Source organism: Bemisia tabaci, chromosome 8, assembly GCF_918797505.1.
Source record: "Bemisia tabaci chromosome 8, PGI_BMITA_v3".
Taxonomy (NCBI): Eukaryota; Metazoa; Arthropoda; class Insecta; order Hemiptera; family Aleyrodidae; genus Bemisia; species Bemisia tabaci.
The window spans coordinates 16,309,671-16,453,849 of NC_092800.1; positions in this window are offsets into that span (position 1 = coordinate 16,309,671).

Below are 144,179 nucleotides of genomic sequence, written 5' to 3' on the forward strand. Positions count from 1 at the left end.
GAAGTTACGGACTATGTGGACATACCGTTCGTTCCGGGCTCAGAAACCGAAAGTTCCGGGTGCTGGAGCCGTAGCTTCAAATGCTCCGGGTGCTACGCCGGAACTGTCGGGATCTGTGCCCGAAACGCGGGCAGTGTGTATAGCCCGTAAGTACTGCTTCCACGACCGTAATTTTTGTTTCAGTGCCTGGATCCGCCAACGGTTTTTTTAACAGCTCGGTCGTTAGCACCAACGGCACGGTTCCTTGAACCGAGAATATATACATGAACCGAATAGCTCGTCCGATGTAAAACACCGTACTTGCGGTTCATATGACCAATTTTCCGTCCTCAGTGCACCCTTTTCAGATGGTCCATCCCATGCACCGAAAAAAAATTCTCGGCGTTTTTACCAAGGTCCGTTGGGACCTTTACCATCTCACTTTTTTTCACCAATTGTTGGTAATTTTACCATGACAGACTGGTAAGCTTACCTAAAAACCGGTATTATTACTGTTTTTTTCAGGTAAGAATACCACTTTTATTGGTAATCAATTCCCGGTAACTTTGCCATTTTATCTCGGTAATTCTACTACAGTCGATAAAAAATATTGGCGTTTTTACCGGGGTCCAGTAAAATTACCGAGAAAGTTCAATAATTTTAGGGAGATTTCTCGGTAAAATTACCAATTCCATAAATGGTAATTTTACCAAGAAAAACTGGGATCAAATAGAACCCTGAATTCTTGGTAATTTTACCCTTTTCTTAGTAAATACACCGAGATTTTTTTTTTCAGTGAAAGCTTAAAAATACCTCTCGGTTCAAAAATAACGAAAACGAAGTCGGGAGCGAGGAGGAAACCATACTCCCATCCAGCATTACTTCCGCCAGGAGAAGACAAAAGAAAGCTTCGGGGGAAAGAGGATGAATTAAAATTTTCACTCCCGGTCCGCCAGCGGTGCAAAACTTCCAGAATAATCCACCATTTCTACACTATAATAATCCGATTTCCCGGCGAAATCCGGCAACTTCGCGATCCCGATCTCGGGAGGAGGGGCCCAGGCTTGGCGGGGAGAGGAGGGGCGGAGGCAATTAAAGCAAGGGAGCTAGGTGGTAAAATTTTCAACTCGAGGAGGAATTTCATATCCGCCGATTTCGAAGGGCGCGCTTCGAGGTATCGCCGCCAGTGTTGCCGTCGTCGTGGAGGGAGAATTGTCGGCTTAACGTGAAACGGAAATCCGAATTCGGAGGATATGGTAATCGCATCTACGACCTCGAAACGGTGGGTATGTCCGTGTCGCATACATGAAAAATTGAAGGCGCACTAAATTTTTTCTTGTCCACCCGAAACGTTGCGTCCCAACACAGTAAGAAACTAGGGGGCTACGCCCCCTGGCCGCTACGCGGCCCAACCCCCTGAAGGCGCTCCGCGCCATCAATGGGCCGCTTCGCGGCCCTATTTTTACCCTCCTATCAGTGTTAGTTTTATTTTTACCCTAAAAAATTACGATATAAGGTATACTTTAATTTTAAACTTTACTTAAAATTACTTTGAAATTAAAAGGACGCGTTTTGGAATGACTGCTTGATGAAATATTGCAGTAAAACAATGAACAATGGTAAAGTCAAGTAATAATTTAGATTACATGAGTCGGGGATCGAACCCACACCGCGTTCACAGAGGACGCATTCGACGTCTTAGACGACTCAGCCACCTCTCGACTTGAAGTCGCATGTGCGAATCTTGTGTAGATAAGTGTGGAGTTGATGCGCAGGCTACCCAGCTACTGCGCAACCTCCTCGACCACTGCGCATCCTCCCGCGCATAGCGGCAGCAGTCCCGGAGCATTCTGTAAAGTTACTCACTTTTATAACGTGATTTTAAAAAAACCTGGGTCCTATTTCCAAAATCTAATTAGAGCGGGCACATCTAGGGCCAATTACCTGACGATCTACGCAAAAATCATGGAAATCGGCCCGGTAGAACGCTCAAACGAACTATGACAAAAAGTATAAATTTACATTGTTCTTATGAGAGAATTCGCAACTTTACCACGTAATATAAAAAAACCTGGGCCATATTTTGAAAATCTGAAAAGAGTTGGCTAATCTAGAGACAATTGCCCGTCGATTGCCGCAAAAATCATGAAAATCGGCCCGGTAGAACGCTGGAACTAAGCGTCACCAGTTTCGTAAAATTAGGAGGTCTCGGAGCTTATAGTATAGATAGTAACTAAAATCTTGTGTTAATGTAGGAAATAAAACACGAAGTAACGCAACCTCGAGTGTGTTACTTTTTCCTGCAACTGGAAAAAAAACACATTAGATCTAGAATCCAGACTCTTGAAAACATCGACAAGAAAAAGAACTCTTGATTGAATCAGAATTTACCTTAAATCAAGAACCAAGCCTCTTAATTTAAGCGAATTTCGTTTTGATTCAAGCAAAAATCCGATTGAATCAAGAGTATTTTTTCTTGTCAATGTTTTCAAGAGTCTGGACTCTAGATCCAATGTGATTTTTTTCCAGTGTAGGAAATGGCCCGATCTGTATGTAACAAGCTGGTGAAATGGTGCCGGGTCCACACCATTTCGCGGGAGAAACAAAGTCAAAAAGTTCCAAAAATTGCAATCAGAGTCATGCATTTTCGAGCCCTAATGTAACATACAGTAACACCAAACATGGAATTTTTCAAACCGTGCATTTAAAAATCCCTGTATAGATACGTACCCCATCTGCTGCGTGACGTCATCTCAAAAGGAAGCTTCCCAACGGCAACCCCGAATACGAGAGCCTGACGCACGGATGGGGGAGGTCCGCGCCTTGGCAAGGAAGAGAGACTCCTTAATTACTTTCTTTCGCTAAATTCGTAATTGGCAGTGGATTTAATTACCTGGAATAATTTTTCTCTTTCCTTCCGTGAGCCCTGGATCCAGCTCGGAGCCCCTCCCCGCGCCCCCGCCCCGCGGGCGCGGCCTCAACCCTATCCTCCCTGCTCGAGCGCGCTCCTTGCAGTTGATTTATGGCCGGCCCGGAAAGCGCCCCTCGGCGCCCGCCGGAAACCGGGCCATGGCGGGAGGGCGCAGCGTTTAGCTCCGCGCCAATCCGCGCGCGCTGCCCGGGTCCCGGAATGGCTGCTCGGGAAAAAAGACCTCCGGGGTCCTCCGTGGCGACGTAGCGGAAAAATGCCGTGCTCAGGAAAAACGCCGTATGATCATTTGGACGTTTCGAAATATCTTTTGTTACAGCATGATTTTTAGGGCAATCTGTAAATGAATCAGTGAGAACGAAAACACACCAACTCGCTGAATCGAAAATGCTCACTTTTGGTTAAAGACAGTCAATTGTCATGAGGCCTTTGGAGTTAGCGCATCTGTTCCAACTTGGACCTTTAAAATGTCCTTAAGCACTTGTCCTTCGGCACCAGAAAAAGTTTTCTCAGACGAACTTCTTCACATGCTTTGCAGTTTTGTATAAGTCTTGATTGTTTTCATTTTTTTGAGTTGGTGTGTTTTCATTCTCACTGATTCAAATGAGGCCTTACATGTAACAATTGCGGATGTAAAAAATTACCTTTTCGAAAAACGCTTAAAAACTGTTTTGGTCACACAAAAATCTAATATGTTTGGCTCTGGCATAATGTACAGATCTTGAAGATCACATCTCAAATATTTTCTTAAAATTTTCTCGATGCTAAAACAGTTTTTTGAACATGTTTCGAAAAGGTAATTTTTCACATGCGCCATTGTTACATATAGGTCCTCAAATATTTTGCCTCCAATTTTCCGCGGAATTTTATTCACGATTCGATGCAAAGTATCTGAAAGTCCCAAAAGGAAAATACTCAAAATTGTCCTTAAAATACAAGAGTTGATATTTTTAAATCAGATTAATTTGACTAAGATAACTTATAACTACCTAACCCATTTCTTTTTTCTGTTCTTTACCTCTGAAAAAGTGATGGCGACTCTTCGACTGAGAATCGATTTTTCAGAATCGATCTGAATGGACTAGGCAAAATCGATCCGACTCATAGATCGGGTCCAAAGAATCGACCTTTTGAAAGATCAATCCAACGATCCAATCTTTCTGCTAACCAATCCAATATGCTCAAATTGTCATATGACGCTCCTGTATCGGTTCAAGATCGCCACTTGACGATCTTGGATTGGTTTTGTAATGAAAGGGATAATGAATATATTTAATTTGTTTGATAGCAGTATTGATTACTATAGTCATTAGTGCGGAGATTTTAAAATTGTAATCGATACTTCGTGAGCTTCTGACGAATTTTCGTAGCGGAGGGCAGATATGTTGCCATCTTAAATGCCTTAAAATTTAATGATAGAAAGTTTTGTGTGAGATTTGGAGTCATGTTTGAACAAATAAAAATTCCAGAAAAATCATGTCTTCGCAGGGTGTCTACTGAAACAGACTGGCCAAAAATCAGTATTTTTACAGTACCTTTTCAGTACATTCCCAAGAAATTCAGTACCTCCTCAACAGAAAAATGCAGTACTTTTTCAGTGCCTCCATTTGATGAAATTCGAAAAAGTTTAAACATTCGAATTTCTCTCTCAAATTGGGCGAAAAAAGACACACAGAAATGAAAAAAAATGCCGGACCACCTTACGGAAATTCCGGACTTTTTTAGTACCTCCGGACCGCCCTTAAAAAAGCAGTACTATTTCCGGACTTGTAGATACCCTACTTCCATTCAATACAGGATTTATCAGGTGCATGAATCGAAAAATTCTGCGCTCCTCTTTTGGAAGGTCTCTTTTTTGCGCATCGGAAGTCTCGACAAAAATATCGACGAGTCAATATTTTGACACCTCTCGTTGTTCCTCAATCGGAGGAAGCTAATTCCGGCGTGGAATACCGAACAATGATGACAGGTAAGAATGCTCGATTTTCAGGAACAGGTTCCGCACTCGGCACGTGGGGTCCACGGTGCCCCTCCGCACCCGAAGCCAAAACGACGTATCTCTCCAGTGTCCCGGCCGGAGTTACGCGGTTTTCGCACCGGAAGCCCGTGATGCGATCCGCGTTTTATCCCGGCGGCCGCGAAGAGGCGAGCTCTTTCTTATGCAGATGCACGTTGCATAATTCGTCATCCCTGGGACGCAAGGGCGTACCTCAATTTTCGCGTGAGCCCTGTTCTCCGCATAACTCTATGCTCCCCGGGTCTCATATTTAAATAGAGATACGCGCTTACGTCAGAGCAACGGATTGATGGCTCTTGTGCATCAATTGGAAGTATTTCTATCAAACGGAACTATGTGCATTAAGACATGAGTCCTGAGACCCATAAGAATATATGTCTAACAGGGCTCAGGTCATAATGCCCACAGTTCCGTTCGGCAGAGATACGGCCAATTTACATCGTTAAGCAAACGGTGTTACCACCCGGGACCTGCTCTTTCGCAACGTGACTCGATCGAATTAGTCTCTGTTATTCGGTATTGATTAGGGTAAGATGGTGTGTCGATTAGTTTTTGAGTGCGCTTCCTTCGAAGGTAAATAAATACCCACCGTTGGCCCCTTATCAACAGGTGGAAAGTTCTTTTCTTCAAATATTAATATTGTATAATATATTCTGATAATACTGATATTGCGTAACAATCATGACTTGGAGCTAAAATATCAAGGGAAATTCTTAGTGATTAGTTTTCAAAACAAAAAACCAGGTCTATCCAAGGATGTGACGAGAATCAAGGATTTTTAAACAAATATTTAGATACTCCCAAAAATGAGCAAAAGTCTCTTTTACAAGAAAGCAAACTCGCACCGATGCGCTTCACTGAAAGGGTCAATATTTGAAGAGCTTTTCTGAGCTTAAGATATAGTTAATTTCAGGCAAAACCGCATCGTATTTCTCAATTCAGATCTCACAAAAAGCTTTCTAATATGGAATTCTGAACCAATATTTGTCATGAGTTTTCAGAACAAGAAAGAGGTTATTTTCATGTGCTAATAGTGAAAAATATCAAGGAATTTTAGAAAAAAATATTTAAAGCACTCCCAAAGATAAGAAGAGGAATCTTGTAAAAATAAATAAATAAATAAATAAAATAAAAGAAAGAAACAGGCGTGCTTTTCTACCTCTGTCTTCTTGTGACTTTCTGTCGGACGAGCTTTTCTGAGCTTATGCGTTGATTTTAGGCATATTTAAGTAGAATTCCAGTTCAGTAGGAAATTTTTCTCCGTGGCATCTAACAGAGAATGATTAATTTCCACTTTGCACGCGTTATCGTGGTTACACCATGGAGGTATCATCGGCTCCTCCGAATCGCGGAAAAACAAGAGAATGATGAGCTTGACGGGGGGCGGGCAAGGGGGGGGGGTATGCACCCCCTCCCCGGCCCAGATCGCGGAGTCAGGGGCTTTGAAGGGTGAAGATGTGCGAATGAGCAAACACAAAGGGAATCCTAGCACATTATCCTGCCCGAGAGACTCCCAGACTGAGTGTCGCCGTGATTTATCGAGTCCGCGCTCATATTTGCGTCATCGCCACTGCGCGACGCCGTTTCGATACATTTAACACTCTTTTATGGTACGAACGAGTATCGATATATATCGATCTGCATCTTTTAGGCATCCTAAAACTGTGACAAATATCAATTATCGCAATGTATCGGACTTTGAACCTCACCATCGGAGATATGTATTGAATCGACGCGGTCCTGTTTCGATACATTTAACACTTTCTTATGGTACAAACGAGAAACGATATTTATTGATCTGCGTCCTTCTGGCATCCTATAACTGTGAAAAATATCGACTATAGCAATGTACTGGGCTCCGCTGCACATCGCCATCGTTTCGATGCAATGGGTCAGTTGCGATGCTTACAGAATTATGTTTTGAAGTTTCAGTTTATAAAATAACTAGGGGGAAGAAAAAGAAAAATAAAAGAAAAAAAATAAAAACAGAATCTGCCCTAATGTGAAGTCCGCACGTTCCATACCGACTAAAATATTGCCCTAAATGTCCAAATACCACTATTACAACTTCTAAGAGTTTGTGTTGCCAATACTCATAAATGAAGGCTAATCTACTGATCAGGTCTGGGCCATAATCAGTTTTTTTCTCGTAAAGAGCATGTGGAACCTTTAATGGAGTGTACTCATAATTTTTTCAAAAATAGATTTTTCATTTAGGAAATTCAGCAGTTGAATACATCGAAAAACACGCTGTATGACACCATCCACAGGTGTAGTGCACACCTTGGTTTAATTCGTAAATTAAAAGAATAACCAGTGCAAATGTACACCATTTATTGATGAAACCATAGAAGAGCTTTGTTGTGACAGGGTGTTTAAACAGATCTCATAAGGTTGAACTACCAAGACAAGATTCTGTAACTAGCGCAACTGAAAGATTCAGCAATGAAATACATTTATCGATATTTTTCAGAGTTTTCTGTTGCTGAGCTTCTCCTGCGACAGAAAACTCCGAAAAGTATCGATTGGGGTGTTATATCGGTTTGAATTGAGACGATTTCACGACCAAAAATATTCTGATTCAACTAGTATATTCTTACGATAAAATATCGACAAATATCGATCCGAAAAACATCGATTGGGGTGATTTATTGGTTGGAATTAAGACGTGTTCATGATCTAGAATATTATGATTTAACTTGCATATTTTTACGTTGCAAGCTAGTATCGACAAAGATCGATACACACTACACTTTGTATGTGGCTATAAAGTATCTATCCATAAACGCTTCTTTTCAGCGAGATAAAACTCGAAGAAATATCGCTCGAAGTGATACATGGATTTTAAATTGCAACATGTGACTCCGGTAGAATGCATCGCGGTGGGGCCCTAGGTATCAGGCGCCCAGGAGTGAAGCAGTCGATCCTAGAAAAGTGCATCTTGCAACGCACCTGAGTTTAGGAGAGGGGAAGGGCATTGCACGTAATTTAGGGGATGGGGAGGTAAGCGCGGAGTTATGCAACGCTCGTATCTTCGAGTGCATCTATCTTGTAGACAGGGGTTGAATTTTGACGCAACCCCTTGGAAGAGACTCCCCTCAGACTTTTTGGAGCGAATCTTAGGACCGCTTTAATAAGCAATCCTTAGGCTCAGTTCCAACGTGGAACTTATTCGATCAACTATATTTAATTCAATTAAAAGTAGCTCGATTAAACAGTCCAAAGATAGAAAAATAAATCAAAGTGATAGAACACTTTTCTGCCTGGCAAATTTTGCTTTAAACTAATGTTGATTTGAAACTCTGGCTTAGTTTTAAGAAAATTTAAACCACATTTTGCAAGTAGAAACTACTTTTTCTTGCTCATTTATGAAAGCTCTTATCCGCCTAAGGCAACGAATGGCTCAATGTACTCTTCTTAAACCGAGCCCGTAACAGCAGCTCCTCTTGCATAATAGAGTCCGTATATTTCGAGTCAAAGGAAAACACTAGGTCTCTCAAGTAGGTTTATCACTTGTTTTTTTATCCCTCTACTGTGATTCAAGTTTGAATAAAAGTGTCCTATTGTGGCAGCTTTGTGCTCATCTCGAGGAGATTTCAACATGCATCGAAAAATTAGCGGTTTTCGTCATATTTAGGACTAAAATAGGATAAAACTCCATGTATTTTACGCATTTTTTCTGAGGAATGAACGCGGATATGTCGCATTTTCTATCACTTGTAAAGTTCGCTTTGCCACTTGAAAAGGTTGAAATTAATGGATATAACTATTTGCGCTCCATGGATGCACCTGTTGCATGTTGCATCATCAAAAATGAAGGCGCAATGGCTTTTGCTAACAACCTTCGTATACACTCCGCTCAATGGGGATTTTCGAAAATAAGACGAGGCCCGATTTCAATCTCCCTTTCACCTCTTACCGAGGCGACCCACGCAAGGAACGAACGGTCCGGCCTTTTCTCCGAAGAGCGTCGTTATGTCTAGGAGGTTCGACCGGGTTCTCTTAAGTGAAAATGCCGTATCCGGATTCCAACGTTGCCAAATTCCTTCTTTGAAAACGTTGATTTTTGAAAAGATTTATAAATATTTTCCCTTGGATTTCTCAGATGTTCTAGATTAAATTACGAACGAAATTCTTTAAAAAATTGGACTAGAAATATTCACAAATTTTCCTGAAAATTCGTGATTTACACTGAAAAAAAAATCTCGGCGTATTTACAAAGAAAAGGGTAAAATTACCAAGAATTCAGGGTTCTATTTGATCCCAGTTTTTTCTTGGTAAAATTACCATTTATGGAATTGGTAATTTTACTGGACCTTGGTAAAAACGCCAATATTTTTTATCGACTGTGGTAGAATTACCGAGATAAAATGGCAAAGTTACCGGAATTGATTACCAATAAAAGAGGTATTCTTACCTGAAAAAACAGTAAAAATACCGGTTTGTAGGTAAGCTTACCAGTCTGTCTTAGTAAAATTACCAATAATTGGTAAAAAAAGTGAGATAGTAAAGGTACCAACGGACCGTGGTAAAAACGCCGGAGAATTTTTTTTCAGTGTAGAAATTCACATTTCCTGAAAATCGTGATTTGGAGGAAATTTGGCAACGCCTGATGGCTTATACGGCGTTCTTACTGAGCTAGGTAGTGTTTTGATCCGGTCGTTGGTTTTAACGCGCTCCCGGATTCCACGTTCCCGGAGGAATTTCGCTAATTCACTTCGGCGCACCTGAGCGGCCGAGATGAGATCCGAGATTAGATCTCATCGATGCCCCCGAGGAATCCGGCGTTGTGCGAAAACAGCGAACGTGCGCGGTGTTCCTGTTGGGTGTTACGCGGTTCTCGCCCGGAGGGGCCGCCGGGCCGGATGGGCACCGAGAACCGAATCCGAGGCCCACGCCCCGGACCGTTCGGAGGGCCCATTAATCCCCGATTCCCCGGCCACCGAAAGCTGTGAAATAGATGTCAACCACGGCTGCCGATATCACACGAATTCCGAATTTGTCAGGGCTGGATCGTAATCGAAACGAGACCGAATTTCGGTAGGGGTGAAAAGTGGTTTAGTGGAAATGGACTTCTAGACAATGGGCCTGCAAACTTCAGCTAGAGAAAAAATAAGGGTTGTTTTTTTTAAGGTTTTTTTTTCATATTATGAGGAGAATTTTGAAAGAGAAGTATGATGATAATTCGTTGTTGGACGAATTCGGACTTGCAAGGTATTGAAAATTCTAGAGCTCATTGTAACAACATACAATACTTCGTAAATTTTTAAAATTTGACTATTTGCTCAAGAAATTGTAAAAATGTCTGATTTGACGGTTTGCTTGCGACAGAGACACCAAGGCTGAAAAAAATTTCCCCTTTTTCCCTTTCGACGTTTCTTCTTAGCCATTAATCTCAGGATGTCTTCTGTACGCAAAAGTACGGATACACTGAAAAAGCAGGGATTTTGGAAGGTAGGTACGGATTTTCCGTGAAAAGACACGGAAATTGGAGATTTTAGTGATAAATTCCGAAAAGTAGCTTTGGGGGTATGCAATTGTCATTTACCTATTAACTTCCCAGTTCGATTCCTCGAGAGTTGTTCGGTTTATTCCTTGATCAGTCCATCACTCCACTTTCTCAATCCGAATACAGTTAAAAATGGTGTGGGATGTAGGTAGTAAAAGTAAGGAAAAGGTAAGGCAAAATCAAGGATTTTCAAGAATCGCCAACAAAATGAATTTTCGGTAAAGTAAGGAAAAAGCGAGGTATACGCTCACTGGAAAAAAACACATTGGATCTATAGGGTCCGGACTCTTAAAAACATCGACAAGAAAAAATACTCCTGATTCAATCAGATTTAAGCTTAAATCAAGAACCAATCCTCTTAATTTGAGCGGATTTCCTTTTGATTTAAGCAAAAATCTGATTGAATCAAGAGTTCTTTTTCTTGTCAATGTTTTCTAGAGTCTGGACTCTAGATCCAATGTGTTTTTTTTTCCCCCAGTGTTCTGAAGAAGGAAGAAATTTGAATGTCAGGGTACCAACAGACACCCTGAATTTCTTCTTCTTGACTCTCCTTCGGCCACCCTAAAATTCCAAAACCCTGCACAGTTGGGCAGCGCCGGGTGTCACCGGGCGGGGAATTCGTCAGGGGCCGCGGCGCGGCGCGAATCCAGCGGCAAAGGCCCGGCGCAGCGAGGGAAGGAAGCCGAGGTGAGATGAGGTGAGGCCCAGGTAAAGGGCCCGGGGGTCGAAACAGGAAGACCCCATGCCGCGAATCTGACCATTACCTCCCGGGCCCGGGGAGGCTCCGTCATTTATTCGTGTCACCGCCCCAAGGTAGGCCCGCGTCCCTGGATGCTGGAACCGTTTCCGTTTTTTATTTCGGGTCGGCCCGTGAAATGCCGAGCTGCCTGCCGCGATCGCGACCCCCCGACCGCCACCAAGTTTCCCCCGAAAATCACCGATTTGAGCTCGGCAAGAACGTTTTGCCGCAATCACACGCTGAATGTGGGAGCTGAATGTGGCTTGAATGTGGAAGTCATCGGCCCGGTGCCTGAATTTTGTGCGTGCACCAACGGTTCTCAGCAACCATCGGACCGATTTTGAATTTTTTTTAACTATTCGAGTAGATTTGATACACATCTGGATGAAAATAACTTGAATTTGCTAAATTTCAGCCGTTGGGCGATGACTGTTGACTTCCACATTCAGCTGCTAAATTCAGCGTGTGATTGCAGCATATCATAAAGCGAACTCAATTTAAAGTTCAATTTAAATCTCTTAGGGAAGTTCTGTCCCGATTTGTCTCATCCATCACCAACAGGGTGGCCAAGACGTACGAAAGAAATGCAAGACTGGAAATTTCAGTGAAATATTTCATGTATTTGCTCCCTATCTTTGTATGGAGAGTTTGTATTGATGTAGAGGTGGACTCTCAGGGTAGCGTGGGATATCCCCTCCATTTTGGCCTCAACTTGAGAGCTTTGACGTGGAGTTGATTTCAGAGAAAACCAGTGGCACCATCGTGTTTCTCGCAAACTTTTATTACACAAGAATCAATAGTCAAATCGCAAATTCCTCACACATGCAACATGTCTATTACGCCGTTCGATTGTTTGGACAATTTTTTTCATATCATCGGAAAAAAAATTTGGCAACGTTCAAATGGTCAAACCCGGCATTTTTCCTGAACACGGCGAAATCGAAACTAACTTCCTCACGTGATCCGACAGACCTGCTGGTTGGCACTTTCAGGGTTCCACTCCCGCATTCCTCGGCCAGAAAATCAATTTCTAATTTTCTGGATTACTCCAACCCCCCCACCCTTTGCCCTTGCTTCCCACTGCTCCCTCGATTCATCTTTACACCTTTTCCGTCCCCCTAGATTCCCGTGGGGACGCTTAAATGATGCCTACGTCATCTTTTTTTTACACACGAACAAACGCCAGTTTTTATTTGTTTCCTTAAATCTTATTTTACTACCTATGGGTTTGTTCTACCTCTGCGAAAGGGGAAGTTAATCTTGTGAATGAGACAGAAATTGTTTCCACCGTTCATTTGCCAACACTGAAAGAAAATTGAAGTTGATTGAACATCCTGGATGTAAATAAAGTGTGCGAGAACTTACAAAATGCTGAATTAACTCCTACAGCAGTAATTTTAGCAATGACAAGATGTAAAACTAACTGCCGTAGTGGGTAATTTAGCATTTTGTGAGTTCTTGCACACTTTTTTTACATGCAGAATACTAAATCAACTTCACCTTTTTTTCGGTGAAAGCTCACAAGATTGTTTCAGGCTTCTTTCTAATTACCACGTACTATCGAAATCATAAGTATCACCAACATTTTTGAAAATATGAATTTTTGATACTATCACAATAAAAATTGATGATTTGTCATCTAGTATTCATTAAAATGTTTCCTCCATCTATTCATAGTACTTTTCATACACTTACCGTTGAAGTCTTATCAAGCAAGGTTTTTCAGTTTTGACTCGTAAATTGAAGAATTTTGAATTGAATTGAAAAATTGTGAATTGAATTGAAAACTTTTGAATTGAATAGAAAAATTTTCTTTTCTTCAATAAAAAAATTAGGTGTAAATTAAAATTCTAGTTGTATAGTCTCATCAACCAAGGTTTTTCATTCTCAACTCGTAATTTGAAGAATCCTCCTCTTCCAAACTGCCTACCCCCCCCCCCCTCCCACCGTCAGAACCCGGGTGATCCTGGATTTCATTGAGGATTCCAGGGCTGGCCGGTGTCAATGCGCGCTTTTCACGGACCTAACGAGCCCCGTGTCCAATCAATCCAAGTCCCTCCTCTCCGGGCCTTTGTTTTATTTGATTTACTTTTTCTCTCGCTCGCGACCTTTCCCGCCTTTGTTCCGCGGAATCGGAATCCGGGGCGACCGGACAGGTGTGCGAGGCGAGGTGGGCCCCGAGGTGAGAACACCTTCGTCGTCGTGATTGATTTCATCCGACCCACGCCGCACGCCGCGCCGCACCGCGTCGAGCAACACATTTTGTGAGAACGCCCTCTTCGGAGGGAATATAGTGATCCCTTAAACGAGAGCCATGGTGTCTAGAACCCGGGAAAATTGGGAATCTCCGGCATTCATCAGGGCATAAGACTATAATTATCAGGGAAATTATAAAAAAAAATTAAAAATTTCGTCACTTTATGCAATTTTGAAACTTTAAGCATACATTTCATAAAAAACAGAACCTGTATTTAAGCGCCTCCCCCCTCCAAGCCTTTTAAATTTCGTGCCTAACTAGAACCCAAAATGTCTCGTAATCCTAAGCAATTGCAGAAATTTTGCACATCTACAACTGACGGGGTTCACTACTTTAACCGTACGAGGTCCAAGTGCTTTCAATTCAAAGAAGGCATAGTATAGAATTCCTGATTTTTCATATTTTCTGATGTTTCCCTGATTCTTACGGACAAATTCCTGATGAATTCTCTGGATTTCCACTTACCATCCTGTTGATTTCCTTTAAAAAACAAGATTTTTATCAAAGTTTGTAGGAAAAGAAATTTTTTTTTTTTTTTTTTTTTTTTTTTTTTTTTTTAAGTTTTTGAAACCAACTCAATATGAAAATCAAAACATTTTAAGGACTGTTACATCTCAGAACTAAGAGAAATGAAATTCCTCGTTTTCAGCAAAAATTCTCTGATTTTCCTGGATGATAGAAACTTCGGGGGAAGGGTAGGGTGGAGGAATTGCTAAGTCAAATATGGTAAAAAAAAATTAAAGTTTCGTTATTAGCTTGTGGTAATTTTTCTTTTTCAAAGGTTGTATTAATTTGTGTCCCGCTCCAGCAGTTTAGTTGCGCAAGTCGTGTTCTACGTGAGACTTTTAAGAGGAAAAATACATAGGATGCTTAAATTTGTACCTCGTCCGCTGTTCTGTTGACCCATCGGTTTTGTGTTTAACCGTTTTTCCGGGTAGGGGTCCAGACGTTAGGGCGTACCTATATTTCCTCGTGATCCTTGCTCCTCGAATAACTCCATACTTCCCGGGGATGATGCGGAAATAGCGATACTCCCTTACGTCAGATGTGCGCCGAAATGTAACCAAATTCATTTCGCAACGGAACCCCAAGCTCAGCCGACACCGCAGCAAATCCTTATTACAAGGCAGCTTCAGAGTCACCCAACACGTGCTCACAGCCGAAACCCGTTTCTATCCGTTTTGAATCGAGCACATGCCAAAAAAAGACAAGGAAGATACACCTGAAGCCGGGTCAGCAGCGCATAGAAAACACTCAATGAGGAAATAAAATCGGCCGGATTAGCATTGTCCCGTGCGCAACTCCGAGACATTATTCTCATTCAAAAGGAACCCGCGGAGGAACCGAGGAAGTAAACACAGGCTTCCGCGTCCACCAGGAAGTGAAGGGTTGAAGGGTTGAGGGGTCCAACGGCCGAGGGACGAGCCTTTTTGCCCTTGCTGGACGGCAGCGCTAATTGTTGGCAAAATCGCGTATCTGAATAGGGGTTTCTATCGGAGTTCTGTGGTTTTGTTTGTAGGCGACAGGTAGGGCTGATGAATGCAAACGCGCTTTTGGCATGCGCCGAGAATCTGTTGGTGGACGAAGATCGACGTCGCAACGGACTCACCTGGGCTGAAAGAATGGAGAGGGAAAAGGTTTATTCTATCCCGAATTAGGTGCAGGGATTTGACGAACTCGCCCGGGTTGCTCCATGGGTGCACCGTGTAAAAAACGAGCGCGCGCGCTATTGTTCGAGCCTTTTATTTACACCTTGCGGCCGTTTGCCAGTTTTGGCGGAGAATTTGGGGATAATTTGGACTGCGTTAACCAAAATCAGTCCAAAATAAAAAAAAATTCACCTTTTTTTTCCTTGGAGGAAAATTCGAGAATATTTTGGACCGCATTAACCAAAATCAGTCCAAAATAAAAACATTGCAACTTTTGTTTATTTTCCCCCTTGGAGGATGACAATACTTCCTCTACCCTGTACACTGGAAAAAAGACACATTGGATCTAGAGTCCAGACTCTTAAAAACATCGACAAGAAAAAATACTCTTGATTCAATCAGATTTAAGCTTTAATCAAGAACCAAGCCTCTTAATTCGAGCGGACTTCCTTTTGATTGAAGCTTAAATCTGATTGAATCAAGAGTCCTTTTTCTTGTCAATGTTTTCAAGAGTCTGGACTCAAGATCCAATGTGTTTTTTTTTTTCCAGTGTGGTGACCCGAGCACGTGGTATTTTTTATAACTTGGAAGGGACTCTAGAGTAACCAACCAATCAAGAATTTGCAGGTGTCTGAAATTTGATGAATTTCGTGTTTAAGTGGAAACTACTGAGTGAACTAAACCCGAGGATACCCTTGGTTCATGAATTGACCAACTATTGGAGAAGATATGACAAAATGATCTAATCTGCTGAAATAAGTATGTGTTTAAATCGGAAATGCCGCCAGATGACGTCACTAAGCGGTGCATTTTCTCACTTTTCAATTTACGTTTATACTATTTCCCATATCAGAAAAAAATTATAAAAAATACTTTGAAATTAGTTCTTTAAGCACTATCAGATGAAGTAATAAAAATGTGCATGCAAATTCTCCATTCTCCGTATAATTCGGCAATACCGCAGTAAATTTCTCTGGATTCTGTCTTGAGCGAGTGACAAGGCCGAGGCGAATTTCTAACACTCGGAGGGATGAAGGGTTAGCCCGCGTCTTGAGTGACACCGGAGCACCGTCCCAGGATTAAAGGCGACCGCTCGCCCCTCAATTGAGCCGCGAGATACTCCACGAAATTGGTCATTGTAGAGATAGAGTGCGAGGACTCCGCAAGATTAACAGCTTTTTATTCGGCCGGAGTACGCAGGTCGCAGGTATTCCACGCTCGAGTCGCGAGCGATAGGACAAGACGGAGATTGAGTCGAATTCTTGTCCCTCCGTTGACCCATTCGACCGGAGCATTCTTTCAAAGGCTACACAAATATTTGTGTTCTGTTCCAACGGGTGCGTAACACGATTGCTTGACCGATCTTTACTGACCGTGACGCTTAGTACTGGTGGAAGAATCATAAATAATAAAAAAAAGAAAAATGATACACCAAAAAAAAAAAAAAAAAAAAAAAAAAAAAAAAAAAAAAAAAAAAAAAAGCTATTCAAGTCAGGAAGAAGACTTGGAAAACAGTAAGAAACATGGCTCGGAGTGTATGTAACAAGGTGATAAAATAGTGCTGGGTCCTTACTATTTTGCGGGGAATGTAAGGCCAAAAAGTTCAAATATTTTCAATTTGAATGAAAAAAAGTTGATAAATTTTCAATTTGAATGAAAAAAAGTTCAAACGTTTTCAATTTTTATAAAACAATGTTTATCTGTAATGAAAACCAGTACAAAACTGAGGGGGACACTGGGGACAGTGTCTAGCTCAGGCAGATGCATTGGAATATTTTTGTACTGGTAATCGTTAGAGTTCAACATTTTTTCTCTCTAATGGAAAATCGTCGAACTTTTTGGTCTTGTTTGCCCCGCAAAAAAGCATGGAGCCAGCACTATTTCATCCAGCTCTCCAGGGATTAGATGGCCTTTTTATCAAACGGTTCTCTCTACCAGAGATGAGTTCGCTGGAAGAAGCGATAACTTGAGGGTAGGAACTAAACGTTTGAATAAATACTTTAGTCCCGTATATTGAAGCAGTTTAGAAGTATTAGCCGATGCACCTTTAGCGTATTGCACTATTGCACGCTCAATCGATTCATCTCAAAAATCCAGTAAAAACACCGCATTTGAAAACTAATAAGACATCCATAAAACAAATGAAAACAAACGCAATATGACAATAGAGCAAGAGAATACGACGGCGCAATGATACAACTATTCATACTTGATGGATGTCCGTGATGCGTTTGCAAAATTGAAGGCGCGATGGCGTGAGGCGTGTACTCGCAATGCTCCGCTCCATGTTGCAAGTGAAATTTCTTCCCTGTTGAAGCGAAAATTAAAAAACTAGGCCGACTTTACATCTCTCCTATCATCGGCTGTGTTGGTCAGTTGGTCACGTAGTCCATAAAGTTTCACTAAATAAGACAAACGGAAACAAACACAATTTGGAGATAGAGCAAGGAAAAGGTAGCGCGTTTACGACGGCGCGGAGATACAACTATTCGTACTTGATGGATGTTCGTGTTGCATATGCAAAATTGAAGGCGCGACGGCGCGAGGCGTGAACTGGAAACCCCTCGCTTTGTTTTGCTAGGGAAGTTTCGCTCCCGTTTGGGAGGAAAGCTAAAAAAAACTAGGCCAGATTACGTATCTCCTATATTCGGCTGTGTTGCTCACGGCATTCTGAAAGCTCCACTACAAATGTTGTTAGAATGAACAATAAGTAGTAGTCCCCCTCAGTGTAAACTGCAAAACTGTGAAATAAAAACGTTCATATCTTCGTTATGAGATGGTTTCAGTAATTTTCGTCGTGCTGATCGTGTTCTACGTGAAATTCTGGTCAAGAAAAATTTGTATCAGATCGCTTAAATTCGTACCTTGTCTAGTGGTCCATTCCAATCTAAAATAAGATTTGTTGACCATCTGCCCGACAACATGTCGTAAAGTCCATATTGGACAACATGCCTGATTTCACTATTCGCCCGCGACAGCCGTGTCATTTGAAACATATCGTCTCCTTAAAATTATCCGAGTCCGAACATCAAAAGCGTCCTGAACATTTGGGCACTCCAGCTCCCTGCCCCCCCCTCCCCTCCCCCGCTTCCATCTGTCTTTTAAACCCCCGAGTCACAAAGGGTTGTCGCCGACGACCCACCCAACCCTCAGACTTTGATTTTTTTTCCTCCCAACTTACACTCGAGATCATCTTTTCGGTCCAGTGGCCTGTGCGCTCGGTAAGTTGGGCGCTATTCCGCCATCGCACATGAACCATCATCGCGGAGGGGGAGACGGGGTTCAAGGAGGAAGCCCAAGGACACCCGGTCGAGGATGGGGGCCCTCGCTCGCCTGTCAAGAGGACGAGGATTGGCGGGAGCATGTTGCAAGCTCGAGGGTTTGGGGTGGCCCGCCGCTCGGTGGACGCCTTTCGAACTTACCGCGCAGGGACAAGGGGGTAAAAAGTCCGTTGTTAAATGGACAGGGTTTTTGAACAAGGAATTGTGTTCATGAATTTGTTTTGTGTAGTAGGCTAATAATCAGGCATTTGGTCAAATCGTCGTCTCACTCGCACTGGAAAAAAAAAACAGAAAAAACACACACATTGATGATTTAGAGTCCAGACTCTTGAAAACATTGACAAGAAAAAATACTCTTGATTCAATCAGATTTTTGCCTAAATCAAAAGGAAATCCGCTCAAATTAAGAGGCTTGGATCTTGAATTAAGCAAAAATCCGATTGAGTCAAGAGTATTTTTTCTTGTCGATGTTTTTATGAGTCTGGACTCTAGATCCAATGTGTTTTTTCCAGTGCGCGAAGAGCGTAATTGCATTTCAATGTTCCCGAATTCCTCCTCACACATTGCATTTTTACCAAAAAATGTTGAACATTTATAATTGAACATTTCATCAATTTTTTCTCTAATCTCACACATAAATCACACAAAGATGTTTGTTTTTTTTTTCACTGTATATTCATTTAATTTGAAGCTCTCCAAGATGGAATTAAGCTTAAGGAAATAACTTAATCGCACCTGATGATTCAAATGTTTATTCACTGTGTAATCAAAAATTTTTTTTGTGTGTTTCAGGTGAGAGTTGACGCATGCATCACAGAGTGAATACTGTTCAACAGGTCAGATTTGAAATTCTATCTTTGGTCATTATTTTCAACAAAAGATCCCGCATGTGTGTATCTAAATCAGAAGTTTCGAAGTTCCTCATTCTTATGCATCTTTCCAAACCTCAACTTTATGAAGAGAATGCAATCTCACAAACTTCTGCTACAAAAATTGCCGATTAAAACTTGTCATCAACGCGTTTGCATTTGAAACAGACGCTCAGTGCAGTTAGGTAGTTAGTATATTTTGATACATTCAGCGTCACAGGCTATTAACGTCTTAACAGAGAATTTTGAAAATGGGAGTACATAAGAAAATTTAGATTTTTAAATTACGAGAGGTTGCATTCAAAAATAGCGTGCTAATGTATATAGGAACAATCTTTCCTCTTTATTCGCGTTTAAGAGATTTTATATTTCAAAACTATTGGAAGGTACTCAAATGGACGACTAGCCAAGGTGAATTTCATTATTACATCTGTTTTTTTATCAAAATTGCACGCGTAATACGATTTTTATGACAAAAAATACTGAAAGAATTCCTAACAAAGATTTTAACTTTTCTGATGCATGAATTCAAACTTCCCGCTCATTAAGAAGACCATAATCCCGTTGTTTTTGCAGTATAAGAATAAGACAACCTCTACAACGCACTGGAAAAAAAAAAACACTTTGGATGTAGAATCCAGACTCTTAAAAACATCGACAAGAAAAAGTACTCTTGATTCAATCAGAATCTAGCTTAAATCAAGAACCAAGCCTCTTAATTTGAGCGGATTTCGTTTTGATTCAAGCAAAAATCCGATTGAATCAAGAGTCCTTTTTCTTGTCAATGTTTTCGAGAGTCTGGACTCAAGATCCAATGTGTTTCTTTTCCAGTGCGGCGCTTTCATATGCATGCGTAACTTGTTTAGCTATCCATTTTAATAGCTGATAAACGATTTTTGCACAATTGTCATCGCGAAAAAAATTATGTAATTGACCTCCATTTATTTTATCATTACTTTTCATGTACCACACGATGGGGTTGTTTTCAATGCATCGCTATTTAAATAATGATGAGTGCCATAAATTGAGCCATGAGACGCCATTCAGAACACAAGTGTTGTTTTGCGAGCCAATCATCAAATCTTTTGTGTGTCCCCCTGAATGATGCACCTTACCAAACCTCGACTTCATGCAATGAACGCGACGACACGAAGACCTGCCTCAAAAATTGCTGAACAAAACTTGTTGTCATTGCATTTGCATTTCAAACTGACCCTCGATGCACCCATTCAGAACGAACGCGTCTTGTGTACATATGCAAAAACACCCTTTAAGGGTGTATGCACTTTCAAAACTAAAAAAAAATACACGAATTAAACGGCGCGACAAAAAGAACTCGGGTGTAAACAAAACGAACGAGCAAAAAGTTGATTCGGAGGCACCTGACCCGGGCCAACAAATCATAACCTAGCGCAACTTAGCATAACCTATTGAGCGTATCAATGGGAACTGCGATCCAGGGTTAGGAATGAATGGCGCGCGGAACAATGCTGAGCCATTGTGGCGCGGATCCTTTGTCCATCCTTCAATTGAACGAGCACGGTTTTATCCAGTCCATTTTTAAGCTACTTGTAACTCGTAAGGTGATGATTGACCAATATTTCCGTGTTCCATTGCCCCCCCCCCCCCCCGTCGCTGCAGCGGGCACGCCGCTCGCCGTAAAATGTGACCGCGCGTGCCCTTAGAATCGAATTTTCGGGGTGGCTTTTAAGCTAAAGATGCGCTGTCAGGGTGTCTACAAATCCGGAATTTCCGGAAAGTACGGAAACAGTACTGATGTTTTAAGGGCGGTCCGGAAGCACTGAAAAAGTACGGAATTCCGCAAGGAGGTCCGGAATTTGTTCATTCTTTGGTAATTTTTGTCGCAATTTGAGCGGGAAATTCAAATTTTTGAAAGCCGGATTTGTCAATGGTAGGCACTGAAAAAGTACTAAATTTTTCTGTTGAGAAGGTACTGAATTTCTTGGGAATGTATTGAAAAAGTACTGTAAGTCCATTTTTAAGCTACTTGTAACTCGCAAGGTAATGGTTGATCAATATTTCCGAGTTTCATTTCGGCTCCAGCACCCGGAACTTTCGGCCTCTGAGCCCGAAACGGATGGTATGCCTGTATAGCTCGTAAATTTTTTTCAGTGTAGTGACCCCGCACTAACAATCTGAGCAATGCAATCTAGTGAGTCCAAAGTTAAGTTCAGAGGTGAATACTCCTCGATGGTGATGTTCGATGAGCAACTTCTCGAACGGACCAAAAAATAAAAATAAAAACCAACGCGCCTGCAATTTTTCATGTATGCAACACGGACATCTTTAGAGCACGATAAGTTGCATTCAGAGACTTCGCACCAAGAATTTAAGCAATGTAGTCAAGAGAGTTATAGTAAAATTCAGCTGTATAACTTTGGAATTGGATCCTGGAAGGAATTACAACATTTACCACTACAAAACGTACAAAATACGGAAGAATAAATTTTATGATTTTTGACATACTTTGCTTGAGGTATTGTGAACCCACCACAACACTCGCAATGTATTTTTTTCTTTTTCGTATTTTGTATTTTTTGTGATGGTAATCTTCGTAATCCCTTTCAATGACCTATTTCCAAAGTTAGACTGCTGAATTTTACTAGAGGCTTGCAAAAATTGTAATTTTTACTATGATACAGCTTCAAATGAGGAAATATCGATAATCGAGCATTCACGCCTCGCCACTGGCCCTTATCTAACATAACCTGTGAGCTAGTCGATTTTTCGAAAATCCCTCACTTGGAAGATGGATACGGCAACGTCGGATGGATAATCCTGGAGACGAGGCTGAGGCATTGCGACACGTCAGGGGTTTTCACGAAGGGGGGGGGGGGGTCCAGGGGCCCTCGGTTTCACCTCCGCGCCGAGCGGGCTGCCAATGCCGCGACATGCCAGCGGGGTCGCGCTGAGGCCCCGACGGAAGGGACGCCTCGGTCATGAATGGGTGAGCACCGGTGTTTTGCAACCCGAGGGCCCCGCCAGGGTCGACAGGGCCGTGGCATATGGATCCGAGGAACCGGTCTCGAGGCCCGCGAACAAAGGGCCCCCAACCCCGACCGTAAATGCCCACACCCTGGCCCCAAAGCCCTGCCACGATTTTTGCGCCTCCGAGGGTTGGCCGTCGTTGTTTGTATGTTTGTTTGTTTGCGTTGTCTGGAGGCTCGGACCCTCGCCTCTTAATTTGTGCGCGAAAACCGCAAAAACTATTATTGTTCCGTCTGGCCATTGATGTAAAGGAGTTTGCTGGCTTCCGAAAATGGCGCAAGGGCTAATTGCGTCAGGTGTAATTTGAAATATATGATTGATTAATTGTAATTTAAATTGAAATTTCATTTTGCTGAAAAGTGAGGTTTTATTTTCCATGAAATTTTAACGATTTTTAGGGGCTGCGTCTGTGATCCGGTACAATTATCCGCGAATTCATAGTGAGACCTCAAAATTTAACATGTTTAACATTTTTTAAATTATTTTTTCCAAATTTTCAAAATCAAGATTTTACTGTTCTTTGCGATTAAAGCTTACTGAGTTCATTGCAGAGGTTCTAAAACATTTCATGCAAAAGACTTGCAAAGTTTCATGAAATTTTGTATCTTTGAATGTATACAGTGCACTGCAACAATATTTAACAAACACAACCCAAAAGTGGCAGGGTTAAAATTCCTTTTATTTTTACAGTAACCTGTGATTTTTATTGAATGAATTCATCATCTATTTTTTTACAGAGGAATATATCAGTAGATTCGCAGTCTAGTACAAACACCACAGACACAATTATTTTCAGTGACATCATAATAAATTGTTCTACAACACCTTGGCTGAAACCGAATAAAATATACTCTTAAAAATGGTGACGTTAAACGCAAACATCTTGTCGTACAAGAATTACCGCAGAACTGTAAAAGTTGTATGAAAGTCAAAACGCATTTAGCTCATAAGACTTTGAAACCCTCAAAATATTTTATACAGTCGACATGGTCGATTTATCATCCGTGCTGAAATTATTAGCTGTTCGAGAACCTGTGTTTCGCGTCGTCCTGAAAGCCTCGCATAAAATGACACCAATCAAGTCCTACTGAAAGATTTCGCAGCAGTGGCGTGGCGTGCTTTGCGATACATCGATCGATACGCCATTCAAACCTATGAAAAAAGATCGATTATCAGAGTGTTCGCAGCGAACACACTAGGAATCGATTCTTTACCATAGCTTTAAATAGCGAGATATCGATAATCGATCATTCACGCCACGCCACTGTTTCGCAGCTCTATTTTTTCATTCTAATCTAAACCTAGCAGGAGTAAGTTAACTGGCAAATCAGTTCTTCCCTAGCCTCAAAATAGGGAACGCCCCTGTTTCAATTCCAAGCTATTAGATTTCAATCGGTAGAGTCATCAGGACACATCAAATCATAAAGGAGGAAGGATCATACACTCTAACCCTTCTTACTGCCCCCGCGAGAGCCTTTTTCACCTTAACGCGCACCCTTTCCGCGACCCTTTCAACCTCCGATTCCGCGACCACTGCGACGCGACTTGAATCATGCGAGTTCAAGTCCGCGCTGTCGTGCTAAGGAAGAACGCCCTATGAGCCTTCAGACGTTGCCATATTTCCTTCGGCAAGAAACTAATTTACCTGGAAAATTGTAAATACTTTCCTTTAAATTTTCCAAACGATTTTGTTTGCAATTTACTCTAAAATATCTGATAGTTTCAACGAAAAATATGAACACTGGAAAAAAACACATTGGATCTAGAGTCCAGACTCTTGAAAACATTGACAATAAAAAATACTCTTGATTCAATCAGATTTTTGCTTAAATCAAAAGGAAATCCGCTCAAATTAAGAGGCTTGGTTCTTGATTTAAGCAAAAATCTGATTGAAACAAGAGTAGTTTTTCTTGTTGACGTTTTTAAGGGTCTGGACTCTAGATCCAATGTGTTTTTTTTTTCCAGTGCAGAACTCTCTTCAAAAATTCATGTTTTATCCGGGGAAATTTGGCAACTCTGAAATGTACATACGACGTTTTTTCTTAGCAAGGACCAGACCGAAAGTTGAAGGTAACGGAGGAGCGGAATGCACTCTACTTTCAGCGGGGAGGCGGTCTAACTACCACTCGCACGAGGGTTGAGGGAGAGGGGTGGCATATTTTGAATCGTGGGAAGCCAGAATCATTGCGCGAGGCGAATGGAACCCAAATGAATTGATTTTCCCACGTGTGGGTTCCGGGCTTGAATTTTTAGGGAATCGCCCCACTTCTGCTTATAATGGCCCCAGTCCTTCGTTCTTCGATATCTAATCCGAGCCAATTCTAAAAAAGTCACTGAAAACCCTGCAAAGACAGGGCACTTTACTGGGGAACCATTCATCTCCTTTCTCTGGTCCTGACACAATTTAATTTTTAATTAAATGAAATTTATAATTTACATTTAATTTTTTTCATAATTTTTTGTTTTAGCTTTTATACGATCAATCGACAAAAACTAAACTTTCTGCCTGTAACTTTTCAAATCGCTAATATTTATTTTATTTCAAATCGCTTTTTTATCGCTAATCTTAAGAGTCTTCGCGCTGAAATTGTCTGACAAGAAACACTTTTATGAGAAATGTTCCGAGGGCCTCCGGGGGGAAAACAGTAAAATGCCATGGAAATGTTAGAGAATTTTACGTTCAAAAACCCTGAAAAGTCATGAAGAAGTCACGGAGTATTGAGATCCAGGGAAACTTGTTAAACAGATAATTCAATGAGAGTAATAATAGAGCAACACAAATTTTGCACAGTAAAAGAGGAAAACTAAACGAGTCAATTGACATTTTTATCCTTCAGTATATGTTTCTTTTTAATTGCCCCGGAATTTTTTCCTTTACTTAACAATTTCAGATCTCAATGCGGGGAAAAATTGGGTTTATAATAGACGTGTCGGTTGAGGGATAATTTGATAATCCAAGTTTCACTGTATGAAGGGCTCTATTTTGTATTCATTATTCATCTCATTATTTTTATCAATCATTCGTAAGAAGAATAAATATTAAACATTTCAAATCATGTGTAATTTATTTACCATTTACATTTCACTCTGATGAATAGTAATTCGAAGGCTCGCCAGGTAGATGCGGCCCCTTAAATTTGCAATCGGGCGTATTTATGCCAAAAAGAACTATTTGCATAGGGTATGCATGCAAGATGGTTCCTTTCAGCATAAGTACGTCCAATTGAAAGACGTGTCATCAAACTTGGCACATTCATGTATCGCGCACCGGATTACTTTGTGTAACAATTGAAAAAGTTTTTACCGCCGACGCATTACGGCTCGCTGGTTTGTCGTAGCGGTTCTAATTAAAATTATCAACCTTTTTTTAAAATTATTTTTGTTTTCCGAAGATTTTCTCGACTTTTAAAAACTTTCTCCAATTTGTCGTAATTTTTAAAGATTTTTTATCTTTCCTTTCAAACTTCGTGATTTTTTTCTTTCAAATATATTGTTTTACGGAGAGGAAAGAAAAACATTCATCAATACATTTTTCTCAAAATAAAAGTAAAAAAAGATTCCTTTCAAGCAAATACTTTTTCTCTCGACTCAAGTCAACCATTTTTTAGTGAGTTTCAAAGCTTGAGGATACAAAAAACTGGATAAAAACTACAGTGGAAGAGGATGAGGATCCATATGAAGTGCGATGTGTATGCATCACTCAAACGCCTCCCTTGGAGCAAACCAGCGGCGTAGATCTCCGATAACGAGGACGACTTGCGAGGCACCCTGTACAAATATATATCACCCCTATACGTATAAATCTCAGAAAACGGCCAGGTGTGCACTGCTACCTTCGCGACCGTTTCTACTTGGATTTCGCCCCCCTCCGCCCCTCAACCCCCCTCGCCACTTATCCCTCGCCCCCCACCCCGCGCGCGCGGGTTGCGGGTTTCCTGTCAGCGTAATATATGTGCTCCGCGTTCCCAGGCAGGGAGCCCCTCCCCGAGGGCGGATCCAACAATGCCCTCATCTCGAAAAACTTAGCGAGTCCTACCTCACGTTATGTATATATAAGCTATACGTTTTGTATATATAAGCTATGTATTTATATATATAACCTATTTGTTTTACCCGTCCGGCGTTGCGATTCACCCCGGGGTTCGACACGAATCGAGGGGGGTTTCGGGTGGATTTGGCAACGTCGCTTCGGCTTAAATCTGGTCCTGGCACCGATGAGTCTTCCTGTCGGGATTTTTTTTTCTGGTCGCTGGATCCGTAATGGGGCTCCTTCCTCCTGTCATGTTTATTAATGTCGGATCTGGACCCCGATCTGTTTGTTTTCTCCTCCCAGTTCGACCGAAAAATGGTATCGCCTCACAAAATGGCTGTTTTACCGCTGAAAATGAAGGGCTTATCAGCTGCTCTAACGAGTGGTGTCGTTGTTTTTACGCGTTTGCGTGTTTACGGGGAAATTTGAAATTTTGAGTGTGGGCTCAGCCATTGAGGGATTCTAATTGTCATGAGTTTTTTTCATCTATGTACACGGTTTTGAAATAATTTGGATACTTTTCGAAAAAGTGACATAATGGAATGATGAAAAAAATAAGGCATCATAATAGAGGTTTTTTCATGAGTATTTCACGTAAAACACGGTGAACACACCGCAACATTTCAACTTAAACTATTACGTAATATAAAATAAGATTTAGTAGAAAAAATTGACCCGCAATTTAAGATATTCCAAGGAAGCTTTTTCAGTGATATTTATGGATATTTTATTTCAGGAAAAAACTATAGGGTTGTTGAAGGAATCAACATTTTCTGTATTCGTCTATTCAAATTGTCTGCTTTTTATAAAACCAAAGTTTTATTAAACCGAAGAAGACAGTAGATATATTTCGGTGTCCTTTGCGATTAAATACAGTGTTTGGTGTAGTTTGGTTTTTTGGTCATAAAAAAAGGAAAGGAAAAATGAGCCCACTGGCGTGTCTCTTGGGACCTTTTATTGAATTTACAAATGATATATGTATTTTCAGCGCAACACTTTGTTGTGGTAGGGAGCTTTGAGTCGTGATATAAAGGGTCAAATGAAACACTCTACTAACTATTTGTATCCAATAATGAGCAATAAAAATTTATTGTTTTATATTAAAATTTATCATCAAGGAAAAATAATATAATAAATCAGCTAGTAAAGTTTTAAGCAATGCCCTGTGAAGTATGATCAGTAGACAACACGAGACACGAGGTCTTCGAGTAGATCATCATTCCTGCACCTGATCTTGGGTCATTTTATCAATTTCAAATTTATTGAACGAAATTGTTTTATCATCCTCATTGCTTCTCAAAATGAATGAAGATGTGTTTTGGCATTCCGCTCGAGGATCCCTTCGAATCTCGGGGTAGCCCAGAATCAGTCGCTCACAAATAGTTTTTTTTTACCCTCGTCGAAAATCAGTGACACGCGGATCGCCGCCTCCGTAATGGATGTCCTCCTCCAGAGTCGTCGAAATGTAAAATCTGGAGGTCCGAAGAATAAGAATAAAAAAAAGGAAGGAAGAATGAAGGGGAGCGTAGTTCCTTCCCTTTCGATTTCGAAACGGGGGCCGATAAATTACATATTTTTAAATTTTATGACTGTAAACATCGTTTTCTCGACGTGGAATACCGGCTGTTATGATACGAAAATAGCCCGTCCATAATTTATGATTTGAACGGCGGCTCTCCACCGCTCATATTTATGAAAGCCAGCAGCGGTGGCGTTATTTATTTAGGCCCGAAAACCGAGCTCCATGGGTTTTTTGTGACAAGCGACAAGGAAGCGAGCCTTTGGCTACCTTGATTCCATTTTTTTCCACCCCGCCCTGATTTATAGATTCTGAGCCTCCATCGCCCCTCCAATTTCGCGACTCCGTGAAGTCATTCCGCCCCGTTTAAGAAAAAACGCCGTATGTGTATTCCGATGTTGCCAAAATTTCCATGATTTAATATTATTTGGACGAATTTTAGCTTCCTTGACCAGCCTTTAATTTCCTCTCGTGTTTCGTGTTTCCAGTTGCAAACGAAAAAATATTCTTACTTGAACTTTTGTGAATGTATTCATAAATTACTCAGTTAGTTCGAAAACACACCAACTCGGAAAAAAACAATTGTTTAGGAAACACCTAAAACTGGGCAGCGACCGAAGAAGTTAGTTTAAGAAAAAGCTTTTTGGTGCCAAAGGAAAAGTACTCAGAGACTTTGTAAAACACCAAGTCGAAATCGATACACCAATTTTGATGACAGAGGATTAAGCGTTTAAAAATTTCCGAGTCGGTGTGTTTTCGTTCTCACCGACTTTCAGATACGGATTTTCATAGTCTGTCCAAAAAAATTTATATTTTTCGACCTGAATAACGCTTGAATATTTATATAACTTGTTGATACATGGCATACTGAACCGAAAAAAGAAAACCGCAAGATCGGATGGTCACCCGTTTCCCTTGAAATGGCCAAAAATTGGTACTTCCAATGAAATACTTTGATTTTTCCCTTCTCCCGTCGCTATTTCGAGCACTTCCGATTGCAATTTCGAAATTTCCTTTTGCGTGCAGATGCTTCTATCCATGAGTGTTACAAAAGCGTAAAAAAGTGAAAATCGAAAAAAACCCGAGTTGGTGTGTTTTCGAACTCACTGATTCAAATTAGATTACATTTTGCAATAAGGAACCACTATCTCTGGCTCTTCCACAAAAGCGCTCCGTTTCGCGTAAAGAAACCAATAGCACACATGTTCTTCTCTGAAATGAGCCAGAAATATTGGCTCCTTTTTGCCAAATGTGGTCCAATTGTAATCTGTAGTACATTTAAAGTGACTATTAAATCACTGTTTTTTTCTTCTTTTTTTTCTTAAACAAAACACCGAAAACGTTTAATATTCGCCCTGAAAAGGAAAACGCCGTGTGTAAATTCTAAAGTTGCCATAATTTCCTTGATGAAATATGAATTGGATGGATTTGGTCAAGATCAGCTCAACTACACCAGACGTGTTACCTTTATTTTATTCTCGAGTTTTGTGTTTCCAATTGAAAGCGAAACAACATTCTTGCTTGAATTTTTGTGAACTTTCTTCTTTTAATCTGCCGTAAACTTACAGTAAGTTTCAAAACGTCGTTTTTTTTCTCTTGGACTAAAAATCGTTGGACTTTCGGGGAAAATCGTGAGGAGTAAATTTTGCACTCGCATTTAAACTTTTTCGGATTCAAGGACTTTAGAGCGAACAACTTCTCGTCTAAATAAAAGCATTTCCATGATCTTTATTGTTGAAGAGTCGGAAATGTTTAAAAACTTGAAAATTTCGAGAATTTCAAGAAAACATGAAAAGCAAATTCCCAAGTTTTTTTTAAAAAAAATCCTATTTAATTGGAAGACATTTGGCAACTTCCCAAATTTAATACTACGCTTTTTACGGCAGTAGATGAATGTGTCACCGAAAGCACATTATTGCCTTCTTTATATTAGGTTGAAGATTTACCGGAGCAAAAAACCAAGATGAACTATTGGGCTCCTCGTAGGAACAATGAACATTAATTATATTTATTATCGCATGAAAGACGGATATAAAATAAAACCCTCCTCTTCCCACCGTTTGGTTTTTAAGTAAGTCAATGCTTGATTGGTTTGTAACAAAAACTAATCAGGTATATTATTGAATCCCTCCGATGAAGATTGTTTTACAGTATGATGCCATTGTTCTGGTTTATGATTTCACTGATTCTTTTTGTTCAGTGGTGATTCTTGAAAGTTGGTAATAATATTTTTCTTCCATTGAAATGTAAGCGAAACAATCGATTTTAGTGAGGCAGCTTGCCTTGCCTCTCCTTAAATCAATTGTTTTAATGGATTTAAGTAGAGCAAAAATAGTGCTGCTCAATTTCTCTGCTTCTCTGTTTTTATTCCGAATGGACACTAAGACAAGGTACAATAAAAAAAACAAAAAGCGGGTAACAAGGCTTTTAACATTGTCTTTTTATTGTATATCTTGTCACGGTCTGCAGAGCATCTATATTATACTTAAGCCAAGGCACGAATTCATAAATTTTGATACTTGCTTTTTCAACCAAATCTCCCGATTTGCACATGGAAAATTGCTGCATGTAAATCTTATCCAAGATATTAACGTTTTTAAAAGTGCATTCAATCAAACTTTTTGTACGTGAAAAACCATAATCTGATTGATTTAAATTGCACACTAAATCGTTACTGTGTTTATCTTTTCAGTATTTAAATATGACGACCTCGACAACGACACTTCGGCTCAGCCATTAAGTCATTTAAGTGCACAATTCGATTCGATTAGACTATGGTTTTTCATATTAGCAGGGAATGCAAATGTGTCGTAACCAATACAAGGTGGCAAAATTTCATGAAAAATAAAATCTTAAAATTTCACGTGAAATGTTTCATGAAATTTCAGAAATTTTTTAAAGATAGTGCTAAATACCGGTTCCTATTCATGTTTCGGAAAATGTAAAACTTGTGACTTTCTTCCATTTTTGTGTGTTTGAGTGCGAGTTGCATACTCTAGCTCCTGAAAAAAATGAAATCTTTCACAACCGCGTAAAATTTCATGAAATATTTCACTGAAATTTCCAATCTTTCACTTCTTTATTTTGTTTCATGCCACTTTGAACTAATGTCAAATAAAAGCGTAAACATCACTGGAAAAGAAAAACACATTGGATCTGGAGTCCAGGCTCTTAAAAACATCGACAAGAAAAAATACTCTTGATTCAATCAGATTTAAGCTTAAATCAACAACCTAGCTTCTTAATTTGAGCGGATTTCCTTTTGATTTAAGCTTAGATCTGATTGAATCAAGAGTATTTTTTCTTGTCAATGTTTTCAAGAGTCTGGACTCTAGAATCTAGATCCAATGTGTTTTTTTCCAGTAATCTTGGTTTCAAGTTATCATCAGTACTTTTTGTTGCATCACTCGTGTTCTCTTCGAAATTGTTATGCAGAAGCTTATATCAGAGTGCTGAAATGTGTAGCTTGTCTAATGTCTATCAATCCGATTTTAGGTTTTAATAATTTCAATGACTGAAAAAATTAATTCTGCTAACTGCTGGCAGCCATGTGTATAGATAGCAGTCCGGGCTCACGATCGTCTTTGTGCACCTTTTTAATTATGCTCTCGAGAAGAGAGAGCACTTTTGGGTGAATGTAACTTATTTCCGGGGGTGAAATGCAATTACAGTCGCATTTTGAGCTGAACAACTTGAATAAATGAGCGAATTATTGCAATGTAAGACGATGCAGCAACCGGCGGCAAACAACGCGTTAAGTGCGCGAGGAACAGGGCTCTGTCGCGGAGAAAGAGAGCTAACCATCTCGGATTAGCTGCGGCCAAAATTTCAATAGACTTTTTGACGTGCGACCGAAAAGAGCAGTAACAACCAATTTTTTTAAGTCGAGGGTCTTATTCGTAGTTGTTGTTCGTAGTAAAGTTTGTCAAAAGCACTAGTTACCTCAATTATTAAGCGCCTTCAAATCCAGCGATACTCTCCGCTTTGCCAGAGAGTTAGTTTAGTTGCCTATCCGAGCCAGCGCAATGGAGGTCACTGATTGCACTCGATACTCGCGGGTGTACTACCTGATACCGTGAATTTAAGACGTAAACCATGTCTGTTTGAATTCCTTGCATAATCATTTTCACTTTCTATCTCGTTTCTTTATCTCGTAATTTGTACACATTCATGTTGAACACACATAGATTGCAATTTGTTGGCGGTTGACAATGGAGATGTTGCATGTGTGAGGAATTTGCGATTTGACTGTTGATTCTTATGCAAAAGTTCGTGAGAAACACGATGGTGCCACTGGTTTTCTCTGAAATCAACTCCCAAGCTCAAAAAAGCTCTCAAGTTGCGGCCAAAATGGAGGGGATATCCCACGCTATCCCGAGAGTCCACGTCTACATCAAGACAAACTCTCCATGCAAAGATAGGGAGTAAATACATTGACAGGGCTGCCACTTTATTTGGAGACTCCAAAACTGAAAACACGGCAACCCCGCTAATGTATTTGCTCTCTATCTTTGCTCCCTATCTCTCCATGGAGAGTTCGTCTTGATGTAGACGTGGACTCTCAGGATAGCGTGGGATATCCCCTCCATTTTGGCCTCAACTTGAGAGCTGTTTTTGAGCTTGGGAGTTGATTTCAGAGAAAACCAGTGGCACCATCGTGTTTCTCGCGAACTTTTACGTTAGAATCAATAGTCAAATCGAAAATTCCTCACACATGCAACATCTCCATTCTGTACCCTATCGGATCCTCCCCTATCCCTGTTGGCATAAAATTGGCATCGGAGCGTCTACATTGCGGGGGGACGTTTTCCTTCCGAAGACGACCGGAATCAGAAGAGGGGACCCGGGAAAACGGGCGGGGGGCAAAAGGGGGGCAAAAACAAGGCGAAGCGCAGGTTAATTGAGCAGAAAATCGAGCGGAGCTGGCACGAGCCCCGAGTGAAAAGCGAAAAAGACGCCGGGAATCAACCGAGTGCCGGGATAATAAGGCTGATAATGACATTAGCCCGGGTTGATAATGGCATAATAAGCGAATACCTGTTAACATAATAACCATATTTAAAATACCATAATAAATATGCACGCGGAGAGCCCCGGCTGAAAAGGCATTCGTTTGGAGGGCTTCATTCAGATGATTCACTTGTTGCTGACTTTTTATGAATGACCCTGATTGTCCCGGCCACAGTAGCACCTTGCCCGGGATCCCGCGTCTCGCATTGTGCTTTCCCTTTATGCCCGCGCCATTATCCGCGAATCATAGAAATCCGGCCCTTTTAATTCCGCGCCCCCCCCCCCTCTCCCCCCGGCCCCGGTACCCGTCCCCATTCAAGACGGAGCCCCCATTCACCGACTCGAGCTCTTCTTTTCACTCGCGACTCTTTCTTACCGGTTTCTATTAAAAGTTAGTCGTATGTATCAATACTTAAACGGCGCTAAGGGCCCGGTCGCGTGCCGGGTCCCGGGGAATCCTCCCCCCCCCCCCCCAGGTACCCTGCAACTTGGAGTTTACCCGTTCCCGCTCGATCTGCTCGAGTGCCCCTCGCGTAATTTTCTTTTCGGACCGACCCCGAATGCATCGGTCGCTTGCGGGGTTGCTACGGTTGGGAAAGTCCGGGGAAATTCAGAAAATGTACGTACATAGTCGAGGATTTGTTTTTGGAGAATCACAGTGCTCCCATTTTACGGCACCGAAGATTCCGATTTTCGACAGTCTTGGGGAAACAAACGTAATGCGCCTGGATCAATTACCTTTAAAGATCGTCTTTGATAAAAAAAAATCATCAAATTTGTCCAGTATTTATCAAATTTGGTCAAATAGTAGATCAAACTGACAACAATACCCAAAATTCTGAGATCATTCGAAAAAAGTTGGGTACCTCTAAAGATCGTCTTTGATAAAAAGAATCATCTAATGTATCCAGTATTTATCATTTGGTCAAATAATAGATCAAACTGACAACAATACACAAAATTCTGAGATCATTTTTTAAAAAGTTGGGAATTCCGAGATATTCTGGGAATTTTAAAAATTCGGAGTTACGTTCCGAAAAATTGCAAAATTTCCGAATTTTTGAATGAATATATACTGTAACTAAAAATTAGTGAAATTTTGGACACAAATTGTACAATGATACCCTCGTAAACTGAATACACTTTTCGCCTCATGTGACTCAGGTGGAAACGAGGACACGCCTTTACGCAAGACGAGCAACGATCCGTCCAAAAATTAAACCCAGCGACCTGAAAAAAAAAATGAGGGATTCTGGACAAACGTGGCGCCTATAAAGATGTGTGCTCCCAACGAAAGTTCCTTTCCTACCTTTAAAAATTCCTCGGAGATTTTAGGTGGCTCCTAAATTAGGTCTCTCCACCGAATGACTCCTCATATTTCGGGATGAAGTAAGTTCATAGCGTTGTTAGAGATTTTGTCTCCATAGAGGAGTAAACGAAAGGCCAGGAAATGTTCAATTTTCTCTGAACCTGCAACTCTGGCAATAAAAAAATCCTCCACGAGATACCACGAATAAGTCCTCAAAGTTCAAATACGCAGTCTGTTAAGGAGACGCTACCCCGTCGGTGCATCTCACCGCATTCAGCAAGGACAGGGAAAGTAATTAATTCGGCTTTTTGTCTTCAAGGGCGTCCCCCATTCCTCCCTCCCCCGCGAAGGGGGGCGGGCGCAGAGCCAGTTACGCTGTTTGATTACGCTATTCGCTACCTTCTCCTTCAATTGCCCCCCCCCCCCCTCACGGGGTCGACCGATTCCGCTAACGAAGAGCAATTACTCATTTTTATCCGCGCGGGTTTTTAATTGGTATTAATGCGCTTTTTCCTGCACAGCGTTGCCAATTTTTGCGCGGAACTCGCTCAGCGTCTCGAGGGAAACGCACGAATCGGCAATGACGCCGCGGGCGGTGGTAAGAGCGACGGAGCGTTGAGGGTTGCGGATCCATTATCCGAAGGCGCCAGCGTGGATACCATCGCATGGTCGATGAAAGACACGCACTCTCTGATTTTTATTGACTGGGGGGGCCTTTCTCGACATTTGTTCGCGCATAATTTCCACTTATCCTATTTGTTGTGGGGAGGGGGAAGGGGGGTTTCGTCACACATTGACGTCATTAGCAATGTCATTGAGGACGTCCGATATTGAGGAAGGTGTTGGAGTGTCACTAATTTAAGTACCTTTTTCGCGTGTTCTTATCATTAGCGGCTTTGAGTGGTATTCTCTATTTCTATTCACCGTTGAAAAATATATTTTTTTATAATTATTATCTGTGACGTATATTATTTTATTTCTACACTCGTATCTATTCATCATCAAATGAACACCCATACGCAGAAGGTGTTGAAATGTCACTAATATAAGAGTCTTCAATTGCTTATAATTTATTAATAAATGAGCATCTCTATACATGGGAGGTGTTGAAATGTCACTAATCTTAGGGGTTTCAGTACTTCTAAGGTTTTATTTAGTACGTGCTTCAGTTTCCCTAGTTTTTGTATCAGGTGTGTTTGTGTATAGTTGTATAAAAAGGCAAACATAAATCAGTAGAGAGAGGTTTTCATTCTACGCGAATGGTGTTAATTCAGTTCGTCGACAACACTCTCATCTTATTTAAATGACGCTGCAAGTTTGGTGTCTTTTTCATATTTTTATAGGCATCAGATATGTGAAAGGATGGAATAATATTTGCATTGTGCATTTGTTTCATGTTAATTACAACGGAAGCTCGGATTCTTAAAGTTTCGCCAGGGAAAATATTGCGTTTCTGTTATGAACGAAATGAATTTTTTTAAATTAAACGTTATTTTTTATGGCATGAGGTGATTTCATTAAATGTACATCAAAATGTACTTGAAAAATAGACGCGAGTATATTACCTATTGAATTTCATTAGAAATATTATTCACCGAAACCTATGAGTTTAATGAGATTACGTTGAAAATACACACTGATCGACAAGAAAAAATACTCTTGATTCAGTCAGATTTAAGCTTAAATCAAGAACCAAGAATCTTAATTTGAGCGGATTTCCTTTTGATTTAAGCTTAAATCTGATTGAATCAAGAGTCCTTTTTCTTGTCAATGTTTCCAAGAGTCTGGACTCTAGATCCAATGTGTTTTTTTTTTCCAGTGCAGGAAAACGTAAGTTAATTTCCCTAGATGAGTCCGATATGATTCCAGAAGTAAGTTTCTTCGATAGTTCAAATGGAAAACACGTATGGCGATTACTATACATTGCATAATATGCGCCGTTATTACGTTTTCCAAAACGAAAGCAAGTGGACGTTATTGCTCGAAATATTTTAACCAAATATTCTTTTCTAGGTGAAACAAAATTAGTAATAATTCTCAAAATTATATTTACATTACTTCTCCCCGAGAAAAAAGAACGCGACAAGAGACTAAATACACTGAAAATTGAGACCTCACGTTTCCATGCATCGTCAATGTATGCGAAGGGGACATGAATGCGATTCATACGAGATCGAAACGCGTTATGAGTGGAGTGTTGCAAATTGCCGCACCATCATTCTTGAGGCGCCAGCTTGTCGGTTCATCTTTCTACAGCGTACTAGCTGTCGAATTACCTTCCGTTCGACTAGCTCGTTTTTAACTGAATTCAACGTATACTCCGTTTTCTGCGTAAACTGAAAAGTTCCTTCGATCATTGTGCCGTCAACAATTCTGATTTTAAAACAGTATAAAGTAGTATACACTGTACCAAACATCATCAAGGCTTATTTAGTTTTAACGGAAAAGAGATATATGTTTTTCACGCACATACTCGTGTCAGGCGCTAAATTCTAAATTCAACTGAAATAAATCAAGGCACATTTAAAGTTTTAACAGAAAAGAGTTTTAAAGTTTTTCACTCGCATACCACCCAGAGTCAGTGAAAAAAAGAAACTTTGAGTTCACATTTGAAAAACTACGGATTAGCCGGAATTGAACGTATTTCTGTCAAACGGAACTATGTGTATTATAACGTGAGCCTTGTTACGCATGTATTCTTGTGGGTTCCAGGGCTCATGTCTCAATGTATGTAGTTCCGTTTGATAGAAATAGTTCCAATTAGCCTATCTACAGTACCTTATTTTTAAGGGTGTTTCATGGCTTTAACGGATACTAAGCAACCCTAAAGCTTAAAACTTTGAGAGTTTATCCTTCATATTACAGGATAAATTCATAGAAAGTTTAAAAGTGCTGATCATATTAGTTTTCTGTTAAAAGTAACAAAATATCGAAGATAATTAGGCAACTTTTTATGCACTTAGACTTCGGTTAAAGCCGTCCAATTTATATGTTTCTCATAGGTTTACCGTTTTGATTTGCAAGAGTAAACTTGCAGAGATATTGCAAGTGTAAACTTATCTGAAACAGGGTTTAAAACCCTTTGTATATCTGTCATAACCTGTTCCGTTATTCTGTGTTTCAGGTGTGTGATTCTTGTCCCCTATAGTGAGATTAAATATGAAGGTTTCACGGTGCTTTCTGTGAGTATATCACCTTTTTCCAATTGGTGCTCAATTGATTGTAACACCTTAGAGGCAGCAAGCCGGAAGATCCCTATTGAACTTCCACAGCTTTGTTTCCCTCACGAAAAAACCTACCTGTGATTCAATGTTGCCACATTTTCCATCTAAATTTCATTTTTATGAGGAGAATCTTGGGCATTTCTGAATTAAGATTTTACTGAATTTTCTTCTGATCTAATATAAAAATCAGAAAAATGTTAAACAAAAATTTCACTTCCGCATTTTTGTAAATATCTGATTTGTTTTAGTCAATTCCGCAACCTTGGAATTGTTTAAGATAAGTTCAGATTTCATCTGGGTAAATACGATTTTATCAGCAGAATGTAACGTGTTTTGAAAATATAGCTGAAAATCGATTATCACAAAACGATACCACGTATCTTCGTTTGTGACGTTGTAGACTTCCTGTTATACTTCATGATTTCCTTGAAAAACCAGGCAACGTAATTCATTCACAACTCCCTTGATTTTTTTCTGCGTCAACAAAATATTCCATAGCAATTTCAATCTATAAATTTGAAAAAATGAAATAGAAGCGGAAGTTTTGAAACGTCGCAATTGAAATACGCGGTTCCGCTCTTTATTTTATTTATTTTTATTTTTCAATATTGATCGAGAGACTCCGACTGAGGTACTGATCGACTTGAGCAATGCAGATAGGAAAAGTGTATACGACGACATAGATTTCAGTTAATGAATTTCAGTTTAGTACTAAACTTCTAGGAATTCATTTAGGCTGTAGAAAGATTTTTAATCAAAAATTTTATGAGGAAGAAAAAAAACGCTGAAAAGTTTAGTTATCCTTTGCCATCGAAATCGCTCAAAAATAATTTTCCCCCGAAAATGTGACCATGTTCTTTCCTGTTAGACTTGATCAACTGATCTCTGAACTTTTCGCCACTGAGCTCTGTTTTCCCGTGGGCGGTGACAGGTAATCAATTAAAAGCACCCTGTCGGTGCTCACGGGTACAATCGTGATGGTTTTCGAGATCCGATGCTTATCCCGTGGCATGGCTTCGAAGATGACGACCAACGGTGATGAGTGACGCGGACGTTTGATGCGTTTCGACAGTGTTTGATTTGATTTTGATTCAATACTCTGTCTTGTTGTATCGATCTCGAATGACCTCCGTCGATATACCCTATCTCCTCAATGTAATTAATCGATCAAGTTCAATCGATAATCGATTCTTGCGGACCACCGGCCTCTTCAGCCCGAAATGCGGCGTCACGCTCACACCGTACAACGCTCATCGGTGTTTCGCGGCGAACCTCATCGCTGTAGCATCGAGGGACCAGCGCCTAGAATGTTGAATCGATATCGAACTATCTTGATCGATAAATACCATTTCTAAACTAGGGATTTATCGATCGAGGTCGACCAGCATCGATGCGATGATTGACCAGCTGAAACTTTTGACTAATCTCAATCCAATGGGTCAAAACGGAGTCCGGATCGAACCCCGCAAGAATTCTTCCTAAATATTGAAAATTCAAAAAATCTCACTATGTTAAAACAATCTAAGACAAATTTTATGCCCATGGCGGTATCTTTGTTCTAATTGAATTAGCCAATCAGGAGACGTCTCGGCGAAAGCTAAGGGGACATCATTAGGAAATCCCGCTGATAAAGTCATCATGACTTTTCTCATTACTTCATGTCCCAGTTATCGTGGTTTTGTTGTGACGTCATACTGTCTTTTCAAATGACGTTATCGTCGCTGTTTTCGTTCTAATTGATCAATTAATAAACCGAAAATCCCCTCTCAAAATTGAATTTTCAAAAAATCATAGATCCCATTCCTGAAAAGAAAATTCGGTCATTCGAGCCGAATGTTCGGTGTCCCATATCGCCGCAAATATTCGGTTTGTCAAACTGAACTTTCGGTTCGAGTAATCGAACGTTCGCGCGAAGATTTGTTTGTCAGTCCACTATACCGCACAAGTTCGGTCACACGAACCAAAAGCTCAGTTTGACAAACCGAAAATTCAGTTTGACGATCCGACAATTCAGTTTGACGAACCGAATTAGTTGGAATAATATGGGACACTGAACTTCGGTACATACGGCCGAACTTTTTTTTTCAGTGAGCATTCCAATCATCCTTCAAAATTCTCGTTGCTTAACTCCACTGAAAAAAAAACACATTGGATCTAGAGTCCAGACTCTTAAAAACATCGACAAGAAAAAGTACTTTTGATTTAATCAGAATCTAGCTTAAATGAAGAACCAAACCTCTTAATTTAAGCGGATTTCGTTTTGATTCAAGCAAAAGTCCAATTGAATCAAGAGTAATTTTTCTTGTCAATGTTTTCAAGAGTCTGGACTCTAGATCCAATGTGTTTTTTTCCAGTGATCCTTCAAAATCCTCGTCCCTTGACTCCCTTAAAATCCTGAATTTTTCAAGATTATTTTGGCGAGAGAAAACCCGGAAAAGTGGGTTATCTATCCTCTTTGTTTCTCCCTTTCCCCCTCACCCTCCCTGGACGGGCGACACCCCGTCTTCCGTATCCGAGTCGTCCATACTAATTATCCCTCGGGGCACACGTGCAGCGGGCACCGGGAGCCGGGCGTTTCCGGCCGGGGAGGAATGGAGGCCGCGCCATCGTCATCGCCATCGCGGAGGGAGTCGCACCGGGCCAGGAGCCGGATTTCCTCGAATAAAAACCCGAGGAATAAATTATCCGAGGACCCCGCGCCCGCGCCGACCTCGCAATTTGCTTTAATAAGCACGTTTCCAAACGGCCCCGTCCCGCGTCGCGTAGCCCGCCCGAGGACGTCACGCCGACGTCGGGGGACGGACCACGGACCCCTCCCCCTCTCACCGCCTCTCAGTCGACAGGATGATCCCATGCTTCATACGTCATTTTCTTTCGCGTGCAGTGCAGATCGACCAAATGGAGCGAATATCACACTGGAAGAAAAAAAAAAAAAACCACATTTGATCTAGAGTCCAGACTCTTCAAAACATTGACAAGAAAAAATACTCTTGATTCAATCCGATTTAAGCTTAAATCAAGAACCAAGCCTCTTAATTTGAGCGGATTTCCTTTTGATTTAAGCAAAAATCTGATTGAATCAAGAGTCCATTTTCTTCTCAATGTTTTCAAGAGTCTGGACTCTAGATCCAATGCGTTTTTTTCCAGTGTGGAGTGAATTCGACGGTTAAACTCCACACGGAGAAAAAAACCTCAGCCCAAAAACCCAAAGTTTAGGTCATATGGATCTCTGAAGTTTTCGGATTGAGCATCTGAACTCTTTAGGTCCAGCTGTCGAGGTTCGGATCACACATCTGAAACTTCAGTTCTTACCACTGGAAAAAAAAAACACATTGGATCTAGAGTCCAGACTCTTGAAAACATTGACAAGAAAATGGACTCCTGATACGATCAGATTTAAGCGTAAATCAAAAGGAAATCCGCTCAAATTAAGAGGCTTGGTTCTTGATTTAAGCTTAAATCTGATTGAATCAGGAGTATTTTTTCTTGTCCATGTTTTTAAGAGTCTGGACTCTAGATCCAATGTGTTTTTTTTTTTTTTTTTTTTTTTTTCCAGTGCATCTGAAGTACTTCAGATGTGAGAACCGAAGTTTTTCGGATGTGAAAACCGAAGCACTTCAGATGTAAGAACTGAAGTTTCAGATGTGTGATCCGAACCTCGATAGCTAGATCTAAAGTGTTCAGATGCTCAATCCGAAAACTTCAGAGATCCATATGACCTAAACTTCGGGTCCCATGCACGCACGAAGTTTTTTTCTATGTGCATGCCTCGCACAGTTATCTAGAGTATCTATGTAGGGAGAGTATGAGGACATGTCGGAATTTGGAGTTCAAAGGGGCATGCAAGTATTACGTAACGCTTTCCCCAGATTTTTTACCCCTACTATCCTGGAAAAAAACTCTGGTTGTAGAAACCGTGCTCACGGGCTGTATAGACATACCATCCGCGTTCCGGGCATAGCACCCGAAACAATAGAAGCTATGGCTCTTGCACCCGGAACTTTCGGCTCTGAGCCCGGAACGGACTGTATGTCTATATATAGCCCGTGACTTTTTTTTAGGGCGAAAATCGGCAACTCCCGTGGGGGCTTGACCGGGCGGCCCGACGCCGAAGTTGAAGTTGAAGTCCGCTCGCGAGGGCACCAGTGACAGCCGCGACGTGCATCTCCTCGCTCGGAGGAAAACCTCGGCAACCCGAAATTATAGCTTTTTAAGTGGGTAATGATTGGGTACGTTGTTGTGGCCGCGTTGCCTAGCAGCCCTCAGCCGCGCGCCACCCCGCGCAACGCCCTCTCGCCCCCCCCCCCCCCCCAGCCCAGCCGAAGAGCCTGGTAATGGCGGGAAATGTATCGAACTTCGATGTATACGAGACCGTCTGCGGGAATAGGGATATAAGTGCACAAAAACCGATGATTATAGTGTAGAGGAGTAATTGGACTGCACTTTGTAATAAGGAAATAAAATTTCTAGCTCATCTGTAGAAGCACCGATCTGCAGAGGGAAACTAAAAGCCAGACGTTGTTTCTAAAATGAACCAGAATTTGTAGTTCCGAATTGAAAAATGGGGTCCAATTATTCACGAACGTATGGACTACATTTTGCAATTAGGAATTGCACTATCTGGCTCGTTTCAGAAAAAGACATGTGGCACTACTGCCGTACTAAGGAAAGACGCCGTATGAGCCATCAGGCGCCGCCAAATTTCGTTGGACAAATCACGCATTTTCAGGAAAATTTATGAATATTTGTCCTTGAATTTTTCGCAGGATTTCGCTCGTGATTTGATCTAAAAATTCTGCAAATTTCAAGGAAAAGTATTCGTAACTATCTTCAAAAAAATATTTTCGAAGAAGAAATTTGGCAACATTCGAATGCTTTCACGGCGTTTTTACTGAGAACGGCTGATCAGTTCCCAAGCGAGTGCACAAAAAATCGATCTTATGAATTAGATTATAGTGCAGAGGAGTATTTCACGAACATTTGGCCTTTTGCAATCATAAGAACTGCACTCAGTCTCATTTTAGAAACAACATATGTGAAATTAGCCCCCCCCCCCCCTCCTGAGAGCCTGGTAATGGCGGGCACTGTATCAAACTTCGATGTATACGGGACCGTCTACGGGAATTATGTGCACAAACATCGATGTTGAGAATCAGATTTAAAGTGAGTAAGCGATTTTTCAGTTCACGAACAATCTGACTACATTTAGCAATTATAGGAAGTGCACTATCTTGCTTATTTTGGAAACGCCTTATACGCTGTATTAGTTTCCCAATAAAGATAGGTGCTTTTATGGATGAGCTGAAGATTAGAATTCATCATTGCAAAATGACGTCCGTCTGCGGCTTTCGCGTGATGTATTCTGAATGTCATCGATAAATTTTTGATTAATTTTAACCACTAAGTGGATTTTTCCGGAAAAATTAGAATTTCAGTCTCTAGGTCAAGAAATGTTCCTGCCGATAATCATCTACGCACTGGAAAAAAAAACACATCGGATCTAGAGTCCAGACTCTAAAAAACATCGACAAGAAAAAGTACTCTTGATTCAATCAGAATCTAGCCTAAATCAAGAACCAAGCCTCTTAATTAAAGCGGATTTCCTTTTGATTCAAGCAAAAATCCGATTGAATCAAGAGTATTTTTTCATGTCAATGTTTTCAAGAGTCTGGACTCTACATCCAATGTGTCTTTTTCCAGTGCAAAATCCTTAGATTAAAGTCTGAAGTGTACTGTTCCCATTTCGAATAACCAATTTAAATCGATCGATATCCAGGGCTCATCGGAAAACCGCTGTACTAAAAGAAAACAGTGTGTCTGGGTGGTGAGAAATTTTCACAATAAAAAACTAATTTTTTATGCCCAAATAAAGAAAAAAAAAAAAAAAAAAAAAAAAAAAAATATGAAAGGATTGAGTATTTTCCTCGTAACTATTCAGGGAATTTTATTCCCTATTTATTTTATGGTGGGTTACCGGAGCGTGTCTGTCCAAAAATCACAATTTCAAGGAAATAACATCCAAAATCCTAATTTTCCATGTTCGAGGCACGAAATCGCCCACTTGTATTGCTTTTTTTACGCCGAATATCGTCAGAGGAATTGGCAGAGTTGAAATTTTGATACGGCGATCTTTTTTCGAAGGGTTGCAGCACGAGTATGTACCAAAAGTGTCGAAGCGTAACTTATTTACGGATTTCAAATGTTTTTTGTGAACCTAGATTTGGGAAAAAATACTCCCTCGACTGGAAGGTTGCCTCACACAGTTCCGCTCAATTCGTACATTTTTTGCCCGAAATCTCCTCTCCTTTTTTGCGGTTTCCTTTTCAGTGCAGTGGCGTGCTTTGCGATGTATCGATTGATCTGTCATTTAAACCTATGGAAAAGGATCGATTAACAGGGTGTTCGCAACGAACACCTTAATAATCGATTCTTACCATGACTTCGAATGGGGAACCATCGATAGTTGATAATTCACGTCCCGCCGTCGGTCCTTTTCCTTGTACCGGTGCTATTTTTATCAGACGCTGTCGGTTTACACGCGCAAGCACCTTATAGAGTTGTCAACAGATTTTGTGTGTGAAGCTTTTCGTGACGAGGAAAAAAGGTACTTAAAATGAAGCGATGTCAACTCGATATTCACGGTCTTTTGTGTGGATTAATTTTTTTTGCGTCTTCTGAATTTTTGTGACGCGGTTACTCGCACGCAGGATAATTTTGATAGGCCTCGTTGACGGATAAGCACCACATGTTCCTCTCCGCCGAATGTAGAAAAACATGTTCACCTTTTGTCTATTTATTGTCAACGATTTGTACGAGGGTGTTTTATTGGCTCGTGTGAATGTGCTCGCTGAGCTAAGTTTACGGTGTTTTCCATAGTATTTTTCCTTTCATAGGGTGCCGAAGAATCACAAATTTAAAAGTAGGAAAATTTACCTGTGACATCATAGATTGGTGTTTTCCATTGGAACAATTTTATCTCTACGAATACAGTCTTCAGATTTATTTAAAATTTGTCTCTCTATTTGGAATTGCTCTATTTCCATGTCGTGTCAGCTCCGTTCACTGGTAAAAAAAAACCTCTTGGACCAATGCCGCGGTGCATTGACTTAAGAGTGCAGTTCACTGAAAAAAAAGTAGTTAGCGTTGAGAACTAATTTGGTAAGTTCTCGCCAAGTAGAATCAAAATTAGGCTTCAGAACTAATTTATTGTACTGAAGCACCAATCAATTCGCTTCATACGCTGACTTCACTTTACTAGAGCGCGAACCAGAATTGGAAAACAGCACTAGCTGTAAAATTAGCGCTGTGGTAAGACAAATTCACCTTCGGGTCAAACTAATTCGCCCTCAACGCTAACTGCCACATTGTCCGTTACATTTATTTAGTTTCAAAAAAGTGGCGTCGGTACAACAGCCTCAATCGCGTCAGCTCGTGAAAATCAATTAAAATGTGAAATTTCGGGCTCGTTTGACAATGTAAATACTCCCGGTATGATTTATAGTGTCCTCTCTTTCTTGAAAACGTTCGAAAGCAACATAAATAAACCTGTTAAGGTTAGAAATCGTCTGTTCGATTCAAAACGTAAACAAGCATGATATTCGTTGGAGTCGTCAATCTTCTGTATTAAATTGCGATTAAAGCGTTCCGCGTTCAGTTTATAGTTTACGAAAACCTGTGAACTTACTGCTTACTTCTATAGTTCGTGTTCTCCCGTAATTTCAAAAGAATATCTCAAGTGTTCGGACGAGATATGTTTATTCAGTGTGAACATTCGCTACCGTTTCATGTGTGAGTGTGTGTCTCTCTAAAGGATAATTCTGTCTACTTGCACGTACCTATGGGATATTCCTTTCCTCTGTCGTTCATTTGGAACCGGTCAGTTTATTTTTACCTCTCATCTTTTAAGAAATCTTCTTTTCCTGAAAGTATTGTCCAGTTATCATTCGCTAAGCCGTTTTCTCCTCTCTCAGTTTTGAGGTTAGGTTGACCCAACCCTACCGAATGCGAATTAGAGTAGCGGAATTAGTTTCCAGCACTAATAGTGGTTAGTGTACAGAAACCAAAAATCATGTGTGTCCAAATCACACAATTTGAGTTAGTGTATAGAAACCATTTTTAGTCATCTGACGCTAACTCATTTTTTTCAGTGTTTCTTGTCGCCGGATTTAAGAGTCTTGAACTCTTGTTTCAAGCGGATTTTGCAGTGATTCAATTCAAAATCCGCTTGAAACAAGAGTCCAGACTCTTAAATCCGGCGACGAGAAACTGCACTCTTGAACCAAGAGGTTTTTTTTTTTTTTTTTTTTTACCAGTGTTTGTATTATTTGTTTTGATGATTCGAGGGCTATGTGAGCAACACAGATAACAATCGGGCCTAGTTTTTGACTTTTCTCACGAATCTGAACGACACATCATTTTGGATGCGTGTAATGGAGCACTGCGAGTTCAGGCCTCGCGCCATTGCGCCTTTAGTGTTCCAGACGCAACACGGACATCCATCAAACACGAGTAGTTGTATCTCTGCGCCGTAATAGTATGTTGCACGGCGGAGACCTAAAATATAGGAGCCAATCAGAAATGGATTTCCTACGTCTTAACTCTCCGAGTTAAGGGATCCTAACCCTGTCTAGTGTCCATTCGCCAATACTCAATTTTAATATATTTTGGATTGGTCTCTTCCTGTGGTTACGTTTAGAAATGATATCATTTTTGAGAGAAATTACTGGCAACCATGCCTCGACTCGAGTCACTGTTCGTTTTTGCCTCGCACCGTCAGGTTATTGATAATGATGACGTGGCTGAAAAAGTGTTTTTTGAGACGTCAGACAGGTCTTGCTGGAAACCGGTTGCGCAGGGGGCTGATCCGATCCGGTCGCCACTGTATACCTATGTGGCATGGTCTAGGGCGTGCAAAACATAGCCTTTGGAAGGTACATTTGCGGTGCGCACTGACCACTTTACGAGTTACGATTTAAGTGTTCGGATGCACGATATCTCTTCAAAATTTTACGTAAATGTATTGTGCGCAACGAAAATTACTGGAATCAACTCCTAAATGAGATATTAACGTTTCTAGTTTATACTGGCTTTACTCTGGCATTTTCCACGTCTCCAAGAATATGTCGGAAAATTGATTGAATTTGAGAGAACGGTACAAATATAATGATAGTATTTTGAAAAAAGACCTAAGTGGAATGGACCACTAGACAAAGTATTACGAATTCAAGCACTTTGTCACATGATTTTCTTGAAAATATCAAGTAGAACACGATTTCTTCAACAAAAATGACTCAATGGAAAAATAAAACACATTGGATCTAGAGTCCAGACTCTTGGAAACATTGACAAGAAAAAGGACTCTTGATTCAATCAGATTTAAGCTTAAATCATAAGGAAATCCGCTCAAATTAAGATGCTTGGTTCTTGATTTAAGCTTAAGTCTGATTGAATCTAGTGTGATTTTTCTTGTCGATGTTTTTAAGTGTCTGGACTCTAGATCCAATGTGTTTTAAGCGTGCCAGTAGGGCTCGCTTTTTGAAATCACTCGGATGTACCATAGTACAGCACACCGATCAACCAATGCTATTCAACGGGCCGTCCAAATATTTTTTTCCTCGGACCCGTTTTCTTGTCTTTGAACCATTATACTGTCAAGCCCTGATGGTCTCTTACCAAAAAACCGAATGAACTGCTAATTGGGAACCCTTGAGAACATTTTCCTGTCAAAACCGTATTATTTCATTTGACAAAAACCTCATAGAAGCTTTCTTACGCTCGGAGGACTCAACTCTAGAACCTTCTTTCCCGCCAAAACTGTTTAGCCAATGAGCGTCTTGCACTGCAAGTGCAATCTGTGATGAGCCTCGTGACTCTTTATACCATGTACTAACCGTGGCCCCTGCAGAAATCCACTCAAACCACTGCAGTTATCTCCCGATATAGCTTTGGGTGTCAGGTTTCGAGCAAGGCAATAAAAGACGGCGAGGAGAGGGTCGCCTCGTCGAACCTATTATCTTCCACGCCCGATTAACCATTCACCGTGACGCCAGGATCCACCAAATTTTCACAAAAATTGTTTTCCGTCTATTTAGCGAGTTTTTCCTTACTTTCCGTTAAAGTACAAATAAAAAGAGACCTCATTTGTAAAAATCGGCCGAATAGGAGAGAAGTTACAGTTCGAAATCCAAAGAGATTAACTCAACGCGATTTCGATGCACGGCAGTTCGCCCAAATCACGGTCGTGCGAAATGCCGCATATCAGCTTAAAATCAAGATAATTGGACGGAATCTTTAAAATCAATTTACATTCAACGTTCATGAATCAATATTTTCTCCCAAATTTAGCAAAAAGTACCAATTGATGCAAATAACAAAGACGTGAAAATAGTAGGTATGTGTCCAACATTTTAGTTATTCGGCACGCTTTTCCAACATATTCATGTTGGATTTTTCTGCTTGTTTTTTTTCCAGTGAGTAACGTTTAGCGCGCGATTTTACTCCCGTAGACTTTTTAGTCCAGGTGCCTGGTAACTCTACCTGGAATTTTGGGTACACAGCGATTTTTTGGCTTACTTTATGTTTTTTGGGTCGCTGAATCCGAATCTGAAGTTTCCTACCGCGTATTTGGTGAGCATTTTCCGCCATTGTGAAAAAATGGCCTAAAAAGGCCTTTTTTTACGGTTTTTTTTATACAGCGGCTACGCATGAGAAAAAATCCCGGACTTACAATTAGCTAATGTTTTGAATAGCTGACAAAATTTGGAAGAAAATGGTATATGAATATGCCAGGTTTGCTCAAAAATTGAGGAACCTCGGATCTCGGAACTTTGGAACGCTTCGTAACTTAGCTGACCGCGGCGGGCCGGATCGCGCGTTGACGGGTGCGCCGCGAAAACGTGAATGGGCGCGATGTTCACGATGCTGAATCTTCCTCAATTTTTAAGCAAACCTAGCATATGTATACACCATTTTCTTCCAAATTTTGTCAGCTATTCAAAACATTAGCGAAATCCGGGATTTTTTCTCATGCGTAGCCACTACATTAAAAAAAAACCGCAAAAAAAGCCCTTTTAGGTCATTTTTTAAAATGGCGGAAAATGCTCACCAGATACGCGGTAGGAAACTTCAGATTTGGATTCAGCGACCTAAAAAACATGAAGTAAGCCAAAAAAATCGCTGTGTACCCAAAATTCCAGGTAGCCTCATTTTTAGCTACCAGGCGCCTGGACTATTTGTTTTTTCACAAGCGGGAGGTCTGAAGTTACGCCTTGAAAAACGTGTCATATCTCAGCTAGGAGTTAATCCCAGTCATTTCCGATGAGAAAATCGTATTTTAAGTGAAATTTTGAAGAGAGATCATGTAACAGAATGCTTAAATTCGTACCTTGCACAGTGGCTCATTGCACTTAGGTCTAGTTTAGATTTTTACCGCTAGCTCAAGCGGCAGATACACTTTTGAGTAACAAGCACTTGTTTGAAATAAAAACCAATGGGAAACTAGAATTTCCATAGCTCGACGTAGAACTGTCGAAATCCTCCTTGCTCATTGGTACTTTTAACAAGCGCTTGTAACTCACCGGTGTATCTGAGCCTTCGAATTCCATGCATTTTGCACTTAGATCTTTTTTCAAAACACTATTGTTAGCTATGTACCACTCTCTTAAGCGGCAGATACACTTGCGAGTAACAAGTCCTTGTTTGAAGTTAAACACCAATAGGAATCCAGAATTTCGATAGCTCGACGTAGAACTATCGAAATCCTCCTTGCTCATTGGTACTTTCAACGAGCGCTTGTAACTCGCAGGTGTATCTGAGCCTTCAAAGTCCGTCCATTTTCCGACGTATTCTCGGGGACGCGGAAAATTCCGAAGTGGAGCAATCAGCCATCGATTCTTAGCCTTGTTTCACACCAGGACGAAAGTAACACACGAGCGAAGCATCCTGATGAAAAAAAGGGGCGGGGGAAGGAACGAGGGTGGAATTCGTTTGGACCGATGAAGGGAAGAGGTGCCCCTCGATGTAAGCACCGGAAGGTGGGAAACGGCGAAAGATCGTCGCTCCCCTGACGTAAAGACGTATCTCAATTGTCGCGTGAGCCCTGTACTCTGTTTACGTCTACGCTTTCCAAGGCTCATTCGAAGATAAAGATAATCCCTGATGGAGAGCGACGAGATGACCGCCCCTTGTCCCTACGAGCAGAGGAGCAGGATATTTGACGAATATGATTGCTATTCGCCGGACGACGCTAGGGGTGGGGGAGGGGGGGTTGACGCTTCATTAGGACCACCACTGAATTATCGACGTGGCCAAACTTTCGGAGAAAAATCAGCTTTCATTTTTTTGTATAAAAGAACTGGCCGTTTTGCACTCGTAAAAGGAGCCAGTAGGGTGCGGCTTATTTGAATCAGTGAGATCGAAAACACACCAACTCGGTAACTCGAAAATGCTCAATTTTCATTAAAGACGGTCAATATTTATAAAGGTCATTAAAGTTAGCGCATCTGTTCCAACTTGGACCTTTAAAATGTCCTTAAGTGCTTGTATTTCGGCAGCAAAAATCTTTTTATTAGACTAATTTCTTCATCTACCGTGCAGTTTTATGTGTGTCTTGATTTCTTTCATTTTTTCGCGTTGTTGTGTTTTTGTTCCCACTGATTCATTTGAGTATAAGTCTGCAATTTTATGACGGCTCGTCGTCAATCAGCTCCATTTTCTTCCATTTTTTCATTAACTTAAAAACTTTCAGCCGTCCCCTTAGTAAATCTCATTTACAATTTGTGTAACTTACTTAACTCTAGTCTTGACCTAATGGCAAAAAACTAATTTTTCAATGTCAGGTTCTATTTCATGAGAAAACTTACCAAACTTCGAATTTTGAATTTTTTGAGAGTTGAAATTTTGATGAGCGAGTTCTCTCGTCTCAGCGATGTTCATCTTCCTCGGGGAACTTAAAGAAACGTGTCCACGTAGAATACAGCTGAGTGCTTCACTAATACGAACATGTTAGAGCTTTCCCGTTTGTTTTTTTCTCTTTTTTGACCCTATTCTACGCCCACTTGGCATTGGGCACGGGGTTCGAAGACACTGGGTGGACGTTGAGCTCCGTCGGTGCATACTAATTCTCTCCTGTCGTGGGCTACGCGGGAGAAAGCCCAAAGCTCAAAGTTGAGAAGAGAGATCTCCGACTTGGAGGTCTCGCGGACTCGCTTCACCACCGGCACCTGGAGGCTTCCCCTGCATACTGATCCAGGCCCACCGCGTCCTCACTGAAAAAAAAAAAAATCTCTGTGTATTTACTAAGAAAAGGGTAAAATTACCAAGAATTCAGGGATCTATTTGATCCCAGTTTTTTCTTGGTAAAAGTACCATTTATGGAATTGGTAATTTTACCGAGAAATCTCGTTAAAATTATTGAACTTTCTCGGTAGTTTTACTGGACCTTGGTAAAAACGCCAATATTTTTTATCGACTGTGGTAGAATTACCGAGATAAAATAGCAAAGTTACCGGGAATTGATTTCCAATAAAAGTGGTATTCTTACCTGAAAGAAACAGTAAAAATACCGGTTTTTAGGTAAGTTTACCGGTCTGTCTTGGTAAAATTACCAATAATTGGTAAAAAAAAAGTGAGAACGCCGTATGAACCTTTAGGCGATGTCAAAATACCTTCGATAAAACACAAATTTCCTGGTACACTTATGAATATTTTCCCTCCAATTTTTCAGATAATTTTGTTCGCAATTTTACCTAAAGTTACAGAAAATTTCAAGGAAAAATATTCATAACTTTCCTTAAAAATAAGCATTTTATTGAAGGAAATTTCGCAACTTTAAAGCAAGCTACGAGCAAAATTACCTGAGAAATTAGGAGAAAAATATTCAAAAATATTCCTGAAAATTAGTGAGTTGTCAGAGGAAATTTGGCAACGCCTAAAGGCTCTTACGACGTTCTTCCTTAGCACGGCAGCGATCTCTTGCAATTCCATCCGAGTGAGATAAAAAATCTGACACAGTGCCCCTCTCTCCACTCCAAACCATCAATAAACCTCAGCTAGCTTTTCTCCTGGAAGAAAAATAAAAATATTATTTTTACAGTTCCTCTCCAGACGGGCCAGGGCTTTCAAGGGTTGTCTTACGAAATGATGTTTCCATGTTCCAAGACCGCGACGGGAAAGGGTTGGACCACGATTGCCGAACTGTGCGGTGAAAGCGCGTTCTTCAATATTAGATTTTATGCAGGAAAAAGCTTTTATTAAGGACAATCCGGCCATCATCATTCCACTAGGTTGCCAGATTCTGTGATGGAATATGCATTTTTTCAGTTGAGTTTTTCCAGGGGAAAACGCTTATTTTTAGCACGATCTAGCTAGCACTCGGTTCCTCAAAATAGTTGCAAAATTGTGCGGTAAAGTATACACGGTAAAAATGAACTTGCTGATTCAACAATTAAATTGCTAAAAAAAAGTGACTGCAATATTTCTAGGTTTCACAACACAAAAATGCTACTTTAAACACTAATGTAAGCTAATTTAACCACGAAGGTGGTTGAAGTAGCATTTTTGTGTTGTGAAGTTTACATTGAAATATTGCGGTCAGTTTTTTTAGCAATTGAATTGTTAAATCAGCAATTTAATTTTTTCCGTGATGCACATTTTACATTGAATGGTATGTCAGAGATGCATTATTTCATGAAACTTCATAAAATGACATTTTTAAAACTTCGGTTATGGACTCACTGTGGCACGAAACAGTGAAATCTCCATTTTAAAAGTTCGGAAAAAAAACTCTGGTTTTAACGATACATTTTGACTCTAAACTGAATCATTTTCAGTCGGAAAATAAATTAAAAAATTTAAAAAAATGGAAGAAAAAACCTGAGACCTACATGTTGGTGGCCGGGATCCGAGAAATACAAACGGAAAGAACTGATCAATTCCCTGAGTATCAGGGAATAGGCATGGCCGTAGAATTCTAGACACCACGCTTTCACGACACAATCTCAGTAACTTGGCATGCTTTGCGGTATATCGATCGTGGTTGCCAGATTGTGCAGTGGTGAGGCGTGAATGATCGATTATCGATATTTTCCCATTCAAACCTATGGAAAAGCATCTGTAAACAGGGTGTTCGCGAAGAACACCTTGATAATCGATTCTTTACCATAGCTTCAAATGGGAAAATATCGATAATCGATAATTCACGCCTCACCACTGCACAGGGTGTCTACAAGTTCGGAATTTCCGGAAAGTCCGGAAATAGCACTGATTTTGAAAGCGCGGTCCGGAAGTACAGAAAATGTGCGGAAATTCCGCTATAAGGTCCGGAATTTTTCATTTTTGTCGCAATTTGAAAGAGAAATTAAAATGTTGGAAATTTTTTGAATTTCGTCATAAATGGAGGTACTGAAAAAGTACTTAATTTTACCGTCGAGGAGGTACTGAAGTTCTCGGGAATTTACTGGAAAAGTACTTATTTTTGGTTAGCCTACTTTAGTAGACACCCTGATTTCGATAGTCGATCATTTACGCGTGACCACTGCACAATCTGGCAACCGCGATCGGTCGCTCGTGGAAGGGGGAGCCCTTTTTCGGGGAGCCGTCAAGCCGCGTGGAAACAGAATCTCGACAAAATCCTGAAAGGGGGCAGGGACACCCTCACGCGGCCCGAGGGAGGGGGAGGGAAAGGGTAAAAGTTTGAAACGCGTCGGAAGGAAGTGAAACTTTTACACAATGACAAATCACATATTAACCCCTTCGTGCTCTGGCTGTTATTTCACTTTTCGGATTCCGTCGCTCTCGTCGCGCGCCACGCCGCGCCGGTAGAGATTTCGTCGTCGGTGGCGAGGCGTGAATGATCGATTGTCGATATTCCTACATTTGAAGTTACGGCGAAGAATCGATTATTGAGGTGTTCGTTGCGAACACTCTTAACATTGATCCTTTTTCATAGGTTTAAATGGCAGATCCATCGATGTATCGCAAAACACGACACTTCATGGACATGCGCGGTAACCCAACAAATTGCAACAATGGGCCTGTTGCAAACATTTGCTGTAGCAAAAATAAGAGTTGTTCCTTATGGGTAGGTAATGTCTCAAAAATCACGATGAGCGCATCGGCAAACTCTGAAATGCACTCCTAACTTCACAATCTGCGTAAGAAATTTGCATTTTTTTAAGCTTCCTGCCAGGGCCGGATTTGCCTTCTTGCCGCCCATGTGCCGCCTGTATTTTGCCGCCCCATCTCATTCGTTTTGAAACATTCATAGAAACCATCAGGTGAAATTACCGGAGAAGAAGGGGGACATAAGATGCGTTTACTCGCGTTTGGCACATTTTTTGTGAAAGCCCTGTCAACACCAGCAAAAGTTCACGGTACTTTGCTCGAAAAGTAAGTTCCGTACACCTATCTCTATGTGGACGATGTCTTTTATTCATAAGGAAAGAACGAAAAAATTATGAATAAGAATAAACATGAATGTGGTCTAATGATCTTAATTTCCGCCACCGCGCCAACCGCACTGTGTTTTGCGCAATGCGTGAAGTATCCCTGCAGTCTTGTAGGCGCTATGCGTTTCACGCTGACCGCTGCTGACCAAGTGACCGCACTGTTTTTGACGCAATGCGTGGGGTATTCATGCAGTCTTGTAGGCACTGTGAGTTTCACGTCAACCGCTGCTGACAGCACTACGTTTGACGCAATGCGTGAAGTATTCATGAAGTCTTGTAGGCGCTAATATGTGTTTCATGCTGACCGGTGCGCCGATAGGGCTTCTCCTTTCTATCTCAAGTTCTCGCCATCATTGCTCTCTACGCCGTGCCGCTCCAGGCCAAATTGCGTGTTTGGTTTCTCTCTCAACCGGACTAATGAAAGGCGCTGTCTCTTGTATCACCGAAAGACGAACAAATTAGAAATTACTATACTTTAACTCTCAGGATATGAGAAATTTTTTCGCCTTTCCTCATTTGTGATTTTTCTCTGAATCAGATTTTTTTCTTGATACCTACATTTGAAAAAATTACAACATTTGCCGCCATGGGCCGCGGCCCATGTGGCCACCCCCTTAATCCGGCCCTGCTCCCCGCTTCAAAAAGGATACTACGGCACGGCACAGGTGAACATTTTGTTATAGAGGAGTCGCTCCATTCAATCCCTGCTCAATATGGTCGACGCATTTGCGCGCAAGTTGAGGAGAGCACGGGGTCAATCAAGGCGGATATTTATCAACGCGAGAAAAATGTGAATGTAAACACGCACACTGGTAAAAAAAACCTATTGGTTCAAGAGTGCAGTTTCTTGTCGCCGGATTTAAGAGTCTGGACTCTTGTTTCAATGCAAAATCCGCTTGAAACAAGAGTTCAAGACTCTTAAATCCGGCGGCAAGAAACTGCACTCTTAAGTCAATGCAATGCGGCATTGGTCCAAGAGGTTTTTTTTTACCAGTGCAGAGCAAAAGTACTGATTTTTGGTCAGCCTGTTTCAGTAGACACCCTGAATGGCGATTGGGAGTCACAGAACGCTGTAGTGCGCTGCGGTAGCGACTTGATATATATGTACATATAAAATGAATTCTCACAAAAGGTCGTGAATTCATTCACTCTTGAGCCCGGAAAAACATGGATTCATACGAGCCACAAGGCCCGTCTCGAAGCGCGGATACACCCTTCGGTCAGGGAAGCGACGGATTCGGGGGAGGCGGAACACAGGCAACTTTAATACCTCCCTATTTAATTAGGTGGCATTTAAAGGTCCAATTAAGGAGTCTTTAATATGCGCGGAAGCCATGAAACTTGGCCAACGCTATTATTATTAATCGCGCCGCCAACGTCTTTCGGTTTTCTCCGAGATGAGTTATTTTTCGCTAGTAAGACGGCGTTCTCGGTCTCCCTCTTCATCCTCCTTTTTATTTATTCATCTGTTACCGCCCTCGGAAAAAGGGACCTCACTCGGTTGTTTTTCTCCCGAAATAACGTAACTACACTTCAATGTTGCCAAATTACCCTTCGCAAAATGTATCTATTTACACTGAAAAAAACAACTGGTCATACGAAACGAACGTTCGGTGTTCCATATCGTCCCAAATATTCTGTTGGTCAAACTGAACTTTCGGTTTGTCAAACTGAACTTTCGGTTTTCAAACTGAACTCTTGGTTTGTCAAACTGAACTCTTGGTTTGTCAAACTGAACTTTCGGTTTGTCAAACTGAACTTTTGGTTGGTCAAACTGAATTTTCGGTTTGTGTAACCAAACGTTCGGCATATATAACCGAACTATTTGTTCATCAGTTCACACAAGTTCGGTTACACAGACCGAAATTTCAATTATACGAACTGAAAGCTCAGTTTGACGAACCGGAATAGTTTGGGCGATATGGAACACCGAATTTTGGTACGTACGACCGAACTTTTTTCTCAATGTGGGGCAACTTGAGCGTTTTGGACTGCGAATTTCTCGGATTTTCTATCTGATCTCATGCGAAAACAGAATTTTATACAAAAATCGCACGGGTGCACTTCTGTGTACTTAACTTAAATCCCATAATTTTTGTTTGGGGATATGTTCTATTGTTTTGAATCAAAAAATATATAGAACCACTAGTAAATACGATCCATAATTAGTCTGCAGGTGAGTGTGAGGGAAAATGGAGGTTAGTAATGGGACTCCGGGGATCCAAATACGTCAGACGCACCTTATCCCATTTCTGGGAAACTTCTGCCCTATTTATTTTGGGTTGCCCCGCGTTACATCCAGTGGGTCTTGAGAATAGAAGGGGCGCTCAAAGTGTGTCCGACGGAGACGCTTGACCATCCCCACCCACTTGGCGCCCCTCCACGGACCCCACAGCTAATTGTAAGTCTGTCTCAGCCCGCCGTAACTTCAGCTCGTGAAACGAACCAGGTTCTTTCCGTGTCGAGAGGATTAAAATCCCAGGAACACAACGGGCGAAGAAGGGGAAGGGGCACAAACCCGATAAAGTTATTTTTCGTGGAGTGACGCACTCGGGGGGGGGGGGGGGGACGGGGGATCAGGGGGGATTACGGGGGGCGGGGACTGCGCCATGCGCTGCAATGAGTAATTAGACGCTGCGCACGAACTTCGGATGAACGACGTTGTCACGTCGGAATGCTGCTCTGCTAGGAAAACTGCTAGCTTAAGGAAAAACGCCGTATGAACCTTCAGGCGTTGCCAAATTTTCTTCGATAAAACACGAATTCCCTGGTAAACTTATGAATATTTTTCTTTCATTTTTTCAGTGAATATTCTTGGCATTTTGATCTAAAATTCCTGAACATTTCAAGAAAATATATTCATGATTTTCCTTATAAATAAGCATTTTATCAAAGGAAATTTGGCAACTATCAAATGTTCATGAGGCGTTCTTCCTTAGCATGGCAAAACTGCGGAAGAAAGCCGTATGAGCCATCAAGCGTTGCCAAATTTCCTTAGACAAATCACTAATTTTCATGGAAATTTGTGAATGTTCCTCCGTCGATTTTTCAGAGTATTTCGTTCGTACACGGAGAAAAAAAACTCGTGCGTGGGACCCGAAGTTCAGGTCATATGGATCTCTGAAGTTTTCAGATTAAGCATCTGAACACTTTAGGTCTAGCTGCCGAAGTTCGGATCATACATCTGAAACTTCAGTTCTTACATCTGAAGTACTTCAGATGTGAGAACCGAAGTACTTCGGATGTGAGAGCCGAAGTACTTCGGATGTGAGAACCGAAGTACTTCAGATGTAAGAACTGAAATTTCAGATGTATGATCCGAACTTCGGCAGCTAGACCTGAAGTGTTCAGATGCTCAATCTGAAAACTTCAGAGATCCATATGACCTAAACTTCGGGTCCCACGCACGAGTTTTTTTTCTCCGTGTAATGTGACCTTAAAAGTCTGAAAATTTCAAGGTAGAATATTCATAACTTTCTTCAAAAATATATATTTTTTGAGAGGAAATTAGGCATTATTCGGATGCTCATTTGTCGTTTTTACGTAGCACAACAGAATGGTGATTCTTCACGTAGCAGGAGGGTGGGGGAGGGGGTGATTACTGTTCAGTGTTCAGCCGAAGGTATGGCGATTCCGTTTTTAGATTTCTGTCCTCTTTTGTAGATCTAAATTGGTTTGTTGCATTCATGAGAACCTTCTCTGTATCGTCTGTCGTCTGTGTGATCCAGAAGGTAAATTTTTTTAAACACTGTAAAAAAGAGTTGCCATTCCAACAATCACTTTGGATGTCAAAACTAGTTCAATTTTTCAACCTGCTCCAGGATGTTGAGTCATGTCCCATTGCTCCTCCATAATTACTGAAAAAAATTTCCCGGAATTCCACGGTTCCAAAGTTCCACGATTTTGAAAACACTGTAATCGCGCTGGCTCCTTGTTGCTGAATGCGATCTATTTCTTTTCAAACAGGCGAATATTTTATTTATTCGAGAGACGCGGCAACGCGGCCGAACTCTGACTTCGGCGCTCACCGATTACCGAATACTCCGATGCCGTGGCGGCGAAACCATTACCTACTCATGAAAAATTGTCGGCGGGAGCCCGTGAATAATAACGTCAGGGGTGGAGAGACAGCGGAGGGGGGGAGGGGGGCTCCAACGTCTACGGTGGCAGTATCGTTGGGTTAAGAAATTCAAAAGACCTCACGGGAGGCGATAAAAGTGAGGAGAAGGGAGACCCACGACCGAGGAAGGGAAGGGTTGACGGGCGCGGCTTGGGTAGTTATTAGGGGTGGGGGCGGGCGGGAGGGGGCTGAAATTTTAAAACAAAGTGAGGGAGACACAAAATACGGGGAGGATTTGAAGATAAGGAAGGCGAAGTTGCCATGGCAGGGTGATAAGTTCTCGGGAAACCTTGACGCCGGTGAATGGACCACTAGCAGGGTGTCTACAAGTCCGGAAATATTACTGATTTTTAACGGGCGGTCCGGAAGTGCTGAAAAAGTGCGGAATTTTGCAGGAAGGTCTGGAATTTTTTCATTTTTTTGTCATTTTTGTCACAATTTGAGCGGGATATTCAAATTTACCGAATTTTGTCAATGGGAGGTACTGAAAAGGTACTGAATATTTCTGTCGAGGAGGTACTGAATTTCTTGGAAAAGTACTGAAAAAGTACTATAAAAGTATTGATTATTGGTCAGCCTGTTTTAGTAGACACCCTGCTGGACAAGGTATGAATTTAATCATTCTAATGTAGGTTCCTGCTTCAAAATTTCAGGTAGAACGCACTTTGCGCGATGAAAATTACAGAAATTCGCTTTAAAACAAAACGCTGACGTTTTCATGTAGTATTAGTCATGGAAAATTTGAACTTCTTGCTCACAAGAAAAACAGGAGTTTAAACTTGAATCAAATTGCCCACTACGACGCAAAAGGGTTGGGTCATCGTCAACCTGTATTTCGTGAAGTACAGGACTTCATGGGTCTAGTGGGAGGTTCTGCGAATTTCCGCCCTAAATTATTCAGCAAAATGTTGACTTTTACCAAATAAGTAAGAAAAAAGAAGGAAGAAATTGCTGATTTTGCTATCAGACAAATCAATTAAATGTTCATTATTTTAGAACCCCCAACCGACTCCTGGCTAAAAAGTCTACAATTTTCGAATGGACATTTTGCGAAGTTGAACTTGACTACATTTCGCAATTAGGAACTATATTTCATGGCTCAGTTAGAAGCAACGTATGTACCATTAGTTTCCCTATGCACGTAAGTGTTTTTTCAGATGAGACGGAATTTGTAGCTCCAAATTGCAAAATGCAGTCCAATTTTAATTACGTTCTTTCGTACGGGATCCAACGAATCGACAACGTCCTTCGATTCCAGACCCGTCGAACCAATTAATCCGCGTTGACGTCCTTTCGTGTGGTCAGCCCCGCCCGGGGGTGGTGGAGGGAGGGGGGTTGCTCTCCGCGACGTAACGCGACGTAACGCGAACGTATTTGATTTAGAAAAATTGAGTAGTCGGCGTGAAAGGAAAGAACCCGCGCGAGTGAGTGATGAGAAGTGAGCGAGCGTTGTTTATGGAAATAAGCGCTCTCGATCCATCATGCCTCCCCCCCACCCCCACCCCCTCCCCCCGCGTCATTGAGCCGCTCGTAATTTATGAGCCAGTGTCTTAGATGTTGGCGGGGTTGCCAGACCGTCATGAAATTTTTGTTTTTAGCCGCGCTCGACGAGAACCGCTTATGTACAATGATATGCCTATACGGATCTGTGGTTTCGCCTTGGTATAGAGGGGTAAATTTTTGGTCCTTCGGACCGGATAGAACCGCATAACTCCAAAATTAAAGTGCTTTGTAGATACGCGGTTTTACTTCGGCACTGTGAAGAGAATTTTTGGTCCCTCTGGCCGAATACGGGGTAATATCCACTGATGTGCGGTTAATCGCCGGTTTTCGGTGGAGATTTGGCAACGGTGGTGTTGAGCCCGGGCGCGGCAACCGACGCTGCTCCTTTCAATAGCTTTATATGGTTCGGATGGATTTTGAAATAAAAGCAAGTGTCAACTTGATTAATTAGTGAAACTTTAAGTTATTCATCTTTGCTTCTCCCCCCTCCCCATCCCCCGCCCGCGAACTGCGCCTCGCCCCCCCCCCCCCGTCTCTCACGTCCTCTCTTTTAATACTTTCGTCCTCCTCTTTTTCCACGTCTCCTTCGGACGCCAACGCCACGCCTGTCGGGAAATTAGCCGCTCAGAGCGGTGGTCCCGTTTAAATGTCGGAGGAAAGTGGAAGAATCCGGAGTTTTTTCGGAATTTCCAGTAAAATATGAAGAAATTTCAATGATTCTGGCGGAATTAGATTGTGAGCGGTGGTCCCGTTTAGATGTCGAAAGAGAGTTCAAAAATTCCGGATTTTTTCGGAAATTCCAGTCAAATATACAAAAATATCAGAGATTCTGGCGGAATAGATCGTGAAAGGTGGCCCCGTTTAGATGTCGAAAGAGAGTTCAAAAATTCCGGATTTTTTTGGAATTTCCAGTAAAATATACAAAAGCATCAGAGATTCGGGCGAGATTAGATTGCTGGAACGTCGATCCCGTTTAGACGAAGGCAGAAAGTTGCGTGAGTGACAAATTTGGACTTTTTTAAAAAAAAATTCGGGGAAAATGGGGTACATGTGAAAATTACAAGGAAAGTAAATATTTATGAACAGTGTTTCAGTTTAAGTGGTGGCCGCAAATTTTAAAGCTCGAGGTTCTGGAAATTTTCCGGAATATCCAGGAGAAATTTTTCAAGTAAATCTGAGACTCACGAAAAATTAAATATTTTGAAGGGTGATTTACATGGCGACTGAGAGTTCTGTGAGTCGAAAATTCAAAACAAATTTCAGGCAGCTGCACTGTGATCGGAATTCGCTGTTTAGAGAAATATCTCTTGAATCAAGAATAAAATCGCTTAAATCAAGTAAATTTCTGCTTAATACATATAAGTGTTTCTCTTCTTGATAAAAGCATCTTAGATCTAAGAGTTTATCCTTGGAGGTAATGTAATTGATATTTCCGCTTGAACCAAGGGTTTGTCTTACCTGTCAAATAATTTGATCTTGTTAGTAGTAACCTAACCGCGTTAATCCAATTGACGTTGAAATTTTTGTTAAATTATTTTTTTTCATACTGCGGCAACAAAGCAATGATGACGTCATAAATCCCGGTCACGTTTCCACCAAAATACACAAAATTGGGGGTAATCTTCTGATACACTCGTCAGTCCTTCGGGCTAAATAGCGAAGGGTCCAGCGAATACTGATCCCTTCGGAGCATGGAAACCTATCGGACCGATTTCTCACAGGGCTTAATATTTCGATGGCCCCAGGACAAATCGCTACCTGTGCAAGCAGAGAGTCTATGTGGTATTAATAAGGTCCGCTTACTACACGCGCAGTGTGTTTATTTTACGTTGCTCTTGAAATAGAAGAAAAAAGTACCAAGAATTAATTTTTTCTCCAGTGCTGCTTGAGCTGATTTACCGAGAAAAAAGTCCGGTAAAATCAAGAAGAACGCGGCAAAATTATATCTATAGATTTTGTTAGAATAACCTGTGATTCCTTGTGGTCGGTAAAATTAGTATGTAATTTAATCCTATTTACGAATTAAAAAACGGTTGATTAATTAGTTAAATCAGTTGCATGTCCTTTCTCCTTTTAGACTGTGTCCATCTGCCGGCGATCGCGTATTACCTGCTACAGCACGGAAAAAAATTGAATTGCTGATTTAACAAGTTTGTGGTTAAAAAAAGTGACTGCAATATTTCAATGTAGATTTTACATTTTAAAAATGCAAATTTAACCACCCTAGTGGTTCCACTAGTATGAAACTGTTATAAATGTACACTATTGTAAAATGTACTTCTACTATTTTAAAATATACATTTGAAACATTGCGTCACATTTTTTAACAGTAGAGAATTTGCAGGTGTCTGAAATTTGATGAATTTAGTGTTTAAGTGGAAACTACTGAATGAATTGAACACGCGGATACCCTTGGTTCATGAATTGAACAAATATTGGAAAAGATATGACAAAATGATCTAATCTGCTGAAATACATGTGTTTAAATGGGAAATGCCGCCAGATGACGTCACTAAGCGGTGCATTTTTTCACTTTTAAATCTATTTTTATACAATTTTCCTTATCAGATAAAAATTATAAAAAATACTGTAAAATCAGCACTTTTAGATGAAGCAATAAAAAAATGTGCATGCACATTCTCCATTGAACTGTTAACTGTTAAATCAGCAATCCATTTTTCCCATGTTAGTAACATAAAATCTTTCACGACTAATGCCGCATTGATCTTTGAGGCAATGAAATCCTACATCCAATAAAAAAAATCAACGTAAAAGGTATCCCAACGCTATCATAATCTTCTCTCAGATACGGAGCGAAACTTCGCGCTGAAAACTTCTGAAGAAGACCCATCCATTAAACTGAACTTTTTTCCTTTTGGACGGATTGGACTCGCTGCACTCGCCTCAAATTACGTTTACTACTGCCGTAATTAGAGGTAATGTAAACGCAATGATTTTTCCGGGAAACAAATGCGCACTAAACGCGTATTCGAGAGCGCCGTGCTCTTTATCCGTTAGAAAATCTTAACGGCGCATTTTAAAGTCACTACGGACGATAAGGCTTTCGGGACGGAGCCCCGGGCGTAAAATAAATTAACACAGTGGAATAATGCTTTTTACACCCTTCGCGAGCAACGTTGCCAAACGGGGTATGATTTTTAGGATCTCTTTCTTTGACGTCGTAGTTGAAATAAATGCAAAAGAAAAAAAGGAAAGAATAGACAAGCTCATAAAACATAGTGAAATTATAAGAAATTTTGTTATAATAAGGAACCTCCATTTCTTGCTCATTTTAGAAACAAAATGTATGCAATTAGTTTCCCTATGCGGATAGGTCCTTTAATGGATGACTTCCATTTTTTCAGCGACTCTACGAAAAACACGTAATTTTTACAGGGATTGTACGAAAAGTACGTAATATTTATCGCAGTTTTGAGGAAACTGTAATTTTGCCAGCTCAATTTCAATATGAAAACACAGTTTTCGGAGCCTTCCTATTATACATACAACTGATTGCGTCCGCCTGGTCGCGTGGTCGATAAGTTTTTGCACCCCAGATTGCAATCAGACTGCATGTTGATATAAGGAGCTGTCATTTTTGGTTCTCTATAAAAATAAGCCCTTAGCCCATCCATAAAACACGGAAAAAATTGAATTGCTGATTTAACAATTCGAATTGCTGAGTTAAAAATCGACTGCAATGTTTCAATGTAGATTTTACAACAAAAAAATGCTACTTTAACCACCCCCGTGGTAGCTGAGAATAGTTGTCAAAGTAGCATTTTCTTGATGTGAAATCTACGTTGAAATATTGTAGTCACTTGTCTCAGCAATTGAATCGTTAAATCAGGAATTTCATTTTTTCCGTGAAGCAACTTAACCATCGAGAGGAAAATTCAACGAGAAACAGACACATCCGGCAACACCTCGTTACTATCACCGAAGTCGCCGCGGCGGGAATAAGATTGCATTAAAGAGATTTTATTTACTTTGCTCCACTCGACGGGTTGCGTGGTGCATATGTCCCAGGCGCCGGGCCTCGAGGCCGAGGGGTGGCTGTTTGGCCCCGGCGGAGGAAACCCTATGTTTAAAATCACCGTGATTATGAGCACAATGAGACAATCAACGGTAAATTTAATAGAGTTGAACCCGGGCCGGGCCGATAAGGGGTGGATATGTAAATACTGCCACCTTCTATCAAATCAAATCAACAGGAGTCAACTCCCGGAGGACTCTCATTAGCCTCCCCCTCACCCTCCTCGCGTTTCCCACCCCCGATGTACGCATCTTCGCGTGTGAGTATGGGACCGGTGCCCCGAATTATTGAGTCCCTGCCGGGGGTTCTTTTCGCGTTTCTGGAAAACCGCGTGCTTTCAGCGTCTCGATTCTCATCAGGGTGTGTCCCTGGACCCCAAGACCGGAATTTCCGGAAAAACCAGATATAGTACCGATTTTTTAAGGGCAATCCGGGAGCACTGAAAAAGTGCGCAATTTCGCGAGAAGGTCCGGAATTTTCGTCATTTTCGTCGCAATTCGAGCGAGAAATTCAAATTTTTGAAAATTTTCAAATTTCTTCAATTGGAGGTATTGAATAAGTACTGAATTTCTCTTCTGAGGAGGTACTGAATTTCTTGGGAATAGAGTGGAAAAGTACTGTAAAAGTACTGATTTTTGGCCAGCCTGTTTTAGTAGACACCCTGCTCATGCATTTTTGTTGCGCTGATTTATTAAGAGGTAAATTTCACGCATGTAAACAAGAGAAACTGAGCATGGAGAGTTTTGACGAAGTAGTGCACCTCACAATATATCGAAGTCAAAATTTTGGTTCAGGCACTCATATTTTTCGGTCGCGGAAGAAGAGCCTTGAGGTTTAGGTAACCTTCCAAGTCCTCTGAAGTCCTCGAGAAAAAAATATTTGTATTTAAGGCTAAGTGTAGGAACGAGTTCAGTTTTTCGAGCTGAAATTGGATTCCCGTTAGTGAGGTTTAGTTTCCTGCACTTAGCTAAGACGTCTTTTAGCGAGTGTGATGGCCTTTTTGAATTTGACCTTTTTCAAGGCAATTTTTATCAACTTTAGATATTTTGTTAATTTTGCGCCCCCAAAAAATGATTTTCTTCTCAGAACAGCTCCCAATCTGTTGCTCTGACGCCAGAAGTTTAGTGTGGGCCGCGAGGAATTTATTTTGCAATGAAATATCACTAATTATGTGTCATCTGTGAGGTCACCTATCTGGATAAGGAATTCAACGACGATGGCTCAAGTCGGAAAGTGCGAATCTCAAGTTGAAACTTTTATAAGGCCCCGCTAGTGTTTTATTTTTTTCAAAGGAAATCTAATAAAAAAAAATTGAATCGAAAATTAAATTATCTTCACTCGTTCTAAACAAATCTTACTGTATTGAAAGGAAAAATTTGATTAAGTTTTCTTAGAGAAAATCAAGCGTAATCGGAGGTTTTTAAACTTGCAAATTAAGGCACGCATTTTCCAAAACAGCCATCAATACTTTGTTTCTAGAATCGACCAAAAACATTGGCTCCTTATCGCAAAATCTTGTTCCAAACGAACAGAGGCCCGCTTGTTTCAAACGATGTTTTTTTTTTTTCTCTGTGCACAATTTAAAAGAGACTCCATCCGGAAATCTAACCCCCATCGAGAATTTACTGCTTATCATCTCCGCTCACTTAGGAAAAGCATCTTGGATCGCGGGACCACCCCTAATTTTTATGGACGCTCAAGAAAGCGCCGTAAAACCCTCAAAACGACGACCGGTAATCCCTCATCAGCATCCCCACTCGCGAGGGAAAAAGTCACCGCTTCCGTGACTTTATGGGCCTTGCTTTCTCAGTTTTTTTTTATGGAGGGTGCAAAATAGATGAATTCAGCTCCGTTGGAACATGAGCTCCGTGGAGGGTTGAAACGCATGCACGTTAAGGTTCAGACAAACATTGAGATACGTCCTTTTGGCCTAATTCCAGCCGAGTGTCGCTTGATCCCTGCTGGGTGGTTCGTGCTCGAAGGTTAGGGTAATTAGGGGCCTGATCCGCAGGAAATTGTCTTAAGCTAGGTGTTTGAATCCAGGTGGGAAGGGTGTGGAACCGACGATGCTTTTGACTGGATCACGAGTTGTCGATAAAAACGGGGACACTCAGCGGGTTGATTATTCAAAACGTTTTGCTCTTATTTGACGAGTGACCTTCGTCGACAGTACACTCGACGACAGTAGGTTTCGAGGTTTCACCCCCGTCGTGGGTGACATTTTATGATCTTAAAAAAATTCCTTGTGTAGCCACACCAAAATCTTTCAGGTTTAACTCGATTTTCCCCAGTTTTTATCAACGTGATTCCCTGACTTCGCACATTAGAATAATCCGGTAGTTACTGCACTGCCGTGCTAAGGAAGAACACCGTATGAACCTTCAGGCGTTGCCAAATTTCCTTTGATAAAACGCGAATTTCCTGGTAAAATGAATATTTTCCTCCCATTTTTTCTGATAAGCTAGTTGGCAATTTTATTCAAAGATTCTGAAAATTTATAGAAAAAATATTCATAACTTTTCTGAGAAATAAACATTTTGTCAAAGGAAATATAGCAACTCTCGAATGTTCATACTGTAATCTTCCTTAGCACGGGAGTGTTGGAGTTTAACATAGCGTAGTTAAAATGTAATTTGAAGGTTTGAATATGTAGATAATTTGTGTTCTTATTTTCTTAACAGGGTTTGTGGCGCCGTGAAAAGTCCTAAAACATGCTTGATTTTTTCTTCATCGACGAATAATTAAGTCATTGTATAACCTTGGATTTTGAAAACTGCCCAAGTGATTTGAGATTTGAAAGAATTTTGAATCTATACGAATTACTTTGCCAACAATCTTCGGACAAATGGCCCTTACCTTTTCTTTTGCCACAAAGACTTCCGAAATGTCTGATCTACACGTCAGTGAAGCATTTTGAATTGCAAACTTCAAATCGCCAAAATTCCGGTTTAGTGTGATTTTTCGAGTGCTTATGCTCCAAAACATTTTCCTTTTCCAAGATAACGACAGTCTAAATTGCATCACCTTCCAGCCAAAGTATCACAAGCGCCATGTGACGTTTAAAAATTTCCGCCGCCATTTTATTTTTTTTACAAAGAAATTGTTCCATGAAGCTGTTCGAAAATTTCACAGAATTTTCTTTGTCCTGCCGATGAAATTCAGTGAAATTTTCAAACGGATTCAACCAAAACTTTCTCTGCGAAAAAATAAAATTGCGGTGGAAATTTTGAAACGTTGCATGTAATGGTGCTTACGATACTTAAGCCGGAAGGTGTCTATTTGAGTTTCTCGGTACTCTTAGGTCCCATTTTCCATGGACGGTCTCGTGTCGAAGCTTGCTGTAGGCGGAGCGGCTATCGGAAGGGGGGGGGGGTCGTCCCCCCTCCAGAGTGGGGGCCTGGATGCTAATAGGCCGCGACGCTGCCGGATCTGTCCCATAAATTCCGGAATTCCCGAGCGAAACATCAGAAATTCCGGCACGATCTAGGGACAGCGGCGTTACGAGCCGGAATCCGGAGCGACAAATTTTCTTGCCGTGCTACGGAAAAGCGCCGCAAGTGCAGTGTAGGATGACCCTCGAGACACATAAAAACGCGTGTTAACCAGGGTTCACCGCAGGAATAGACTTATGACTCTCTGCCGTGACACACGGCAGTTTTGATGAACCTCCAAGTCCGGGACGGCTATGTGTTGACACGCTCCGGGAACGTGTCCCGTGAAAGGTCTCCGCGTATCAGTCCTGATGAATTATGAAGCTCACGTAAACCCCGCGAGCCCCCGGCCCCCGGGGGAGGGGGCAGCGATGGCCCTTTTGTTCCACGACCCGAAAAAAAAAACCGAAGCTGCTCTCGATGTGTCTTGCGCGGTCGCGACCGAGCTCTCCGAGCCGCTTGCCCGAGGGATACCCGTGATCTTGCCGATTTTTGTCTTCGATATTCATTCGTTTCCCAAAAAATTGTGGAGATCCAGGACAGACTGATTTAGTGTCTACGTCATTCGATATGATATCGAACTCTTGGTTCAAACCAAATCAAACCAACATAACCGCATTTACAAATTCTTCGTCGGTTAATTGTGTTTACCCTCACATGACGAACCGGGTCCACGAGGCCCGGCGGCTTCTTATTTTTCACGCCACGGCAGTTGTAATTATCCGAGAAGTCTGTCCTTCACAAAGCTCTACAAAAACCCTCAAGAAAATATTTTCAAAAAATAAATTCAAATTTTTTTTTTTTTTTAATGTCTACTCCTTGAATGACTAACCGGGTCTGAAAGGTCCGTATTGAGAATGCATGGTTATTCGATAGCTGCGATGGTTTTTCCTCTGTTTTTTGTAGAATTTTATGATTTTCATACTTCGTCTTCTATAATTAAGGTCCCAAATTCGATTTCCGCCCATAAACTGCCCCCTCCCCTCCAAATCACCCCCTCCTATCCGTGCACCGAGCCTTTTATCTCTTTTCCGCAATAATGAAGTCTCGCTCTATTTCCAGAAGGAAAAGGACCAAAAAACATTTATTTCAATACTCTAGGTCCAGCACTGTACTGTGGTCGGGAAGGAAGTATTAGGAGGGGCTCCGTGGGGATAAATAACTGGAGGAACGATTACTCTGAGGGAACGGAAAGCTTAGAAGATGGACCTCGGGCGGAGTGGTTAGGGGGTGAAAGGGATGGTCGGGGATGAAAGCGGAATGGAGGTGGCGCTGTGACGTTGACGTCAGCCATCTTCCCAGAAATGACCCGGAACAGAGCCGGCTTCCTGCGGGAACTGGGAGATCGCCGCTCCCGAATCCCGATGACCGCGCCCGTACAACCGTGCTAAAGAAAAACGCCGTATGAACCTTTAGGCGTTGCCAAATTTCTTCCAATAAAACACGAATTTTCGCACTGGAAAGAAAACACATTGAATCTAGAGTCCAGACTCTTAAAAACATCGACAAGAAAAAATACTCTTGACTCAATCAGATTTAAGCTTAAATCAAGAACCAAGCCTCTTAATTTGAGAGGATTTCCGTTTGATTTAACCTTTAATCTGATTGAATCAAGAGCTCTTTTTCTCGTCTATGTTTTCAAGAGTCTGGACTCTAGATCCAATGTGTTTTTTCTTCCAGTGCGAAAAAACTCATGATTATTTTTTTTCCAATTTTTCAGATAATTTTGCTCGCAATTTCACTCAAAGTTACTGAAAATTTCAAGGGAAAATGTTCGTAAATCTCCTTAAAAATGACAAATTTTAAGGGGGAAATTTGGCAACCTTATAGTGTTCATGCGGCGTTTTTCCTTAGCACGGCAGCGTAGTACACTTGTCGGCCATTCTCTCGTCGAATCATCAGCAGGCACATAAGTTGGAATTCATTTTTCGGAGGAATATACGTGAGGTACTGAATTTCTTACAAATAAATTGATGAAGTACTGTAAAAGTGTTGATTATTGGCCAACCTGTTTTAGAAGACACCCTGTTCGTGTTTCACTTCCAACCAGAAGTAACACAAGAACACAAATATTTTTATCAGCGGAGTTCCACCCAAATTTTGAGCCGGGAGGAATGAATTTTTCTAGTCGCTCCATTGTTTTCTGAGCTAAATTCACTGCAAAGGAATAGTACCAAAATCAACACAAAATTTGTGTTGTTTTGTGTTTCACTTCCTATACTGGAAAAAAAACACATTGGATCTAGAGTCCAGACTCTTAAAAACATCGACAAGAAAAAGTACTCTTGATTTAATCAGAATCTAGCTTAAATCAAGAACCAAGCCTCTTAATTTAAGCGGATTTCGTTTTGATTCAAGCAAAAATCTGATTGAATCAAGAGTATTTTTTCTTGTCCATGTTTTCAAGAGTCTGGACTCTAGATCCAATGTGTTGTTTTTTTTTCCAGTGCAAGAACACAAATAATTTCATCAATTGATTCTAATTTCGAGCCGCGAGGAATGAATTTTCACAGTCCTTCCATTGTTTTCCGAGCTAAATTCACCGCAAACTGTACCCAAATCAACACCGAATTTGTGTTGATTTGTGTCTCACTTCCTGTATCAACCAAAAGCTACACAAGAGGTGGCACCCGAATTTCGAGCCGGCGAAATCGGGCAACGCGCGGGCGGCGGCCAATTACGGGAGAACAACGGGAGTTATTAGATCTGGACTGGTATGAGGTTCCTTCCGTTTTTTGACTAATTTCTCCGGCCCTTCCGCGGGTCCATTATTTATTTACCTAAATCTCGGCGCTCGTGATTTTATCGGGGCTCGGTGCGGGTCCGACCGCACCCACCGCAAGATTAATCGTTTTCGGGCCCATTTTTGCGCTGCCCGCTTCCTAATGGCCCGCGACCTCCGGCATCTTCGACCACCCTCCACCGACCGCCGACCGCTCTGACGTCACGTTCCGGCTCCGCTTCCCGCGGCCACGCGACGTGCCCACCGCCAGGTTTAGCCCCTCCATTAGCCTTTAATGGACCGCTGGACAGGGGAGGAATTAAAGCACCCCGTGACATTTTCCCGCATTTCAAGTTCAAATATCACTCCTTGGAAATATCCGACGTTTCTAAAATCCGTCGTTTTTCTAGAAGAACGAATGTATCATGTATTAGTGCTCCCATTCCATGTCCGTCAAAAGTTCCGGGATTCTTTTTAGATTTGCTTAAAAGTTCCGGAAAAATTCAAAAGATCCGGAACATTTCGGGAATTTCAGAAGTTCCGGGGAAAATTCAAGAAAATCTCAAAGTTTCGGAATTCGGAACTTTTTTGTTCCATTAGTAAGAGGAGTCGTTCCATCCAATCCTTGCTCACTTGGATGCTGCAATTGCTGCCGTGCTAATGAAAAGCGCCGTATGAACCTCCAGGCGTTGCCAAATATCCTTTGATAAAACGCGAATTGCTCGGTAAACCTATGAATATTTTTCCGTCAATTTTTTTATATATTTTCGCAATTTCACCTAAAGTTCCTGAAAATTTTAAGAAAAAATATTCACCATTTGCCTCAAAAATAAACATTTTATCGAAGAAAATTTGGCAACACTCGGATGTTCGTATGACGTTCTTCCTTAGCACGGCAGAATGCTACACAGAATTCTCGAGACGCTCCTCGTGATTTTTGAGCAATTTTCAATCAGAAATATTTCTCTACCGTCCCCCAACTGAAGTTTATAGCAGGCCTAGTTTTCTCAGTGTAGTTCCAAGTTGGAAAAAGACATCATAGGTGGCATCGTGGCGGTTTTCTAAGCCAGGGGCGGGTCTGCTCCGGTCGGCTGGACCGCGGGATTATTGGTGCGAGGTGCTGATCTGTTTTTCACGATTGTTTAATCGGACCGATGACCGATGAAGCGTCCGTTTGACGAAACGTCAGCGCGTAAACGGCGCCCGCGCCCGGCAAACCCGGGTCCCGGACCGAGGAACGGCGGAGCATGAGCCAAGATTTACCGCCGACTTCGGACTGCTCGCTCCCGACTCGGATAAACCACCGAAACGCCGGATCAGAGACATTCGGACAGTGGTTCCCAGTCCGGAACGTGGAGAACGGACAGAGTGAGCAGTGAGATGGAACTCAGGGTGTCTATAAGTCCGAATATAGTACTGATTTTTTAAGGACGGTCCGGAAGTACTGGAAAACTGCGAAAACTGTCAGAAGGTCCGGAATTTTTCATTTTTGTCGCAATTTGAGAGGGAAATTCAAATTGTTGAAATTTTTCGAATTTCGTCAAATGGAAGTACTGAAAAAGTACTGAATTTTTCCGTTGAGGAGGTACTGAACTTCTCGGGAATGTACTGAAAAAGTACTTTAAAAGCACTGATTTTTGGCCAGCCTGTTTTAGTAGACACCCTGGAATTGCTCAGATTTGGTTCGATGTACTCTGCACTGGGAGAAGAATCAAAGAGAAAACAAGAGGTGCACTTTAAATTCTAGAGGGGGTGCGGGGGTGGCACCCCGCACCCCCTATACTGAAAAAAAAACTCCGGCCGTGGGAGCCATACTCACGGGCTATATATATAGACATATCGTTCGCATTTCGGGCTCAGTGGCTGGAAGTTATGTTTGTAGCATCTGGTGCAATCGAAGCCCCGTCTCCAGCACCCGGAGCTTTTGGCATTTGAGCCCGGAACGGACGGTGTGTCCGTATAAGCTGTAACTTTTTTTTTCAGTGTGCTTTTACGAGTTGTCTCTGGTTGGCGTTTCGCCAGGGTGTCTACAAGTCCGGAAATAGTACTGATTTTTTTAAGCGGTCCGGAAGTACTGAAAAAGTACGGAAATTCCGCAAGAAGGTCCGGAATTTTTTTTCATTTTTTTTGTCATTTCTGTCTCAATTTAAGCGAAATTCAAATTTTTGAAATTTTTTGAATTTCGTCAATAATTGGAGGTACTGAAAGAGTACTGAATTTTCCTGTTGAGGAGGTACTGAATTTCTTGGGAATGTACTGAAAAAGTACTGTAAAAGAACTGATTTTTGGTCAGCCTGTTATAGTTGACACCCTGGTTTCGCAGACCTCGGGGGCTCTGGGAACCCCTGGGGGAGACGGGGGACTGCCGGGGCCGGAATCGGACTCCGGAGAGGTCCATCTGGGAGAGACGTCTGCAAAAACCACGTATGTGCTCGAAGTTCCCGCGGGAGTTACGCGGTTTCGCGCCCGCGGCGAGGAGCTCGAAAGCGGTGAAACATCTGCAAGAGCTCATCAAGCGATGACTCCGCACTTCTCCCTGCTGGCGCAACGAGTAAACAGCGCCGTCGCTGTACCACTGGAGCTGGAGCCCGTAATTTTTTCTTTTTTTTTTTCTTCTTATCCGTAATATCAGCGCTATGCCAGTATCTCCGTTGTCTGATCGTCTGATTATATATCTACCACCGTTTATGAAAAAAAAACGACCTTGTTTTGGATTAGCTGTATAAGTAGCAGGGTGTCTACCAGTCCGGAATTTCCGGAAAGTCCGGATACAGTGCTGATTTTTTAAGGGCGGTCCATAAGTACTGAAAAAGTGCGGAAATTCCGTTAGAAGGTCCGGAATTTTTAATTTTTGTCGCAATTTGAGAAAGAAATTCAAATTATTAAAATTTTTCGAATTTCGTCAAATGGAGGTACTGAAAAAGTATTGAATTTTTCCGTTGGAGAGGTACTGAACTTCTCGGGAATGCACTGAAAAAGTACTGTAAAAGTACTGATTTTTGGACAGCCTGTTTTAGTAGACGCCCTGAAGCAGGCATTGGTACCTTTGCCTAGAGAAAGGTTTTACAGAAATTTTGGCACAGAATATGACCAAGAGTCCATTACTAAATTACGTAACGCTTTGGGGGAGGGGGGCGAGGAGAGCGTTACGCAATTTTGAACTATTCAATGGGTAATCATGATCGTTTTTTCCGATCAATTCACTATACTGTAAAGATCTATGGTTCACTTTTTGCATGTTGAATAAGAACAGGAACATACGTCACAAAAACATTTCAAAGTTCACAATCGAGCTTTTCTAATGATTTAGCACAAAATAGCTGAAAATCCGTGATTTCCGCGGTTCTACCTCAGATTATGACCTGCGCCAGAAGGTTACGAGTGCTGAGCTTCAAATATGTTGTGAGGAACACTTACGGACGTAACGTACACAAATTCAACCGTCACCTTTTGGCCCAGGTCGAAAACTAAGGTAAAGATCCGCGGAAAATATGGACTTTCAGCTATTTTTGGCTACAAAGTTAGAAAATTTCGATTTTGAACTTGGGCCCGAAGACGACGGTTGATCGTATTCTCGGATGTTACGTCTCTAGGTCTAAGTGTCCCTCACGTCATATTCAAAGCTCATGATGACCTCAGGGTGGCATGAAACTTAAGAGAGAAATGAATGATTGGAATATCAGGATTTCAGTGAAATATTTCATGAAATTTCACGAGGCTGTGAAATATTTCATGAAATTTCACGAGGCTGTGAAATATTTCATGAAATTTCACAAGGCTGTGAAATATTTCATATTTTTCAGGGGCTAGGCTAGTATGCAACCCGCACTCAAGCACACAAAAACAGAAGAAAGTCACAATTTTTTAATTTTGCGAAACGTGAAAAGACACCGGTATTTTTCAATATATTTCATAAATTTCTAGAATTTCATGAAATGCTCCACGTGAAATTTCAATATTCTAATTTTCATGAAATTTTGCCACCTTGGAGTGGTCACTTCGGGGCCCATGTCGAAATCTGAGGCAGAACCACAAAAAAACGCGAATTTTCAGCGGAATCGGTGTCGATGGATTGACGTTTACTGGGAAAAAAACACATTGGATCTTGAGTCCAGACTCTTAAAAACATCGACAAGAAAAAATACTCTTTAATTGGAGCGGATTTCCTTTTGATTTAAGCTTAAATCTGATTAAATCAAGAGTCCTTTTTCTTGTCAATGTTTTCAAGAGTCTGGACTCTACATCCAATGTGTTCTTTTTCCAGTGTTTTTATTTCAATCGATCGAATCCATACCCTCCGATTAGTTCGACAAGCGGCTCAATCTGGCAACCAGCATGTAATCAGGGACTTGGGCGGATTCTGGCCAGAGGTGGCGCTCAATTCTGTTAACCGGGCGCGTCCTTCCCTAACACTTGATAATAATTACGATCATCCGCAGCCCCATTCCCCCTCCTCTCTAAGTGCAGCCCCGTCCCCAATTACCCCGTTCTCCGAGGCTGCAATCAACCGTCCCCCGAAAATCGAGTAATGACGGCTCGAAACGTAAATAAATAAGTAAACAACAAGCACGGTCGCACTTAAAATTAATATGATGCGGAGGCAGTTTCCGACTCGAGTTGTTTCCAAACAGTTAAAATGAGCGTTTCGGACTCCGAAATTGACTGCTTTCGTCACCTCGTTTGTCGGGGGCGTTCCCCAACACTTGAAGGGGATAATTCGGTATAGGCAGGGTCCAACCTTCTTAAAGCACTCTTCATCAGCATCTCTCATAATTCGTGAACTTTGAAGATTTAACCGTACAGCTCTAATTTTAAAAAATCATCATAGGTGTGAGAGACGATATTTAGACGTCACGATGTTCAGTCCAAAATTTAACTCAAGTTGAGTGTGATTTAACGTGCAGGAAGTTTGAATTAGCGCATCGAAAAACTTTAATATCGTGATTAGGAGTTCATTCCATCAATTTGGAGATGTTCATTGTTCATCGTGGAGTTTTTCTTGGATTTTCTTTTTTTTCATACACTGGAAAAAAAAAACACATTGGATCTAGAGTCCAGACTCTTAAAAACATCGACAAGAAGAAATACTCTTGATTCAATCAGATTTTTACTTAAATCAAGAACCAAGCCTCTTAATTTGAGCGGATTTTCTTTTGATTTAAGCAAAAATCTGATTGAATCAAGAGTCCTTTTTCTTGTCAATGTTTTCAAGAGTCTGGACTCCGGATCCAATGCGTTTTTTTTTTCCAGTGTGGTCCATTTCCTTGCACGGATTCTTACTACGGGTTCTCTAAAATAAGTGTCTCTAGACAGCTACCCGTGAAAGTCCTCAGCTGATCCAACTGCCTCCATTTTTCCGCGTTCAATCCATGCATGCTATCGTCACCAAGTGGCCGTCGAGCGCCTTTCAGGGGGCTGGGCCGCACAGCGACCCGGTCTGGCCCCCTCCAATATTCTTTCATGGAGTCATAAAACCCACGACTGCTCATCTCATCGAATGGAGCACTCCAGTCTGGCGGGGCGCCATTGGATGGGCGGGCGACGCGACATACCTCGCCTGACGAAACGTAACCACACCTGCTATGAACCCTGTCACCCGTATAACACAACGCTTTTCCGGGCTCTCTCAAAGTGCATTTATGCGCTTTTGTCAGTCGGGCGACGATTTGCCTGCCCGTCCCGTATGTGTGCGCTTCCACTTCATTAATCCTTCCACCAATTATCCCCGAACGAGGTGAAATAATCATGCCAACCCCCAACCCCCCCCCCCCCCCCGCCCGCGTCGCTCCGCAGCGTACTTCGCAGCCTTATCAAAGCGCCTCGCTTTTCGCTCCCCGCGATTTTTGCCCCCGACTTTTAATTAGAGATCGCGTCGGGCCCCGCCCCCGCCCCCGCCGTCGAACACATCCAATCGCCCCCCCTCCCCCCTCGCTCCCCGCCCCCTTCGGAGGGATAGTTCGAGAGGCTGGAACGTTGTCATGTTCGGTTCGAAATCGGGGGAGCCTGAACGTGAACAGGGTGTCTACAAGTCCGGAATTTCCGGAAAGTTCGGAAATAGTGTTGATTTTTTAAGAGCGGTCCGGAAGTACGGAAAAAGTGCGGAAATTCCGCACAAGCTCCGGGATTTTTCTCATTTTTTTTTTCATTTTTGTCATATTTTAAGCGACAAATTCTAATTTTTGAAATTTTTCGAATTTCGTTAAATGGAGGCACTGAAAAAGTACTGAATTTCACTGTTGAACAGGTACTGAATCTTTCTGTTGAACAGGTACTGAATTTTTCTGTTGAGGAGGTACTGATTTTTTCTGTTGAGGAGGGACTGAATTTTTCTGTTGAGGAGGTACTGAATTTCCTGGGGATGTACCGAAAAAACACAGTAAAAGTACTGATTTTTGGCCAGCATGTTTTAGTAGACACCCTGGTGAATCAGAGGCGCTTTTTGGAGGTAGTACTTTGGATGAAAAGTTCGGTCGTACGAACCGAAAGTTCGGTTGGTCGAATTGAATTTCCGGATCATTTGACTGAAAGTTCGGTTTGTATGAGCGACTTGAGCGAGCTTCGTTCGTCGGTTTACTTTACCACCGAAGTTTGTTTGACGGACCGTGTAGTCGGGGTTTTATGAAAAACTGAACGTTCGATTCGTGTGACCGAACTTTTTTTTCAGTTCAGATTGGAGCAGTTCAGTCCTTCCCCAATCCCTCTCCCACCAATGCTTGAAATGTCATCTGTATAGAGTCAATTTTGGTCAGTCGATTATTAATCTGAAGGGAGGAAAAAATTCGGTCGTATGAGCTGAACGTTATTAGGTGCACCACGTCAATTCAACTATTTGATTTGCCAAATTGGAATTCATACATCAGTTCCTTTTACCCCTCAAGTCCTTTCACTTCTTCCTCCTCTCTAACTTCTTTTTTCTCTCTATTCTTCTCTCTTTCTCCGTCATTTCTCACTTGTTTCTTTCTTCTCCTCTTCTTCCGCTTCTTCTTTAGATCCGCCTCTCCCATTTTGATTTTTTCTTTGCAGATAGGTGCTTTTGTAGATGAGCCAGAAATAGTAGGTGAAGCTCTGGGAGCTGGCGAACCCCCAGGTCTGAACCAATAGGTATAAGATAAAACAAAACAACATATTATAAGTGATGTAAACTTCTCTGTTGTTTGCAACGTCCACTTTATTTTTTAAATTTAGTTACAATGTGTAAAATTCTAATTTGTAGAAGTTCACAATAAATGCTTAGTAAAAAAAAATAATAATAATAAAAAAAAAATAGTAGTTCCTGTTTGAAAAATGTATTCCAATGGGGAATTCGCACGAACATTTTAAAGCTGTATCTACGAGTGCTTAACGAGATGCGTCGGAAATCAGAATGCCGCACAGTTGATCGAGTCAATCAGAGAGGTTGGACACGAAAAATCCGGTTACAATAAAGAAAGAGATTCCAAACACTATACACGAGTAAGAAGAAATGGTATAGGAAAATGGTAATGGAATGATCGTAGGAAAGTGTTCGTGTTTTTCCATTAAAATGGATACATTTTAAAGTCACGTTTCCACCCTCACGCCCCCGATTATATTATCCCACTGTCTTGGAAACTTTGGAGTGGAACAGCTGTTGACAAGCAAAAAATTCTTCTTACCACACGGTAACCACTGATAAAAACCGAAGAGAGTTTTAACGCATCCACCATCTGGGGTCATCTTAAGAGACGTCATATTCGGTGGTACCCAAGTACAAAATTCGCTATAACCAACAACGGCCTTATGCTCTTCTCCTCTATAGTCTGGGTCAGAGTAGAACCTTAGTTCAAAATAAGCGCGGCTCTGAGTAAGAAACAAAATAAATATAAAAAAACTGTATCCTAGGGCAGACATTTTCCAGAAACAAACGGGACTTTGACCGAACTGACACTGGAGCACTTATAACCAACTTGCACAATTCGACGAGGTTCGCTTTTCTGCAGAGAATCATGTGCGAGCACGGCACTTTGAACTCGGGGTTTTATGCCGTTAAATCACAGATTGAGAAAAAATGCTGTCACACTCACAGTCGTCGAGGAAGTCATCTATTACAAATTCATGACTTGCATGTACACTTTTATTGCAGAGTAAATGCAGCTGGTCAATGAAACCGTGTGAACGTGGATGTGTGGAAAATTTTACGAACGCGTGATTACGCTTGTGGCAAAATTGAGACACAATTTTCCCGTATTGAAGTGGAGAATATGCAGGCGCACAGTGGATCGAGTCAATTAGAGAGGTCGGACATGAAATTTTTAACTAAAATTGCAAATTTTGTTGTTTATTTCATCAAAGTTTAAATTTCAAGGGGTGTCATTGGTAGAAAATTTCACGAGAAAACCAATGGAACCACTTTTAGAGCCTCAAAATTTCGTATCAACGGAGTTGTAAGCGTGTAAAGTTTCCAAATTTTTTCCGACCTCTCCCATCGACTCGTCCCATCTACCCACGGCTGGATGCTGGATGCCCGTCCTAAAGCGACGCACAGTAGATCGAGTCAATTAGAGAAGTCGGGCATGAAATTTTTTACCCAAACAGCAAATTTTCATGTTTATTTCGTCACATTTTAAACTTTAGGGGTGGTTCATGAAGAAAATTTCACGAGAAAACCAATGGAACCACTTTTAGAACCGCAAAATTTTATATAAACGAGGTTATAAGCGTTTAAAGTTTCCAAATTTTGTCCGACCTCTCCTATAGACTCGATCCACTGTGTGCCATTTCGATCTGGCATCCAGCGGGGGAACTCGCGATCCACGAAAGACCAACGACGGGTCGACGGCGTGCGATCTAATTAAATCAAACCTTGAAAACCATCGTAATTAAGCATCAATTGAACGCGTTTATGCCAAAAGGAACTATGTCCCACGCCAGCCCTATGCAAATATTTCCTTTTAGCGTAAACGCGTCCAATTTAAGAGGCGCGCCCGCGAAAAAACACGCCAACCCCCCGCGCGACGAGTGGCGAAATCGCGACTCCCCGGGAACCGACCCCCCCCCCTTCTCTCGATCTCCTCCACCCTTCGAGAGCCGGGGCACCCCCCTCCCCTGCACTGCCGGAAGGGGGCTCTCGTGCTTAATTAAATGCTAGTTACTTGCGTGTGTGAGGGCGTGTGTCTGCGACGGGGCTCGGTGTTGGTGGCGGGGGTGACAGCTATGGCGTTGAAATTCCTAGTTTTTCTCTTGTATGGATCGTCTTCGATAGGGGTTCGGTGTACCGTTTGGATCAAAACAATAGAACATAACCACAAACAAAATTTTAGGATTTAAGTCGGAAAATCTGAAGAAGAGGAAATTCCTGACAATTTTACTTTTCATTGCGAAACGGTATTTATAAGCATTCAATTAGCGTGTAAGTACCAGAAAACGCAGAATGGCATATCGGCAGTTTTGCGTCAAAAAAACCGCAGGACTGCTTTACAGCAGAAAAGTTAAAAAAAAGAAAAAAAAAAAAAAAAAAAAAAAAAAAAAAAAAAAAAAAAAAAAAAGCCACCAGGATAACCAAGAATGTCAATACTGCGAATGTAAACGCCATTTTACATTTTTTGAAAACAACGTATCATAGCGGAAAAACTTGTATACCTTGGGACAGTTTTTTTACAGAATTCTTTTGCAAATACTATCAAGAACTTAACTTGAAAATTTAAGGTACATGGGTAAAACAGTTTTTATGTTATAAAGTGTTAAGTTCCAAAAAACGCGGGAAAATCTTGATGGATTTACGGTGTTATTGCTTAGCACGGCAGAATAAATGAGCGCTCTTCATCAGGAGTCCTGAGTCAGGACCGCATTATACCTCCTGTGTTCCTCTGCGCCTGCGGATTGGTTACCATACGGAGATCCAAAAGGGTAACTTAGGACCGCATTTTGGTGGTTTTGCATCATGGAACGCAGTCTCGCTATGGTGTGGTCCCACGTTACCCTTGCGCATCTCCGGGAGTTTATCGGATACATATACGACTCACCAAGAAGAGTCGGATACGATGGGGAAAAATGAACGACCATCAAAAAAAATATCATAAACCCTAAGAAAAACTCGCCTACATCCCTTTTATCACATTCTCTGAAATGAGAGCATTCCGACGGACTCCTAAGATTTGTCACAAAATCGACGTATTAGGTTTTCAGATCAGCGGATCTCAGTCTAGTCCAGACGAAATATGGCAGGGGTGGGAGGAAACAAGGTGCTTTATTAGAAAGTGCGAAGTGGAGCTTTGGAATTCCACTCGAGATCAACGTGGGGGTGTGTGATGGGACGAGGAAGGTGGGGAGGGGGTGGTTGGGGGTGTTGAATTTTCCAGTTGGACTGGTTCCACGGAGTAGCGTATCAGTTGCTTCGCGCGGCTTTGGCACCCTCCCCTCGCCCTCCCACAATCGGTTGTCGGATTGTGTCATTCGTATTCTGCCGTGCTAAGGAAAAACGCCGTATGAACCTTCAGGCGTTGCCAAATTTCCTTTGATAAATCACGAATTTCCTGGTAAACTTATGAACATTTTCCTTCCAATGTTCCGGATAATTTTGTTTTCAATTTCACCTAAAGTTCCTGAAAATTTCAAGGAAATATATTCATAACTCTCCTAAAAAATAAACATTTAATTGAAGGAAATTTGGCAACTCTTGAATGTTCATACGGCGTTCTTCCTCAGCACGGCAGTATTGGTTGGTGCAGGTATTGTTTGTGGCTCCGTTCCATGAAATAAAAACCCGCCCAAAATTTTCCTCGAAGAGAAACTTGGTCCCATGAACCGTAGAAGTATTTATGCTCAATATCATTGGAGGTATATAATTCCTCATACCGGATTCTTGTTAGAGCGGCCGACCTCTCGATTCGCGTAATCAAACTCTCGGTTCCCGCGATCGAATGGAGATATTGCAAGTGTGAGGAATTTGCAATTTGACTATTGATTCTTTTGTAAAAGTTCGTGAGAAACACGATGGTGCCACTGGTTTTCTCTGAAATCAACTCCTAAGCTCAAAAAAAGCTCTCAAGTTGGGGCCAAAATTGAGGGGATATCCCACGCTATCCTGAGAGTCCACCTCTACATCAAGACAAACTCTCCATGCAAAGATAGGGAGCAAATACATTGACAGGGCTGCCACTTTATTTGGGGACTCTAAAACTGAAAACACGGCATCCCTGCTAATGTAATTGCTCCCTATCTTTGCATGGACAGTTCGTCTTGATGTAGAGGTGGACTCTCAGGATAACATGGGATATCCTCTCCATTTTGGCCTCAACTTGAGAGCTTTTTTTGAGTTTGGGATATGATTTTCGAGAAAACCAGTGGCACCATCGTGTTTCTCGCGAACTTTTACGTAAGAATCAATCAATAGTCAAATCGCAAATTCCTTGCACATGCAACATATCCATTCTCGGTTAGTGTGATCGAACTTTGAGTTGCATTTTTGCACTTTTCGGACCCATGAAAGAACTCACGGCTCTAGATAGGAAGCCTCTTTTTCAGTTCGCTCCAATTCGAAAGTGCTGTTTAACAAATTCAAAGTCTGATTCAACGATTTCTGAATACTTGTAGCCACCAAGCACCGTTCATTTGACCAATTTTGTTTCGTGCATCATCTACCATGTACCAGTATTTGTGCGACAATGTTCTATTGTTGCTCAATTCTGATAAACAACACTCACAAACTTTTTTGCACCCTCAAAAACCCAGTCACTGAAGGGTGAATTTTGATCCATGAATGCATTTTCTTCGTCATGGAATCATGTTTTAATGCTTGAATCATATTGGTTGGGAAAATGCAGCAAGAATGTATCTATAGCTAGTTAGATTCTAAGTTTTATGGTGCGATGCAAGATGTCACTCAAAAAATTCAAAATTTATTGAATTCGATGTGCTTAGCGACGAGAGAGAAGCGTATTGAATAGCGTTCATAATTCTTACTACTGCGTGATTTCTAATCCTAATACTTTTTTCTCTGTTCCAGGTGAGCAAGCTTATTGCGTAAGAGTCTCTCTAATCTCACCACTTCCAGTCGTAAGTAACTTTTTGCCATAGTGATGTTCTCTCACCCTCATCCATTCCAAATTCCAACCCATCTAAACATCTGTCCCGGATGCCTTGATCAGTGCGCCTTCAGTCGTTTAAATACCAAACGGACATTCATCAAGCATGTATAGTTGCATCCTTAATCTTGCAACGGAAACAGCTGATATAGGCGTTCATGTGTTGACGAACCGTTGAAACGAAAGGAAGCTTCAAAGGTAAGCTTGTAAAACGTAACATAAAGTAACCGTAACACACGTACCATAAATAACATAAGTAACTTAAAGTACATGAAGTAACCCGGAAATTTTTAACTGTATGACTTGAAAACGCTTCGTTAACATGCGGAGAGGGCATGGGAGAAATGGGTCACTAAACCATGAACGAATTTTGACTTGCGAATACACTTTATCAAAGGTAAATGACGCGTAGAACACAACGCGCACATCAAAAACGCGAAAAAATAACTAAGGGACCGAAAAATATACTCAGTTTAACAGGCGCAACTTTTTCGCTAATTTAAAACCTCCCGGGTTCGCGCCGAACTGAATGATGTCATCCGGCACCAATCAGAAGCGAGCACGGCTTTTCACGACTTCTGTCAATAACCTTTCTACTCCTCGTATATGAAAACAATTCGAAAGTCGAAACACTATCTTCAGAATAAAAAAATCGAATGCTATCCATGTTATCTTTACTCACCAAGCGACAATTCCACATTGGAATACGTTTTCTTTTAACAAACATCAGTGCAGGGCCGGATTACGGGGGTGGCCACATGGGCCGTGGCCCATGGCGGCAAATTTTGCAACTTTCTTGAATGTAGGTTTAAAAAAAAGTCGGATTCAGAAAACAAAAACTATCAATGAGAAAAGGGGACAAAACTCCTTCCTCAGAGTATAGTAATTTCTAATTTTGTCGTTTTTCGGTTTTACAAGAGGCAGCATCTTTAATTAGTCGAGTTAAGAGAGGATGAGGAACTAAACACGCAATTTGGCCTGGAACGGCGCGGCGCAGAGAGCAATGATGGCGAGGACTTGAGATGAAAAGGAAAAGCCTTCGGCGCGGCGATCGGCATGTAACACATATTAGCGCCTACAAGACTGCATGAATACTTCACCAATTGCATCAAACACAGTGCGGTCAGAAGCGGTTGGCGTGAAACGCGTAGCGCCTACAAGACTGCAGGAATACTTCACGCATTGCGTCAAACACAGTTCGATCAGCGCGGCGCAGCGGCGGAAGTTAATAGTATTATACAACATTTATGTTTGTTCTTTCATAATTTTTTGGTTCATTTCTTATAAATGGAGAAGCAACGTTCCGTGAAATTTTGCTAGTAGTGTTGACAGGGCTTTTGCAAAAAATGTATCCAACATGAGTAGGTAAACGCGTATTATGCACCCCTCCCCCTCCGGCACGTTCACTTGATGGTTTTTATCAATGTTTCAAAACGAATGAGAAGGAGGCGGCAAAATACAGGCGGCCCATGGACGGCAGGTAGGTGAATCCGGCCCTTCGTCAGTGACGAATGAGAGAAGATCGCAATTTGATTGCCGTGCTACATCATTTTCATCATTTTCGTCCCATTCCGATGCGTTTGGAATTCCTGCGAGTCTTTCGACTGTTTAAATACAAGCTTGTCCGGGATTTTGGCTCCTGAATCACACAATAAATCGCAATCACCTACACGGAGAAAAAAACCTCGTGCGTGGGACCCGAAGTTTAGGTCATATGGATCTCTGAAATTTTCGGAACACTTTAGGTCCAGCTGTCGAGGTTCGGATCACACATCTGAAACTTCAGTCCTTACATCTGAAGTACTTCAGATGTGAGAACCGAAGTTTTTGGGATATGAAAACCGGAGTACTTCAGATGTAAGAACTGAAGTTTCAGATGTGTGATCCAAACCTCAGCAGCTGGACCTCAAGTGTTCAGATGCTCAATCCGAAAACTTCAGAGATCCATATGACCTAAACTTCGGGTCCCACGCACGAAGTTTTTTTCTCCGTGTATAGTAATCTACTTACCTGGTGATTTCAGGATATCAGGTTTAGTTCTTCATTTAATGCCCCTAATTTTCCAAACCTTTTTCACAACGAAAAACTCCGTTTTCCCCGTGAAACTCCCGCAAAATTCGGTCCCAGTAATGAGCCTCGAGCCGGGTTGGCAGCCGAGCTCTCGAGCTATATCCCGACGCGCCTTTTTGTCGCCCAGTTGAAAAAAGATATCAAGTACACATCGAGTTCGCCCCTGAAAAGCCTCGAATGTCATGGAGAACATGGCTCATCATGGAGTGTAGTTAGGCCCTTTCGTCGGGAGGGCGATACCGCCGGGGCGGTAGCCATTTTGCTTTCGCGCGCGGCGCGGTGGAAGTCGCGAACGGCAGGTTATTAATTAATACGCCAGCTTATTGAGTCTGCACACTGACGCGAAATCACCGTCACTCAACCGCCACCCCCTCCCCCGCCCCCTCGGAGGTGCAAATTCTGTCTCGATAACCTTTTTCAACGGAGTCAAACCCCCGGAATGCGCCCTCACGCCCCGCTTCCGGTACGCACAGTGGGACGTACTGAGAGAAGAGGTCGGTCATGAAATTTTTGGCTGTAATTTCAAATTTCGAAGTTCATTTCGTCATAAATACTTCAAGGGGTGTTTTTGAAATGAAATTTCACGGGAGAACCAATGAAACCGCTCTTAAAATTGTCTTATTCATATTTTCGAAAAAAATAAGCTTTTAAAGTTACCAGATTTTTGTCTGGCCTCTCTCAGTGACTCGTTCCAGTGTGTGTGACGTACCAAGTCCAACCCCCCTCCCTCTATCTCTCTCTCTCTCTCTCTTCCTCTGCATGCCCGGTGAGTACTTCGGGGTGAAATTTTGCGTTTACATCTGTGGGAAGGCTCACAGGTTCGAAGAATGGTCGAAAATATAAAATCACTGGATATTTTTAAATTTTCCGGGGGGGGGGGGGTTCCAAAGGTTTGAGGGGAAGAAATTTTTTTGAACTGGCAGTGGCATGCTCCAAAATTTTAGGATTCCGGTTTTTTTTAAGGTTTGGAGGGAACAATCTAAAAGTCTGTGTAAAAGAAATATGTTTCTACTGCTGCTTACAACTTACATGATCGTAAATGTAAGAATTTCGGTGTATTTTTAAAGTTTGGGGGGGGGGGAATCCAAAGATCTGAGTGAAAAAAAATTGTTGCACTGATGGTTACAATTATGTACTGATGGTACCGGTCATGAATGTTAGAATTTCGGTTTTTTTAAGGTTTGGAGGGAAAACTCAAAATTTTGTGGCCTGCGCCAAAAAATTCTCAGAGAGTATACTCATTGTTTGGTTTACGCATACAGAGTGATCCAAGAGTCCCTTACCACCACCACCACCAAGACCAGGCATTGCCCTGCAGTTTTTGAACTAATTGAGGTAGGGACTTGAAATTTTGTATGCGCTTCTACACTGGTGAAAAAAGTAGCTTGGATCCAGAGTCCAGACTCTTAAAAACATTGAGAAGAAAAAATACTCTTGATTCAAATGGAAATCCGCTTAAATCAAGAGACCTGGCTCTTCGATCCCAGGAAGACTCCGATTGAATCAAGAGTATTTTTTCTTGTCGACGTTTTTAAGAGTCTGGACTCTAAATCCAAGCAACTTTTTTTTACCAATGTAGATCAAAATAAACGACTCTTGGGAACCCTATAAAATTTTTAAGAGGTCACCCTAAAAACAGGCACACATCCTAGGGATCCCAAGGATGGTGCAGGACCTTTATACCACCCCGTGTAATTTTTTTTTACTTAATCAGTGCGCCGGTTTCGTGGCTTGCACCCTATCACCGGCAAGCGCAAATCTTCATGGTGCTCAAGCCCTGATGTTTTTGCCAGCCACTCCACTTGAGCGTGTTTCATACGGATCCGATCGTGCAGTGCAAATACTTATCTCGGGGGTGGGCACCAGGGGGTGGAAACCTGCGAGGGTGGGGGAACGAAGGGAGGAACAATTAGGGGGACAGGAACAGGCCGGAGGAAGGCAGCGCGTCGATAACAATTGTGTCGTCTTGTTTACACAAACCGATGGAGTCGTGTGGGGTCGCCATATTGCTCCTCTCGCGGTCATAAATATTCAATGGTCCCTCGGCGTTGAAGTCGCGGTCGGCGCTATGCTGCCGTGCTAAGGAAAAACGCCGTATAAGCTTTCAGACGTTGCCAAATTTCCTTCGATAAAAACCGAATTTACAATTTTGTACGCAATTTAATCTAATATATCTGAAAATTTCAAAGAAAAATGTACATGAATGTAGTCAAAGATACATGTTTTATCGAGGGAAATTTGGCAACTCTCGAATGTTCATACGGCGTTCTTCCTTAGCACGGCAGTATGATTTTCTCACGTTTTGTCCGTTTAGCAGGAAACGTGCTTAGGAAAAACGCCGTATGAGCCTTCAGACGTTGCCGAATTTCCTTCGATAAAAACCGAATTTACTGGGAAAATTGTAGAGATTTTTCCCCAAAATTTTCAGACAATTTTGTACGCACATTAATCTTAAATATCTAAAAATTTCAAGGGAAAATATTTTTAAATTGCGTCAAAAATACATGTTTTATCCAGGTAAATTTGGCAACTCTTGAATGTTCACACGGCGTTCTTCCTTAACATGGCAGCGTGCCCGTTGGTACCGCCACCGCTCCGTAAATCGCGGTGGAAGAATTTCCGCGGGTGTCCTACCCTGCCGCTGGATCGCTTTTTGTAACCTGAGGGTGGTTGACTCGTTATTTATAGATGATGTAATAGTATGTTATTATAACTTACCGTACACTGAGAAAAAAAAGTTTTGTCATGTATGAGCCTGAAGCACGGTGTTTCATATCGGCCGTACAACTGGGGACACCTGGTTTTCTTTCGCCGAGCGCTGCTCATTTTGCACCAGTCTGAGCCGGAATATTTCATTTCGCCTTCGATTTTTATGATACTTCAAGCACAGCTACCAAGCTCGAATAGTGGTATGGTTACCTTCCACCGAAAAAGGCTCGATTTGTCGCAGTTTGAGCCAAATAGTTTTGTTTTGCCTTCGACTTTCATGATACTTCAGCCGGCTGATTATCGAAATTCATAGGCAAAGCTATAGACAAAAGACACAAAAGGAAAATGGAGTGATTCTATGTGTTATAACGGGTGGTTGTTATAGTGTAGACTAAGGGGGAAAATAATGAACTAACTGTAGGGTCTCTTTTGGGTTGTGATGAGTTAATCTATTACGAACCAGCTTTGTCAATTGCAACCACCCGCTATCACCAGTAGGATCACTTAATTTTGCCACTCACCATGTCTATCAATTTCAATGATCTGCCTGCTGACTGCTGATCGCTTCTCCAATACCTACGTTTTATAGCTGCTTCTTCTCCTTGCTAGCCACCAGCGGGCTGATTGTTGAAATTGGTAGACAAAGCTATAGGTAGATGAAGGAGACAAAAGGGATATGGAGAGATTCTATTGGTGGAAGCGGGTGGTTGCAATGGACAGAGGAGGTAGGTAATAGACTTACTAACGGCAACCCATGAGAATCCCCATAGTTAGTCCATAATTTTCCCCCATCGTCTACACTGGAATAAAAGAAACACAATGGATCTAGAGTCCTGACTCTTAAAAACATCGACAAGAAAAAGTACTCTTGATTCAATCAGAATCTACCTTAAATCAAGAACCAAGCCTCTGAATTTAAGCGGATTTCGTTTTGATTCAAGCAAAAATCCGATTGAATCAAGGGTATTTTTTCTTGTCAATGTTTTCAAGAGTCTGGGCTCTAGATCCAATGTGTAGAACCACCCATTTCAACCAATAGGATCGTTCCATACTCTTTATGCCTTCTTTGTCTATCGCCTTGTCTATCAAGTTCAACAATCGCAGTGTAGGCTGTTTGAAAGGCACCGCTCTGCATGGCGCCCCACTCATCGTATGACGGGGGGGGGGGGGGGGGCGTCGGAGCTTTGAGCGGCTTTTCGGAGGTGTTTGCGCGCTGCAAACAGGCGACAGCTCGATCGGTGACGCGGTGGCGGGTGTTTGCGCTTCCTAATTCGGAGGCCCGGATTCGAGCCGGTGGTGGGCGAGCAAACACGGACTCGGGGAGTCGCCGAGCCGCGCAGGACGTCATGAGGACGTCGTCGGACGTCGGACGTTGGCGGTCGGACGCGGTCAGAGACTCCTAAGTGGCCCTCGGCGAGCCTTGTCGGCGCGGCCGTCTTTTGAGAGTGCTCGTCTTCATTGCTCATCCGATCCGGTCCGCATTGCCAAATTTTACGCAGGCGATTGAGTGGGCCTTTTGCAGTGCTCCTATTCCATGTTCGTCAAAAGTTCCGAGATCCGGAACTTTTCTGTTCCAATTTTTCCCACTCCATGACCATCAAAAGTTCCGGGGCTCAGGGCCGGACTAAGGGGGTGGCCACATGGGCCGCAGCCCATGGCGGCAAATTTAGGGGGCGGCAAATTTTGCAATTTTTTAAATGTAGGTATAAAAAAAATCGGATTCAGAAAAAAAAATTATCAAAGAGAAAAGGGGACAGAATCTCTCTTTCCTGAGAGTATAGTAATTTCTAATTTTATCGTTTTGCGGTGATAAAAGAGACAGCATCTTTAATTATTCGAGTTAAGAGAGGAATTAAACACGCAATTTGGCCTGGAGCTCAGCGCAGAGGGGAATGATGACGAGGCCATGAGATGAAAAGGACAAGCCCTCGGCACGGCGCGGCGGTCAACATGTAACACATATTAGCGCCTACGAGACTGCATGAATACTTCACCCATTGCGCCAAACACAGTGCGATCAGCCCGGCGCTGCGCAGCGACGGACGTTATAAGTATTAAACCACGTTTATGTTTGTTGTTTCAATTTTTTGGTTTATTTCTTACAAATGGAGGACCTTGTGTCGTTGGAGTCGTTTCGTCCAACCTTTGCGCACTGGGATGCTGCGCAATATTCAACGTGGCCGACGCCAACCCGTTAGACACACAAAACGAGACGAGATTTTACCAACCGATGGGTGTTTGTATGTGCGTTTCCCTTCCGTTGATTCAGTCCATGGTGCCTCTTCACGATTTGCGCGCGGAAGCGTCAGCCATGTTGAATATTGCGTAGCATCTTCGTGCGCAAGGGTTGGTTGTGAACGGCTTATCTAGCGAAATGTTCACCTATGCCGAAGTATCGTTTTTTAAGCGGGAACTGAAAAACGCATATTTCTCGCGGAGATTGTGAAGTTAGGAGTGTAACAGACTTTCCGATCCGCTCATCGCACGGAACAAAAAATTTCCCGCTTGATCAATAGAAATTCCTGTTAAATATGCCGCAACAGGAATTTCTCGTTTAAACAACATGAAATCCCTCGTTTCAGACGGTATTCTAATCAGCTCAAAGATACTTCCCGTCACTTTTGAAGAGATTTCCGGTTGACTCCATTTTGACTAAAATTGTGAAGTTAGGAGTTTATTTCAGCACTGGCAAAAAAAACACATTGGATCTAGAGTCTTAGACTCTTAAAAACATCGACAAGAAAAAATACTCTTGATTCAATTAGATTTAAGCTTAAATCAAGAACCAATCCTCTTAATTTAAGCAGATTTCCTTTTGAATTAAGCTTGAATCTGATTGAATCAAGAGTCATTTTTCTTGTCAATGTTTTCAAGAGTCTGGACTCTAGATCCAATGTGTTTTTTCTTCCAGTGAGAATTTCCCAATGCGGTCATCGTGATTTTTAAGCCAAGCAATTCTTCTTATTGCTCTAGTAGAAGTTTTCAACAGGCTTCCTGTACGCATATTAAACATTTCAAAGTCTCGACACGTCGTTAACGGAGTGTCGAGGAGACGAAAAACAACATATGCGGCACAGCGGCGACGTCATGCTAGAGAAAGTGGTGTCGGGGAACACTTTCGCCACCCCATGCGGCCAGGTCAGGAACGAAAGGTCGGAGAGGCAGAGGCACGGTCCCACAGACCAGCTGACGAAGACACCTCCAAGCTGACACCTCTCGCACCGAACACGAGTGTCTGTCTCATCCTTCCTGTCTAGGAGTCGGAATTCGGTGTGAGGATGGGGAGAGCAGAGCCTACAGCCCAACACAGCAATAATCCATCACTCTCGAAGAAAGTATGGAAGTCGCCCTCGGCTGATCTAGCAGACGGCATTGCTGGTCATCGGTTCAAACTGAAAGAAACAAACATAACCTCATACAAATTGACCACTAGATAAGGTACGAATTTCAGCATTCTGATACATGTTTCTTAACCAAAATTTTACGTAAAACACGATGCTTACAACGAAAATTACCGAAATTAACTCCTTACGAAGATATTTAATGATTCTTAATGCGTGAATTCAAACCACCCGCTCATGAAAACTCAATGCTCTACGTGATTCACATCGCGCGCTAAACGTTATCATGACAGTCTCTGCGATATAAAAATCTGGCAACCTCAATCTTGACGCTTTGGCTCAGTTTATAGCAAGTTACTAATAGTTTGAACAACACATGATGGGAAATGAACATTGCTCGATTGAGAAGCTTGCTGAAACCGTTGTAGTGGGCGATTTGACTCACGTAGAGTTTTGAGTTTCTTGTGAGCGGGCAGTTCAAATTCCTCGTAACCAATGTGAAATAAAAACGTTATTATCTTCGTTAGGAGTTGGTTTCCGTAATTTTCGTTGTGTGAATCGTTTTCTACGCTAAATTCTGGTTAAGAAACATGTATCAGATCGCTTAAATTCGTACCTTGTCTAATGGTCATTGGATTGCATTTTGCAAAAAGGAACCACTAGCATTGCAATGATGCTAAGATTGTGCAACTTCATCCTTTGCAATAAAATTGCGGAAATTGTGAAAAACTAAGAAATTCAGATGGTAATTTTTGTCTTAAATGTACAGTTTTTAGCGAGTAAAATAGGAACTATTAAGGGATAATCGGGTTTTTCCTCAAAGACAAAAGAAGTTGCACAATCTTAGCAACATTGCAATGCTAGTGGTTCCTTTTTGCAAAATGCAATCCAATTCTGTGTGAGTTAAACGTGTTGATGCATTACAATTTGGACCGCATTTAGCAGAAAGGAACGAACGTCCATATTGGCGCACTTTTCGAAATTTCGGAAAGCGTGCTACAAATTTAGAACATTTTCGTATGGGTATGAAAAGGATTGCAGATTTTTCTCATGTGCTAATCGTGATTTTGTGCTATTTCACCAGCCTATACTTTAGTCGAGTGATTGAACTTAGTAGATTCAGGCAAAAAACAGTGTTTCTTTCATTATTGAATTCGTTCCGACCAAAACATTTTTTAATTTTTTTTTTTAATTTTCTATATTAAAGATTATTTTTGCGACCCTTCAAGACGCACAGAAATACCATCTTTTGGCAGTACCTCTGTGTGCATTTGAAACTTCACTGAAAAAAAAAACTCCGCCCAAGAAAGCTGTGCTTACGGGCTACCTAGCTGACATACCGTCCGCGTTCCGGGCTGAGAGGCCGGAAGTTCCGGGCGTAGCACTTGGAGCAATCAAAGTTACGGTTCCAGCACCCGTAACTTTCGGCCTCTGAGCCCGGAGCGGCCGGTATGCCTATATAGCCCGTAACTTTTTTTCAGTGTGTGATTTCGAATCTCAGTAAGCTCGCAAGGACTAGCAGAAGTAAAAATACCATCGTTTATCATATCCGCGGGATAATGAGGCCACGGAACACAGAACGGGCCGGCCTACCGCGGATCGGGGCCAAAATCCGCCGGTGTCGGGGCCAAAAAAAGCAGCGGCGCTCGGCGGTTGGCGGCCCGCGAGCCAAGTACGTGTGATCGGTCGTTGCGCGGGTGATAAATCAAATATCTCCCGCATGATTGGCCCTGCGCGGCGCATTAGTATGCATTTCTGTGGATGTGTAGACGCTTCGCGGCGCCATAAATAAAGTTTGGCCAACAAAGGGACGAGTATCTAGTTAAGGGCACCCGCTCCTCCATTGCCCCGTTGCCGAACTTGTCTTTAATGTAAATTATTTAATAGGCCATTTTGCTCTATCAAGTAATGAGTTTAACCTGCCAGACGACAGAGGGCCATATCTTATTAGCCGAAGCATTATAGAAAAAATAGGGGGAAAATGCACGTGTAAAGTTTTATGTCAAGTTGGTCATTGAGGTGTCTGAGATCCCAGCAAAAAGTCCCCACGAATCCCCTGCGCGATCAAATCCCCCACCCCCAAAAATTGACCTTCTCTCGATTTTTCGTAAGGACTGGGATTTAGCGAAAAATTAGTTATTAACAAAATTAAAGCTCATAAAACGTCCAACAAAATTGATATCGATGGATACATGTGGGTCAAAATCGCTGTCCAAAGCAGTTAGCCACTACTAATCACACTGCCAAGTGGCGTCCTAACAGTGACTCTGAGAGGAGAAGAAGAAATTTAGTTGTATTGATTAACGGGGAAAAAGCCCAGAAGTTTCATTCCTGATGCGATTCGAACTCGGTACAAATCCCATGAGACGACTTTTCGCTTAGGCGAATCCAGTTGTAAGCGTCGACTGCCGAGAATAACTTTTACACTGTGGGAACGATACCTATGGCAGTGTGGGGTCTCTAAAATGTATTGTCTCTGCACTGAAAAAAGTAGTTCTGTTCATAGAGGTCTTTTGTTACAGTTACACTTTCTTTCTTACATCAACTGAGGTTCTGTTATGAAGACAGAGTACTCTGTGCTCACGAGCACGACCAAAGTTCTGTTCTCATAACAGAAAAGTTCTGTAAGTGTGATAAAGGAGGTGCTGGAGCCTTGTGGATAGAGGGTTCTATTATCAGCACCAACCATTTTTTTGTGTGTGATTTAGACGTTGGGGGGAAAATCTTGAACGACTTGGCACCTTTGCACTTGGGGCCGCTGTTTTGAGTTTTCAGAACTCAAACGCTCCGCATGGACTCGCCGACAGGAGCGGATTTATTAATTTCACCTTATTCAAATAAATCACAATTCAATTGCATCCTCCTGTTGTGACCCCCTTCCCCCTTCCCCTCCCGCGGCATCCCACCGCCTCGCCCACGCTCGTTTCATTCACAACTTCATTGACTCGTCCGTCGAGTATTTTGTGTGTACGTCGTCCGCACGTTTACCTATGTTTACCGCCGCGTCGTTGTATCAAAACCGCGATTGAACGAGTCGCATTTTTCTCCATTTAAATACTTTAAAAGTATCGATTTAGGTGAGGAAAGCTGCCTCACCATTGTTTCTTATACATCTAAACGAAGGGGAAACAGTGTAGACAATTTACGAGAATCGCCATTGTCGCAGTCAGGGATGCAGGATGTTTTTCGGCCTACGCAATCTCGAGCAACCAGGGGTTCAGCCTTCAGCCTAGTCACTATGAAATTTTGTGACGCAGAAATTATTATCAAAAAATAGCGCGTGCGCAGTAATTTTCTAAGTTTGAAACGCGGTCGCATTAATGTCTCAAACATTTAACGCCAATGCAATAATTTTTTTTTCAAATATTCAACGCTTCTGAGCTGTTTTGGTAAAAATATTTGCGTTTGCGATAATTTTAAGAAATATCTACATCTTTCTCATAAGTTTCCGTAAAAATCAGTACTTTAAGCGCTCCTCCTTTAGAGTAAAACCGATTTTGCAACCGAACTTATTTCATCTGTTCTCTTAACCTCATAAGTTCGGTTATACGAACCGAACGTTCAGCTACACGAATCGAAAGTTCGTACTTGATTTTTCTCACATCGGCTGCCCCTTTTGGTCCCTAAAAGCTCCATGACCCAACCCCCAAATTACCAACATGCCCGTACACTGTGTTGGTGTTTTGCACATAGCTACTCTTCCTTAGTTCAAAAAGCACCTGCAAAAAACATCCATGAAAGCGTAACGCGCGTTGGAGCTTTGGACCCGAAGCGGGGAGCAGAGTGTATGTAGCTGCGAGCGGAATAGTTGGAGAGAATTTGTAGTCGTCTCTCGAGAGAAGGAAGAGAAGAGGCGGGTTTTTTCGTCGACGACGGTGAGGGGGGCGAGGAGAGGGAGGCGAGCGTTGAAACAAGAGAGTTGGTTGACCAGAGGTTAATTAGCGCTATGGCGGAGGTTGCCTCGCTATTGGTTGAAGGAGTGGCTTGCGTGTCGCACGCTTTGCCGCGCGCCTCATACTCCACGCACGGCTTTAACTCGCCGATCTTCACTTTCGCTTTTGCTCTCAGTTCATTTTGCAAATGAACGAATAGAAAAATTGAGGAAAATAAGATTTGAAAGATTAATTGATAGATTAATGATGCGTGATGATAAAGCTCTGGTAGAAGATTCGTAAGTTGAGCTTTTTTAACAAATAATGAAAGTGCTGAATAAGCGAACGGTATGAGGTTTGAGTGTCGTATTCTTAATCGTTCTTTAAACAGCTTTTATCTCAAAGAGAAAATATATTGATCCTTACGCAGGATTACAATAATGATTCACAATTGCTAGAAGTACAAAATATGGAAGAAAATGTGTTACATTGAAATCTGAATTTCGGAAAATTTCTGTAAATTTCTCGAATACGGCCTCCTTCAAATGGAATACATTTTGCAATTTGGAAGCACAATTTTTGGCTCTTGCGTATAAAAACATGTATGTGCATAGGAAGACTAATGGTGAATACGGTGTTTTTAAACTGATTCAGAAATTGTATAGTTCCTGATGGCAAAATGCAGTCCGAATAACTTGTTCAATTAAATGGTGTATCAGTCGATGTAATTATCAACTAGGATATAATAGCTACTTACACTCATGCAGGGTGCCCCGAAAGTCCGATTTACTCCCACTAAAATTTTACTTATGAATTAGTTCATATTTTAAAAAGAAACCCTCGGGATTTTCATGGCTCAATGTAAGCTACTTTTAAAGTCACCTAAAATGTTTGGGGCCCCCACAGGTGGGGGGTGGGGCACTAGGGTGGACCGTTTTGGAACTTTTTTCGAAACTCCAAGATGGTCAGAGCTAAAAAGTTGCGTTTTGACATGAAAATAACGCTCAATACTTTTCAGAATTTTTGGAGGATGCCCTGAGCCCTCCCCAAAGCCATTTTTGTTGCCAAATTTGCTATTTTTTTAAAAAATTGCCTGGGTTCTGTCGGTTTAAGGCCCGACAAACTAATGGAATTAATCTGAATTCAATTTAAAATACTTTTAATATCATTTCAAACGACACAGGCACAGACTGTAATTTTATTTTTGCGATTCCGCATAGGGTATCTGGTTTTTTTGGAAAGTCCTCAAGTGAAACCTGGCGAATGAAATTACGGGTGTGAGCCTTTTAAATCCTCGATTAGGAGCGATCGGATGAGCGGGCGCGGTGGGATCTCGGCGGGACACACGCTCCGGCTCGGCTTAGCGACGGGTCATCAAAGTCAGCGAGCTCTCTCTCGCAGCTCATCAAAATCGTCATCAGCCCGATGCACTCGCCCAGCCCAAAGACTCCGCACGACACGAGTAATTTCCTGTCGCGACCAAATTCCGCCGCCGAGCTGCCAGATCGCGCCCCTGTCACAGGTCCCTGTCGCCGCACAGAGGATCGAGGCACTGGAAGAGGTCGGACAAAATTTGGAAACTCTAAACGTTTATAACTCCGTTTGTGCAAAACTTAAGGTCCTAAAAGCGGTACCATTGGTCTACTTGTAAAATTTCTAGAGGAAGCATCCCCTAGACTCAGAGGATCGAGTCAATAGGAGAGGTCGGACAAAATTTGGAAACTTTAAACGCTTATAACTCCCGTTTATACAAAATTTTGAGGTCCTAATAGCGGTCTTCTCGCAAAATTTTTAGGAGAAGGATCTCCCTGACTTTAAAATATCGCGTAAGAAACATTTAAATGTGCGGTTTTTGTCAAAAATTTCAAGTCCGACCTCTCTCCTGAACTCGATCTACTGTTCGACAACGAGGGACCACTAAATATTTATGACCGTAACCATGACCGGTTTCCTCACAAAATGTTCTACTCAAAGCACCCCTTGAAATGCAAAATTGGACGAAATAAACATAAAAATTTGCAATTTTACTGTAAAAAATTTCATGTCCGGTCTCTCTATTTGACTCGATCCACTGTGCGGCGCGCATGGAGGTATTCGGCTTAAAAATTTGATCACACCTTAAATTCCAGGACTGCAAACTTGTGCATCTGCGGGCCGATTATTGAAATTGATGGTCAAAGCAATATACCAACAAGACACAAGAAGTACAAACGGTACCTATTGGTTGAAGCTAGTGGTTGTAATGGACAAAGGAGCGCTGAAAAAAATGTTACGGGCTATATAGACATACCGTTCATTCTGGGCTCTAAGGCCGAAAGTTCCGGGTGCTGGAGCCGTAGCTTAATGCTCTGGGTGCTACGCCCGGAACTTCCGGCCCCTGAGCCCGGTACGCGAACGGTACGTCTATTTAGCCTGTAAAGCCGCGGCCGGAGTTTTTTTTGTTTTTTTTTTCAGTATACAAGGAATTGATTTAAGCCAGGTGACCGATCAAAGGTACAAGTGACTTTTAAAAAAGGTGATTTTAGCCAGGTTTTGAATTCGAATCTCATCGTGTGCGACGCCATCAATTTCGCGCAAAGCGCGGCGCGCTTGGCGGCCCGTCTCAGCGTGTCACCACCAAGGTTGCCAGATTTTGCGATAAAATAGGCATATTTTACACCGAGTAAAGCCGGAAAAGTGACGATTTTTCAGCGAAATCCGGCGATCGGCGTTTCGGAGGGCCCGTTCGGCGACGGATTTGGCAACCCGTCCCGCGGCGCGGCGCGTTTTCTGCTCGGAAAGAAACAATCTTCATAATCCGCCTTTGCAACGTCGCTCTGTCGCCCTAATCCAGCTTATCCCGAAAGTAATTTCGAAGTCCTTTGAAAACCAAAGTTTCCTCCGTTTCCTCGCTCCGTTTTAATCTTTTTTCTCTATGAAATGAGCCCCCCCCCCCCCCTCCCCGATATCTCCTTGCGACTTGATATTATCTCCGATACTCACCCCTCCCCCCCGCTCAGGTTTACTACCGGCGAAACAAAAATAGCGCGAGAAAATTTTCTCTTTTAATCAAAATGTATATTTTCCTACCTCCCGTCGGGCGAGTCCCGGCGCGATCCTCTTTCCTAATTTTTCCTCGTCGCGTTTCATTTAAAATGCCAGAGGGCTGCGCTTCTTGATCGCTTTGCGGTCCCACTCCCCGAATCAGTGGATCCGATATTTGTCATTTTCTGTGCTCAGACGCTACTAACCTCAAAATTTCATGTGACGAACTTTGAGGGCAAATGGAATAGGTATAGGTTTTGCCTTTTCAAAAAATACGCGTGTAACGGCTCAAAAGTACATGGAGCCTCATGGTGGAAAGAAAGTTCAAATTCACTTTTTGCTGCTTAAATATTGAATTTTAGTAATGAATTAGTCTTACCCGCAAAAAAATAGTTGGTGCTGATGACAAAACCGATCGCTTCGGTTTACAGGGATCCTGATTTTTCTATACTTACAGAACTTTTCTGTCGTGAGAATAGAGCACGCTGTCCACATAACGATAACTCCTGTTGCTGTAACAAAGAAAGTGCAGGAGCCCTAAGAACTGCCCTATTTTTTTCAGTGCAGAACATATTTGGACGTATTTCTGCCAAACGGAACTATGTGCATTAAGACATGAGCCCTGAGACCTATAAGAATAAATGCATAACAAGGCTCACGTCATAATGCACATAGTTCCGTTTGGCAGAAATACGTCCATTTTAAGACTAGTTTTAGTTGGAATCATTATTATCTCAATTCTTTCACAAACTGCCTTTATCTCTCTTTTCTTCTAAGCCCTTCATTTTTGCACTTTCGGTAACTTCTAAGTATAAAGGTATTTCAATGAAAACGAGTCCAAAAGTTCACTCGGGTCGTGTTGTCGTCGATAACGAAATAAAAACGAACCTGTGCTCGCCATGGTGGATCGTCAATCGTCCGCCAGAGGGCGTGTTCGGGCAATTTGCCCCGACGAGTGGGAGCTGAGCGCAAGGCCAAAAGGGGGGAGGGGGGGCAGATAACATCGTGCATGCTAATGTAGAGTCGGGAACGCGGGGGATGGGGCGGAGCGGGGGGCCCTCGGCCGTCGAACAATGAGCGGTTAATGTTTATTAGGAGCAAAAACAAAAACAAAAACAAGACGGCCATGTTGAGCGGCCCATTGGTCCAGCGGCAGAGGAACTCATCTCCTTCGCTATGGTTCTCGAGGTGAGAGATGATGCGAGATGAACCAGTACCAGACTCACGGCTGCTACGTGGCTGGTTCCTTGAGCGCTTTGCGCTCTTGGGTGAGGCGATAAGGATGCTTCGATATTATTGGAATATTCGAGAATTTCAAAATGGTAAATCAGAGACAATTGAAAATCTCATTTATGTACCAGAATTGTCGGGGGACTTTCATTCATGCAAAAATTCATCAAGCATAACTGAATTTAGATCTTGACTTCAGCAGAACGGGTTTCTCCAAATGGGTTGCAACTCCGTCGATCTGATGGTAAAAGTTGACCAAGTCCACCCGCAAAACTTCGCATAAAAGGCCGTGACTAAAAGTTGGACGAAAATGAATCATAGAAAATTATGTAAAAAATATATCACCGTAAAGTATTTCGATTGGGTTATGGGTCATCAGACCGTCTTCTATCTCCGGAAATTACAAATAATGAATGTTCACCGCAAAAAAAAGGATGCTGATTCAACATTCTGGATGTAAAAAAGTGTGCGACAACTCATTAAACGCTGAATTAACCGCTACAGTAGTTACTTTAGCGTCAAGATGTAAAACTAACTGCTACGTCGGTTAATTCAGCGTTTTGTGAGTCGTCGGATACTTTTTCATATCCAGAATGTTAAATTAGCATCCTTTTTTTGGTGTTGCAAATAGTATAAAATAACATTTTACAATTTTTGGGAGAATTAAAATGCATGATGCATCTATTATTTATAAAAATTGTAAAACAACGTACCAAGATGCAGTTGTTGTTGGCATGTCTATATTCAGAGTGCATTTCGAGCTCGATGCTCATCATCAGTAGAACGGGTGATAAAGATATATTTTATTTGCCACCTATTCTACTGATGATGAGCATCGAGCTCGAAATGCATCTAGAATAAGAGAATACCAACAATAATTGAATTGCATTTTGCAAAAAGGATCAGAAGCATTGCCGTGTTGCTAAGATTGTGCAACTTCATCCATAGAAATAAAACTACTGTAATAATGCGATTATATGGAATTCACATGGTAATTTTTGTCTTAAATTTACAGTTTTTAGCGTGTAAAATAGAAAATTTTTGTGGATGTTCAGGAGTCGCACAATTTCAGCAACATTTCAATGCTCTTGGTTCCTTTTTGCAAAATGCAATCCAATTGCATCTTGGTATGTTATCCTTATACAGTTTTTATAAATTCCCAACTAGACCTCTGCCCCCGAGAAAAATTTCTAGCTACACCACCTTCCACATTTACTTTTCCGTGCAGCCAGGGACGCATTCTCACGCAGTCGCCATGCCCGCCATAAGCAGGCACTCCAAACCCCGTCGGAGCGGCTGACGAATATTAATCATAGAAAATGACGTCCCGAATGACACCTTAAATTATTCCGATAAAATAATGAGTCCGACCGCCGCGCTTGCCTCCTCCCCCTCCTCCCCGCCCCCAGCGAATTGCAACCGCGCTTCAAAATGCACGCCGCGAGCGAGACGGGGGCACGAGGGGCTACACGGGGGTACATGGGGGCGGTAGGGGTTGATTGATGGTGCCCCGGTGCGAATCAATCACTGTTGCGCGGTGGAAACTGAATAATCGGTGCCTAGCACCCCGAGTCGGGGCCTGGGCGGGCGTTATTCTGCCATGATATTCAAAAACGCCGTATGAGCATTTGAGCGTTGCCGAATTTCCTTTCGGAAATTGTTCATTTTTGAAGAGAGTTATGAATATTTTACCTTGAAATTTTCAGGGTTTGTAGGTCAAATTTCGATCAAAATCCTACGGAAAATCGGAAGAGAAATATTTGTAAATTCCCCCGAAATTTGTGATTTTTCGAAGGAAATTTGGCAACGTCTGGAGGTTCTTAGGGGGTTTTTCCTGAGAACGGCAGCGTTGAGCTGACGCGGACGATATAAATGAGCGGGGGGCTCGCTCGGCGCTCGGGGATAAATGGTGGCCGCCCGTTTTGTCTCTCGGGTTTCGGGAACATCGGCGGGGCTTGTTAGACCCGGACATTTTTGGATCGATTTTTTAAGCGGGCCCGTATTGTGTGCGCGTAGCCACCGCTGACGGCCATTAGTCATAAACGCGTCCGTTGCGACGTGTGCGATGGCCGCTTACCAGGCCAGGATCCGACTTCGGTGGTGGTGGAGAGCCGTGTGAGGGGACTTTCGGCCAATAGGGAAGCCGGAATATCGAGGAATGCTTCAAGACTGTGCTCGAAATTTTAGGAATTTTTTTTTTCTTATTTTTAAACCTCACGGCAAAAAAGTACTCTGGAAAAAAAACACATTGGATCTAGAGTCCAGACTCTTGAGAACATTGACAAGAAAAAATACTCTTGATTCGATCCGATTTAAGCTTATAAATCAAAAGGAAATCCGCTCAAATTAAGAGGCTTAGTTCTTGATTTAAGCAAAAATTCGGTTGAATCAAGAGTATTTTTTCTTGTCGATGTTTTTAAGAGTCTGGACTATAGATCCAATGTGTTTTTTTTCCACTGATTAGCCTCTACAAGATTGCACACATACTTCACGCACTGCGTCAAACACAGTACGTTCAGCAGCGGTCGGCGTGAAACGCATAGCGCCTACAAGATTGTAGGAATACTTCACGCATTGCGCCAAACACGATGCGGTCTGCGCGGCGCGGCGGCGGGAGTTAAATTCATTAATCCAAAATGTTTGTTCTTTCATTTTTTGGTTTATTTCTTATAAATGGAGGACCTTGTCCACACAGAGATAGGTTTACGAAACTCAACTTTCGCGCAAAGTTCCGTGAGCTCTTGCTAGTAGTGATGTAAGGGCTTTCGCAAAAAATGTGTTCAACACGAGTAAACGCGTCTTATGCACCCCACCCTCGCTGGCACGTTCATTTGATGGTTTTTATTGATGTTTCAAAACGAATGAGAAGGGGGCGGCAAAATACAGGCGGCTCATGGGCGGCAAGAAAGTAAATCCGGCCCTGGCTTAAACCTAGCAACATTGGAATGCTATTGGTTCCTTTTTGCAAAATGCTATCCATATAGACAGTGGATTCCAGAAAAGTTCATCACCAAAAAATTTAATACTTCGCATCAATTCCGGATTTCATGAGAATGGCCGATTCTCCTCTTAAACCGGTCAATTTGGTGCGAAAACTTACTTTTTTGCGATTGTTGAAGGCTTGTATTGCAATTTTGTTCGGGTCACCCCGATATATTTCAAATCTCGCTGCGACTATTTGGACATTGACGCTTATGTACGATAGCCCTCGAAAGTATGAAGAGCCCCGCGGTTTGGGGACTTCTTTGTGCGCTTCCATATTCAAGGTCTTCGGACACGTCTTTCGTTGGCGGACGGCGTTTCCAGGAACCCGGGGTGCCGCGCACCACCTGAGTGGCCCGCGGGCCCGGGGGCCCTCCGTCGGGTCGCCCAACCCGGAGCCGCGTGGAAAATCGCCATGCCGATATTATGCCCCCCTCACTCCCCCCAGTCCCCTCCCTGAGAACCGGGCGACGCAGTTGCGTGCGCAGGGCCCGCGGCCTCCTGAATCTCGTTTCAGGCTCGAGAAATTGATTCGCGGCTAAGACAACACCTCTGGGCACAGTGTTGGCAAATCTGCACAGGAGGAAATAGAGGAAATTATATATCTTAGAGGCACCAAACTGCTATTATTCCGTGAAGCATAAAACCTAGTTACTTTCGAAATTCATCGAAAATTATATTTTATGTCAAATTGCGTCAAAATAACGGAGTTTTGATTTGTTTTCCGTGCTTTAAGACTTGGATTTTGCAAGAGTGTTGACGCCATGTTGTACCTATTCACGCATGGTGTCTAGGACCGGGGATAACCGGGCATCCATTAGGGAATGAAAAATTTCAGGGAAAATTAGGGAACGTGTTCTAAAACTCAGGAATCTCCTCGTCTTCAGTTTATAGACCGTATCGTCTTCAAATTTTGCGGGAGTGTCACGTATCCATTCTCATTATTTTAATTTAGGTTTATGTTACTGCACCTGACCCGCCATCATTGAACTCTTGAATGACATATTTAAATCTTCAAGTCATAATAATACTAGAAAAGCTTCCATTGACCAGATAATATAAACACCAGGAGCGCTTTTGGAATTGAAAATTTGAATTTGCGCCAAATAATCGGTTGAAAAATTAAAACAATTCGAAATTTATACGTAGAACTTCGAGGAATTATGTAGTTTTTTCCAAGGGAATCCCGGAAAAGTGGGATAAAACGTCGGAATCTCATCGAGGAATGAGCTCCTAAAAATCAGGGAAAATCAGGGAAAAATCAGGGAATGAGCATGGTCAAGAATTCTAGGCACCATGCATGCACATCACGGTTTGAAGTAAATCGAAAATTGCCATTTTCTATTTTCCTCGATATTTCAGGGTGCATTGAATTTTGTAGAAATAGTATCGAATGCATTGAATCGATAGTATCGAATTTTACAGAAAGGTATTGAATACTGGAAGAGCATTCGGTTCGTACGACTGAACTTTTCTCCAGTGCGACAGGACGCTTGAAGCCACGTCAAAATTTGGCATCACAGAAGCGCTAGATAATGGACTCGCACATGAGCCGATCGCCACTCATAAATACATTCTGAAAATCTCATTAAACCTGTAATTGGTTGCATGTGTTGCAACCTTGAGCCGGCGCGTCGTCGGAGCGAGCGCGCTCATGTGTGTGCTTGCACGGAGCCTCATCCGTAAAACAACCTAAGCGCCAGGCACCTCAAACGGAGCGTCTGTCGTTTTTACGTACGTGGCTTGGCGTGCGTGTGTGCGTGCAGATTGAAAATCCCGAACAAAGAGCGGAACCAATCCGGTGGCGGCCCATCACGTGACAACCAATTAATTGTGAAACAATTTGACTAGCCGCTTCGCGCGGAAAATAAGGCGCGGGGATCCAGGTTTTCCGGGGGAAGGGGAAGAGGTAAAGCTCTGTCGGCGGTTCGGCAAGACGTATATTGCAGTGGCGTGGCTTGAATTGCGATGTATCGATTGTTCTGCCATTTAAACCTATGGTAAAGAATCGATTATTAAGGTGTTCGCTGCGAACACCCTGTTAATCGATCCTTTTCTATAGGTTTAAATGGCAGAAATATCGATACATCGCAAAGCACGCCACGCCACTGGTACATTGCTGTGACTAGGAAAGAACGCCGTATGAGCGGCCGCGCGTTGCTGTCTGAGTTTTTACCGACGAGAACCGATCTTCCTTGATAATCTAGGTTTGCCTTTTTTTGATTTTCTTCAAAAAGTTTAATCACAATACTGGAAAAATCTCTTGAATCGTCCAGACCCTTAATTTTGACAATAAAAAAACTGCGATTGATTAAAGAGAATTATTTTTTCTTGTCAAATGTTTTAAGAGTCTGGACTTTGGATCCAAGAAACTTTTTCTCGCGTGAATTTAATATGGTACGTTTGAAAGTTGAAGAATGATATCCTAAAATTTTCTCGGAAATGAATTTTTTTAAATAAAATGTTTTAAGTTATTTAAGGTCTTCAATCCATTTGAGGATTCTTCTGAGCATCAGGTTAGGGTTAGTGCACATCCATGCTCCAAGTTTCTAGATTTTCAGGGATTAAGGCCGAGTGGAATCTGTTCCTGCGGATCCATTCTTTACTTTAATGAAAATTTGTCGCCACCACCGCGGGATTCGAACCCGGGACCTATTGGTCTAGAGTTAGACGCGCTGACCACTGGGCCAACCTGGCCGGCATTTTCGTTTTTTTTCGACGGAAAGAGACAGGTCGACTCTTGTGACGTCCTTCCTTTGCTGTGAAATTCCAATCGCAGCAGGATATGGATCCATTTGAAAATTGATTCGAGTGTGTAACGGATTTTAAGCTCTGCCATCCCTGCCACACCGCCTCACCCTCCACCGCGGCCGGGACTTTAGTTAGACTTATGAAACCACCCTCCCGCAAGTTCAGGAGCCTAATGGGGGAGCCTAAAAAAAAGGCAGCGAGCTCCGAGGAGAAAGTGAGAAAAACACTCGAGCGCACGGTCCGCGGGGGGGGGGGGGGGGGGGCACTCCCGAGTTCCAGAGGAAGAGTTGAATCCCCGCCCCCTCCCTCCCCCGATTTGAGGGAAACTGTCAAGTGTTTTCTGCGGTTCTGAAGAGGTCTTAAATCGCGGTCGGAGTCGCGAGGGGGGGGGGGGGGGGGGGGGGGGAGGAGGGGGAGGGGGCGGGGACCCCGATATGTGGGAAACACTTATAGAGACATGGGAACCTCTCGACGGCCGCTCTAGACGGGACTCCACCACTAATCAATAGAGATCGTGCTGTTTTAAGGGTTAGACGAGTCACCAGCTCGGGCAGCCGAGCCCTCTGTTGCCAAATTTTGGATTTTTTGGATTTGTGTACGAAATGCTCTAATGCTGCCGTGTTAAGGAAAAGCGCCGTATGAACATTCGATAGTTGCCAAATTTCTTTCCATGAAATGTTTATTTTTAAGGAAAGTTATGAATATTTTTCCTCTTAATTTTCAGGAACTTTAGGCGAAACTGCGAACAAAATTATCTAGGAAATTGGAAGAAATATGTACATAAGTTTACCGACCAATTGGAGTTTTGGCAAAAGAAATTTGGCAACGTCTGAAGGCTTATACGGCGTTCTTTTTCCTTAGCACGACAGAGTGGAGCAATAAAATACTGCCGTGTTTAGGAAAAACACCATTTCAACCTTTAGGCGTTGTCCAGTTTTTTTTTTTTTTTTTTTTATATATATAAAATCATAATTTTAAAGGAAGCTTCGAATATTTTTCTCCCAATCTTCCACGAACTTCTACTCGCACTTTCATGTAGGTTTTGAATATTTCGAAACGAGATATTCATAATTTACTTTTATCGAGGATAGTTTGGCAACTTTCGGATATTTTTAAGGCATTTTTTGTTGGCAATGTCAGAATAGTGTGCAAAATCACAGAATAGATTGATACACAAAAGTAGCCGGAATATTTCAACACCAAGATTAAACCGAAGTCCGAAAAAAAGCACATGAAAAAGGGAGACCGAGGCTAAAAACATCAAACAATCACAGAAATATCAACCCGGGATATCGGGTAGTTATCGAATAGTTCTCTTCATTCAAAGGATGGATGGGAGAGTTAAAAATAAACTTCATAGTGATTTTTGTGGTAGGAACAGGGAAAAATAATTTATAATTTTTTTTAAAACTGATATAGGTGCATTTATGAATCCGCATTTAAATTTTATACATTTAAAAATTAATGTTTTGAACCACCATGTCTGGGCTGAAATTCGTTGAATTGCGAACTTCTCGTTCTTTAATAGTCCAAATATTACGCGGTTCGTTTGCAACTTATTCTTTCGGATACTAGAAAATTACTCAAATTCCGAATTTTTGGCCCGCGTAACGCATTGCGAAAAGTCGCATCTTCGAAAAAATTATCCTCAATGCACTCTGAAGCTCTGACTTTCGTTTAGATAGTCACCAATAATTGTGATCATACGTAGATCAAAGTGGAATATCAATCTGGCTTTATGTTTCCATAGGTTCCTTCTTTTGTGCGTAGGAAAACGGAGAGTAATGGAGGAAAACCAAAAGTGCGAGTTTCGCTGGACGCGCGAGGAGGAAAAACTGTAACCAAAGGCGTTAAGGAAAACAGGCAAATGTCGGGAGCTTTCGTTAAAAATAGCAACTTTTTCCACTCACTTGATTTTCCTCTATCTCACAAGATATCATGAGCAAAGATATAAAAACATCTGACAGTTGGACATCATTTTGCAATAAAGAACTAAAATTTCTGTCCCATCCGTAAAAGCACCTCTCTGCACAGAGAAAGTGATGGCACATATGTTATTTCTAAAATGAGCCAAAACATGTAGTTTCCAATTGCAAAATGTAGTCTAATTTTAAATCGGAATGCGATTACTTTGATTTCCGTGTCGGCCTTGCATTAAATCTTATTGAAAACTAAATTCAGTTTTAAATTTAGAGTGGAATCAGTGCTGCTTTTAGATGCATGTGTTATTGTTCGGAAAAGTCTGGACTTTTTTTTTGTTGCATTTTGTCGCTCGAGGAGTCCCTAGAAAATAAAAGCTTTTTTTCCTCGACACGTGTTGGCAATGCATCAAATGTCCAGGAAATTATGCTTTAATTTCAGTTTCAATAGTCACAAATGTATAAGCTGAAAATCACGCGTGGATTCGTTCCATCTCTCGATGCCGGTCTGCGAATCGATTAATGAAAGTCAGAGATTTTTTTTGTTTCGGTTTTGGAAAACTTTAAAATGAGAAGAAATTTTCCCTCTAACAATCTTAGCAAGAGATTGCAGAGAGATTGCAGATTGCAAATGATCAGCAGAGAGGCAATTCTATTTTCAATTATTGGTTCAACAGTCATAATTTTACGAATCTAAAAGAAAATTGAAGCCAGGTTTAAATACACCGTTAAAGATGTCATATTTTGATGCATGTCCTGCTCAGGACGCAGTGGAAAGGAAGTCGGGAAGATTCATCTTTTTTATTTAGGATAACTTGTGCGTTTTGGAGAATTATTTTTTTCTTTGACTTTTGTGAAGACACCAAGAAATACTCTCCATTTCATAATCTGCAGAAAGAAATCCCTTTTAAATAAAATGGAACTCCAATCATAGTAAATTTCACCTTACTCTCCTTCCATTATCAAAACATCTGAAATTGTTTTTAAAAACAAACCATCAAGTAGTCAACGAAACTGGAACTTTAAAAATCTCGTCTGGGAAGGTACTACAACCTCGTACTATGCTTTAAATGTTTTAACATTTTTTTTTACATTTCTTATTCAACTGAAGAAGGCTGCAGTGTTTCGAGCCAAGACACCCTGGTCAATTGTGTTAAAAAAAAGCCTTGTTACCCGCTGTTTTAATTGTTTTTAAATGTATATCTTGTCACGCGGGCTGCGGACTGCGGAACATCCAACATTTCTTATATTCAACAAAAGTTTCTTTGCTTTAAGTGGACCACGCTTAGCAGAAAGGAACCAAGTCACATCAGCTATTGCCAAAAACCGGGCACTTTTATTTTTCACAAAAAAAAAACGTTTGTGCGGATTCCTTTGAACATTTTAAGGGATTTGCCTCGTAAAGTGCAGAAAATTCACTGAAATTTGCTCAAAAATCCGCACAACCGTTTCCACGTAAAAAATTAAATCTCAATTAAATTTGGCAATAGCTGATGTGGTTTGGTTCCTTTCTGCTTAACGTGGTCCAAGCAGGAACCCCCTATGAGTGTGCACTTCGAGAGAATATCCAGGATTTCCATCGGCTTGACAACGTTGTAAAGCGTCGCGTTGAACGTTTGGTCTGGTCTCTCGTCCTGTGCTCCTCATTGCCTCTCGAAGCTTCTTTTTCCTCCTCCTTCTTGTGCTTCTTCTTCCTCTTTTTCTTCTTCTTCTCTTTGACGAATGCTTATCAATGATTACTCGCCCGCTTTTATATCCGCCGCTTTCTCGGAGTGCATCTCTTCAGCCGATGCGATCCTCAAGAGCTTGGACTTGCAACCCCCTCCGTCCCCTCCACCCTTCCATACCATCCTCATGACGTCACAATTTACGTTGACCTCACTTTTCATGGTCGTCTTCGAAGTTCGATGGATGTAATGTCCCCGCGGAGAACTGCCGCGCTAAGGAAAAACGCCGTATGAACATTCGAGAGTTGCCAAATTTCCTTGGATAATCCATGTATTTTTGAGTAAATTCATGCGGTTTACGGACAGTAGGTCTACAAGAAAAAGGGCTACAAAAAAAGGGCTACCTTGTTCCTTGAAACACATTTGCACATTTGCACATTTTTCCTTGAAATTCTCAGATATTTTAGATTAAATTGCGGACAAATTGTATGAAAAGTCTCTTGTGTTGAAGACAATTTTCACAATTAGCTTCCACCTGTCACCAAGTGGCCACAACGAAAAAATAGTGGAGTAGATTTAACATTCTGGTTGCAGGGCCGGATTAAGGAGGTGGCCACGTGGGCCGCGGCTCATGGCGGCAAATTCAGGTGGGCGGCAAATGTTGCAATGGAGAATTTGCAAGGGTCTGAAATTTGATGAATTTCCTGTTTAAGTGGAATCCTCTGAGTGAACTGAACACGAAGATACCCTTGATTCATAAATTGAGCGATTATTAGAGGAGATATGACAAAATAACCGATTCTGCTAAAATACATGTGTTTAAATGGGAAATGCCGCCAGATGACGTCACAAGGCGGCGCATTTTCTCACTTTTAAATCAATTTTTCTCCAATTTCCCATGTCAGAAAAAAATTATGAAAAATATTGCGAACTCAGCTCATTAGGCACTTTCAGATGAAGCAATAAAAAAATTGCGTGCAAATTCTCCATTGTTTCAAATGAAGTTATGAAGAAAAAAATCTGATTCAAAAAAAAAATTACAAACGAGAAAAGGCGAAAAAAGCTCTCATTTCCTGAGAGTTAAAGTATAGTAATTTCTAATTTGTTCGTCTTTCGGTGATACAAGAGACAGAAGTTGAGCGAGAATCCAAACACGCAATTTGGCCCGGAGCGGCGCGGCGCAGAGAGCAATGATGACGTGGACTTGAGATGGAAAGGAGAAGCTCTCGGCGCGCCGGTCAGCATGAAACGCGTATTAGCGCCTACAAGACTCCATGAATACGTCACGCATTGCGTCAGACGTAGTGCGGTCAGCAGCGATCGGCGCGTGAAACGCATAGCGCCTACAAGACTGTAGAGATACTTCACGCATTGCGCCTAACAGTGCGGTTGGCGCGGTGGCGGAAATTAAAAATATTAAACCACATTCATGTTTATTCTTCCATAATTTACTCGTTCTTTTTTTATAAATGTAAGGCCTCGTCCACACAGAGATAGGTTTACGGAACTTAATTTTCGCACAAAGTTCCGGGAACTTTTGCTAGTGTTGACAGGGCTTTCACCAAAAATGTGCCGAACGCGAGTAAACGTGTCTTATGCACCCTGCCTCTTCAGACACGTTCACTTGATGGTTTGTATCGGTGTTTCAAAACAAATAAGAAGGGACGGCAAATAGGTAAATCCGGCCCTGCCTGGTTGTAAAAAAAATGTGCGAGAACTTATAAAATGCTGAATCACTCACGACAGCAGTTACTTTGGCAATGTCAAGATGTAAAAATAATTGATGTAGCGAGTAAATCAGCATTTCATGAGTTTTCGGACACTTCTTTTTCGGTGCAGTGGAGGGTCTCTTGTCTCTGATTAAAGCCCACTGTTGACCAAACTTTCGTTGTGCCAAAGTGAATGGAGATGTTGCATGTCTGAGGGATTTGCGACTTGATTGTTGTTTCTTATGTAAAAGTTCGCGAGAAACACAATGGTGCCACTGGTTTTCTCTAAGATCAACTCCCAAGCTTAAAAAAGCTCTCAAGTTGAGGCCATAATGGAGGGGATACCCCACGCTATCCTGAGAGTCCACCTCTACATCAAAACAAACTCTCCGTGCAAAGATAGGGAGCAAATACATTAGCAAGGTTGCCGTGTTTTCAGTTTTGGAGTCCCCAAATGAAGTGCCAGCCCTGTCAATGTATTTGCTCCCTATCTTTGCATGGAGGGTTTGTTTTGATGTAGAGGTGGACTCTCAGGGTAGGGCGGGATATCCTCTCCATTTTGGCCTCACTTTGAGAGCTTTTTTTGAGCTTAGGAGATGATTTTAGAGAAAACCAGAGGCACCATCGTGTTTCTCGCGAACTTTTACTTTTACGTAAAAAACAACAGTCAAATCGCAAATCCCTCACACATGCCACATCTCCATTAATGCAGTTTGTTGGAGCAACCAGTGGCATAGCGTGATCCCGGATCGCTCGTGTAAGAGCACGAAACGCGGACAATATGTGGCTGATGCAGTCGACTGCACCCGTAAACACTGCGGCTCGCAGACAAGTGCAGCATCGCATCGGGGCTCAACAAGGCGTGGAAAATTAGGAAATTGACTTAGATTCGGGATCAGGGATCGGGGGACTGCCCGAGGGTTTATTAATATGATTTGGTATTTAATATCATTTAAAGTGTTTCACTCATTCCGTAAATAGAGTGTGGAGTGCCCGGCCGCGGAGCCGAACAAAGGGGCCGGGGGGTGAGTCTGATTGGATAACAAAAGCTCGCGCTTTGTACGCCACCGCCCGGGACAATGGCATCTCCCGGCTCCGGGATCAGAACTCGGGACCGGGACTCCGGGCCTTTGCCGGATCGACCCCGAAAAATACGCCGGGTTTGAGGTCAGTTTCGGGTCTCGTGAGTAGCTTTTGACAGTTGATAAGCTCTAGGGGGTTTAAAAAAGTCCAAACGGCGATAAAGTACCTTTACAGTGAGGGTATGGAGGGAGAATTTGCACGGACATTTTCTATCGCTTCATCTCAGTATGTTTGAAGAGCTGATTTTGCATTATTTTTCATAATTTTTGTCCGATATGGGAAATAGCATGAATGTAGATTCAAAAGTGAGAAAATGCTCTTATTAGTGACGTCATTTGGCGGCATTTCCCATTCAAGCTTATGTATTTCAGCAGGTTAGATCATTTAGTCATATAATTCTACAATAACTGTTTAATTTATTAACCCAGGGTTTCCTCGTGATCAGTTCACTCAGTGGATTCCACTCAAACACGAAATTTGTCAAATTTCAGACACCCGCAGATTATCCAGTTCATGAAGTCCTTACGGCGCAAAAAGGCAGTGAACCTATGAACTTGAAATGTCTAGGATCATATTTATTACAATTGTTACGATCCGATGTTTATAAAACACGTATTTGACTTATTTTTGACATGAATGTACTCAGTTCTTGTAAAAAATGCCGAAAAAGAGGGTCATATGTAATTTAGGGACGGCCCTTAAGGGCAGGCCAACTGATCACTCTTTATGTATACGTTCTTTTCTTTAACTGTTCGATTTGAAATTTGGTCGTATTAGGTTTCAACATCGACCGGTTTAGATTTGAAATTTGGTCGTATTAGGTTTCAACATCGACCGGTTTAAACACCCCTGGGCACGAAAGTTCCCTTTTCTCGATTTTTTCGCACGATGTTACAACGCAGCAGCGGTGTAGCGGGGCGGCATCGCGACGCAAGCTTGACTCGCGGTCAACGCAATCCGATGTTGCCATTTTAGGTGAACAATTCCGAATTTTGCGTCGTCCGCACAGGCAACCCTGGTAGTTATGATTAATCAAGACGATCTCACGTCCGATTTTGTCCTGCCCTCAGCGACCCTGTATCGAATGACCTTGATCGATATATAGCGTTGTTAAGATAGGGATTTATCGATTGAAGTCGTTCGATAACGATTCAACAATCGACCCGCCGGCCAGTGTCCACAGCCACCTCCCCCCGCTCTGCTCCTGTCGATCATCGAAAACTCAATTGAAAAACTCGAGGGGCTAATTCTGGTATTAATTTTCTTGCCCCCCCCCCCCCTTCGCCCCGCCCTATGCTCCCTGGGAGAGCCGCGCTTTGCGTCTTTTTCGATTTTATCGGTTTCTGTTAGATGTGCGTAAGTTCGAAAACTCATGAGCCCTGGCTTTCGTTGATCACGCAGGACGCTAGGGCTCATAACTTTTTGGACTTACGTCCAGACGGACGTAACAGAAACCGATTCAATTAACTCCGGATTAAGGGGGTGGCCACATGGGCCGCGGCCCATGGCGGCAAATTTTGCAATTTTTTTAAATGTAGGTATAAGAAAATATCGGATTTAGAAAAAAAAAATTGCAAACGAGAAAAGGCGACAAAATCTCTCATTTCCTAAGAGTATAGTAATTTTTAATTTTGTCGTCTTTAAGTGGTACAAGAGACAGCACTTTAAGTAGTCGAGTTAAGAGAGAAATCAAACACGCAATTTGGCCTGGAACGGCGCAGCGCAGAGAGCAATGATGACGAGGACTTGAGATGAAAAGGAGAAGCCCTCGGCGCGGCGATCGGCATGTAACGCATATTAGCGCCTACAAGACTGCACGAATACTTCACGCATTGCATCAAACACAGTGCGCGGTCATTGCGGTCATAGCGTGAAACTGATAGCGCCCACAAAAATGCATAAATACTTCACGCATTGCGCCAAACACAGTGCGGTCAGCGTGAAACGCATGGTGCCTCGCGCCTACAAGACTGCGTGAATACTTCACGCATTGCGCCAAACACAGTGCGGTCTGCGCGGCGCGGCGGCGGAAGTTAAAATCATTTAACCTCATTCATGTTTGTTCCTTCATAATTTGTTTGTTCATTTCTTATGAATGAAAGGCCTTGTGCACACAGAGATAGGTTTATGAAACCTAACTTTTGCTAGCAGTGTTGTCAGGGCATTCCCAAAACATGTGTTCAACACGAGTAAACGCGTCTTATGCACCCCTCCCCCGCTGACACGTTCCTTTGATGGTTATTTTTGATGTTTCAATACGAATGAGAAGGAGGCGGCAAAATACAGGCGGCCCATGGGCGGCAAGTAGGTAAATCCGGCCCGGAGAGAGAGTCGCGTTCTCATGTGAGAAAGAAAAAAAGGTGGTTTCCAAACTTGGACATCTTAAAAGTTTTTCCCCCGAAATCTAATAATTTTCCAACTTTTCTCTTTTAAACAATCAATGCGATTAGGTGATCATTTCTCCTTAAAAAAGCAAGGAAACACTTGAAAAAATGCATGAAAATGGTGTAAACACCCGAGGCGCGAAGTGATGCGGAGGGTCTCACCGCGAGGCAACCAGAGGGCGCAGCCCCCTAGTTATTTAACATTCATGGGTATTCGGAGAGACATCCGAATATATTCGAAGACTTTTCCAAATGTCACACTCGCACGACCGAGGGAAAAATTGAATCGTTTTCTGTTAGACGGACGTAAGTCCAAAAAGTTATGAGCCCCAGCGTCCTGCGTGATGATGAACTAGTTAAGTTAAACAATTTTAAAATAAAGTGATGAAAACTTGTTCGAGGGAGCAAGGCCGATTTGTAACGCTGTGCTATAGAGGGTTAATGTAAACGTGTTTTTTATGTATTATCTTATTCTTGTACTCGTATTTTATTTTACTTTAATTTATTTTCAATTCTTAAATTCTTATCCACTCCTCAATCCACGGAATGATTTTGCTCGCACACCACACGCACATAGTCAGGAGAGTCGAGCAAATTCAACAAGTCGTTGGCTCCGGGCTCGACTAATTAGGTTCGCTCAAGTGAATGAGGAACTATCGCCAATGGAGACATATGTGGAGGGGCCGGGGGGGGGGGGGAGCTTCAGTGGCGGATTTCCTCAATAAAGGGACCTCCTCTCCGTTATCTTAATACGTTTCATTACTCGTGTTATACGCTCGCTGCACGATTCGCGCTCGTACCTTCACGAGTCGTCTCTGAAAGCGAGCAAGTGTAGTCTCAAATCGACTGTAGTTAGGTGGTTCTTTTAAAAAACAGGAAATACCCTTGTTCGTTTTGGTTAACTAGGGGGTACAGGGTACACCCTTTAGCCGCTACGCGGTCCACCAGAAGGTGCTCCGTTCCCTCCAAGGCCTATTTCTCGAAGCCAAGGTTCCTTCGAAAGTCGTCCAATCTCTTTCAGATGAAATCCCTGAAATAGCTTAAACGGCAAAATTCACCTTAATTTTACCAATACGAGACATTATGAGAAAGCCGTAAGTGCGCCAAAATTGACTTAGTGTTGGGCAAAACAGCCGTAAGTGACATTATTCCTACAGAGAGCCAATGAAAACAGTGCTTTCAAGTAAAGTACCGCACTCTTTTGCAAATTTCTAACTCGAAATGTGTTTGTTGTGTGTCCAAAACGCAACCACGAAAGTATGCAGAAGACAGCATTTACGGCTGCCTTGCCTATCACTAGCCTAACATACAAATGAAAAATACCCTTTTTATATAATTGAAATGAAATCCGCCGATTTTTAACCATCCAAAAGATATCTAAGAGTCTTTCGGATGATCAGTGGCAATTTGTCAAAGAACGGAGGCTTCTTTTAATAAAATTTTCCACTCGGACTCTTTTGAATCCATTTTCTCAAAACTTCATTTTTTTTGCACTTGCTGCTTTCTTCGCTATCATGGCAGCGTGGGCTTCATCCGAAATTTCGAGGGAGCATCGATGGTTGATGGATGGTGGAACTCGGACACGGAACGCTCCCCTACAATTTCCTTGGCAGAAACGGTGAGGCGGTTCGGCGCGGCGAGAGGGAAAGCTACTTTTCCACGATTCAGTTGCTATGCAACATTCGCAACCTCCATGGCGCTTTTCCACCCCTGTTTTCCATGCTCCCGCCGTGATCATGATCCCCCTTTTCCCGTCTACCTATCACCGCTTCTCAGTTTCATCTGCGCTTTGATTGATCGAAAGTTGTGGTAGTCGGTTGCAAAACTGAGCAGCACAGAGGGAGCTTGAAGGAGTATCTCAGTGATGCAGATATATTGTGCCATTTTGTTGTATTCCGATGGCTCCAGTTGAAGAATGCATGTCTCAGTTTGCAACGCCACAGGTCACCGTTCATGTTTTATTATCTTAAACGGAAGCTAACAAACAGTTCTCATTGAAATTTTCTCCTTTCGTTCCTTTCGAAAATCACAGAAAACCTGAACAGCAGTGTTGTATCGATCCCAAGAATTGATTCTGAAAATATTTGCGTTTTACTTTGAGACACCTAGTATTCTAGAGACCCCTGCTGTTTAAGCTACAGTCTAAAAGTTACTTTAAGTAATATACAAATGAATAACAAAATCTCGATTAGCCTCTAGCTTTTAATGGAACTTTGGTTGGTTTTTCCCAGTGCTTCTCATTCTAACTGCCTTCGTGCGGCCCTGCTTTTTAAATGTGTCCTTACCAAGAAAGGCAAAATTTCATGAAAAATGAAATCTTAAAATTTCTCGTAAAATATTTCATGAAATTTCAGCAATTTAAGAAAGATATTGAAAAATTCCGGTTCCTTTTCATGTTTCGCAAAATGTAAAAATTGTGGCCATCTTCTATTTTTGTGTGTTTGAGTGCGGGTTGCACACTGTAGCCCCTGAAAAATATGAAATATTTCACAACATCGTGAAATTTCATGAGATATTTCACTGAAATTTTTATCCTACGTTCCATGACACCCTGGACCTAACCCAAAATTTGCTTGAAGTCGTAGAACAATTTTAGCCCAAACGTTTCTTATCCTCAAAACTCCTACTGCTGCTAGACTTCATCGTTTAAATGCGTACAACCAGATACGATGTTTTGGAATTTCGTCATCAATTTGTCCTCGAGCAACAGATGAGCGATAATCGACTCGATGAAGGACGAGGAGAAATCGATCGATTCCGAGTCGTCCCATTCACGGAGGAAGGAGGCATTAGTGAAATTATTTCGCGCCCGACGCAGGAACGCAGTAGCCGCAGGAAGCCGACGGGGTGAAGCGGAAAGCGAAGGGGGCCGGCGGTCCCGAAATTGATGGAAGTCGTAAAATTGAGATAAAACGCACGAGTGTATTTTTAAGAGACCTTTAATTTGAATACAGTCGAACTGAAGCCAGATCCGAGTTCCTGACAGGTCATGTAGATCCTGGCCCCCGATAGCCGGGACAAAGGGCTCCTCCTTGCAACACCCCCCCCCCCCCCCGCCGCTGGTCGCCCCCTCACTGGCTTCCCCTCGCGGAGGAGATAGCATCTCCGACAGCCACCCGACACCGACCTTGACAGATTTTCATGGAAATTACTCTATTTTCAGCAATTGAAAATGCAGAAAAAGTTTAAAAAAAGAAAAGTTGACCATTGTCTTTTTCAGGAAAAGGAAGGGGAAATTCAATTTAGAATATTAAAAAATGTATTTTATTTTAAAATTTTCCCAATTGTGATGTAAAAAATTGAAGATCAGGAGGTAAATTAGCGCAATCAAATTTATTCGAAACAGAATTAGTAGACGGACAGACTGTCATTCAAACTTGAAATGACTGGTGTAAAAACATATTTTGTCAATACCTTTTGCATACATTTTGTGCAAAAATAGCAGTTTGCTTGTAAACGTATAAACTTGAATGAAAGCGAAACCCAGCATTCAAAACAAAACTTTATAAAAAGAAATTGTAATACTTACATACGGATGATCTCAGTCAAAAATGTATTGGGGTGAAAATTTTCGACGTTACGGTCGGAAATACTATTTTGTTCACTGTAACCGGACATAACAAAAAAACGAAGGGATAAAAATGATATTAAAGTTGGAAAGTGTAGTAAAAAACAATAAAAGTTATATGATTTAACTCCATTTTTCAGAATAGTTAAATAAGAAAAGTGCTTGTTAAATGTCGCACACAAACGATTTGTGCAAAAAATACGCCTAGAGTATAATTTTTAATTGTTTTACTTGTTTATAAAGGGATCAGGGTCACTTTTAGAAACGATGTAATTAAATGATTGACCCTATAGACGCTACTAGTGCCACGTCACAGAAAAGCGATATATTATATCGATTTCGCATTGGTAGCATTGAAAGAGATTACGCTAATTTAATTGTTTTGATCCAATTCGATATGAATGATGACGTCGCCACTAATAGCGTGTATAGGGATTCTCCATTATATCGAATTGGATCCAAACAATAACATTGGCGTAACCTCTTTCAATGCTACCAATGCGAATAAATCGATTTACATCGCTTTTTGTGATGTGCCATTAATAACGCCTATGATGACGTCGCCACTAATAGTGTCTATGACGATTCCAACGCGTAAAAAAATGATTTTCTGTCAGATTCGGCAACATGAGGGCCGCCCGGGGCCAAGATGACGTCGGTGAATAAAAACAAATCCTGAGGAAGTTTTCATCGGGAACGGGAACATCTCTGTCAATCGACGGGAGTGATTCACCGCCACGGACCCCTTCGTGCGCACGCACACACCGGCGCGGGAGATCCCCCCCCCCCCCCCAGCGAAGTCTCGAAATTGAAAATCATCGATAGTACTCCTGATGGAGATTACGTCAAATCTACGCGAGTACACACGATTCGAGGGTGAATCGGATGGAACTTCGTGGCGTGGCGTGCTTCGCGATGTATCGATTGATCTGCCATTTGAACCTGTGGAAAAGGATCGATAAATGGGGAAATATCGATAATCGATCATTCAAACACCTCGCGACTGGTGGAACTGTGTCTCTGCGAGTGGGATGTATGGATATGTCTATGGCTGAAAAGAAAAACCTCGTATCTCCACTGCAGTGTTTCGAAATTTCCGCTTCTTTTCCATTTTTTCAAAGAGAGACACGCCAACTTTAAAGCTTGAGGTTCATATGGAAAATATATTCTGCTAACAGAGAGGAAAATATGAAGTAAATCTTCAAGAATCAGTAGTTTTCCAAAAGAAAAATGAAGTACAGCAGGAAGTCTGCAAGTTGGATTTAAAGATACGTGGTTTTGCATTTTCATCGTCGGCTGGGCTCTTGAGAAAGAGCCTATCTATCGTAAGGATGAATTTTGCGTGAATTCAGGTAAAATTATGGAATAATCACATTTCCATCAAGTGTTTCAGAGGAACCAATAGGATCGCTCCGTTTTCCATTTGCCTTTGTCTATTGCTTTATCTATCAATTTTAATGATCACACCACAATTCAATACCTCAATGGCAATGTTTTCATATTTAGACGCATTTCTCCTTTTTTTCAAGAGGGAAACGAATTCTCATCATTATTAGAAATTATCCATGAATTTTTCTACCACTCCATCACCATATTCTCAAAATTTCCGTCCGTAATGTTGATTTTTTTTCTCCTTTTCTAAAATTAATTACGCGTAGATATTAAAAATAGAGTTCAAGGTAACATCATGACATAAAAAGGCTGACAATTTCATGCGTTGAAAGAAGGGCCGAAGCAAAGACCAAATTTTCACCGCCAAAAATTGTTCTTCAGAAATGCCCTCGCAGTCGATTACACTCTCCATCCAGCTTCAAATCGTTTCACGATAAGAGTGAAAAACTCGCCCCAAACCCAACGGTTCTTTTGGAGTGATTCCCACACGTGTTAGCTCACTAGACCATGGATCAGGTGGATAGCCATCCACAACCCTATCTCCGATCCGACGTGTTTACCTTGAAACAATGGGGCGGCACCCCTTCAAAGGATTCTGCTGATCGGATCAGTAAAATCAGGACCCGGCGAATTTTGTGATGCCAAGCTCTCGTCAGGGAACTGACCGTCGCGTCAGTTACGATGATCCCTGTTTATTTTGATCTGAGTTGCCACTTTATAGCGAAATCGACCGAATTCTTTTACATGTAACATGTTTCGTACCTATTCGTTGCAGGTAATGAGCAATCCCTGGCAAATTGTAATCTATTTGTGTAGAGAGAAAAATTATAACTGCAGAAGTAAAGAACTAAGAAAGTACTGATTATTTTGATTGGTATTCGAACAGAAGTGTTTTGCCTCTTAAAGGCATGGCATCAGCTAGCACGCTCGCAAGTGTGTGTAATGAAATCAGTGGTTTAAGTGGTAAATTAAGGTTTGTTAGGTTAAGCAACTAAACTAACCGCCCGGTAGTGCGGAGAGTATCACAGAATTTGAAGGCGCTCAAAGTCGATATCGTGGTTTGAAGTCCTTCACCAAGGAAACCTGTGCTAAGTCGGTGCGCACTATTGCAATTTGACTTGTGCGAATCATGCAGCTTGCAAATTGCCGGTAATCGCTGACTAACTGCGACTTATACAAATCCTCTCATTTCAACATGGTTTTCTCTTCATGGAGCTGTCAAAATTAGTCTCACGATATTCTTTTCGGCGATGCTTTCTTTGCATTTCAGAAAATCAAACAAAACAAATTTTTTAATGAAACTTAATTTTTCTGTTTCAGGTGAGTTTTCATGATTGGGAGAGTGTTGCCTGTTGAAGCGTTGCATTGTTTTATTAAATATGATTTGCCCCGGTGGCTTTTTCATGCAGGTATGTCTCGATTTTAAAATTTTTTTGGCGATTTGCGCGTGGAAACGTCTACCATGCTGAATTTTGTGAATCCGAGTATGCAAGGTTTGGATGAAACGATTCCTCTCCCGAGATGCGTTCACCTGTGCCGTAGTATTGTTATTGAAGCGGGTATCTTAAAAAAACGCTTATTTCTGACGCTGATTGTGAAGTCAGGAGTGCATCTCAGATGTTTCCAATGCGCTTATCGTGATTTTTTAGCCGTTCTCTATAAGAAAAACTCTTCTTTTGCTTTTGCTGAAGTTTGCAACACGCCCATTTTTAGTCAGCAAACGCCACTGCACCTTCCTACAAATAAGCTCCAGTTCAGAGCTGCTGTGGTAAGAAAAAACGCCGTATGAGCATTCGAATGTCGCCAAATTTCCTCCCGGAAAAATTTGGTTTTGAAGAAAGTTATGAATATTTTTTCTTGAAAATTTCAGATGTTTCGGATTAAAGTTCGAACACAATTCTCCTAAAAATAAGAGGAAAAATACGTGTGAATTTTCCCGGAAATTTAGGTTTTGTCAAAGGAATTTTGGCAATGGCTGAAGGTTCATGCGGCGTTTTTTAGCTCGGCAGAGTGGGGCCCCTTCCTTTTCTCCCTGTCCAGTCCTGTGTGTTCCTGAGTCCCCATCCCATCGCAACATCGCAGTCTCTGCTATCTGCAGTGCCTCCTGTGGGCCGGCATCGTGCGCTGCTCGCGGAGCATTTAATGGATTGTTTAGTAATTAAAGCCCGAGTAATTACGAGACGAGCAACCTTGAGGCTCCGCCGATATCACGTACCGCCCCCCCTCCCCCTCTTCGTCGAGGCAGGCGAAAGTCAAACCTGCTGACTCACATCTTCTTCATTATTTTCGGATTTCGACCAGTGGTTTTCTCGACCGCCCATGCTCTCCGTCCGGACCTTGTTCCCGAGCGTTCGGATCGATTATCGATATTTCCGCATTTGAATCTATAGTGAAGAATCGATTATTAAAGTGCTCGTTACGAACACTCTGTTAATCGATCTTTTTTTATAGGTTTAAACGGCAGATCAGTCGATGTATCGGAAAGCACGGTTCCGAGATGTATCTCGGTGCTCACTGTCAGCGTGTAGGTATGAACGGAAGGTAGTAGTTGATGCTGTTGTGCTAAGGAAGGACACGGTGTCTTCAAAATTTTTAACGTGATCTAAGATACAAAACCTTGTAATTCCAAACAGAATGTTAAGATCGTCTCACGCGGAATAAAAAATCGGTACCTAGTGATTTGGTTGCTATGGAACAAAACTTCATTCGATGATATAGCAAACTGGCAAAGATCCGATTTGATGTGATCAGGAAAAATTATAAATACATCAGGAAAATTGGTCTTGGGTTTTGGAATGGGGAGTCCGTCAAGCATTTGTGGAACTGATGCTGTTAAGCATCTGCAAAAGTGAAACATTTGATTCAATTCACTAAAAATGTTATATAGTTTGTAAAAACAAACTCTTGTCAATTTTCTGCGCAAAAAAATCAGGCAATTTTATGTGAAATATCAGGATAATCTGAATGGAAATATTGGAATTTTAGTAGACACCTTGTTCAACCTAAAGTAACACGTTTCCTTGCATTTTAATATTTCCTGATTTCTGCATGATTCTAAAAATCGCGAATCTAACCTTAAAATTACAAAAATAGCGAAGTTTTCTCTTCGTTCTGCAAAATCGTCAGTTTGTAGATATGCGCTATCGTTCGTTAGCCATTGATATGTATCCGTAAAAATGATTTGTTCAAATAAAAAGGAAGGGTTGAAAGAAATATTCTAGAGTGATTTCCATCACCAAAAATAATTTACATCTCCTCTCCACGACGGTTAATTTAAACAGAAGTCACGGCTCCCCTTTCAATCAACCCGAAATCATCACATCGGCAAACCCCCCACCCCCGCCCGGTGGTCAAGGGGGCCCAAGAACCAATCCGACGCCGACCCCGACGACGAAGGGGATCTTGAATAATTATCGAATCCGGGATCCGTAAAACTTCACCCTTTGGAACTCCGCCCGAAAGAATCGATCGGCGGGGAGGGGTGCATTAGCGCGCGGGGCACTCGAAACGCGGATACAGATACAGCCTCCGCGGGCCGGGGGCGGGAGGGGGAGGCACGTAAAATAAATGAACAGGCGGGGCCGGGGGGTGGCGGGCGCTGCCGAGATTTCAATGAGTCCTGATTGAAGAGTGATTAAGGGTGAGGGTTTCCCCAAACCGAGCACAAGGGTTGTAATTACACTGATTACGACATCTGGCCGCGGGGGCGGGGGCGGCGTCGCGGTCAGATTTTTCACGTGCCGTCAACTCGCGGCACGTCATCGGTGGCGCGGCTCCGTCACGGCCGTTAGCACCCCCCCCTCCCTCCCGCCCGTCGAGGGCGAGGACCCTCCTTCCCGGCTTGCTGTCGGGAAACGACCATTTATTTCGACGTCTGATTGCTCGTGGAGCGTGGAGTGAGAACGCACTCGACGACATTTGCGTATGTGCCGTCGCGCGGTACGACGAGCGTGACTGGAAAGCAGCTACCCTTACGCGGGAGGGATGGAATGGGTCCGTGAGAGGACCTTCTCTGTTCGTTCGTTTTTTGGATAAGATGCTCGATGTTGATTTTCATTGAGAATTCCCTTGAATTTTCGTGTGAATACTTCTCACTTTCTTCTTTTTTCTCTCCTTCTATTTCTTATTCTTTATCTCCTTCTTCCTCTGCTTCCTCTTCTTCGTCTTCTTCCTCTTCTTCTTCCTGTTCTTCCTTTTAGCCTTCTTTCTCTTCTTCCTTTTCTTCTACTTCATCTTCTTCCTTTTCTTCTTCTACCCCTTCTTCCTCTTCTTCGTCTTCTTCCTTTTCTTCTTCTTCCTTTTCTTCTTCCTTTTCTTATTCTTTTTCCTTTTCTTCTTCTTCCCCTCTTCCTCTTCCTCCTTTTCTTCTTCTTCCCCTCTTCCTCTTCCTCCTTTTCTTCTTCTTCCTTTTCTTATTCTTTTTCCTTTTCTTCTTCTTCCCATCTTCCTCCTCCTCCTCTTCTTCTTCCTTTTCTTCTTCTTCTTCTTCTTCTTCTTCCATCTCTTCTTCCTCCTTCTCTTTTTATTCTTCTTCTTCTTCTTATTCTTCTTCCATCTCTTCTTCCTCCTTCTCTTTTTATTCTTCCTCTTCTTCTGCTTCTTCCTTTTCTTCTTCTTCCTCTTCCTCTTCTATATTTTCTTCATATTTTTCTCATTCTGCGGAAGCATGTTTCTAAGAAGAAAAGAAAAGTCTGTATGATTTGTCTCGGCGCCTTGATGCAACTATTCGTGTTCTACGGATGCGCGTATTGCGTGTTCGAAATTGAAGGCACTTTCGCTTTCCTCACCTCTTCAGAGATACATTGGAGTTGGCGATATTGTAGCACCCGAATACTCGTAACAGTGTCTTTGCAGAGAATTCGGTAATGCATCTGAATCCTTTTACCACAAAAAAAAAGTGTCGCTATCAGATTGGTCAACCAATTTCAAAGTCTCATGGATTTTCTTTTATCCAAATTTTGAAGAGATTTCTGATCAAAATTTGATTTCCGCCGAAAATGTCCTTTTTCTGTCTGGTTTCATTAATCTCCCTCTCGTTAAAGCGAAAACTCAGAGGGCTGATTATTTAAACTAATAGACAAAGCGACGGACAAGGAAGACCAAGAGAAAGAGAGAGTGAAGCGATCCTATTAGGGTGGTGGTTATAATGTGCAAAGAAGGTACAGCCTCCCGCTAGAGACCCTATAGATAGTCCACCATATTCCCCCTGAGTCTATAACAACCACACATTTCAACCAATAAAATCGCTCCATTATCCTTTTTTCATCTATTCTATAGTGTTATTCTTTATATAGCATTCCAAAAAAATCAGTCTGCTGACTCGTAGTCAACTCATCCTCGGGTCGGATTGAAGAACAAACATTCACTTCACTTAAATCTAAAATTATTTTTTCAGACCTTTATCGGAGTCGGTGACGCTCCCCTCGCTGCAAGCAAAGGGGCGTACACCTAGGGCGGTGCTCGCCCGAATTTCCGCGCCAAGCAAAAAGCTCGTAACTCCAATCAAAACCATATGTAAGTAAGTTGTTTCTGCCAAGCGCGGTGGCGGAGTCTTCGGCGGAACTTTTAAGCGTAGCGACGACACGTCAGGGCGTATATCGCCCGCTCGTTTCGGTAGCTTTATCGTAACGGAATCTGATTTTTATGGGCCCATCTGCAGATTTTTTCCCTCCTCCCGGCCGCATGGCTCGGCCTAGGAAACCCTGTTAACAGGAAATATAATTTATTGCTTGCTCCCGAATATAAGGGGTCGCTGTTGTCAAATCTGACCGAGTCGCATAAGTTTCAATCCAGAGATGGGCATTTTCGTCAGTTAATTTAAATGCACCCGACTTTGGAAAATTCTCGGATCAATCGCAGTGCTCTCATTTCCTGGAATTAATGCCGAATTTCGGAACAAAACTTTTTCGGAGGTTTTTGTTAGTTTGACTGATTATTTGATGAAACTTGATGATTTTCTGTTCTAAGTTAACAATCTTCGGAACTAAAGGAGTTTTGAAATTTTTGAAAAAAATCGGAATTTTTCTCGGAACTTAAGGAAATTGGAATTACTTCCGGGGTCCTGAAAGCTTCGGTAAATTAAAATGTCAGCAAGTTACCTCTGTGAGAACCGCCCGTTTTAACTGATAGGATAGCTTCATTCGCACGTATTTCTGTCAAACGAAACTGTGTGCATTATGACGTGAGCCCTGTTATGAATATATTCTTATGGGTATCAGGTCTTATGTCTTAATGCACATAGTTCCGTTTGGCAAAAATACGTCCATTTTCCCTTTGTCTTTTTAGTCTATCGCCTTGAATATCAATTTCAATTATCAGCCCGCCGACCGGCTTTTTCCAGCACGCACGAAAGCTCATCAAGCTTTGAAACAAGGGACCCTCGAAATGACATTTATCCCCGTCCAAAATCCGCGACGATCGGAATGCGACGGGGTCGCGACTGTCGTGACAACCGAAATATGCCGGAAACAGGGCCGAAGGGACGCCAAGAAAAATGGTCGACGGAGAGAGAAAAAAACCAGAGGAGGGCGGGGGAGGGGGCGATACGGTCTTTTACGAGGGAGGGACGGAGAGTAATGAATGGAATTAAGTTTTATGGAGGGAAACTAATGTATTCTCGATGACATCCGGCCTGGATGTCCGAGCGGTCCCTGTCCCTCCTTCGGACACCCCCCTCCCCCGCCGACCCCAGGGCAGCGAGCCCCGCGCGGAAACGGTCCTTATAAATCTCACCTTGGAGCCGGGCGCTGGGCAGGATGCAGGAAACAGCGATAAAACTCCCATCAATTCCTCCCGAGGATTCCATAAATATGTAAACCTGGGTCGAAGAATCACCACCGCAATGAGTCGGGGGATAATTCGACCCCTCCCCCACCTTTGACCCTCGGCGGGGGTGAGGGAGGCCATTCCTGTCGTTGTTCCTGAGTTGTGAAGCTGCAGAGTCGGAGCCTTGAATTTAGGGGCTTTGTATCGGGGTCGGTGGTGGAGGTGACCCCGTGAAAGAGAAAAAATTGGCGGTGGAATTACCAGCTGTCTTGGTGGTCACAAATTACTGGAAATTTCTTGAGCTTTCACACGGTTGCCATAGTCGGGAAAACCGGGAAATTTCAGGGAATTTTAAAAAGTTAGGAAAAACCTGGAGATGTCAGGGAAAATTGTCAAATCGCCTTTATTTGCTTTCTTGAATAGGTTATACATAGGTAAAATATACTCCTTCCCTCTTTTTTTCTCCATTCATTCCATCCTTCTTTTTTTTCTTTCTCCCATTTTTCTTCCTCCTTTTTTCCGGGACACAATGAAAACAATAGTCCGGTCGTATGAACCGAACGTTCGGTGTCCCAAATCATCCCGAATATTCGTTTTGTCAAACTAATCGTTCAATTCGTGTTACCGAACTTTCGGCATATATGACCAAACTTTGTTCGTCAGTTCACTTTACCGTTGAAGTGCGGTTAAACGAACCTGAAGCTCGATTTGACGAAGCAGAAATTTGGTTCGACAAACCAAATTAGTCGGAATGATATGGGACTCCGAACTTTGGTTCATACGACCGAACTTTTTCTTTCAGTGCACCCTTTACACCCCCTCCCCCTCCTTGGATCTTCCTATGCGGAGAGGAGCGTTGACCTTTGAACTTAACTGTTGCCTCATTCGATTACATTGCGCAGATTGTATAAGATGCATTGTTTCGGATTCGAATAGAGACAATTTCTTTATTTCTGGCAACGGTGGAAGTTTACCAACACTAAGAGGTGCAAATCCGCACCAACTCCAGCAGCGTGACACACATTTACCCCCGCCGAGGGAGGGTTGGGAAAAAAATCCGGAGATGATACTTACATGGCGAAATGAAATGTATTTTATGGTCGAGATGATAATGGCGTTTGACTTGGGTCACGAGTGCCCGGGGCGGGGGAGAAGGGGTCCGCGGGGGGGGGGGGGGGATTCATAAAGCGGAACGCTAGGCGCCGGAAGTCGCGCTAATGCATCCGCCGTTTCCAGCTAACCATGACAACAACCAGCATCGCAGGGTCGCCGTATTGTGGGTGGAATAGGCGCACGTTGAGTTGGACTTTATCGGGAAAAGCGGTGGTTTCCTGCACGATCCGGCGGCAGTGTAGGGCGACCGTTCGCGACGAAAATGCCCGGGTTTTACGGTCGCCTCGCCCGGAAAGTTCGGCCGCGCGGCAACGTCGATGCCGGAAAGCTCGCTGTGGCACTGGTGGTGGAATTTTTCCGCATAGAAAAAAGGATGGTAACTTTTTACCTAGGTCAACTTTCGGTTGGAAGTGTTCTGAGGCCGGTTTACAATATCTTTTCTGCGCAAACCGATACCAACCAAGAGTATGATTTGATGCTCTAGGATTTTGATCACCCTCACCCAAAAGCTACTCTGAAACTTTATAAAATGGAATTCCATGAAACCTTTTAAAACCGCTGCAGTGGACTCAGTATGGCAGGAACTGCATCAAAAAGAAGAAACCTTAATTTTCAAATTTTGAAGAAAAGTAAGTATTCATTAGGAGTCAAATTTTAAAGTTTCTTATTGTATTATCAGATAATTGTCGTGGGTTGCATGTAGTTCCTGAAAAATCGTTGCAATTTCATTTCATGAAATTCTATTTTGCATCCCTGGACCTTGACAACTGTTTTTCTTAGTGGAGATACCTTATCTAAACTTCCAACGCAAAATGTAGATAGATTGATCTAACTGAAATGAAAGTTCGGTCGTAAGTACCGAAGTTCGGTGTTCCATATCATCCCAACTTATTCAGTCCATCAAACTAAATTTTCGATTTGTCAAATCGAATCTTTCGGTTCGTGTAACTGAACTTGTGCGGTAAAGGGAACTGACGAACATCGTTTGTTCATATATGCCGAACGTGTGGTTACACGAATCGAACGTTTGGTTACACGAATCGAACGTTTGGCTATACGAGCCGAACGTTCAGTTTGACAGACCGAATATTTGGGATGATATGGAACACCGAACGTTCGGTTCATATGAGCGGATTTTTTCTCCAGCGTGATTGCAGGCCGACACCAGACTATCCAAGGCTGCGCTTAGTTATGCGCTCATTGGATTTCCGTAACTTCTCGTGATCTGAAAAAAAATTGAAATTTTACATCCCCGCAGATGTAACGAAAAAGTTGATGGCTCCAAGTCCGGAGTTGGGTTCGTCAACCACGGCCGCGCTACCGCTCCGGGGGACCGGATCGACTTAATTTCACCGCCATTGTTCGAGGACGCCATCGGAGGTTCTCTCTACCGCCCTGAGGAAAAACACCGTATCAACAATTCTACGTTGCCAAATTTCCTCCAATAAAGTATGAATTTCCCGGTAAAATCGCTAATTCTCTCTCTCGAAATTCTCACAAGATTTTATTTGTAATTTCATCTCTCAGATATGAAAATGTTAAGGGAAAATGTTAATGATTGTTTTCGAAAATGAATATTTTATTGGGGGAAATTTGGCAACGTCCGAATGTTCTTGGGTCGTTTTTCCGTAGCGCGGGAGCTTTGGCATCCGAGCCGGTGCCAAGAGCGACGAGTTCTGGGTGAAATTATTAGCGCCGCGCATGGGTTTCTCACGAGGCGTCCGGATGGCCCGAGCATTGTTCCCCCGGCGCTCGGTGGATCAAATCAATCAGACATGAAATTAATTACTAAAACTGCAAATTTTGATGCTTAAATTGTCACATTTCAAATTTTAACAATTGTTCTAAAAAGAAAATTCCACGAGGGAACCAATGTAACCACTTGTAAAACCTCAAAGTTTTGTATATGAATGGAGTTATAAGCGTTTGAAGTTTTTACATTTTGTCCGACTTCTTCAGTTGACTCGTACCATTGTGCGGCGCGGCGGATCAGCCGAAAAAGTTCTTGGCACCCAGCGAGGCGCCCCGGGCGCCAACGAGCAACGAGCGCAGCACCACGCACGGAGAGGCCCAGGTCGCGCCGCGAAAAAAGCTTCGAGCCAGTGGCGTGGCGTGCTTTGCGATATATCGATTGTTATGCCATTTAAACGTATGGAAAAAGATCGATGAACAGGGTGTTCGCAGCGAACACCTTGACAATCGATTCTTTACCATAGGTTTAAATGGCATAACACTCGATATATCGAAATTCTCGCCACGCCACTGCTTCGAGCGAGGCTGGAAAGAAATCACGCAGGAGCTTCAACGGGAAAAAAGTTCTGCTATGAGAATCGTAACTCGTAATAACTCGTCGCTTCTAAGACAGTGATTTGAACTAAAATCCCTAGCCGGGGAGAAAAAAAATCCCTGGATTTCGCTGAAAATCCCTTAAGACCCAGATTTTCTCAAATATCCCCCAAAAATCTCTAAATCTTGAAAAGGTCCGTTGTTTTTGTCGTACATTGAAAATAAAACAAATCCGGCCGTGGAAGCTGTGCTTACGGGCTATATAGACATACTGTCCGCGTTCCGCGCTCGGAGGCCAAAAGTTCCGAGCAGCGCACCTTGAATAATCAAAGCTTCGGCTCCAGTACCCGGGATTTTCGGCCTCTGAGTCGGGAACGGACGGTATGTCTACACAGCCCGTAACTTTTTGCAGTATAGAATTATGACTTCATTTGATATGTCGACTTGCAGTTTCAAAATCTGATCGGCTCGTTTGAATTTTGCTGTTCATGCTGTGAGTAAAAGAACAATAGGGTTTTTTTTTTTTTTTTTTTTTTTTTTTTTTTTCTACACTCTTGAACCACATTATACCCTTAAACCACATCGGGTCTCCGAAGTAAAGCAGTTTTTCAAAGAACGACTACACACTGAAAAAAAACTCCGGCTGTAAAAGCTGCACTTAGGCGCTATGTAGACATATCATCCCTGTTCCGGGCTCAGAGGCCGAAGGTTCCGGGCGTAGCACCCGAATCAGTCGAAGCTAAGGCTCTTTAGCACTCGGAACTGTCGACATTTGAGCAAGGAGGGGACGATATTTGTCTATGTAGCCAGTAACTTATTCTTCAGTGAATGAGTCAGATCTAAAGCAATGTAATCGGCAACAAACAATTGCTCAACTTTTTGGACATGACTCATGAGTCATTTCAATTTAGATTTAGCTCAAGAGTTTAAACCCTGTGTAGGTCCTGAAAGTTGTTAGATTCGAGCCCCGAGAGTCAGCCCTAACGATTCATCCTTGACCGTGGCCTAATTCAAAACAACAATTTATCCGCAAGTCCGTATTGTAGGACCGCTCCGTGGTGGGTAGAATTTTTACTGCTCACGATAATGGAGGAGCAGTTTATCCACTGCCAGGAACGAATTTGCGCCCGCCCACTTTTATTTTAGCCTCGTTCCTCGTCCAGTTGCGAAAGCATGGACTCTCTCTTAAGCCAGAGGGCGGAGGCGAAAGGGGGCCAACCAGACGCGTCGCCGGAAGGGGGGAGGGGGGCGGTTCGTGGCGTCGTGGTCACGTGGGGGAGGGACGTCGAGGGGACGCGAGGGGGAACCGGACTAATCTAAAATGTAATAACTACCTACATGGATACGAATTACGAGGACGAGATGCACAAGCACCGATGATGCCACATCGGTGAAGAATTGATATTATTATTTTTATCATGAAGTGCTCAAATGTCTTGTATTCTTTTAAGAAGGAATTAGTGTCGATTTAATGGCAAGACCATATTCGATAACACCTAAGTCATTTAGAGTTGTAGTCATGATTGTACCTGAAACAGCTACTTTCCTCAGAAGGGCCTATATAGTTTACATTGTGATTAAGGTCGCTGTAAGGAGATATTTACCTTAGTTTCATACTAAGGACACTTTTTGCAAACCTGGAGGGAGTAGACCCTTCAGAGGAGTTGCAATGATTTGCCACCACAAAAAGTACAGAATGTATGTATAAAAAGTCTCTTTACAGCACTCTCTGGACCTCTTCGGCACCTAACCTCCACTGCCCTCCCTCGAACCACAACCCTCCGAGCATTGAGCACCTTAACGTTTCTGGTTTAATCCCATCCCTCCAACCTCTCATTGGGCGTCCTCTTTGCCTCCTCCCAGAAAGAGCCCAATCAAGGACTTTCTTTGGCAACCTCAAAACCGGCAAAAAGCACAGAATACATAAGAAAAAATTATATGATTTTGGTATCTTAAGGTAGGTGCTAACCTGCCATTTTTTTTTTCTTTTTTAACGTCAAAGCATTTAAAGAGCAGGGAAGAGGTAATTTTAAGTTTTTACTCCAATCCTCAAGTACATTTTCCGATTTTCCAGAGGGTACTCCATCTCCTTAAGTCCTGATAAACCTCCTCGTTTTTCAAGGTTTAAGCAACACGAGCTTTCCGCCACGGTCTCTTGGCAACGGCGCGAAGCACACACGCACACACACGTCGCGTCGGTCGGGGCGAATCATGCATGGAGAATTACCGGAGATTGGCTGCGGCGCTGACCGGCTCCAGGAGACCGAGGATCGGGCCCCTGATTGCCGCTTTCGTCGTCGGGCTAATCTCCTCGCTCCCCCCCCCCCTCCGACGTCCCGCGTCCACGTCCGAAATGATGACGTCCTTGTCCGTCGTCCCCCCAACCTCCCCTCTGCTCTGCAGTCGAAGACTCCTTCCTTGGGTGTGAAGGTGCGGGATTCTGCTTTGGAGCAGGGGGCTGATTATTGAAACACTGAAGAAAAACTCCTGCCATGGAAGTTGTACTTTCGAGCCGTATAGAACCGTTCGAGTTCCGGGCGTGACACCCGGATCAGTCGAAGCTACGGCTTCAGATCCCGCAACTTCCAGCCTCTAAGCCCGTAACGGCCGGTATGTCTACATACATAACTTTTTTTTCTGTGAATTGATGGACAAAGCCATGAACAAAAGAGACAAACGGAGCGATTCGATTGGTCGAAATGAGTGATTATCACTGACTAAGTTCGAAAATGATGAATTGCCAGCGGGCCGATTATTGAAATTGATAGACTAAGCTATAGACAAAGAAGACAAAAGGAATAAAGAATGATCCTATTGGTGGAATTGGGCGATTGCAATGGACAAAGAAGGTAGGAAATAGTCTAAGTAACGGCAACCCACGAGAGACCTTTTAGTTAATCCATCAGTTTCTCCCTTAGTCTATAGGATCCACCCATCTAAACCAACAGGATCGCTACATACTCCTTATGCCTTCTTTGTCTATCGATTTGTCTATTAATTTCAATAATCAGCCCGCTGTAAGGTATTTCATGAGTTGCCGTTAGTTAGTCTAAGAGCTCAATTACTCGACATTGCCGCACTCTCCCCGTGTAAGTACTCTAGGTCGGGTCTGTTTCCTTTGGATTCTGAAACACCCACGCAATACCTCAAATTGGTGAACCAATCAGCGGGCGGCACAGAGATGGTAGAACTCTCACTCAAACAGCGCTAGCCTACCACTGAATACGAAAGCTATGGCCAATGTTACCATGCTAAGGAAAAACGCCGTATGAGACTTCAGGTGTTGCCATATTTTTTTAATAACCAACGAATGTACTGGGAACATTCTAAGTATTTTTATTCTAACTTTTCTTTCAATTTTGTTCCTAATTTAATCTAATTTATCGGAAAATTTTAAAGAAATACGCATTACTTTTTTCAAAAATACATGTTTTATTCGGAGAATTTTGGCAACTCTCGAATGCTCATACGGCGTTCTTCCTCACCACGGCAGAATAGAGCACGGGGCATAATCCCCGCCAAGATTTGCCTAACAGTCGCGGATTCGATTACGACTGTTGCGTTCGGTTCGGGGAGGGAGGGCTTTGATCGCGGGGGCGGGGGAGGCGGAGGGATTCAATCCCTTGGAGGGATGAAAGCCCGGCCGGGCGCTAATCCGGTTATCAGGAGGGCCTCACCGCCTCATCATCGCACGCAACCATATGTCCTCCGTCCCCGCAGCCCGCAGGGATTCATCCCGAATATTTATTTTCAATCTTTTCGGCTTGTTAACTCGTACCCTCGCCCCCCCCCACCCCCAACCACTGCCCCGATTAACAGCGATTATCAGCGCGACCAATACACTCCGGCTCATCCCCCCCTCCCTACCACCCGACGTTGAAGGTGAGGGAGGGAGGGAGGGAGGGAGGCGTCGGCGCTGGTCAGTCTGATTCGGGCGACGAGTTGCTCGCGTTGAAGTTCGCGAGGAACTCAATGTGCGGAGTGTTCGCACTAAGGGACTGATCAGGGAAGAAAGTGGCTCAGTATGAAAGACATAGGGAATAAAGAGGAAAATGACTAAAAAAAAACGGGATATAATCGTGAAAGAAAGTAGTGGTTTTTTACGAATTGCGACCCGCCACTACTGCTATTTCCCGGAATGAATTCCAAATTTGGAAATTTTGTAATTTCTCGGAACTTGACGCGGAATCTTCGAAATTCCAGAAATAACCCGGAATTTCCTGCTTTTTTTTTACTTTTTTCGGAATTTTGGTGTTTTCCATCAATTTGGCCAATTGTTTGAACGAATTTGATGATTTTTTGGTCAAATTTGACGATCTTCGGAACTAGATCCGGGCGTATTTTGGAATTTTTCCCCGCGGAACTTTCGAAAATCGAAATTAATTGCAGGAACCCGGGAGTCCTTGGTAAAATAAACTGACAGCACTGTCAACACGCCAGAGTTCACCATCAGTTCACTTTACGTCTTAAGTTTACCTACCCAAACCGCACTGAAAAAAAGAAAAAAATCACCGGCCGTGGAAGCCGTACTTACGGGCTCTGTAGACATACCGTCCTCGTTCTGGGCTCAGAGGCGAAAGTTCCGGGCGTGGCACCTAGAGCAACCGAAGCTATACGGCTCCAGCACCCGGAACTTTCGGCTTCTGAGCCCGGAACGGACGGTATGTCTATTTAGCCCGTAACTTTTCTTTTAAGTGTGGAAGTTCGTTTCGACAAACCGAATAGTTCGGTTTATATGGAGCCCCGAACGTCCAGTATATATGACCGAATATTATTTTAGTGTGGATACTATCCGCTTATTTTCATTCAGTTCAACTCGAGTAAAAAAAAAAAAAAAAAATTCTCACCAGTTGAACGTAACTACGGAAAACACGGAGTAACGGCGCGAGATGCGGCTGAAAAGACGGACGAGATAAAATTGGAGCCGAGAGCGGATTAACGAGCCCGAGAGGCGAAAAAAAAGTAGGAATATGTTAATCATAATGATCAATTTGTCAAACACACCGAGTCTCCCCCGCACCCCGCGCCGCGCCTCGCCGCGCGTTTTTCTCCCTTTTTTCCGAGACGGAGTCAATTAACGAGATTAAACACACGGGGGAAAAAGCGGAGTAAAAAAGCGAGGTTGTATACACTCGCGTGTAAAAATCCGAGGGCGCTTTTTACCTGTGACGTCAGAACCATTTATCACCGCGCCCGGCCACCTATTCATGCTCGCGGCTCGAGCGCTCCGTAACTCCCAGCGCCGCCGCTGCCGCCCCGCAGCAGCACCGTCACCGAATGACCTTTACTGAAATTTAAAAAAAAAAAAAACAAACAAACAAAAATTGGTCTTGTGAACCGAACGATTGGTGTTCTATTTCATCCCAAATGTTCCGTTTGTCAAACTGAACTTTCGGTTCGTGTAACCGAACGCTCGGCGTATATGACCAAACTTTAGTTCGTCAGTTTACTTTACCGCACAAGTTCGGTTACACAAAGCGAAAGTTCCGTTTGATAAATCGAGAATTGAGTTTGACAAACCGAATTTGTTGGGATGATATGGAACATTGAACTTTGGTACTTACGACCGAACTTTTTTTTCAACGTTATGCTTCATTTTTTTCTTCCTCCTTTTTTCCGGTGTATGAACTGGAAAAAAAAGTTCTACCATGTGAACCGAACGTTCGGTGTTCCATGTCATCCCAAATATTCGGTTTGTCAAACTGAACTTTCGGTCCGTATAACCAAACGCTCGGCGTATATGACCATACTTTTTTCGTCAGTTTATTTTACCGCACAAGTTCGGTTACACAAACCGAAAGTTCGGTTTGATACATCGAAAATTGAGTTTGACAAACCGAATTAGTCGGGATGATATGGAACATTGAACTTTGGTACATACGGCCGAACTTTTTTTCAGCGATGTGTTCCCCACAAAAAAGTGTGGACGCAGCACTATTTTCCATCCCTCTTATTTAAAAATCAATTTGTATCATTTATTCCACTTACCTACATGTTTTAGCATCCGTTCTGTACGTTTCAAACTGATTACGGTAGACGCAGGAGTCGTCAAAACAGTAAGTCGGACTTTTTCAGCCAACGTGCGTTAAAAATCAGCTTAGAGCTGAAAATCTCAATACAGAGAGATAAAGCTCGTATGAGCACAACACTCCCTCAAAGAAATACGCTGTTTGGTGCAACACTAGCTACGACCAGCGTCTAGTAAAGAGCGTATCTCTATGAGGGAACATTGTGCTCCTGTGAGCTTTTTCCCTCTGTATTGAAATTTTCAGCTTTACGCTGATTTTTAACGCACGCTAGCTAAAAAATTCCATCCCGATTTCATCAGGAATTGAGGGAAAATTGGTCGTAAAATCAGGATTTGAGGAAAGTCGGTTGTCCGATCGAATTTTTTTATCGAGTTATTTTTGTGAAGCCAAAGTTTCGCCGGCAAAAATCAGGACTTGATCAGGATTTGGAAAAATTATGAAATTAGGATTTAGCAGTCAAAAATCAGGAAAAATCAGGATTTCATCAGAACTTCCCTAAATGAAAAAAAAAAACTAGACACCCTGTTTCAGCTCACTGTCTTTACGTTTCCTAAAACCGCTTATAGCTCAATCTCCTTATTGGTGTAGCTCGGTTCCCTCTCTGTAAACTCGTGGCATTTTGGCAATGCTGCAACTTAGGGAGCAACGACGGAGGAAAAGAGACGGCGCGAGAAAAACGATAAAAAGAGAAGCCCATCATTTGTCATGTGCTATATTTCACCTGTCAGGCATCCTGCCTTCCACCGCTGCGCGTCCACCTTTCGCCTCCCCCGAGCCCCCCCCCCCGCCCCCTCCCGGACGCGGCCCCCCCAAAACACCCCGCATTGATCCCGTTCGGAGGCTGCCACACGAAAATCCCACGGCCTGTCCGGCTACATAAAAACCGGGCCGGACGGGTTCCAGAAGTAGAGATATGTGGGCACGGGCCTGAGCGAAACCGCGTATCTGCCGTGGGTTTTCAATGGATTTATGCTGTTTTTGCCTAGTGGAGCAGAAGCATGGCCGGTTTTTTCGCAGCGTGAAAATGGAGGGGAAACGAGGGATTGGGTTTCCCTTTGATTTCTCTGTAAGAAACGTCTAAAGTGTCGATAGAAATCCACGGGAAGAAGTTTTCAGGAATTCTTGAAATTTCATTTGAAGTATTTCAAGGCTGGGCGAAACCGCGTATCTACCGTGGGTTTTCAATGGAGTTATGGTGTTTCTGCTTAGGGGAGCAGAAGCGTGGCCGGTTTTTTTGCAGCGTGAAAATGGAGGGGAAGCGAGAGATTGGGTTTCCTTTGATTTCTCTGTAAGAAACGTTTAAAAAGTCGATAGTAATCCACGGGAAGAAGTTTTCAGGAATTCTTGAAATTTCGCTCGAAATATTTCATGAAATTTCAGAAACTTAGAAAGATATTGAAAAATACAGGTTTCTTCTCATGTTTAGCAAAATGTAAAAATTGTGACTTTCTTCTAGGTTTGTGTGTTTGAGTGCGGGTTGCATACTCCAGCCCCTGAAAAATATGAAATTTACAGCGTCGTGAAATTCCCTGAAATATTTCACTGAAATTTCCATTCTTCCATTTCTTTCTTACGTTTCATTCCATTCTTGGTTGTAATTTCTTGGGTCCGAATCTCGTGATCGAATACGACTTTGAGCGTCACTTCTAAGCATTGGCGGATCCAGCAAATTGGCAACATTGTCTTTTCTCCATATAAACTTGTGATAATGTATCGATTTTGGGAGGGGCCAGGTGCTCTCATAAGAATCGATTATTTAGCATAGGTTTAAATGGAGGAAATGTGGTGTTGCCAAATTGCTGAATCCGCCTCTGCATCTAAGCTTATTCGAGAGGTTAAGAAGGGTCCATTTCTGCAGGGGTTTCGCGATGCAGTTTCCTAACTCGGGGATGAGTGGTTTCGGGTGCCCCGCCGAGAAGTCTATCGCGCGGGCGAGCGGCGCTCCTCGAGCCGCGTTTACACGTGTCCGGCGTGTCGACGTGCTAATTGCCCCGGGGCCGCGTGTCGCCACCGAACACGGCATGCAAACGAGAGTTGGATGGCTAATTTGCGGCCGCTGCACGCTGCACCACCACCGCCGCCGTTTCGACAACCCTTCCGCATCTTGAGTGGGCGGCCCCCCCCCTCCCCCATGCGATTGGCCCCGAGCGGCGCTCGACAACGTGGGCCACGTTTCGATTGATTTTGAAGGATTGCCGCGCGCGGCGAGCCGTCGCTTGGAGTAGCAGTGTGAAGTGGGCCGAATTCGGCGGGAAGGAGTCCAGCGGGCTGATTTTTCAAATTGATCGACAAAGAAGACACAGGGAGTATGCGGCGATCCTATTGGTTGAAACGGTTGGTTTCTATAGACTAAGGGGGTCCTTTTGCGTTAAATCAGCGTTATTCCTTGCAAGGATCCTTTTTCAAAGTTATACTGCTCAATTTCACTCGCGGTAAGCAAAAATTCGACGCCTATCTAACATAAGGGCGTTACTACACTCTACAATGGACCCTATCTTCCATACAATTCAATGCTTTTCCGGGCTCATCTCAATGCGTAGTTACGCCCAAGGTCGGACTGGCTCGCATCTGAGGGCGTAGACCCATGGCTGGTTAACGGGGTGAAATGTGATATTCCCTGGTAAGGCAACCCCTACGTGGAGAGAGGTTCAGAAAATGTTGGTAAAGCAGCACATGTTCACGCTATTTTCAGGTTCAAAGTTTATCAATCGTACAGAGTAAAATTTGCGAGATTGAATGTATTGAAGTAACCGACAGACTTCTGAAATTAATGAAAACATAAAAAATTAATGCCACTAGACGCATCCAAGAACCATCATTTCCAAAAGAATCGAGCCAGTGCTGCAAGCTTAAGCCGTAGGTCTGCAAATCCATCCTAAAAAAGAATCAGACAAGAACCTAAAAAAGAAGAAAGAACGAGTATCAACACAGCCGAAGACAGGAAAGACGTATTCGGGCCTCCCTTTTAACTTTTCTCCCGAATCTGAGCGACACCTCATTGACAGCGTGTGGCAGAGCATTGAGAGCTCACGCTTCGCGTTATCGCGCCTTCAATTGTTCAGATGCAGCACGGACGTCTATCAAGTACGAATAGTTGTATCTCTGCGCCGTCGTAAACGCGCATCTTTTCCCTCCCTCTATTCCTATATTGTGTTTGTTTCTGTTTGTCTTATTCGTAATGGTGCTTCAAGCACTACGTGAGTAACACAGCCGAAGTTAAGAGAGATGTGTTCGGGTCTCTTCTTTAACTTAACTTCCGAATCTGAGCGACACCTCAATGGCAGCATATAGCAGAGCATTGAGAGCTCACGCTTCGCGTCATCGCGCCTTCAATTTTGCAGATGCAGCACGGACGCCCATCAAGTACGAATAGTTGTATCTCTGCGCCGTTGTTAACGCTCCGCTCATCCATTCCCTAGCTTTATTTCCGCACTGTGTTTGTTTGCGTTTGTCTTAGTCGAAATGGTGCTTTTAACTAGTAGCACAGAGCAAAGCATTGTGAGTTCACCAGTCCCAGGCAACTATAGTTTGAGACCATCAAGTTTGGGTCGCCTGGCCGGGAATCGAACCCGGGACCTCCCAATGATAGAGCTAGCGCTACAACCACTACCCCATAGGAGGTCGACAAGGAACAAATTGAGAATGAAAACAGAGGTTGGAGTTTTTGAAATTTTCCGATGACTTGGCACCCGAGGGACTACCCAAATACAGACCGGATTAAGTCCAGTTGCATAATTCGCCGAGGTCCGGATGCTCATGGGAAAGTTTAAAACGCGACGTTCCTGGCGACGTATTCGACGCAACATGTAATCACCGCTCGGCGCCGGCCCAAAACGCGTCGGGGAGCCGGTGCGTGACGCACCGCGCGTTATGCGTCAGCGTGATGGATGTGTGACGTCATAATGACAGCCTGACGCAGTAGCCGGTTGCAGTCGGACGCACAGTGAATATGGAACTGCTTCTCTATATTTGGACGTATTTACGCCAAAAGGAACCATGTGCATAGGGTTTGCGTGAGGCATCATGGTGTCTACAAGTCCGGAATTTCTAGGAAGTCCGGAAATAGTACCGATTTTTAAGGGGGGTCTGGAAGTACCGAAAAAGTGCAGTAATTCCGCCAAAGGTCCGGAATTATTTTCAATTTTTTGTCATTTTTGTCTCAATTTGAGCGAGAAATTCAAATTTTTGAAATTTTTCGAATTTTGTCAAATGGAGGTACTGAAAAAGTACTGAATTTTTCTATTGCGGAGGCATTGATTTTTTTGGGAATGTATCGAAAAAGTACTGTAAAAGTACTGATTTTTGGCCCGCCTGTTCTAGTAGACACCTTGGACATAGTTCCTTTTATCATAAATACGCCCATTTGATTATATTGTATGCATCGAGGATTTTGGATTTAACTGTCTGGACGTGTGATTATTTAGGAGTAGGAAAAGACCTCAGTTCAAACAAATTATCGCGATAAAGCATGGAAAAGTGCTCGGCGAATCTTTTTAATCAACAAATACCCCCAAAAATTGTGAATCAAATGTGGGTTATGGTGTTTTGAAGTATGCCGTTCACAAAACGCACTTTATGTAGAGAAGAATGATCAAAATTGAACTATCCAATTGAATTCCAAATCGGAAATTCAATGTATGGGCCACGCTGTTTATTTTCATCACGTCATATGAAAATATGAATTGAGGTTTTTTTTTAATTTTTTTTAAAATTTTCCCTACCTACTTTCACAAATCGCATAATTTTCAAAAAATAGATGGCAAAAAATACCGACGATCACTTACGTCATCAACTTTTTTTCTAGATCTCGGAAATGCAAATATTTTTCTTTTTTCTCTTTGATATGGTAGATTTCTATAAATAAATCGGGGAAAAATGAAAATTTGGGTGTAAAAGTGAAAAGAAAAAATGAAAGAAGAAAATTCGAACGTGTGCGGAAAAACTTCCCCGTTGCTTACAGAAATGATGACGCGCATGTTGGTTGACGTAAATTCATGACTTCACCTAGGAAACAACTTTCGGTGCCGCCAGTCGTGTCAACCAGGGAGAGGCACCATTAATATTTTCTCAGATCGATTTAGAACGCTCGATCTTGGATACCTTCCGAATAGTCTGGCTCGCTGGAACAGAACTCAAATACCTCGTTCAAAAAGTTCAGTAAAACGAATAATTCTCCGGTAGATATTAGTATCCCCGTCTTTGTCAACGCAAGGAAACTATGAATAAAATCTCGCCAGTTGATAAAATTCCGTCTCGTGAGGTGTGGTTCGGCGGGTTGGCGTGAGCCATTCGGAATCTTGCGTAGCATCCTATTTCGTAAGGGTTACATGAAGAAAAACCTTTTACCGAATGCTCACATGTGCTGTAGAATCGTTTTTGAAGCGAGAAGATAAATAAACGCACAATTCTAACGCAGATCGTGAAAATAAGGGTGTATTTTTGAGAGAATCCTGATGCCCTCATCGTCATTTTTAAGGCATTGCGAATCAGAAACAACTCTTCTCTTCGCTTAGACTAAAGTTTTCAACACGCGCATAGGATCTCTCAATTTCCCCTTCGTCTTCTTTGTCTATAGCTTTGTCCATATCTTTGTCTTCAAAATTTTTGAGAAATAACTCTTTGTCAGGATTAAAGTTATTTCAACACGCCCGTAGAATCTCTCCATTTCCCCCTCGTCTTCATTTTCTATAGCTCTCTCCATATCTTTGTCTATAATTATATAAGAAATAACTCTTCTCTTTGCTTGGACTGAAGTTTTCAACACGCCCATAGGATCACTGGAAAAAAAACACATTGGATCTAGAGTCCAGACTCTTAAAAACATTGACAATTTTGAAAAAGTACTCTTGATTCAATCAGAATCCAGCTTAAATCAAGAACCAAGCCCCTTAATTTAAGCGGATTTCGTTTTGATTCAAGCAAAAATCCGATTGAATCAAGAGTGTTTTTTTCCTGTCAATGTTTTCAAGAGTCTGGATTCTAGATCCAATGTGTTTTTTTTTTTTTCAAGTGATCTCTCCATTCCCCCTTCGTCTTCTATGTCTATAGCTTTGTCTATAAATTCCAACAAGCAACCAGCTGATCTGACAGCCCCGGGAGGCGGGGAATCGCCGGGCGGGAATTCGATAAAATGTCGCCTCCCGGGGGGGGGGGGGGGTGATGGGGGGTCGCGCCCCCCGTCACAGGGACTCCCGTCGAGTGGGATTTCGGTGCTGCCACTTTTCGGGCGCGGAGGCGTGAACCCGCGGAACTTTTTGACACCTTTACAAAGGTCTTTGAGTCCGTAATGGGTTTTTGATTGCTTCGCCGAGCCCCCTCCCTCCGCCACCCCCTCGGTCCGTGTAATGACGTTCGCTGCGTTGTCGATGACGTTGAAACGCGTCGTTTTCACGGGCGATCGCTCCGGAAAGTCCGACGATGACCGCTGCCGCTCACAACTTTGAGCTTCTTGGATTCTCCGGTACTAATGGACTTTTTTCGGAGCTCCCATCGCTCTTTGGTCGATGGTGGTTATTGTTGGTCGATAGTGCTTTTTCATTTTTTCCATTTACAATACCGTGGTAAATTATTAATCCTAGGTTTTTTTTATGATATCCAGGGGGATACCCCTTTCTACCTTTATTCAACAAAATAATGTTTATATGTTACAGATGCGTTAATAGATTACATATTACGTATGTGTTACATAGTTATAAATTACAATGGATATGTTGAAAAGGGCGGAAACTATCATTAATCCTATGTGAGGCAACCGACCTCGGTGAATTTCGATTTTTGTGCACAATTTTAAATACTTGAAATTTCTTCTTGAAAAAATGTGTTCAATAGTTGGATCGCATCTAGCAAAAAGGAACCAGCAAACCAGCTTTGTTAAAATGTCGCCTCTTCATAATTATCTATAAACTCTTCCTGAATGGTAAATACTTTTGGCTTCTCACCAGAAAATTGTTCATTTTTAAGGTAAATAATTGTGTTGATTTTAACGAAGAAGTTACAGTATTTTGAAAACGTTGTAACCGCGCTGGTTCCTTTTTCCTAAATGCGATTCAACTGTCCTTGTTATTAAAAACACTGGAAAAATTGGATCTAGAGTCCAGACTCTTGAAAACATTGACAAGAAAAAGGACTCTTGTTTCAATCAAATTGATGCTTAGATCAAGAACCAAGCCTCTTAATTTGAGCGGATTTCCTTTTGATTCAAGCTTAAATCTGATTGAATCAAGAGTCCTTTTTCTTGTCAATGTTTTCAAGAGTCTGGACTCCAGATCTAATGTGTTGTTTTTCCAGTGAAGTCCCTGAAATGGTTCTCGTTTTGCAATGTGTGCAGTGATTAATAAATGAATTAGAAAGAGTAGGGGGGGGGAGGGTGGTAAACAAAAATTTAAGATTTCTACCAAACTCTCGCACGGCCCCTTAATCGCTCGCTTACATATTCGATGAGTCCCCCAAAATGAAATCCTCATCAACGACTACGATGTCACCATCAGAGGGGGGAGGGGGAGTCTTGATGTGTGACGGGGCTGAAACACAGGTCGCGCTGAACTTTCACTTGGCTACAAAATTCGCTCCGTGTTCGACACGCTTCACCGGCGGGAGGGGGGTCCACGTTGGAGGGGGGGGGGGGGGGGGCTGCACCCGGGGCTTGATTGATTACCGGAACACGGGCGCGAGGATGATAAGAGCCGGTGAAAAGTTTTTCGTGGCACCAGCGTTGCGAGCTCCGCACTCGAATAAAAACAGCCTAACTCCATCGGAAAGCCCAAGGTTATGTGTGGTTTTCACCCAGCATGGATATTTCGGTCCCTCGGGCCGGATACTATCGCGCAACTCCAACGATAACCCCTATGGAGATACGTTGTTTTTCCGATCTCGGGGTGAAATTCGCGTTTGGAGGAGGAAGCGGCAACGGCGCAGGAGCCCGTGTTTTAGCGGGATCATCCGATTTTATCAGCGCTCGATGATTGATGACGCCCTTTACGCAACGCTTCGTCTCGGTGGGGTCATGCGCCTGCGCTGAGGCTCAGAGCCGAGGCGCGATTCTCTTCCGAGCTTTTTCGCGGAAGATGAAAGTCGGTAGAATCAAAAAATATAGACCATACTGCCGCCGTGCTAAGGAACAACGCCGTATGGACCTTCAGATGTTGCCAAATTTTCTCAGAAATATTCATTTTTGAAGGGAGTTATGAATATTTTTCCTCAAAATTTTTAGAAATTTTAGGTCAAACAACGAATAACTGTGCTATCGTTTATGAAGCGGGAATTTCAAAAAATGCATGTTTCTAAGGCAGACTGTGGAGTTAGGAGCATATTTTAGACTTTTTTGATGTGCTAACAGCGATTTTTGAGCCATTTTCTAAGAGAAGCAACTTTTATTTTTACTCATTCTGAAGTTTGCCAAAGGCTCGTCACAATATAAACAATACATGGCCTCCTGAGGAAAGACTTTTTAAGAATCGACCATGAATACGGCCCTCCGACGCGGTGGCTTCAACTTGAAACTCCCTCCAGCGGGCCGATTATTGAAATTGATCGACAAAGCTATAAACAAAGGAGACAAAAGAGATATGGAGAGATCCTATTGGTGGAAGCGGGTGGTTGCAATGGACAAAGGAGGTAGGTAATAGACTAACTAACGGCAACCCACGAGAAACCCGACAGTTAGTCTATCATTTTCTCCCTTTGTCGATAGGAACCACCCATTGAAACCAATAGGATCGATCTATACTCCCTATGTCTTCTTTGTCTATCGCTTTGTCTATCAATTTCAACAATCACCCCGCAGCAATGGCGAGGCGTGAACGATCCATTATCGATATTTCCTCATTTGAAGCTATGGTAAAGAATCGATCCATAAGGTGTTGGTTGCGAACACTTTGCTTATCGATCCTTTCCCATAGGTTTGCATAACAATCGATGTGTCGCAAAGCACGCCACTGCTCTTCAGCTCCTGTTCAGGAGATGAAAACCTTGAGCCGGAACGAAGCACAGTGGATCGAGTCAATTAGAGAGGTCGGACATGATATTTTTGACTGAAACTACAAATTTTGGTATTTATTTTGTTACATTTGACATTTCAAAGGGTGCTTCGAGAAGGAAATTTTACGAGCCAACCAATGGAACCACTTTTAGAGCCACAGAGTTATAAGCGTTTAAAGTTTCCAAATTTTGTCCGACCACTCCTATCGACTCGATCCTCTTGACTCTTGTGTTTGTTGAAGATCACATTCTCCTCATTCTCTTCTCACTCTAAGACAGCGTTCTGCCCATCACAAGTGGATTGCATTTTGCAAAAAGGAAACACTAGCATTGCAATGGTGCTAAGATTGTGCAACTTCATCTTTTGCAATAAAATTGCGGAAATCATGAAAAACTATGAAATTTAGCTGGTAATTTTTGTCTTAAATTTACAGGTTTTAGCGAGTAAAATAGAAACTATTGATGGATAATCGGGTTTTTCCTCCAAGACAAAAGAAGTTGCAGAATCTTAGCAACATTGCAATGCTAGTGGTTCCTTTTTGCAAAATGCAATCCAAGTAATCTAAGTGGGTAGAACCCGTCCTTTTTTTTATCATATTTTCTCCTTTTTACCTCGTAATTCTTAAATAATTTAAAAAGAGCAGTCGGTAATAAAATATTTTTAATTTGAATTTGAATCCATTGTGCGCCGGACTCCGAAGGAGCCAAGCCCCTCGGTGCGGGTCCGCGGGCACGTCGCGGAAAAGCTCGCGGTCGGCGACAAGCGGCGCGAATCGGGGTGACGAGCGCGGCGCGGCGGGGCCGGAGCGCGCGCGCGAGATTTCCCCATTATTATTCATCGCCGAACAGCTCTATATCATGTGCGCTTTCCCACAGCAGCCAGCGCAACCCTCTCGGCCGATGTCGAATTAATGACCTATGAATAAATACATTTGCATAATTGCGTTTCACGCTCGGGCTCCTTCCTGCTGCAGCGGTAATTGAAGCAAACATCATCCTACTTAGGGGGGAGTCAATATTTGTCTTAAGTCCGCTTTTAAATCCACATGCGTCTTCTTTAAAAAACAATCGCCCCGTCTCGGGAACTCGCTCCTCGCGCCTTTATCGCCCAGAGGATTTCCTTATTGCGCCGCGAATCGCGTCGTCTTGCCAAAATGCGCCTGTTTTTTTTCCTCTCTTCGTCCCGAGATGGTTTTCTCTTGCTGAGTCGCGATTCGAGGGCGGTAATTCATAATTGTTAATGACTCGAAAATTAACCACTAGATAGGAGATGAATTCAACTACCACGAGTCATGTTCTCTCAGCAATTTTTTGCGTATTTTAAGTTCAACGTGGGGAAAATTCCCAGACTGCGGGATGATAGTTGAAATCGATTGACAAAGCTATGGAGATAGATCAGCATTTTTCCAGGATTGCCACAGAATTTAGAGACTGACAATACCCTGATTTCCCTGACACAGTTTGGTAAAATTCCCTGAGGGCTTTTTTGTGAAATTGTTGGACAAAGCTGTAGACAAAGAAGACAAAAGGGATGTGGAGGGATCCCATTGAGTCGTTGCACCGGACAAAGGAGGTAGGTAATAGACTAACTAATGGCAACCCACGAGAGATCCTAAAATTAGTCGATCATTTACATTTACCCCCTTAGTCTATAAGAAGCACCCATTTCAACCAATTAGAT